At 41.9% G+C, this 143,523-nt stretch overlaps 2 protein-coding genes across 4 annotated transcripts; both read right to left on the bottom strand.

The window, feature by feature from the left end:
* Positions 1–38,708: 38,708 nt before the first annotated feature.
* CTDSPL2 (CTD small phosphatase like 2) lies at positions 38,709–64,130 on the bottom strand. The gene is made up of 13 exons (XM_063448703.1): positions 63,925–64,130; positions 54,335–54,551; positions 53,880–54,018; positions 53,559–53,708; positions 53,159–53,374; positions 52,985–53,063; positions 45,844–45,955; positions 45,672–45,758; positions 45,529–45,591; positions 45,142–45,221; positions 43,517–43,643; positions 41,329–41,424; positions 38,709–40,296 (listed from the first exon to the last, which is right to left on the bottom strand). Exons 2-13 carry the CDS (start codon positions 54,527–54,529, stop codon positions 40,231–40,233), a joined length of 1,410 nt encoding a protein of 469 aa, XP_063304773.1. The 5' UTR covers positions 54,530–54,551; positions 63,925–64,130; the 3' UTR covers positions 38,709–40,230.
* A 2,738-nt stretch (positions 64,131–66,868) lies between these two features.
* GOLM2 (golgi membrane protein 2) lies at positions 66,869–86,230 on the bottom strand. 3 transcript variants are annotated; one of them, XM_063448701.1, is made up of 10 exons: positions 85,783–86,230; positions 80,547–80,601; positions 79,438–79,540; positions 79,276–79,354; positions 75,911–76,046; positions 75,302–75,382; positions 75,105–75,203; positions 74,864–74,980; positions 69,168–69,335; positions 66,869–68,215 (listed from the first exon to the last, which is right to left on the bottom strand). In XM_063448701.1, the coding sequence occupies exons 1-10, from the start codon at positions 86,107–86,109 to the stop codon at positions 68,145–68,147; spliced, it is 1,236 nt and encodes a 411-aa protein (XP_063304771.1). In that variant the 5' UTR covers positions 86,110–86,230; the 3' UTR covers positions 66,869–68,144. The 3 variants fall into 3 exon arrangements, with proteins under 3 accessions (XP_063304771.1, XP_063304770.1, XP_063304772.1); XM_063448700.1 differs by having other exon boundaries at positions 75,105–75,206; positions 85,783–86,229; XM_063448702.1 differs by lacking the exon at positions 69,168–69,335 and having other exon boundaries at positions 75,105–75,206; positions 85,783–86,227.
* Positions 86,231–143,523: the final 57,293 nt, after the last annotated feature.

Genomic DNA, 143,523 nt, shown 5'->3' with positions numbered 1-143,523 from the left:
AGATTGGGAATCCTAAATTAGCATTAGCATAGGACAGGGATAGGCATCTTTGGCACTCCAGATATTGTGGACTACATGTCCCATAATGCTATCGCAGCCATAATGGTGTAGTCCACAACATATAGTGTGCCGAAGGTTGCCTACCCCGGCACAGGACATGGCTAAAACAGAGCATGGCCTGAGTCAGAAAAGAAAATGGAAGATCTGTGCAGAACATCATTATACATGATATATTAACAGTGAATGGCAATCAAATCATTATTATGGATTACATAAAATAAATGTGGTAAATGTAAAAATCCAAGTATTACATGTCTTGAGGTGGAATCCAGTTGTGCTATATATTGTGTGTATGTCTGTATCAGTGTGATCTTGAACATGGATCGTTATGCTAACATACAGAACACGCTGGCTGCGTGTCATGTCCTAATTGAAATACAAGATTTCTACATTACAATGTCACATTTACACTTGTTGGGAAGTATGACTGTAGCTAGACGCACTTCCAATATTAATCAACGAGTTTAAGAGAGAAGGAGAGGACTGAATGTAGTATAGACACACATACACCGCCTTGTTGTCTTGCATGGGGGGGAGGTGTCTGATCATCTCAATGGGATCCAGGTAACTTAAAACTGGAACAAGATCAGCGAAGAGTTCAGGATTAGCCGTTACCTGAGCCTTTAGCATTGTTGACACCAAAGATGACAAATATTGATCAGGTACCTGCGGGAAGAACAGAGTGAGGTTCAGAATTAGGAGTCAAAAAAACTAAAACTGAGAGAGTTCAAAGCAAGAAGTGGAAACAGCAGGAGTGAGAATAGGCACAAGAGGGAAAATGTAACATTTCAATTGAATGCCAAACAGATTTGAAGTCAAGAACTCTGAGAGGAACACATTGATAGTGTGTTGGAATCCTCTGCTGAAGAGAGCCCTCTTCAGCAGAACCTAGAATTATCTAAGAAGGAGCTTGAGATACCACACTGTATTGAAGCAATTTAACGCAATGTACAAGGCTTTGAGCAGAAAAGGACAATCAGTGTCTCCTTCTCCTGCAAACCATATGTTTTATGATAACACATTTACAGCATATAAGTCTTTTATTTCGAACCAGGTACCTTAAAGACTGTCCAGTTCTGGACCAAGATGTTGAGGAAGCTCTTGGCAGCCTCAGGGCTGAGTCTGAAAATGGAAATGGTCATGTTTGATAGAGGCAGTGTGAAAAATTCCTGAAACATTAGAAAAAGAGTGATATCAGATGGCAGGGTAACATGATGCATTACATTCTCTGTGATGATATTTGTCAGTATTACATTTTTACCTGAATGAGCAGCCAAGAATCCAGTGAAGCTTGCTCCCCTGCAATCTGCAGTAGGGTAGTCTGTAAATAAATACTTACAGATTAAGTAGGATCAATATCTACATTCAAATCTCTACATATGTCAGGTTTGGATTGTTATGGCTTTTCAGTCTTATAAATCTCAGGCAATCAACATGGGTTCTCAGACTTGGTTGAAAGCAGATGCCCGGGATTTATATAGACCATGTCCATTCTTAGTATATAGAGTATAACTATTGTACAGCTTCCCCATGATATGCCTTGAGCTTCTTTTGTGGTATATACATTCAATACATGCTTTTTGTGAATCCCTGACATTAGAAGATATGGACTTCACAGGGCTTACTTGCAATAATCATCTCATTTGTTTACTGTTCAGAAGAATAAAAGCCCAGTTACATATAAAAGTATATGAAATTTACATGGTTCAGTCCATCAGAATCTCATCCAATGGTCACAGGTCTAATGTTTAATTCAACAAATGGAACTAATAAAGTATGACGCTCTTGAAATCTTGTATAAAGTGCCAAAAGTATCTCCAGTACCAATAATAGAGTTATTTATATACCTAAGTGAGATATAAAAGTGAATGTCAAATTTAATGTGAAAATAGCCAAAATGGAAACATTCTTTAAGTCAGCTACGATTTCAGTTTGGCAACTCTTGCCTTATATTTAAAATTCACTTTGAAATTACATGGAATTTTCACTTCAGTAAATAACCTTGTATGGATTGTCTTAATAATAAAATAACAAATAAAGTGACGTACTTAAAATATGTATGGAGTGCAAATTTGTGCATTTTCAAATATATACAATATAAATATCTGAAACTATACACATATGCACATCACTTTATTTATTATTATATATTTTTTTATGTTTGATTGCACTCAGATGGTTAAAACACATAAGATGATGATGACCTTGTACACTTATATCAGATAGATGAATGAAACTGGAAAACATGAGTCTTGAGGTTTCAGATTCCCTGTTATGTGCCAGGATTATTATTGTCAAGTACGGTAGGTTTTAGTTGGTGTGTGCCAGGTTGCCTGGGAAACTTCTAACCTGTCAAGCACAAAAAAAAACCTTGATGGATTGGGAGATTCACTGTGTTTTTTTTTTTACTCAGTCAAAAATATTGTTTGTTGCTTGGCTGAGCCTAGATTGCCTTTTTCTCATCTCTGGAAAAAGTCGGATTTTAAAGTAGCCCAGCCAATCTGGGGGCATTTAGAGGGAAAAATCCAATCATTCACAACACTTATCGTTCAAGACACCTTCAAGTGGATTTTAGCCCTTCCAGATTACTACCCAATGTAACAATGTACTTGTGAACTTTTTTTGTTGGTCAGTTGCAAATTAATTAAAATAAAAGTCATAATAAAACAAATTAATTTGCACTTGACACTTTATATATTTAAAGAGTGTATATAAGAACATTTTAGACAATCTGAATGCCACACGTATGGAGAAGAATATGTAATTAGCACAATTCCTGGGGAGAAAGATATAGCTCCAATATACCCCAATATCTCAAATAAATAAAAAGGCAGCAAGATGATTCATATTACAATGGTTGCACACCTGCGACTTTCTTTTTAACCTTCAAGTCACGTCCTATGTGGCGAAGGAATTTGGAAAGACTATGGGGGATATTCTGAAAGTATTCTGAAAAGTTACTGTAAAAACTCTGCCATTATTTTATTGCATTTACTACAAAAGGTGTTTACTAAAATTGACTAAAGTGACTTATAATGTATATTTTTTGATGATTGTATAGTTTTCAAAGAAATGTTTATATGAGAAGACCACTAAATTCACAGTGGCTTTAAAATAGAGAAATAATCCCCTGGGCATGCAGACCGGGCCTCCAGAGCAGGGATCGGTTGACACAGCCTGGACTAGCACGAGGGGCCCACGGCCGACGACCCAGCTCACAATACCTGGACTCTCGTTCCACACGCAGGTGGCAATGAACAATACTGGTTTATAATTAAAAACTGAGCATACACCAGGCTACACAGCTGACATATTGTTTGCTGCAGCTTATCTTTCACCATTTTTTTTATTTTTTTTCATTTTTATAATTTTCCCATTTATGTCCATGATTTGTCTGCCCATGCTCTCATCTATTAATGCTTAGACCATAACCTAACACGTAAAATGTGCATGTAAGATGTAAATACTCCTGCCTTGTTTAAATTGCCACTCATGTCATCAGGTCTACGACCAAGCTTAGCAACTTCCCCTCACTAGTTACTCCAGACTTATACTGTCTAGCCTGTTTAGCCTGCATGATGTATAAATTAACAATGTGCCCCTATTTTAACCAACTACCTTATCTTGACTAATTCATGTTTTTTCTACAAAATTGTTGTTAGGCTTAATCGTTATTACTAATTTACTAATATGTCTCATGAATGCCGAGGTAATTTTTTACTGGTGGTGTATTTCAATCTATTTCTTATTTTTTTGCTATAATTTTCTTTCAGTCTAGACAGTACATCCTATGGTAAATATGCAATATATGCGCAATCTAGACATATATTTCCAGCTCATCAGATAATCCTCTACTGTTTAAGAAAAAAGAAAATGTGCACTGTACATAAAGCCACACTGCTGTTCACCATTGTTTATTGCTAAGATTGCATCAGCTATTGTGGCTGTGCAACTCTGTTTGTCAATCCATGCACGACATAAATAAAGAATAATAAAATAAAAAATAGAGAAATAAAACAGTTTTTTTGTCGTAAAACGTGGCATTGCATCAAAGAAAAAAAAAATGTCCATTAAGGCTTAAAAAAGCAAAAATGTACAAATAAATCTGACAGATAAACAAAATTGCACAAAAACAAAAAACAAAATGTAGACGTGAAGTTGTCAGCTACACTTTGATAAATATCCCCTACATCTCTGGTTAATACTCCAGGTTAATACTGCTGATCACAGTTTGTTTACTATTTTGCAATGTCTGCTTGTGAGTCCAGTGAGCAAATAATGCAGGTTTCTGTAGGTTCACCTGTCAATGTGCCTCCTACTAGAACAGAGGGAATCAGGTGCACATATTAAAATGATTACTAGTAATATGATGAATGTAGTTTTAAGAAAGCTCTGTTCCTTCTTTGCTGGAAATGTATTTCATAATTACCAGTGCTTACGTTCTAGCTAATTAATTTTTAATTCCGATGAATATACATCTGACACTTTAAGCAAACAAGTCAGTTACAGGTATCAAAGCTGCTTCTTACAATACTGCCCTTTGTTTCCCTGTTTTTGTTGTTGTTGTTTTTTGCCCATAACATTTTCTTTGTGGGTCCTAAGAACTAATATTTATCAGGGGGTCTTAGAAATAACACTGTATAATTTTTTTTTTCACATACTATGAACATACCCCATACGTCTGTAGAAGCTCTGTCTTCTGATCATTTCCAAAATGTTGAAGGCGTAGGAGATTATTTATAACACGCAAAGTATTTGTCCTCAGCAACTCGGGCCTGGAGATGTTCAACATTCCCATCTCTTCTAGCAGAAGAAGAAAAATAACGCTGAGGTCTACAGACTTTGTATATAGCATTGAGGCACTCGGAATGTCCAGAGAGTGGCCTGCATTCTGTAGAGAACACAGACTGAGCTGGAGGCAATTTAAAATGGTAAGACCTTGTCCAGGACACACTGTGCTGAGATTAGCATCACATTGCCATTGTAACTGTGTTTTGTCTGCTACCGATAAACATGGCATTGTGTCATTAATTGAAGAATTAATTGAGCAAATTTCCACAACCCATGCAGTGGTAGGATCATTAGATAGCTTATATATGAGGTTCAACTGTGCACATACATAGGTAGTAAAATTAACTCTATCAAAGATCCAGCACATGATAATGTTATCAGCATCTATGGTTCCAGTCCACCAACTGGAGTAGTTGCATACAATATCTTGATCCCACCATAATCCACCAGAATGATTGCAGGTGCCATTATCCTGGCTGCTGCAGATGCTGTGTTGATAGCCATCTTGGTTATAGGTTTGACAAAATGCTAACATGGGAGATGGAACTGCATCCAGTGATGGCCATTCTTCATATCTGCACACCACTTTCACCAGCTCCTCTATATTGCCTCCATCTACCCCACACACAATACTGAGCCATGAATTTTTAGGATCTTGTAATAATAAAGCCATGAGATATGACTGTTCACAAACTCCTGATAAAAATGTCAGTTGATCAGAAATCCAGCAAAACTTCACTACAACTGGGTGAATGTAATTTCCCTGCCAACTTTGGTAAGAGCATGGTTTGTGTCCTGGCACACAAAAAGAACTGAGTATGGTACTGTTTTGTTGCGTAAAATCGGAAGTATGATTGCAGAAGATGTTATTTAGGTTCTGAAGGTCGTTACTAGCACAAAACCTTAACAAAGAAATGTCCACTTGAGATGGATCCCATTTCTCATATTGACACTGGATCATTGAGTAATTCTGTCCAACAGAGGGAAGGGAGGATAGGCAAACCAATTCTATCCATACATATCTGGGGGGTGTTTGAATAAGATGATGAGAAGAGGAATCAGCACAAACATTACTGAAGAAATTTGCTTGGTCATACAGCCAACAGAAAAGTAAAGCAAAGTCAGGGACATGTGAGCAATTGCAGACATTCCATGTTAGAACTTGAGATAAGACTATAGAGCTAGATACATTGTAACAAAAGCTAAGTGTCCAGGTGATGGCTGACACATTGACGATCTCACGCAGAATCCATGGATTATTGCACACAGCTGCCAAAAAGTTCATTGAATCTTCTTTAATACAGAAAATCACTGTGGACATATTAACAGGGCCTAACCACATATGTCCTCCAGGGCTCCAATCTGCATATCTACATGTTTTGTATGAGTGGCAAGTTAATGGAATCTGACTCAATGTTGGGTCTGTTATAATTTCCTGGTAAATGTCTTGTTTATTGCAAAAATAATCAGCAAAGTTTAACAAGTCGAAGGTCCAACAATATGACATTAAGAACAGGGAGGGACGTGTTGCACCCCATGACGAATACTTGCAGATTATATTTACAATTAACTGGGTTAAGTATTTAGTATCATTAGAGAGAACAGCCAGACTGTGGACAAGATGAAAGTCACTACAGATGGAAAGGACCACTGTGTCTTGGCCAGTTTTGCTACAATTTGGACAGGAGGAAGAAAGAAAACGTGATATCCACCCTGAACAGTTGTTAGAGATATCAAGGCTGTTGTTCCCTGCCGAGCAGAAAGTGAAGATCCAGCTGTTCTCAATGTTATTGATTAGTTGTGACAAGAATGTGGAATTATTACAGACACATTGCTGAAAACTGGAAGCATCCTGGACAGCACAGTACAGTAATACAGGAACGCTAGAAGCAGCTATATCCCCTAAACTGCTGTTGGAGCAGAACGGTGCTTTAGTAGTATTTGTGGTGCAGTTCAAATCTGATGGGATACTATAATTCACCATCTGGAGAATAATATTATTGCTGCAGAGATATGACTTTAGTTGCTCCTGATAAAAGAACCAGCAAAGATCCACAGTTGCTTGGTTAGGTATAGCTAGGTGCCATGCAGTGTAGTTGCAAATGTCCTGGGACATGGCCAGCTGGCCAGCACAGAATTCTCTTACCCACCTGTTCTCGGTGTTCTCCGTCACTATGAGTAGCAGGCTGATATTTTTGCACACAGAGGCAGAAAACTGTTCTTCATCTATATGACTGCAGTTTAGAACTATGGATGGAGTCACCTTACTGGTCAATACCAAATAATCCATGTCAGATACCTCAAGCCAGGTTGGGTAATTGCAGTTCTTTATAACGGTCATAGCTTCAGAACTGACACTGTCACAGAGTATAGCAATCCAGGAGTTGGAGTTGGAGTTTAACAGTTGCCGCAGGTTATCAGAAGACTGGCACACAAAGTTTGTGAAGTCTCCCAAGTCATTTTCGGCACAGAAGACCAACGATGAAGGGTCAACTAGGTTAAGCTGCCACTGTCCATAATTGCAGAGCTGCTCTAAAATAGAAGGGGTAATTTGGGTGACTGTGGGTTCAATTTCACACATTGGGTCAAGCCACTGATTATCAGGAGTCTGCATCAACTGCTCCAAGAAAGTTATATTTGAACAAAGAAATTGTACAAGTTGATCCTGGTCGTGCAGCCAGCAATATGCAACTAAAGCGGCCGAGACAGGCCTCTTTATCCAGGAAGTATAGTGACATATGCTATCTAGGTTAATATTGTATGCACAGAACCCCATTAGCCAGTTATTTTCTGCCTGAGAGGACAAACGAGTTAAGAGCGCCTGGTTTTCACAGACAGACTGGATAAACCCATCCTTGTCACTCACGCTGCAGGTGGATACATCATTAGCAGATACCTCACTGGAATTGGTCCACATTGTGTAATCACAGCTTACGGTCAGTGACCTTATGGGACGCGTACGAACAGTTCCTCCATTAGGGACATTACATGGGTCGGTTAGAAGATCAAAAAGTATAGAAGAGAGAGATCCACAGACTTGGCTGTCCATCTCAGTGGTCTGATAAGTAGAAGTGAGGAGGCACAGAGACTGAAGTACGCTACTTCTAGTGCTATACAGAGCTCTACAAGCTTTCCTGAATGCAGGGAGCAACCGATCAACACATGACTGGAGAAACACAAAACGGTCAGGTTTGAGGGAAACACCAAGAACCTGAGATTGCTGCAATGGATGTCCGATCAGGAGCAAGTTCAGGAAATCCCAGCTCAAATTGTGCGAAACTCCCCTAAAATGAGACATAAGGCAAATATTAATGCATGGTTTAAAATTGCAAGACCTACACTACAAGACAATCGAAAAGTTGCTCACCATCGCCAGTCTAAACAGCTCATGGCACATGCACCAGCAGTGAATGCCTACTCACCAGGGCTACATTTTTCACTTGCCAAAGGCTAGTAGCAAGTGGAAATTTTGAGCCATGCCCTCTCCAATGAAAGTGCAAGGTAAACAGCAAACATGGAGCCAAAAGGCTTAGCATATCCTCTACTGTGCCCAGAAGGACTAACTATAGGGACAGTACATGGTACAATAGAAGGTTTAGCAATGTGTTTCGGCATTATGCATTGCAATAGCACTGGTGTACACAAAGAATTACAGTTCTTTTATTTAGGCTCAGCTCAAAATACTTACCATAAAAGAAGATGCTTTAGATCCCCTAGTTGGAGAGAAACGTAAGATATTAGAGACCAGTTATTGTAGAGTGTAACTCGCTTAAACCCAAGCTTGCTCATTAAATATCTATCAAACTCTGGTCACTTTACATAGTTTCAATACTTGTATGATCAAAAATCAAATGTAATTACAACCAGCACAGATCTTGATTTCTCGTCATAATGTGCTTTTCTAACCTCAACATTCTTAAAATTCATTACAGACATTTAATCCAGCTATGCACGACTTACTGCACTGTCTATCTGGTGCACTCCCATATTCATCTTCTCTCCCTCTCTGTTAGATTCTTTTTTTTTAAATGTTTCATTTTTATTGAGATGAAAAGGTTTGGATTGACATAGTAACAGACATTGCACGTTCTACACATGGTATATAAAAACAGAAAACGTGATGACAGTTTTCAGCGGCATTGAAAAATATATCCTTGTGGCAGTGGTACAATATTGCGTTTTAGTTGACATTCATGGCTTTGTTATAAGTGGTGAGTAATGCCCCGTTTGTGGTACCTGGTAGGCTGGGTATGCTCTATAGTGTCTTAGCATGCCTCCTGGTGGTAACCACCAGGCACCTGGGGAGCATCACCCAGCCAGTGTCCTCCGCTCCCATTTGGGGTGGGCCGGATAGTTAACAGCTAGCCATGCATTACATTTTTGTGTGCCGTGTGAGCTTGGAACTAGTTGCCCTGCTCATCATCTCATATTTTGGGGCTTGTTTAAACAACATAAGCCCTTATTTTGTGGGTAGGTGTGGTTAACTGGGAGAGGGAAACAATGTTGGGGGTGGGGGGAAGGGGTAGAGATGCTCTCTTGCTCTAAAGCTTTATAGGGTATAGTTTGACATGTGGGCATTACCACATATATCACCATCAGGGGCGGACTGAGAGCCTTTGGGGCCCCCGGGCAAAATTAGATCCCAGGCCCTTTGAATGCACAAATATATGTGCATTAAATAAATGTTAAAGGATCACTATAGTGTCAGGAAAACAAAGCGGTTTTCCTGACACTATAGTGCCCTAAGGGTGCCCCCACCCTCAGGGTCCCCCTCACGTGGCTAGTCACATCCTCCCTCTCTCTGTTACTAGTCACCCCCTCCCTCACTCTGTCACTAGAGTGAGGGGGTGACTAGTGACAGAGTGAGGGAGGGAGGGGGTGACACAGTGACGGAGGGAGGGGGTGACACAGTGACAGAGGGAGGGATGGGGTGACTAGTGACAGAGGGAGGGGTGGGGTGACTAGTGACAGAGGGAGGGAGGGGTGACTAATGACAGAGGGAGGGGGTAACACAATTACAGAGGGAGGGGGTGACACAGGGAGGGGTGACTAGTGACACAGTGACAGAGGGAGGGTGGGGGTGACACAGGGAGTGATTAGTGACACAGTGACGGAGGGAGGGGTGACAAGTGGCAGTGAGGGAGGTGGTGACACAGTGACGGTTGACTAGTGACAGAGGGAGGGGGTGACTAGTGACAGAGGGAGGGAGGGGTGACAGAGAGAAGGGGTGACTAGTTACAGAGGGAGGGAGTGACTAGTGACAGAGGGAGGAGGTGACACAGTGACAGAGGGAGGGGTGACTAGTGATAGAGGGAGGGGGTGACTAGTGACAGAGGGAGGGAGGGGTGACAGTGACAGAGAGAGGGGGTGACTAGTGACAGAGGGAGGGAGGGCTGACTAGTGACAGAGGGAGGGAGGGCTGACTAGTGACAGAGGGAGGGGGTGACTAGTGAGAGAGGGAGGGTGGGGGTGACACAGTGACAGAGGGAGGGGGTGACAGACACATTGACAGAGGGAGGGGGTGACAGAGGGAGGGGGTGACACATTGACAGAGGGAGGGGGTGAATAGTGACAGAGGGAGGGGGGTGACAGTGACAAAGAGAGGTTGGTGACAGTGACAGAGGGGAGGGGGGTGACAGTGACAGAGGGAGGGGGTGACTAGTGACAGAGGGAGGGGGTGACACAGTGACAGAGGGAGGGAGGGGTGACTAGTGACAGAGGGAGGGGGTGACTAGTGACAGAGAAAGGGGGTGAGTAGTGACAGAGTGGGGGGTGACTAGTGACAGAGGGAGGGAGGGGTGACAGTGACAGAGAGAGGGGGTGACAGTGACAGAGGGAGGGGGTGACACATTGACAGAGGGAGGGGGTGACTAGTGACAGAGGGAGGGGGTGACACAGTGACAGAGGGAGGGAGGGGTGACTAGTGACAGAGAAAGGGGGTGAGTAGTGACAGAGTGGGGGGTGACTAGTGACAGAGGGAGGGGTGACAGTGACAGAGAGAGGGGGTGACACATTGACAGAGGGAGGGGGTGACTAGTGACAGAGGGAGGGTGGTGACAGTGACAAAGAGAGGGTGGTGACAGTGACAGAGGGAGGGGTGACACATTGACAGAGATAGGGAGGGTGAGTAGTGACACAGTGGGGGGGAGGTAAGGGGGGTAAGTAGTACCTACCTTTCTTTCTGCTCGCTCTGGCTCCCTGGCTGCTGCTCCTTCCCCTGCTGATCGGGCTCTGTGTGAGAGGAGAGTACAGGACGTGAGGTCACTTCCTGGCCCCGCCTCTCCTCATCACACAGAGCCGCGTGGGACAGGAAGCAGGAGAACTGTCAGAGAGCTGGTGAAGCTGCCAGGTCTCACGTGAGGGTAAGGGGGGGGGAGATTTAAAGAGCGGAAGGTTGCTGGGGCCCTGCGCTGCATCAGGGGCCCCAGCAACCTATTAAAGGAAATTATTTTTTATTTGTTTTTGCCATTCCAGTTGGAGAGATCTCTGATCTCTGATCTCTCCAGCTGGAGCATGGCTGTGCGGCCGGGCCCCTGGCTGCCTCGGGCCCTCGGTCCATGACCGATGATGTGCCCGAGTGGTCAGTCCGCCCCTGATCACCATTTAGACCAGGTTCTGTTATAGTGTTCCACTTATTGTATGTGACATCTGCTCGTACTGTTGGGTGAGGTTTACTTTGGCGAGTACTGCCTTTATTTCAGGTACTGTTGTAGTTTTCCACAGAGCAGCTATGCACGTTTTAGCAGCTAAAGTGATGTGGGTAATCAGCGCTGCTTCGTAGGCCGTAAGGTCTCGAGGTAGCATGTGGAGCAGATAGTGTTCAGGCTTGAGTGGTATTTGTTTTCCTACTTTGGATTTGATTATGTTTTGGATTTGTTGCCAGTATTGGCTTAGTGCCGGGCAGTACCAGAATATGTGGCTCATATTTCCTGTTTGTTGGCCGCAGCGCCAGCATCTATCCTGTACCCCTGTGTGGTGTGTAGTACCACCGCATCCTCATCGTGTAGGCTGCTTCTACATGGTCTAAGCATCATGTCGCCCGTTTAACTAATGTCATGGCCCCTATCCACTTTGCAGGCTCGAGTTCGCAGTTCAGCTCCTTTTCCCATTTTAGCATGTATGATTGTTTGGCCGGTCTGTCTATGTCTAGTAACCTTTGGTAACATAGGGATAGTGTTTTTTGGGGGGGGGTTTAGGCCTTGGCATAGTAAGTCAAAGAAGTTTTAAAATGTTGTAGATGTCATTGCCTTATTGGTATCCCCTACTATGTGTTTTATGCATAAATACGTGAATATTTCGCTGTTTGGTAGAAAGTACTGCCTCTGGAGATCCGGGAACGGCAACAGCCCATTCGCCCCATAGAGGTGTGTTATCCTCGTTACCCCTCTATTTATCCACCCGCTCAGGGCCAGGTCATGTGTGTGGTGCTGGAGACTCATTAGTGGGGCAAAGGTCTCCACTTTCTCACTGAGCATTTTCGGGGCCCATCACAGCCATAGCTGCAGGGACAGCTTGGTTGTTGTAAGAAGGTTGGTGAGACGAGGTTGGGCTTTGGCTGGGATCCAAACTAAGTCCCAAAGGGAGTGGGGTGCACAGACCGCACTCTCCAGTTGGTGCTACAGTGGGCAGTCCGAGGAGGAGAGGAGGCGCGCCGTCTGAGACAAGTTCGTTGCTAGGTAGTATTTGGTTATATGTGGCACACCCACCCCGCCTCCCCCCATAGCTGCACTTATGTTTGCTAGTGAGACCCTGGGTGTTTTTTTCCTCCAAATGTGTGCATTGAGAAGGCGTTGAAACGCTCAAAGGGTGTAGTTTGGTAGACTGATAGGCAGAGCCCTGAATGGAAATAAGAATTGCGGTAGTATAATAATTTTTATGGCGTTGATGCGCACCAACCAGGATGTGTTTTTTGTTTTTGTTTCCCCAGCCCTCCAACAGCTGCTCTATTTTTGCTATGAGATGCCAATGGTTATGTTTTATAAGGAGCCACTTGGAAGGTCCCAGTTGTGTGCCTAGATAGGAAAGGGTGTCCTTCCTCCATTCAAAGGGATATAGTGTTCGTAGGGTCGTGAGTTGGGATCGGGGCATGTTCAATGGGAGTACTTGTGTTTTTGCTACATTATTTTTGAAGTAAGAGACTTGGCCATATTCTTGTAATAGGTGCAGGAGAGCTGGTAGGGAATCCGAGGGGTTCGCTAGGAAGAGAAGAATGTCGTCAGCAAATACTGCTAGTTTTTGTGGGCCTATTGTGGAGGGGGCACCTGTGATGCTGGGGTCTGCTTTGATTTTATGAAGTAGAGACTCCAGTGCCAGGATAAAAATGAGGGGGAATAGGGGGCACCCCTGCCGTGTGCCGTTCGTTACAGCGAATCGTCTGGAGATGAAACCGGAGTTCATGACTGTGGCTTGGGGGGACGAGTAAAGGGATAGGAGCCCGGTCAGGAATTTTGTCGGGAAGTTGAACCTGCGAAGGACCTCTGTCATATAGCCCCGGTGGAGACTGTCGAAGGCCTTCTCCGCGTCTAAGGCCATCAACAAGCCCTGTGACCTGTCCCTGTTCATGAGTTCCTTTATGTCAAGGGCTCGCCTGGTGTTGTCCTCCACTTATCGCCCAGGGACAAACCCTGACTGTTCCGGGGAGACTAATTGAACTAATATAGGGCGGATTCTGTTCGCAAGGACCTTGGCAAACAACTTTGTGTCAGCGTTAAGGAGTGATATTGGGCGGTAATTAGCGCACAAGTCAGTAGTTTTGCCTGGTTTGGGGAGCGTAATAATAGTGGCTTCCAACATTTCTGGGGGTATATCACCTGTCTCTAGGATATGGTTAAATAAGGCCGTGAGGTGGGGAAGCAGCTGGTCCTCAAAGACCCTGTAGTAGTTGGTGGAGAAGCCGTCTGGGCCTGGGGCTTTGTGTCTCGGTGTGTCATGTAGAGCTTTAGATATCTTGGTGGCTACAATTGGATTGGTCAATGCGGTGGCTTGTTCGTTGGAGAGCCGGGGGAGAGTCACCCCCTCTAGGAAGGTGGCAATTTCTTGGGGGCTGGGTTGGTGTTGGGTGGCATCCTCAGATAGGTTGTATAACCTTGCGTAAAATTGGTCAAATTCATCTACTATTGCCTTGGGGTTCCTAATTTTAGTGTCCGTGTTGTCCTTGATGTATGGGATTTTCACCTGCGAGTTCCGTTCTCTGAGTTGGGAGGCTAATATTTTGCCAGCTCTGTTTCCCTGTCTATAGTAGTTGATTTTCATTTTGCGAATTTCCCGTTCGACTTGCTGCATCTGTAGGGCGTCTATGGTGGCCCTGATCTTTTGTACCTCCTGCCTATTGAAGTCTGTAGGGGAGCTCTTGTGTCGTGTTTCAGCCTGCTTTAAATCGGCTAGCAAGGTCCTGCTTTTTTCTGTCATTTGGCACGTCAGTTTCGCCCCCTGTCATATGAGCAGACCACGCGTGACCACCTTATGGGCAAGCCATGTCATGGCGACGATTGTGTCGGTAAAGTGGTTATCCACAAAGTAGTGCACCAGGCCACTCCTTGTCTCGGCCACCCTCTCTACATTGTCTATCAGTGATTCATTGAGTCTCCACTGTCCCCGACCCCGGACCGGGTGGAGCGTAGTAAAAACTGATGTGAGGGGGGCATGATCTGACCAGGTTATTGGGGCAATAGAGACCTCGTCTAAAGTATCATTTTTGCATCCACTAAGCACATGTCTATCCAGGAGTATTGATTATGTACCTTAGAGTAGACTGTGTAGTCTTTAGACAAAGTAGATGGTGGGAACCGCACTCAATCCCAGCGGCCAAGGGTGCTCCGGATCAGGACCAGCAATCCCAGAATTATACACGAAAGAAGAAAGGACCACAGGCACTCCAAATTGAAACCGTATGCAGATTTATTAGGAAAAAATGCAACGCCAAGCAACGTTTCGACCAACAAAGGTCTTTTTCAAAAAAAGACCTTTGTTGGTCGAAACGTTGCTTGGCGTTGCATTTTTTCCTAATAAATCTGCATACGGTTTCAATTTGGAGTGCCTGTGGTCCTTTCTTCTTTCGTGTGTAGTCTTTAGAGGCTGGGTATAGTGCCCGCCATGTATCGTGTAGGCCGTGTGAGTTGGTAAGTGCTGTTACCTTTGCCCCTAATTGTGCGGATTCACATTTAAATTGCCAATCAGAGTGAAATAGGATGCTGACACCTCGTGTCTTCTTTGGTGCTGGGGCATGGTAGGCTTGTGGATAAGATGTGGACGAGAATTTTGAAAAGTGGGTTTCCTGTATGCAGGCTACAGAGGCGTGTAGGGTGCGTAATTGGGATAGCGCCAGCGGTTTTTATTGGGTGTAGTCCCTCAGCCCACTATTGTAAGCAGTCTTTGCAAGGCTCTTGAGCGGCAAGTCTTATTGCTTAAGGTTAGAGTCTCGCGGTTTCAGGGTGGGGCCGACCACATTTTGCAGTGGTGCACTATGTCCCTTGGGACTTCATGCGCAAGGATTTGAGGTTTTGGCACTCAATGTGCCCGGTCCAGGCAAAGATCCGCCGGCTCTAGGTTTGGTTGAATTGCTTGAAAAAGCCGCAGCAGGTAGGCCGGCAGCTCCTCTTGCGTTACTGTTTCTGGCACCCCACACACGCGGATGTTATTGCGACGGAAGCGGTCTTCAAGGTCTGCCAGATTTTCCATAAGGCGTTTGTTATCTGCTTTCATCTTTTGTATTTTCTCCACTATGGAGTAATTTACATGGCAGAGCTCATCTGTTTTTTCCTCTAGCGCATTCACTCTTGTCCCCACTTCAAGAATGTCCTTGCGCATGTCGGAGACCACTGCCTGGAAGTCAGTTTTCATAGAGGTGCGTAGTTCCTGCAGCATGGCCACCAGGCGTTTCTCCGACACAGAGAGGTCATCAGCAGTTGCTTGCCTCGAATCTGTGTCTGATCCTTCGTCCGAGGTGTGAGTGGGTGAGCGGGAGCCGCCGCCATCTTGCTCCGAGCGTTGCTTGTCCTTCTTCCCCTGTCGGAAAAAATCTGATGCTTTTTGCGATTTTGGGGGTGCCATCGTGTGGATAAGAGGTTCCCCTACTGTTGGGCACCTTGGCAGGGTGTTATGGGTTCTTTTGCCGCTTTTTCGTCACTTATTAGGCCGTTCTGATCACGGAGCTATTACAGCATGCGACCGCTCCGTCCGACCGGAAGTCCCGCCCCCGCTCTCTGTTAGATTCTATGAGCAGTATGATTATTATTGCTAAATGAATAGTATTTTTTTTTTTCGTAGACAGCAGTAAGAGAGCTGCCATTCAGTTCTCATATTATTCAACCTTTCAATGTGCATCTTCAGATATATCTGACAGACTAAGCTTACCTTGGGTGCCCCCTGCTGGTATAACATCGTTTAGAACACTTAGGAGCCAGTCCCTGTAGTCAACTTCAAAGAGTAGCTGGGACAAAGAGCTAATAAGCTGTCTCCACCTGCCTTGACCTCTCCACGGAACGTATGGTTTAGTAGTTCCAGAACAAAGGGGGTCTATCCCTCCAATGATTTGCACCAAGTCTTGAGCATGACGAGGAGGCCACATCGGCTTTAAGTAAGTCACTGGTGGAGCTGTAGAGGAAGACTCAGAATAGCTGAAAGAAACTAAAAATAAGGAAATAGGTAATTTGCACAATTACTAATAACTCTGTATTTATATTAAGGAGGAATTGTCAGTAAATACCTGTTAAAAGTTCAATGAGAAGGAGGAATGAAACCATCTCCATCTGAATGGAAGCTGCTGATAATCAGTTTATTGAAGGAGAAACCAAGGGCCTGTTTACAAGCCAGATATTATATATCCCACTGGAAGAGAAAAATGAAATGGTTAGTACTGCACTATATTAAATATCTTTTTAATATGATCCTGGTAGTAGTTTCCTTCTAATTCTGTTGATCTGGAGATTTATTTCCAACTTTGAAATTTTGGAACCAATGCTACCCATGAACAAATGTAGCGGTTAGCTCACTATAAGTGACTGACCCCCAAAAAAGGAAAACAAACCTAGGTTTCTGAATTTATAGAGGACGTGTCACCTATGGGATGCTGAGGGTTACATTTAAATTAACCCCAGAGAAGTGCAATGGATGTTATATAACACAGCACAAAGTAGTGGGCATATGCATATATGCATGCATCTCCATCATTAATGTCATATGTGTGCATGTATGTCACATAGTCACATTAATGTCATATATGTGCACATGGTGCGATTCTGTGCACACAGCATCAATGTAATCATTGTGATATTCATCATATGCAAGTCTGTGCCTTGACAGGCTGTGATATACATGGTTATTTACTTAAGTGAGAATTCAAAGGGAATTTTAAATTTAAGGTCAAATTAGCCAAACGGAAAATATTCTCTAAGTCAGTTAAGCTTTTAGTACAGCTACTCTGGCCTTACATTTGAACTTCCCTTTGAATTGTAACTTTAGTGAATAGTCTTGATAATTTGCAAACAATATATCTTATACATGTCTTTGATAATTATGTACAGTAAAAGGCATATAGGTCAGAGCTGGATTACCCATAAGGTGGCATAGGAGGCTGCCTGAGGCCTGGGCCCAGTAAGTGTTATGGAAAGGATCCTGCCTGGGCCTAGAGCTTCACTTCTGACTGTGAGAGGGGTCCTCCATGGGTTAGTACTGATATTAAAAGATCTCCTTGCTGGATCCTCTGTCACTCATTACATCATGGGAGCGTTGCTGTAGCTCTTTCAGGTGCAGCTAATTTTAAGAGCTGGCCGTTCCAGCGCTTCTCATTGACTCAGTGCTCTGAGTCATTGACTGAGTTTAGGGACTGCGAGGGAGCGCTTAAAGTAAACTGCACCTTACAGAGACCAAAACACTCCCTTGCCTGACCACCAAAAATCATAATTCACATGAAATTCAGTTTCCTACTTTTTTTTTTTTTTGTCTTAAATTCAGAAAAATGCGTTTTAATAGGTTTAATACATTGGGGGAGAGAGGTGTATCGATTCAGAAACAGGTGCTATGTTTGAGCTAAATAAACAGCAAACAACATATAAACCAAATTAACGTCTCAACATTTAACACTTTTGCAGCAGTATAATACTAGCTTTCCTTTCATAAAATTTGCCTTATGAGTATTTTTATTCTAAATTTCGAAAAGTCTGTTGTCAGCTCAAGGCAACTTTAATAAAAAGAGATTTTTTTATTTACTTTTTTTTTTCCCGGCATGAAAATCGTTTAAAATATTTGAATTCAGTATCCAAGCACCATAACCACTTTGCACTACTACAATGTGGTGCTTAGAGAACCCTGAGATTACTCTCATTTCTAAGATTTGTAAATATTGTTCCTTTTCTAAGAGTGTTCATCGGGATTATCGATCAGGCAGCTTGGAACAAGTTATATTTAGAGTTGCCGGTTATTGATTTTGTCCATTTTTGGGTGCAGTGTGTGCACACATCACATGTACAATAGGGAAGGCTCTGTCTTTCCGCCCTGGAGAAATTGAAGCCATGGTGTGTAGCTCCACTGATAGCAAAACAGTATACTACCAACTTCTAATACACTTTAAATAATCCTGATTAATTATTGGATGTGCAGGTGGGTGATAAACTACCTCTACAATAACTCCCTTCTGTGTATACCTGCAGATTGGCCCACTAAGCAGTGCTATGTGGGTCTTTCAATCCATCTTTTACATGTCTAAATGAATCTGTTGCATTGTTGATGCAATATCTGTAGAATACATTTAAAAACAGTCTTGATATAGACACTCCCTTTAATCTTGTTGTCTGTCATAAGATTTTTGCTAAGAAATACACACAGCATGTTTTGTCACTGGAAGCAAGCTTACAAGATAAAATGACTTAGCTGCTGAATTAACTATAACCACAGAGAAATACTCAGGGGAGGTTCAGTTCCCCAGGATACAAAACTGTGCCAAAGCTAGCCATCAATGGTATGTGCTCTCATATGGAAAAGCCAAGAATAATAAATAATTCTTTGCTAAACAAACTAAAAACTAAGCTGCCGATTTAAGGCTAATATAACGGAGATGGTAAAATATTTCCAGTTAAGAAATGGTACCAGCTCGGCTATTTTGGCATTACATCTGCAGTTTTGTTTTCAATTCATTTTGGTTACCTATTTAGGAAACAAAATCTAAACTGGACTATTCCACCAGCATTCCATGTATTCATACAGGATTCTTACATTATACATTTGGGAAACAGGAAAGATGTCTTAACCTTTCCGTCTTAACATGTAAGAAACGCATTTTTTAGGATTCCTTTAAATTAGGATGGCAAGTTACGGATGAATTAATTTTTGTTGCACCTACCCTATTGATACATATAATAATTATTGACGTAAATAAGTAAAATTTGGAGCACACACCTTGCAGTCAGCTTTCATCTGTGGATAAATCTGGAGGCTCCCGATCTTCACACCTGCCAGAACCTAGATACACACTTACCATGTAAGCCCTGCTCTGAGCTGTAATAGATCCCTATCACTCCTGCTATTAATAATGTAGAGCCTGCCTGGGAGAATGGACACCTAAAGAAGGAAATCCTCTATCATTAAGACCACAAGAATGGACAGATCATTTTACAAGTAACAAAATAGCCCAAGTACTAGGAAATAGAAGGCTCTGGTGAATGGGCTTATGAAGCAAAACAGTTTATACAAAAAAAAAAACACCCACCCCAAATAAGAAACCAGCATAACTAAGTCCATAATCCATCCTATACATTTCAAACGTGTGGATGTCAGCGCGCCCCTTTAAAGGAGAGCAGTGTCATAATATCACTACCCAAAACGCATGGTTTTATACTTAAAATATTGTCAGCTTTCCAAAAACTTCAGATTAAGGTTAAGAGATGCCAAGAGGTTTTCAAAATAAAATCGCTGCTGAAAAGAAGTAGGCAGAGGTTTTTTTTACCAACACAAAACGTAATATCAAACAAACATCAGACATACAACTTGCTCAAGACTTTTGACATACAGTTGCAAGAAAAAGTATGTGAACCCTTTGGAATGATATGGATTTCTGCACAAATTGGTCATAAAATGTGATCTGATCATCATCTAAGTCACAACAATAGACAATCACAGTCTGCTTAAACTAATAACACACAAAGAATGAAATGTTGCCATGTTTTCATTGAACACACCATTTAAACATTCACAGTGCAGGTGGAAAAAGTATGCGAACCCTTGGATTTAATAACTGGTTGAACCTCCTTTGGCAGCAATAACTTCAACCAAACGTTTCCTGTAGTTGCAGATCAGACGTGCACAATGGTCAGGAGTAATTCTTGACCATTCCTCTTTACAGAACTGTTTCTGGGATGTCTGGTGTGAATCGCTTTCTTGAGGTCATGCCACAGCATCTCAATCGGGTTGAGGTCAGGACTCTGACTGGGCCACTTCAGAAGGCGTATTTTCTTCTGTTTAAGCCATTCTGTTGTTGATTTACTTCTATGCTTTGGGTCAATGTCCTGTTGCAACACCCATCTTCTGTTGAGCTTCAGCTGGTAGACAGATGGCCTTAAGTTCTCCTGCAAAATGTCTTGATAAACTTAGGAATTCATTTTTCCTTCGATGATAGCAATCCATCCAGGCCCTGACGCAGCAAAGCAGCCCCAAACCATGATGCCCCCACCACAATACTTCACAGTTGGGATGAGGTTTTGATGTTGGTGTGCTGTGCCTCTTTTTCACCACACATAGTGTTGTGTGTTTCTCAGGGGTCAAGTCCTGGGGGGAAAAGTGTGGGAACTCACCCGAGATCCCCCCCCCCCCCAAAGATACACTTGTATGGATAGACGCGCGCACGCACACACACTGATGACATTCATGCGCACACACTCTGACAGGCTCACACACAAATACACTCACAGACAAATACACACACACTCACAGACACACAGACAAACACACTCACAGAAAAACACTCACAGACAAAGATACATACACTCACAGACAAAGACACATACACACACTCACAGACACACACATACACTTCCAGACACTCACAGACAAACACTTCCAGACACACACACTCACAGACAAACACACTCATAAGCTCACACTCACAGACACACACTCCCAGAGAAAGATACATACACTCACAGACAAAGACACATACACACACTCACATTTCCAGACACTAACAGACAAACACACACACTTCTAGACACACACACTCACAGACAAACACACTAACAGCCACACACACACACTCCCAGAGAAATATGCATACACTCACAGACAAAGACACATACACACACTCACACTTCCAGACACTAACAGACAAACACACACACTTCTAGACACACACACTCACAGACAAACACACTAACAGCCACACACACACACTCCCAGAGAAATATACATACACTCACAGACACAGACAAAGACACATACACACACTCACACTTCCAGACACTAACAGACAAACACACACACTTCTAGACACACACACTGACAGACAAACACACTCCCAGACACACACTCACAAACAAAGATACATACACTCACAGACAAAGACATATACACACAAACACACTCACAGACACACACACACTTCCAGACACACACACACTCACAGACAAACAAACACACTAACAGACACACACACATAAACTCACACTCCCAGACACACACACACATACACTCCCACACTCACACTCACAAACATACATTTTTACAAAATTCTTAAATGTCCACCCAGCCTCCCTACCTGGAGAGCTGGCGTGGACTTGTCCCTGGGGTCCAGTGGGGCTAAAGCCCGGCGGGCGGCTGTGGTGGCTGATACATGCGGCGAGGCAGCTGCTGGTCTGTCTCCTCTGCTCCCTCGCGGGCTGGGACATCATATTCCGGCTTCCGTAGACAGCGGGGGCTCTCTCCCTGTCACACGTGGCGAGGGAGCTGTGTCCTCTCTGCTCCCTCTAGCCGCACAGGCTGTCTGCTGATGCAGAGAGGCGGAATATGACGTCATATTCCGGCTCCCTGCATCAGAAAACGGCGCACGGTGAGAGGGAGCAGAGAGGACACAGCTCCCTCTCCGCGTGTGACAGGGAGAGAGCAGCCCACCGGGGGGCAGAGGGGGAATCAGGTGGCCCCCCCATGACAGGGGGAACACAGGGAATGTGGGGGTGGCATTTTTTGCCGCCCCCTGAGTGCCTGCAGGGCGAACGGCGTTCCTCCTGTGAAAAAAGTGCAGGAACGCCGTTCCCACGCGTTCCTGCAGGACTCGAGCCCTGGTGTTTCTTCCAAACAACTCAACTTTGGTTTCATCTGTCCACAGAATATTTTGCCAGTACTGCTGTGGAACATCCAGGTGCTATTGTGCAAACTGTAAACATGCAGCAATGTTTTGTTTGGACAGCAGTGGCTTCCTCTGTGGTATCCTCCCATTAAATCCATTCTTGTTTAGTGTTTTACGTATTGTAGATTCGCTAACAGGGTGTCAGGATCGGGACAGGGATCCAACACGCAGAGTACAAAGAGTGGAAAGGTACGTATACCGGGCCTTAGAATGGCCGGACTAACGTACCGAGAGTAAAGAATAGTCAGAGGCAAGCCGAGGTCGAGGGAACGAGAAGACAGATAAGCGAGAGACAAGCCGGGTCAAGGGATAACAGAGAAACAGGGTAGTACAACGAGCCGAGTCAAAACCAAAAGAGCAAACAAGAATACCAGAGCACTGAGTGACTAGACAAGCTAGAACCACGACAGGGCAATGAGCTGAAGTAAGGAGTAAGCTTAAATACCCTGGTTCTGGATGGAAATCACGCCTCTGAAAAGTACCGATTGGATATCGGACACTTGAGTGACAGATTGATCGTGCTAGCGTCATGACGTCACGTATTGAGCGTCCTGCTAGAAAAGGACGTGGATTCCTCGCGGCCGGTGTTTAAGTGACTGGATGAACCGCGAGGAACGGAGGAGACAGCTCGCCTGGACGGATACACCACCAAGTCTCTACCTCCCTTAGAGGTAGAGGCCTCAGGTACCCTGACAGTACCCCCCCTCTCAGATACGCCCACCGGGCGGAATGAACCGGGGCGAGATGGGAAGCGAAGGTGAAATGCTCTGCGAAGGCGAGAAGCATGGACGTCCTCCTGAGGTACCCAACTCCTCTCCTCAGGACCATATCCCCTCCAGTTGACCAGATATTGCAATTTTCCCCTTGAAATTCTGGAGTCAATGATGGAGCTGACCTCGTACTCCTCCCGACCCTCCACCTGAACAGGACGAGGCGAGGAGACCTTAGAGGAGAATTTGTTGCAAATGAGGGGTTTCAACAAGGAGACATGAAAAGAGTTAGGAATGCGTAAGGCAGGTGGCAGAGCAAGGCGATACGCAACCGGATTGATACGAGTGAGAACCCTGTAAGGACCTATGTAACGAGGAGCAAATTTCATGGACGGAACTTTTAGGCGAATATTCTTAGTACTCAACCATACCCTATCCCCAGGAACAAAAACAGGAGCCGCTCTTCTATGTTTGTCAGCGTGTTTCTTGAACAGCGAGGAACTATGTAATAGAATTTGTCGAGTTTGATCCCATAATTTCTTCAGGTTGGCGACATGATCATCAACCGACGGTATCCCCTGAGAAGAGGAAACCGAAGGAAAAATCGAAGGATGAAAGCCATAGTTCATGAAGAAAGGGCTAGAGCGAGTTGAATCGCAAACAAGGTTATTGTGTGCGAACTCCGCCCAAGGAATCAGACCGACCCAATCGTCCTGGTGTTCGGAAACAAAGCAACGCAGATACTGTTCGATCTTTTGATTAGTACGTTCAGCAGCTCCGTTAGACTGAGGGTGATAGGCAGAGGAAAAGTTCAATTTGATGCCCATTTGAGAACAAAAGGATCTCCAGAAACGTGAGACAAATTGAGAACCTCTATCAGAAACAATCTCTGAAGGAATCCCATGTAGGCGAAAAACTTCTCTCGCAAAAATCTCCGCCAATTCAGGGGAAGTCGGAAGTTTAGGTAATGGCACGAAATGGGCCATCTTGGTAAATCTATCCACCACCGTGAGAATAACAGTCTGTCTTTTGGAAGCAGGCAAATCAACGATAAAGTCAATGGACAAACAGGACCAAGGTTTCTCAGGAATGTCCAAGGGGTGTAAGAGGCCACATGGGGATGCATGAGATAGTTTAGTCTTGGCACAAGTCTCACAAGCTGCGACGAACTCCTCAATATCCTTACGAAGTGAAGGCCACCAGAAATCCTTGGATATCAGAGAGTACGTCTTGCGAATACCAGGATGACCAGCTATTTTACTTTCATGAAAACATTGTAAGAGCTCCAGTTGAAGTTCAGGAGGAACAAAGTTTCTTCCTTCAGGAGTGTTTCCGGGAGCTAGATGTTGTGACTTCAAGATCTGGTCAAGTAGCGGGGAATGAATTTTGAGACTGGTATTAGCAATAATGTTGCATTTGGGTACAATGGAAGACAAAAGTGGTTCAACTGAAGCAGAGGGTTCATATTGGCGAGATAGCGCATCGGCTTTAGAATTCTTTGACCCAGGTCTGTAAGTCAGAACGTAATTGAAATGGGTAAGAAACAACGACCAACGAGCCTGCCTGGAGGACAGACGCTTGGCCTCTCCGATATAAGACAAGTTTTTGTGGTCTGTCAGGATGGTAACAGGATGTAATGTACCTTCCAATAAATGTCTCCATTCTTTCAAAGCCTTGATAACCGCTAGTAATTCTCTGTCACCAATGTCATACCTGCTTTCAGTACCGGTCAGTTTTTTAGAGAAAAATCCACATGGATGTAATGGTTTATCAACACCCAACCTTTGAGATAGAACAGCACCTAAACCAGTCTCTGATGCGTCTACCTCGAGCAAAAATGGCAGAGAAGTGTCAGGGTGAACTAAAATTGGAGCGGAAGCGAAAAGCTCCTTGAGAGTCTTGAACGCAAGGAGAGCTTCAGTAGTCCAATTCTTAGTGTCAGCCCCCTGTTTGGTCATGTTAGTGATAGGTGCAATAATGGAAGAATAGCCCTTAATAAAGCGCCTATAATAATTGGAAAAACCAATAAATCTCTGTATGGCTTTAAGACCTGTGGGTAAAGGCCACTCTAGAATGGATTGGAGCTTATCCGGATCCATCTTAAATCCCTCCCCAGAGATCACATAGCCGAGAAAGGTTACCTGGGTTTGATCAAAACTACATTTCTCCAACTTGCAGTACAAGCCATGCTGGAGAAGCTTGTGCAAAACCCTCCTGACTTGTTTGTGATGAGTCTCAATGTCACTAGAATGAATGAGTATATCATCTAGGTATACAATGACGCACTCTTGCTGAAATTCCCTAAGAACCTCATTAATCAGATCTTGGAATACTGCTGGTGCATTGCATAACCCAAAAGGCATGACGGTATATTCATAGTGGCCATATCGAGTATTGAATGCCGTCATCCACTCATGTCCCTGCTGGATTCTCACCAAGTTATATGCCCCTCTGAGGTCTAACTTGGTGAAAATTGTAGAGCCCTTCAAACGATCGAAGAGTTCGGTGATCAAGGGAATCGGGTAGGCATTTTTAATGGTTATCTTATTCAGGCCTCGATAATCAATACAAGGTCTCAAAGAACCATCTTTCTTTTTAACAAAAAAAAATCCAGCCCCGGCAGGGGAGGAGGACCTCCTGATGAATCCCTTGTCTAAATTCTCGTGAATATATTCCTCTAGGACTGAGTTCTCCTTTATAGATAATGGGTATACATGACCTCTGGGAGGCATGGTACCAGGGAGTAGGTTAATTTTGCAATCAAAGGACCTGTGTGGGGGTAAGGTATCGGCTTTCTTTTTGTCAAATACTGCCTTTAAATCTAGATACTGAGGCGGAATTTGTGTCTCTGTAGGATTGTCAGAGGTATTCGATGTATTAGTTAATCCAAGAGGTAAGACCTTCCGCAAGCATTTTTCTTGACAATTCTCTCCCCATGAAACTATCTCCCCTGATTCCCAATTAATAATAGGGTTGTGTCTCCTCAGCCAGGAGTACCCCAGAACTATGGGAATAGACGGAGAGGAAATGAGCATCAAGGATATATCCTCTTTATGCAGGATGCCAACAGTCAAGTTAATCGGTATGGTCTCATGAAAAATAACAGGCTCAAGTAACGGTCTACCATCGATGGCCTCGACAGCCAGAGGTGTCTCTTTTAACTGGGATGGAATAGCATGCTTGGCAGCAAAACCCTGATCTATAAAGCTCTCAGCAGCTCCAGAATCGATTAGTGCCATAGTCTTAACTACTCCCTTCTCCCACTTTAAAGAAACGGGTAACACAAGCCTGAGCTCCTTGTAGTTGTGAATAGAGGACAAAGTAGAAACACCCAAGGCCTGTCCTCTAGAGGAACTTAGGTGCGAGCGTTTCCCGAACGATTGGGACAATTAAGGCGTAAATGACCCCTGACTCCACAATACATACATAAACCCTCCCTTCTCCTGTACTGTCTCTCCCTTTCAGTGAGATGAGTACTGCCTATCTGCATAGGTTCAGGAATACGTAAGTCTTCGAACTCAGAGATTTGAAAGGTAGGCGCTAGTTTAAAGGAGGGTCTACGGGTCCTATCTCGAGTGTTCTGCCTTTCTCTTAAGCGTTCATCAATACGAGATATAAAAGAAATTAAATCCTCCAAATTTTCAGGGAGTTCTCTAGTAGCGACCTCGTCAAGAATTACATCTGATAACCCATTCAGAAACACATCTATATAAGCCTGTTCGTTCCACTTAACTTCTGCCGCCAAGGATCTGAACTCTAGTGCATAATCCACAAGTGTTCGATTGTCCTGTTTAAGGCGCAACATTAATCTAGCTGCATTGACCTTTCTGCCAGGAGGGTCAAAAGTTCTTCTAAACGCAGCTACAAAGGCATTATAATTATAGACGATTGGATTATCATTCTCCCATAAAGGATTGGCCCATCTCAAAGCTTTTTCAATGAGCAGAGTAATAATAAATCCAACCTTTGCTCTATCTGTAGGATAAGAGCGGGGTTGTAGTTCGAAATGGATGCTAATCTGGTTTAGAAAGCCACGACACTTCTCCGGTGACCCGCCATAACGTACTGGTGGGGTAATACGGGAAGAAGCACCTACCGTGGCTACCTCTAGACCTGAGACTGCAGGAGAGATAGAAGGAGTACGTGTCTCCTCAGGTGGATTACTAGCACGAGACAAAAGTGCCTGTAGTGCCAAAGCCATCTGATCCATCCTATGTTCCATGGCGTCAAACCTGGGATCCGAAGAACCAAGCTGACTGTTTGTACCTGCAGGATCCATTGGCCCTGTCGTAATGTCAGGATCGGGACAGGGATCCAACACGCAGAGTACAAAGAGTGGAAAGGTACGTATACCGGGCCTTAGAATGGCCGGACTAACGTACCGAGAGTAAAGAATAGTCAGAGGCAAGCCGAGGTCGAGGGAACGAGAAGACAGATAAGCGAGAGACAAGCCGGGTCAAGGGATAACAGAGAAACAGGGTAGTACAACGAGCCGAGTCAAAACCAAAAGAGCAAACAAGAATACCAGAGCACTGAGTGACTAGACAAGCTAGAACCACGACAGGGCAATGAGCTGAAGTAAGGAGTAAGCTTAAATACCCTGGTTCTGGATGGAAATCACGCCTCTGAAAAGTACCGATTGGATATCGGACACTTGAGTGACAGATTGATCGTGCTAGCGTCATGACGTCACGTATTGAGCGTCCTGCTAGAAAAGGACGTGGATTCCTCGCGGCCGGTGTTTAAGTGACTGGATGAACCGCGAGGAACGGAGGAGACAGCTCGCCTGGACGGATACACCACCAAGTCTCTACCTCCCTTAGAGGTAGAGGCCTCAGGTACCCTGACACAGGGATGTTAGCATTTGCCAGTGACTTTTGTAAGTCTTTAGCTGACACTCTAGGATTCTTCTTCACCTCATTGAGCAGTCTGCGCTGTGCTCTTGCAGTCATCTTTACAGGACTGCCACTCATAGGGAGAGTAGCAGCAGTGCTGAACTTTCTCCATTTATAGACAATTTGTCTTACCTTGGACTGATGAACAGCAAGGCTTTTGGAGATACCTTTATAACCCTTTCCAGCTTTATGCAAGTCAACAATTCTTAATCGTAGGTCTTCTGAGAGCTCTTTTGTGCGAGGCATCATACACATCAGGCAATGCTTCTTGTGAAAAGCAAACCCAGAACTGGTGTGTGTGTGTTTTTATAGGGCAGGACAGCTGTAACCAACACCTCCAATCTCATCTCATTGATTGGACTCCAGTTGGCTGACATCTCACTCAAATTAGCTCTTGGAGATGTCATTAGTCTAGGGGTTCACATACTTTTTCCACCTGCACTGTGAATGTTTACATGGTGTGTTCAATAAAAACATGGCAACATTTCATTCTTTGTGTGTTATTAGTTTAACCCCTTAAGACCGCAGGACGTACTATGCCGTCCTTATTTTGGTGGCTCTAAAAGCCGCAGGACGGCATAGTACGTCCTGCGATCTTATGTACTTACCCGGTCGCCGGCGATCCCACGCCGGCGATCGCGGTATGGGGGACTTACCTGGGAGCCCAGGGAGTCCCCCTGCGTCCTCTTCAGCCGCTCAGGGCCATGTGATCGCGAGGTCCGTGCGAGGACCCCGCGATCACATGGACGGCATAGCCGTCCAAGGCATTGCCAGCAGGGGGAGTGCCTGTAATGACAGGTACTCCCCCTGCTGTCTGAAAAAAAAATAAAAAATGTTAAAACAGTGTAAAAATAAATTATATATACTTAGATCATATATATATTTATTATATATATGATCTAAGTATATATATATACACACATATACACACATACACATAAATATGCATACACTGTCTACGTGTATTTTAATATTAATATATACATAATTATATATATATATTAATATCAAAATACACGTACAATGATATTGATTAAATATATATATAATTTTCATTATATATATATTTATATATAATAAAAAATAAATAAATATATAAATACGTTAAAAAAATAAATAAAAAAATAATAAAAAAATAATAAAAAAAATAGATAAAAAATATATAAACATGCGTAATTTCGTTCTAACTGTATTTTAAAATTAATATATATATATTGATATCAAAATACATGTAGAACGAAATAATATATATATCTATATACATAAGTATATACGTATATATCACTATGTATATACCTATATATAAATAAAAATAATTAAAAAAAATTATATACATATATATACACACATATATATATACACACATATATATATAATAATTCTACGCATATATTTATGTAATAATTTTACATAATTAGGTCATTTTATTAATTACAATTTGCAGGACCTGCCTGCCAACCCAGGCCAAAAGTTCAGGGAATTACATTGTCTAGCACTATATTTAACTCTGTAACTTTCCAAGACACCATGAAACCTGTACATGGGGGGTACTGTTTTACTCGGAAGACTTCGCTGAACACAAATATTAGTGTTTCAAAACAGTAAAATATATTACAACGACGATATCGTCAGTGACAGTGACATTTTTTGCATTTTTCACACACAAATGGCACTTACACTGACGATATAATTGTTGTGATACGTTTTACTGTTTTGAAACACTAATATTTGTGTTCAGCGAAGTCTCCTGAGTATAACAGTACCCCTCATGTACAGGTTTTATGGTGTTTTCAAAAGTTACAGAGTCAAATATAAGGTTTGCGTTTCAGTTTTTTCACATTAAAATTCGCCAGGTTGCCTTTGAGACCGTATGGTAGCCCAGGAATGAAAATTATCCCCATGATGGCATACCATTTGCAATAGTAGACAACCCAGGGTATTGCAAATAGGGTATGTTCAGTTTTTTTAGTAGCCACTTAGTCACAAACACTGGCCAAAATTTGCGTTCAAATTAGTTTTTTGCATTTTCAAATATTAACACTAACTTTGGCCAGTGTTTGTGACCAAGTGGCTACTAAAAAAGACTGGACATACTCAATTTGCAATACCTTAGGTTGTCTACTTTTGCAAATGGTATGCCATCATGGGGGTAATTCTTATTTCTGGGCTACCATATGGTCTCAAAGGCAACGTAACCAATCTGGCGAATTTCAATGTAAAAAAACTGAAATATGTAACACGCTATATTTGACCCTGTAACTTCCCAAAACACCATAAAACCTGTACACAGGGGGTACTGTTTTACACGCGAGACATCGCTGAATACAAATATGTGTATTGTATTGCAGTAAAAGCAAACAGTATTATGACATTCACAGTTAGAATGTCACGTAGAACTAAAAAAATTTAAAAAATTCTTATTTTCTCCCATTTTTAAAATATTTTTTTAATATTAAATTATGTTCCATACCTAAATATTTGATGTTAAACGAAAGCCCCGTTTCCCCTGAATAAAATGATATATAATAATGGGGGGTGCATTTAATATGAAAGAGGTGAATTATGGTTGGACAGACATATAGCGCAAATGCCAGGTTTTGTTTACGTTTTTTTGGATCACAACTTGTACATTTGGCTGCGGTCTTAAGGGGTTAAGCAGACTGTGATTGTCTATTGTTGTGACTTAGATGATGATCAGATCACATTTTATGACCAATTTGTGCAGAAATCCATATCATTCCAAAGGGCTCACACACTTTTTCTTGCAACTGTAGTTTGTATTTCTCTTGACTTATTTCCTATATATTTCTTGGCTGTTTTCTTATATAGTTACTACCCAGATTGTATCAATTGCTGCCCAAGTTCAATTCTATCTATATATTTCAACCAGTTTGTATATATTCTGTTATTCTGTCTGGCTTTTACACTTAGCCATTCATATCCCTTTTCCATCTTCATCTGATACTTGACCTGTTGTACAAGTTCTTGTATACTATGTGTTATTTGCTGTTTTTATTTTCTAGCTATAACAGCCTTTGAGGCTGTCATTACATGAATTATTAAAATTAAATATTTCTCCATTATATTTCTGTCTATCATGTGCAATAATGCACATTCTGGTCTATTATTCATTGGTGGGGTACCTAGATCTTTCATTAATCTAAAAATAAATATACCATCATTTCTTTCGTTATTACATATAGACAGAACTTTATCTATTTTTTCCCCCTTAAATAGTCATTAAATTTTTCCCATTGAGTTGTCTTGTACCTTACACATTGTTTCATTTTAAAAAAAACGTGATATGCAAATATGTAAAGACTTCTTTGTTCTGCAGTTTAAACTCTTTTTGTAGTGTAGCGAATGGTTTAATATTTATTCCTTCTAATAACTTTTTATTATTTTTTTTACCAATGCCTGTTTCTCTCCAACTTTTTAAAGTGATATCTTTGTTATTTCAGTATTTAAAGTTTTTATAATTTAATTTTGAAATCTTAATTTAGATTTGAATTAATACCATGAAAGTAATAGATTTTCAATTAAATTTTTCTGTGTTCCGTTTTTTTTTATATTTAATCTCAGGCCTCCCCCCCCCCTTTTTTAATATCTAATGATAGAATTTTATTACTGAGTCTGGCCTTTTTTCTTACCCATATACATTTGGAGATATATGACTGGGCTAAAATTAAGCCAGCCTTCCGGTATATGACTAAAATTATGTCCACTTGGGTAGAATATATGATTTAAATATATTTATCCTCCCTAACCATGACAGAGGCATGTTTTTCCATTGTTTTTTTTTTTTAAATTTGACAATTATTATTGTTTTGTCATTTATCAGAAACTTGGGGGGTACAGAAGAAAGAAAAGGGGGAGGGGTTGCAAGTATGTTACATGTCGTTCTGAGTCACACATCTGTTGATCACATTTCAGATTATTACATATCTATTGCTTTTCAGTTTTGTACAGTTTCGGTAATTGCACAATTTATTGCTATATGAAATAGTGTGGAAACTCAAACATTTAACAATGCTGTGGTTAATAATATTTATCTAATCCCCTTAGAGCAGTATGATATACGAAATGGTGTGGAGACTTAAACGTTTTACAATGCTGTGGTCAATAACATTTATCTAGTCGCTTTAGAGTGATATAATATGGATAAGATATGCTATAAGGTGGCACAAGTCTTAAACTGGGTTACAGTTCTGCCTTTTTTGGGTGTTTAGTGTAGTCTTATTCACAGAGTTTAGTTCGACTTCCCCGTGTTCTAACGGACATAATTGTAAACTAGGTCTCTTTATGAGCTGGGGCTTTGGTCGTGGGGTTGCCTCTATGACAGTCAATTCCCTGGTATGTTTCCTTGTACTTTTCCCAGTTATCCCAGGCTATTTCCCAGTACTTCCTATATTTTTTATGGTACTTGTTGGGGGGTGTGTTTTGCCGCCTCATTGTGGTTTCAAAGTGGCTGGATTGACTTATATTCTGTAGACACATTGAAATAGGGGGTATTGTTTGTGAGAGCCAATTCCGCGCCAATGTGCCTTAGGCTACTATATTTATATGAAACATAAGATATCTATCTGGTTTGGGTTTCGACCCTGGAAGATCGAAGAGTACATAATGTTCCAGTTTATGGGGTAAGGCGTTGCTTGTGCTGTCCTTGATGAGTTTGGCTATGTCTTTCCAGTACTGTTCCAGGAGTGGACACGTCCACCATATATGTGCCATTGTCCCTACTCCCACTTTACATCTCCAGCATTGTGTTGAGATAGCCGGGTTATATTTGTGTAGCCGTACTGGTGTTAGGTACCACCTGTATAGGAGTTTTTGGCTAGCTCTATGTGTTTTGAGCAAAGAGAGAAAGTTTTGGTGGTTAAAAACATGCGTTCCCATTCTGGTTCAGTGAATGTCTTATGGATCTCTTTTTCCCATGCTTTAGTAAAACTGTGTTCGTTCAGTGCATGTTTCGTGGGGAGTGCTGCGTAAATAGAGGATATGGTTTTCAGGGGTGGTTTGGTTCCCATGTACATTGTCTCGAATTCCGTCATCTGTTGTTCTTTGGTATCGATTGTGTTCTCTTTTCGACCCTGCCGCTTAGTGGTGCTAATTGGTCATTCATTCTCGTCTCGGTGTTTAAATAATTTTCCCGCCCGAGCTTGGTAGGGTTAATTGTTAGGTCATAACCCTCATTTTCTAGATGGTGAGTATTATAATCATTTCCCCAGATAATGGGGGGGTGTACTTATGTTAGTTGGGGTGTAAGCTTTGGCGTTCCGGGGTGTAGGTGTGCATTGGCGTTCTATGAGTGTGGTTTGTAAAGTGTCTTAAAGATTGCTTGGTAGATCGCATAAAACCATATTAACTAAACGGTGAATAACATAACAGACAAAACATTTTGCTATGTAAATACATTACCAGCCAGTACATGCTGAGGCATATTAGTTGTGCAACTTGGCTGGTATGAGTTCATGGCTTTTATGCTTTTCGGTTGAGGGAGATTCCATTCTCAGAGGAGCTTCTCTCCATCTTCCGGTGAGTGTAAAGCCTTCGTTGTGCCGTCTTTCGAGTTGAGAAGTTCAAGGGGGTATCCCCCCCTGTAGGCTATTTGGTGTTGCCAGAGAATGATGGTAATGGGTTGGAAATCCTTTCTTCATCTTAGCGTCGCTGCTGACAGGTCAGGAAATATTTTTATGTCGGCGTATTTGTTGGGGATATTCTTATTGTTTCTGCTTTGCTTCAAGATAAGTTCCTTTATGTGGTGGTAGTGGGCACACAGGATGACGTCCCTGGGTATGGATTCCGATAGGTGTCAAGGTTTAGGTATCCTGTGGGCTCTATCCAAGAGCAGCATATCCGACGGTGTGTCCGGAGATAGTGCGTGGAAGAGATCATGCCTGGAGATCCGTGGGAGCCACCGTTTCCGGTATGCCCCGTAGCCTTAAATTATTTCTCCTCGCCCTATCTTCGATATCCATGAGTTTGTTCTCCATCGTGCTTATGGTTGATTGTAATGTGCTTACTTGGCACGCTAGTTGGTTGTGTGCGCCTTGAGTTTCCTGCATTTGTTCTTCCACGCGGGAGGTTTTGGCACCCAGGTCTCCTATGTCTTTCTTTAAGCTTGACAGGCCCGCCTTCCAGCCAGCCATCATTTTGCTGGAGAATGCTTCCAAATGTTCCAAAAGGAACTGTTTAGTGACCGATTCCTCCATTGTTGGGTCTGTTGGGTCGGTGAGGGGTTTGCCGTCGTGCAATTCCTCCCCGCCATCTTGTTGGTGCGGCTGGGTCGCTTGTTTGGCCGATGCCGTATTTTGGCCCAAAAAAAATCTGTTTTTCAGCTTTGGTGGCTTGCCTTTTTTGTTTAGGTTGCAACATAGTAGTTATCTGTATGTCTGGGTCGCCTGTGTTGATGATTAATCGCCTTTTTTCAGAGCCCATGTGCAGGAGCTAAGAATCACACGTCCATCTTGCTCCGCTGGTAGCCACGCACCCTCCGTTTTTCCATTGCTTAAACATAATATTAGTCTCTTTTAGGACTTTCATAAAATATGTTTCCATCATAGATTTTGGATCTGAAGTAATACTTAAACCTAAATAGCTCAATTCATCTTTGACCCATTTGTAGTTAAATTAATTTTAGCATGCTACAATGGTCTCATTACTAATATTAGTATGCATAATCATAGTCTTTTTTGTATTTAATTTATCATTTGAAACAGAGATGCAAGTTTGAAATGATTTTGACATAGCTCCTAATGATTCTAATGGATCTGACAATGTAATCAAGATGTCGTCTGCACATAGACTAATCTTGTACTCACCTTGTCCAATATTGAATCCCTTTATTTTATGATTATTTCTTATTTCACTAGTCAACTATTCTATTGTTAGTACATACAGTAATGGTGACAGGGGGCACCCCTGTCTAGTCCCATTGCTAAGTGGGAGTCAATCCGCCTGTATATTTTGACCCATCATTCTCGCTGAGGGACATGAATATAGGGCTTTAATAGAGTTGAACATAAACCCATCTATACCAAAGCTCTTTAGAGACTGAAACAAAAACTTCCAGTCCACACGATCAAATATGTTTCAGCGTCTATTGAGATTGTTATAGGTTGTTTATCTCTATTTGCTCTATCAAGCAGAATAACTATCCTTCTGTTACTGTATGGTCTTCTTCCTGATATAAAGCCAATTTGAGCTCTGTGTACTTTATCAGGGAGCATATGTTTCAGTCCCCTAGCCAAAATAGCAGCCAATTTTGCATCTGTGTTAATTAGCAAAATTGGTCTGTAATCCACCATTTTATCCCGGGTCTTTTTTTGCATTAAGAATAGGAACAATGTTGGCCCTTAGGAACTCTTCTAGGGAATACCTCGTCGCCCATTTCATTGAATGCCATTGCCAGATAGCCACTGATGTTCTCCTTCGTAATTTTACAAAACATTCCACTGTACGCGTCAAGACCGGTTGCTTTGTATTTTTTTCAATAGCCCATTTTACCTCTTCTTGTTTAATAGGGTTATTTAATTATTTATTTTGTAAATTGGAATTTTTTGGTATCTTTAACTAGATATTTCTTAATTTCATCTGGCACGGTCTTTACAGAACCATTATATACTTGACTGTAAAATGTCTTCGTTTATTATTTTGTTTATTTGATTATTAGCCTGTTTTTTGTTTTTTTTTTTAATTAGAGATTAGATATTTTATCTACTTTATTATTTTTATGGTACCACGTCTGTTTTAATTTTTTTCTAATTTCCAACTCATGGTCATGATTTCATGTTCTTTAATCTGTTTCTGAAGATTCATAATTTAATGTGATCTGTTTACTATGGGTTTATCTTTTCTTTTTGTAAATTATAGTTGAATATATAGAATGTTAGTATCACTCTCTCTTTGTTTATTCGCTATTGCATCCATTTTCATCAAATAACATCTGCATACACACCATAAAACGGCTTTGGATTTAACTGAATTTCCATTTTCATTAAACTATAGGTCTGTCATTTTTTTTATATACATTGAATTCTCTTCTTTAGTCAGAAGTTTCTCATTTAGCCTCAATTGTCCATTAGCATTGTATATATTAGCTTTAGTTACACAAAATAGTGCGTTATGGTCGGACCCTAATGTTTATAAAATGAAACTTTTCTTTTTTCTATTTGTCAGTGTGTGGTCAATCCAAACCATATCTATTCTGGCATAAGAACAATGTACAGAAGAGAAATGTGTATAATCTCTTGCCTGTGGATTCATGATCCTCCATATAGGATATGGATTATATTTTTCTTATATGCAACTCTAAGGCATATGCCGACTTAAGATTTTTTATTTATGGTTTCATCCTTTTATCTAGCTCGCTATGCATAATAGAATTAAAATCCCCTACTATAATAACAGGTAATTTACAAATTGTTTCCATTTTTTCTATTATTTTTTTGATAAGACAAATCGGATTTAAATTTGGTGCGTATATATATTTTCATTTCTATCTTGCATATCAAGATTATATACCGGGCCTCTAGATCACACTCTTTGTTTGAAATCGAAACAACTACCACTTTGTTTTTTCCCTTCAGGGGAGGCCACTATAACCCTAGAGAAGTGACTGGCAATTGCATCCCGCTTTTTTTTTTTTTTTTTTTTAACCAATGGTCACCAGTAGGAAACATATAACCACTTTTTACTTTAAACATTTTGATGAGAGATCTTTCATATGGTGAGTTTAACCACCACATGACATGAACTTAACCATGATTAATACATATCTGATCTCCGTCTCCCATGCATTTGTCTCTAAGCAAAAAGTTCACAAAAAAACAATCATAGAAACACATCCACGAAGAACATAATACGTTCTTCTGTAATCTCGAACTTCACCGGCTGCCCAATTCCCCTACCCATAACGGGCTTGGATGTTAGATAAATTATTGTCCAAGACTCTAAGCAATAAATCAGGTTCTGTATTAAACCTTGTATTCTTTTGAATTTCCAATGGCTCCCGGAATAAAAAAAAAAAATCTTACTTAACCATGTTTAATTATCTCTACTCCTTTCTCATTTCATTTTATATCTTCTATTACTCTATTTCTCATCCTTATGGTGTTCCTTAATCTCTCTGTCACTTTGTGTATAAATTTCCATGGAATAGTAGGTATCCCTGTATATTGCTTTCCCTTTTGTTTCCTTCCCTTTTTTTTTATTCAAATATCTTAAGTGACCCTAATTTTAATTAATAAGTGTAATGAAATAAATCTTTTAATATTTTATCTCCTTATCTTCTATATATTGTGAATATGTTTTTCCTGGACTTTCTTCCATTTATTATGTGGATCTTATTAGAATTATATATTAATATGTGTTTTTAAGTCTAAAATTATTATTTCCAATCTTACATTTATTTTTCTAGAAATTACAATATGTTAAACCTAATCTTACCCGTTTCGGCTTAGAAAAATAGCGTGACTAATAACCCTATGTTTTGTGTGTACTTTTAGTGCAAGTTATTAATTTTCTTAATTTGTGTGAATTATCTCTTCTCTATCAACCCTTTTCTTACTTCAATTGCTGCATTTTCTTAATATCAAATCTTAATTTGAAGGACAGAGAAAGGAAAAAATAAAAAAAAATTAAACACACCTCTAAAAAAAGAATACAATTCTTTGTAAATTATTGTTATGCATACATGTATTAAATTATTTCTAAACTACAGGTTGTGGCCTGTGTGCTGTAAAACTGCTGCATTCACAATTATTATCAAGCTCTGGCAAAGACACTATTCACAAAACAGATTGCTAGGGCAAGTTTTTCCGGGACTATGTAAACAATATAGCTCTCCTTACATAAACAATATGGTTGAGTTGATTTGACAGATCCATTTGCGAGCATGGGATTTCACACGGATAAGGTATTCAGTATTGGCTTTCAAGTCTCTTAAGGAAAAATATATATACTGCTGTCAATGGGCATGCAGTTTTGTACTGCTGTGCTAAATTTAACTGCATCTGCCTGAAGTGGTGAAACTTTCAAAAAGTTTATGTCTATTACATAATTAAACAATCTTTTTACATACAAATTTGAATTATCAAAGTACGTTTTTAAAAAACATTTTTTCCAACTGACTTGCTAAACTCTTTGTAAGCAAAACTCTCACAATTTTTGCAGTGGGAAAATAATGCAGTCTGTATAGGAATAAGTAAATAAGTTATCAGATGAAATTATTTGTCAAAGAGTATAGCTGAAACGATGAACTTTCCACTGACATGCATTAGATAAAGGAGGACAGATTCAAACGGAGGGGGAAGGGGCAGTGAGTTTCGGGGGAAAAACTAATATACCCCAAAAACAGGGAGCGTGAATCTAAAGTGTCTGATACTTATTTTCAACAATACTAAGTTTATTCTTGTTATTAAAATAACAAGCTCGTTCATATAAAATTAGGATAAATGGCATTTTATGACTTTTAGTTTTAAATAGAGTACGGTTGTCAAAACAAGCAGGGACAAAAAGGTGTGACAAGCTCAAATTGCTCCCAGATTAATTATCAAACATGAAAGCACTGAACAGTAACACACGCAAACTCTATAAAAAGCAACAAGGCAGAGACGAGAGAAATTCTCTCATTCCTAGGCAGTAAAAGTAACCTGCATAAAGAATGAAATTAGTGAAAAGCAAAATAATGCCTATGAGGAATGAGTTTGATTATGGAGAGAAGACAGACTGCATTAACAGGTAACATGGCAGAGATGAGTGAAGATATTGTTTTAATATAAAAAGGTAAACTTTTTGAGTTTTATTTCCAGGTGGCAGACAGTTTTAAGATGGCCATGAACAACCTGCAGGTCAAGTATTCATATACAAAAACATTTTTTTCTGTGTTTTCTTTTTAAACAAAATCTGTCCTGATCTCCTCTATTCCCTTTCACAAAACAATCATATGTATTACCATGTTCCTCAGCAGTTCATTCAAAACCCATTGCATGATATTGCACCAATAAAACACACAGATTGCTATGGAATAAGACAGCCACCCAGGGTAAAGGTTAAAATCTTCATTAATACACTGAAAATATGACAGAACTCATGCTTTTTCTTTAAAATCAAAAATACAAAAATTAAATGTTTTCCTAAAAACTTACTAAAAAAAACTCCTTACTTTAAGGAGTGACTTGAAAATGAATCCATGTGTAATTTATACAATAAATGGCATACAGTTAAACAGGTAATATACATAAAAACAACAAAAGAAAGGATGAACAGCCTCCTCTGTAGAGTTCTTTAATTTCCAATACTGTACTCTCTGAACAAGCTTACAAAATACAAACCTTTTTTTTTATTTTATGTTTTTTGTTTTTTTTTAAAGGAAAAAAAAAAGTGCCGTCTCTTCAGTCTGAATGCGAGTGCACAGCCAAACATTTACAAGTACACCCACCGGAGAAAACATTCCCACGTACCCCCTCCCACAACCCTTCCCTGCAGGGATAGAGGATCACATCATACAAAAATACCCATCCTTCAGAAGCAGCTGTGTCAGTACCAGAGCTGTGGATGGGGTAGGGGGGAGGCCTAAATATACATATAGGTCTGTGTAGTATAGGTGCATGTATCGGTGTGTACAAACAGACAGGTAGAGAGGGAAGATTGTGAGATTAGAGTTCCTGCTCTCATCGCCTAATAGGCAACCCCCACTTTGTACTTAGCCACAAACAGGTACACCCCTCTTGTCTCTGTATACAATGCCACATTCCCCCACGCGCATCACTTTTTAATTGTAAAAAGTGTAAAAACAAAAATTACTAAGATAGATTATTACAGATGATATAAAATATATATATGTATTTCTAAAATGGAGTTTACATGGAGAACCTTAAGATTTTATCTTAAAACAAAAATAAAAAAAACAAATATACATTATGCAAGCAGAAAAATAAAAACAGCCAAATATTATAATACAATAAAAGGAAAAAAAAAAATGATAAAAAAAAATAGTTTGGCTACTAAAACAAACCGAAGCAACTGAAATACAAGGAATGGATAATGTAATACTAAACTAATATGGTTCAATGCTCGGGAGGTTAAATCCAAAAAATGGTATAAAACAAAACAAAACCAAAAAAACTCTCACTGGCTGTTCCGGTTGACATGGACGGGCTACTAGACAGAGAATAGGATGTGCCCTGTGGCTTACAGACAGTGAAGGGTTTTTCCAAGAAGTGATTGATTGGGAGTACGAGAAGCTGCCTGGTGACATTACACCAGTCATAATATGTCACGATGAAACCGTTCCATTTCCTCCCCCCTTTCCAGACAAATAAAAGAAATGCCTTCTGCAGTTATGGCAAATGGTTGTGTACAAGTCCTTGGGTCCGGCAGCTCTGCAGGTATCTGATTGTTGTCCTAGTCCAGGGGGGTCCTGCAGGTGTGACTACTGTCAATTCTAGTCTGGGGGCAAGCAGTCATGCAAGCGAAATCTGTCTCTGATGTGAGGTCGCACATCCTCATTCTGCAAAAAAAAAAAAAATTACATTTCAAAAAATAAATAAATAAAAAAAAAATGTATACACTTTAAATGACCAATCACAAGACATTCTGAAACTTGATGTTTAGTAGGTAACTTGGGATGCCTTTTAACCAAAATGTCAGATCTGTCTGCACCTTACCCTATTCCTTTCTTTGAAAGATTTTAGCTCCCAAACCATTGCAGCCCCCAATTAAAAACCTACTGTCGTCCCCCGGCCCCCACCCCTGTGCGGCGGGTGGGGGCCCTAAAGTTATCAACCACTATTGTGGACAGAAAGTGTGCCTGTGGGTTCGGGCTTCAGCTGTCAGCTGAAGCCACGCCCACAGCAGTGCTGACAGGCTATCAGCACACAAAGCGCATTCACAGTGCTTTGTGTGCTGATAGCCCGTCTGATGTATTCACCCATGCGTGAATACATGAGACGTGAGGCCTTTTTAGGGCCTCTGAACTCGGAAGTCCCTCTGGTGGCCGTCTGATTGACTGCAACAAGAGGTGTTCCAAGCTTCCAATGTAAACACAGAAAATACAGTGCTTACAAGAAAAAGGCTCCGGGTAGCTGTAGCACTCACCTAAACAACCTCATTAAGCTGAAGTTGTTCAGGTGACTATAGTGTCCCTTTAATGTGTTAATGAACTCTGGGATAGAGCTCTGCTCTTGGGGCTTTCCATCCATAGCAAAGTGCTTTGAACGCACACAGATACACTGGGAATCTGAATTTAGTAGAGTTGTGCAGAGGTGATACTCAGTGTATTTCTCATAGAAGTCAATGAAGACTCAACACACCAAAGCTGATAATCACCCAAAATACATGAGTGCTCACTGCCATGTTCTGCCATGTCTTTAAATGTAGCTGCGGTTTCAGAACATGCATAATTTATAAATAGTTATTTTGCTAAAATGCTATTATTTATAGTCAGAAATTATTAGTTTCCAACTCAAAACTGAATAGCAAGATAACTTCATTCATAAGCGGGTTTTTCTTTTGCACCAAAATATGTAAAGATCAAGCTCACCAGTTCTACAAGCTTCTCCAGGAAAGGGACAAGCTTCAGCAGCTCCTGGTCATTCTTATCCATGAACCAACTCTCGATAGGTATCCCATTTGAAAGCTGAGAAAGAAGACATCTTTTAGTTTATACAGATTATAAATAAAAATAAAACAAAAACTGCTTAGTTGTTCAGATGTTACTTGTAAGTAAGGAGTACTTATATAATTTCATGTAGGTGTTGCATCTATACAGCTCATACAGTCAGGCACACAGTTACATGCTATCTTTTATATTTTTTGTCCCCTTTTATTTTTACATGTGTATAGTTCCTCTCTTTTTGGTTTTATTCCCAACATATTTTTTAGCATTGAGCCCCCCCCCCCCTTTTTTTTTCCCCTTTATATACATATCTTTTCCATTTTGTCCCCTACCATATTATATCTCTTTTTCTTTTTCATTATGATATAATATAATACTTTTTTGACCGTTTTTACTTTAAACAAGGGCTGCATCTCCGGACACTACATTCCCCATAATGCCTTGTGTCACAACACGTGACCGCGTGCGTTCGCGATCACGTGTCCCACCTCCCTACTGGCTACCATTGGACGGAGGTGTGCCCTCACAAGCCAGCCTCCGTCCAGACGTTACACCCTCTCTAAGTTCCATGTTATATCACGTGACCGCGAGCGATCGCGGTCACGTGTCCCTTACCCTTCCGGTCTCCCCAGCTCACCATCATACGTACTACATTTCCCAATAAGCATTGGGACGCACCATGTGATCGCGGCAGCTCGCGATCACATGACCATCTATTTTACTCTTTTCTAACATTATAACCACTCGTTTTTAATTGATTTTTATAGCATTCAGTTAATAATTCTATTATAAATCAATACTCGTTACTTTTAAGTTATGTTTATGCTTTTTAACATTTCTGTATTTCTCTCATTGTATTGATGACGTCATTTTGGCGCCATAATTCAAACAATCGTGTATTCTTCAAGTCTATATAAGCTTCATTTTACCAGGTTATTGTATATTATTGCCAGTTGATAAAGCCCTGTGTGGCGAAACGCGTTTTGGCTAATTTTATATATATATTTTATATTTGTACTAATAAAGGAATATTGGCTTTTTTCACCATACATTTGCCATATACCTTTTATTTTATTTTATCTTTATATTTTATATTATATTACTTTTTTCTCTCTTAACCTGGTTACACGTCATTTTGGAGCTGACTATTGTCCAAAGAATCCTAGGTGGGGATTATACCACCCACGCCATCATAGTGAGCAGTATATCCTGCTCATTCAAATGTGAGTACGTTCTCTATTTTTTAAGTCTTACTCTTATATTTTATATACAGTGAGCACTATATTTTATTTTTCCTTTACTTTGAGGAATTACCCACATCTATGTCCCGCCAGTGGGGGATAAACGCCACTGAATGCTGATTACACTTGAGCAAGTACATGCTCTTGCATAGGTGAGTGAAATACCTCCCCTACACCCATTTTATTTTATTTTTTACTTTATTTATGCCAATACAGTCTGCACTATTGGAGTCTCCCTGTCTTTCTATTTGCATGCTCATCATTGAGTCAAGATTGCCTATACCATAGAAGATCCAGCGTTTTATTTGACTACAGTATCAAGTTTCCATCAGTCTATTGGAATCCACTACATATTGGGACTATTACGCTTATCCTTATATTTATTTTATTGTATATTTATTTATTTTTTATCTCTCATTTTATCCTTTAATTGTACTATTTCTGTACAGCGCGACCTATTACTTTGTTTTTTTACACAGTTACATGCAATTACTGATACAAAATGGTGACCTTCATCACTTCTTATGATGCCACCACATTATTTGTTATCAAAAGTATTTAACTGTATTTTCTCCCCTTCTACCTGTTGTATCAAGGTACACAAATTAGATTGTAAACTTATATAAATTTTAACAGTAGGGATATTACATTTAAAATAAAAATAAATAAATTGACCAAGAAACTAGATGCTTTGGAGGATAAGAGAGCAATACACCCAATATCCACACAAAAATGGAAACATCTTGAAGTCATTGGAGGTCCAATGAACAAGAAGACCAATGACAAACTCTGCAGCATAGTCCTAAACCGCATAATGAAGGTAATTGATTCCTCTTTATTACAAGTAAATCTGCCCAGTATTCATTTCTCACCTGGTATGCAAAGGCTTGTGGTGAGTTATCAATGATGATTGTTTTAGACAGATCCCTTCCCAGGATATTCAGATCCTTAATGTAATTCCCTTGGACACACACACAGTGCTCGCGGAACAGCCTGTGTCTATAGACAGGAAAGTAAATAAATAGAGAGATTATTAGAGGGGACACACACACACACACAAACCATTAACAGATTTATATAACCCATCATTAACAGGAGTAAGTCCCAGAAGATTGGAAGTTAGCGAATGTTGTGCCCATTCACAAGAAAGGTAGTAGGGAGGAGTCTGGCAACTACAGGCCAGTAAGCCTTACTTCAATAGTGGGGAAAGTAATGGCAATCATGTTGAAGGATAGGATTGTTGAACATCTAAAATCACATGGATTTCAAGATCAGAGACAACATGGGAGTAGACATTGCTTACCTAGATTTCAGTAAGGCTTTTGACACTGTTGCACATAGAAGGCTTATCAATAAACTGCAATCTAAGTTTGGATTCCAATATTGTTGAATGGGTAAGGCAGTGGCTGGGTGACAGGCAACAAAGGGTTGTAGTCAATGGAGTAAATCCGAAGCATGGGCTTGTCACTAGTGGGGTACCTCAGGGATCTGTACCTGGACCCATTCTCTTTAGTATTTTTATTAGTGATATTGCAGAAGGTCTTGATGGTAGGGTATGTATTTTTGCTGATGATACTAAGGTATGTAACAGGGTTTATGTTACAGGAGAGATATAGCAAATGATTTAGGTAAACTAAAAAAAAAATGGTCAGAGTTGTGGCAACTGACATTTAATGTGGATAAGTGCGAGATAATGCATCTTGGACGTAAAATCCCAAGGGCAGAGTACAGAATATTTGATAGAGTCCTAACCTCAACATCTGAGGAAAGGAATTTAGGGGTAATTATTTTAGCTGACTTAAAGGAAGGCAGACAATGTAATAGAGCAGCAGCAAATGCTAGCAGAATGCTTGGTTGTATAGGGAGAGATATTAGCAGTAGAAAGAGGGAAGTGCTCATGCCATGGTACAGAACACTGGTGAAACCTCACTTTGAGTACTGTAGGCAGTACTGTAGACCGTATCTTCAGAAAGATATTGATACTTTAGAGAGAGTTCAGAGAAGGGCTACTAAACTGGTTCATGGATTGCCTGATAAAACTTACAAGGAAAGGTTAAAGGATCTTACCATGTATAGCTTGGAGGTAAGACAAGACAGGGGGGATATGATATAAACATTTAAATACATAAGGGGAATCAACACAGTAAAGGAGGAGACTATATTTAAAAGAAGAAAAACTACCTCAACAATAGGACATAGTCTTAAATAGAGGGGCAAAGGTTTACAAATAATATCAGGAAGTATTACTTTACTGAGAGGGTAGTGGATGCATGGAACAGTCTTCCAGCTGAAGTGGTAGAGGTTAACACAGTAAAGGAGTGTAAGCATTCTTGGGATAGGCATAAGGCTATCTGGGCCGAATGGTTCTTATCTGCCGTCACATTCTAGGTTTCAAACAAAACTCTACATCCTATTAAGTGCAGGGCTTTACAAAAAGAACAAAAGAGGAATATAAAAACAGAATCTGAAACACAAGGTAGACATGAATCAAGATTACCTGACCAGTCGTTTCTTGGGATCCAATATATTCAATAATTTGTCTGCATAGACTTTCTTTGATGCAGTAAAAAGGATTATCTATTGATTTAACAGAAGCAAAGAAACCAATTAGTGTAAGTAATAGTAAGCACATTTCTACAAACACACCTTTTGAACACAAGAGAACAGTCAATTATATACAAAAAATGTACATTAAAAAACAATTCTCCATACTTTCAGACCCAAGAAGGAAAACATAAACTAATTAATAACTAATTAATTTAGAATTTTATAAAACTGGGACTTTCAGCATGTTTAGGAGTTTCAGGAGTTGGGGAGTAAATGAAGTTACTCATAATGTTCAGAATAACAAGGAATAAATAAATAAAAACTACACACAACTCACCTCATAGATCTGAGACATACGCTCCAAAAACTCACGAAAAAAAGGTCTTAATCGCACATAGACCTGTAACAGAAAATTAAGTTTAAAAACTGGCTGAGAGAAACAAATCTCAACTGAGATGGTCTTCATTTTCGTAGCTTTACCTGGTAAATAACATCCTGGAAAAGTACAGGAAATGTAAGGGCTGCATCTTCCAGTTCATTGAGGCTGCAATGCACCAGAGTTTCATCCTGCGTGACAGACATTAAGTTACAGAAAACCAAGTTCTGCTTGGGTCTTCAGCATTGGAATGACTTTCCTACGTTATGTACTTACCAGGTCCAGGACAAGGGAGAATTCTGGTGTGCTCCTAGTTTTTAAAGGAAGAGCCGGTTTCCTGTTGAGCTGCTCTTCAGTGAGCGGTGGAACATGCTTGATAAAGTAATATCTGTGCGGAAACATTAGGAAGTGATGTTAGGTCTTACATGAGGTGTATAAATTACTAAATAAAACATATCACATTCTTACAGGGCTGTAGATTTGTTTAAAGCAAAATTATGATTTCACAATATCATACAATGTCTGACACAAACCTGTAGAACTTAAAAAGTTTGTCTCTTACATTGATGTTCTCTCAACCAATAACAGTTGTAGGAGGAGTACCGGCTTGTTTAGCTAAATACTGGATTATTTTTTCCCCTATAATACTGGGAAGGTAATGTAAAGAAATATCTTAATAGGGCTCGACAGATTATCAGTCTGGTCAATATCAGCTGATATTCGGTATTTTCGGCAATATCGGTATCGGCCAATAAAGATTCTGAAATAAAAGGAAGTCCGGAATATTTCTGTCATGTGTCCTTACCTGGCCAGGGAAGGGGGATTTGGCATTCCCTGGTGGTCCTGTGCAGTGGGGTCCAGCACACTCTTACTTACCTTTCCAGCAGCTCCCTTCAGTTCCCCTGTGTAAATCTTGCAAGTCCCACAGCCGTCAAAGTTAGACAGGGGAGATGAAGGGAGCTGTGGGGGGAGAGTGTGCTGGGCCCCCACTGCACAGTCCATGCCACAGGACCACCAGGGAATGCCATACCCCCCTCCATGGCCAGGTAACAAGCAGGGAGGGGGGACAAAAAAAAAAAAAATATATATATATATATATTTTATATTTAACCCCTTAAGGACACATGACGGAAATATTCTGTCATAACTCCCTTTTATTTCAGAAGTTGTGTCCTTAAGTGGTTAAGGACCAAACTTATGGAATTAAAGAAAATCATGACATGTCACGTGTCCTTAAGGGGTTAAAAAAAACAATTAAAATAAAAAATGCCCCACCTCCACTTTACACAAATTACATACCTACAGAAACACACACACACTGCATTCACTATACACACACACTATACACACTATACAAACACTCACTGCATTCTCTATACACACTACACAAACACTCTGCATACATTATATACACACTACACAAACACACACAGCTCCCCTGTCTAAACACACTGCATCCACTACATGTGGCATGTATATTTTGTGCATTTACCTTTAGAAATAAATAGTTTATTTATTCAAAATGGTAAATGTACAGAACATCGGTAAGTTATTGGCCTGAAAGTTCACAGATTATCGGTATCGGCTATAAAAACAAAAACAAAAAAATCAGTAAATAAAAATATTGGTCGATCCCTACTTAATATGCATCTCATATGTGCAACAACATTATAATCATTATTGTGTTACACACGATCACTGTGTTTTACATGCTACACTGTTCTAGATTATATAGCGTTTTCACCTATTCATTTCAGACACTGATGCACAAAATAGCTAATGCCTCGATGTCAATAAATCAGTCTGTGATACAAAACTTCCTTACAGTACAGACGAAACTCTCAAAGCATTATTTGCTTAAGTGACAATAGTCAAGAATTGCTACTTTTGTTTTCTGCAAATGAGTTGGTGGGACCACAGCTAGTGATGTAGAATTATGGCTGGAAGGTAAAGGATGTTCTTGTTCTCGTATATAGGGCTAAAACAGACAAATGTTTCATTAACCCTCAACTTCCCTACACTCAGTCACATTTCCTGTGTGGAGTGAAAATTACAGGGGTGTTAAACCTTAAGCGGATAAATGAATTTAGAGGTTTACTATACCCAACGCCACTTGAAAATAGAGTGCCAAATTCTGCTGTGCTTTTGGTATAATATAATAAGTTATTATATATATATATATATATATATATATATATACACACACACACACACACACACACACATTATGTATATACACATATATATATATATATACATACACACCTTTACATAAATTTTAATAAAACATCAGCAAAAATCAGCATGGTTTTATGATGCACAGGTCATGTTAAACTAACTTGATTGTATTCTATGAAGAAGTAAGTAGAAGTATAGATCAGGGTGTTGCAGTGGATGTGATCTATTTGGATTTTGCCAAGATGTTTGATACAGTTCCACAGAATAGATTAGTGTTCAAACGCAAAGAAAATCGGTATAGATGAAAATTCAGAGAGTTGTCATTAATGGTACATTTTCAAGTGGACAGAGGAGGCAAGTTGTGTCCCTCAGGGTTCTGTTTTGACATCCTTCTATTTAACATGTTTAAAAATGATCTTGAAAAAAGCATTGAAAGTCATGTTTTAGTGTTTGCAGATGACACAAAACTCTGTAAAGTAATACAATGTGAGCAGGATATTACTTTCCTGCAGAGTGAGATAGACCGGGGACCTGGGCACTCAAATGGCAGATGAAATGTAATGTAGAAAAATGCAAAGTTATGCACTTCGGCATCAAGAATGCACAAGTAACTTATACCCTTAATGGAAGTGAATTAGAGAAAACCACACACGAGAAGGACTTGAGAATGGTTATAGACAACAAACTATGCAACAATGTCAATCAGCAGTGGCTAAGGCCAGTAAGGTAGTGTCATGCATGAAAAAGGGCATTCATTCTCAGGAGGAGAATATAATTTTGCCTCTTTATAAAATCACTGGTAAGACCACATCTTGAATATGCTGTGCAATTTTGGGCACCTGTTCTAAAGAAGGATATTGTGGCACTAGAAAAAGTGCAGAGGCAGGCTAAAAAATGTTTATAAAAGTAATAGAATATTTTAGCTATGAAGAAAGGTTAAAGGACCACTATAGTGCCAGGAAAACACTCGTTTTCCTGGCACTATAGTGCCCTGAGGGTGCCCCCACCCTCAGGGACCCCCTCCCGCCGGGCTCTGTAGAGAGGAAGGGGTTAAACACTTACCTTTCTCCAGCGCCGGGCGGGGAGCTTTCCTCCTCCTCTCCTCACGACGTCATCGGCTGAATGCGCATTCAGCCGGTCGCATAGGAAAGCATTTACAATGCTTTCCTATGGACGCTGGCGTCTTCTCACTGTGATTTTCACAGTGAGAAGCACGCAAGCGCCTCTAGCGGCTGTCAATGAGACAGCCACTAGAGGTTCTGGAGGCTGGATTAACTCTCAGTATAAACATAGCAGTTTCTCTGAAACTGCTATGTTTATAAAAAAAAAAAAAAGGGTTAATCCTACTGGGTGCCTAGAGTGGTCCTTTAACAAATTTAAACCGCTTTAGTTTAGAAAAACGCCGCCTGAGAGGGGATATGATAACATTATACAAATATATTTGTAGCCAATACAAACCATTGTGTGGAAATATATTCACAAACAGGACTTTACATAAGCCTAAGGCAAAGGAAAGTTTTCTTTCAACCGGAAGAACAAATAGGATATGGAATTCTCTGCCTGAAGAAGTGGTTTTATCCAAGTCTGTACAGATTTTCAAACAGCAACTAGATGCATACTTGCAAAAACAGAATATTCAAGGATATAATTTTTCAATGCAGAGTAAAAGGATTCTTGATCTATGTATTAAGGATCCAATGATTAATGTGACTGCCATTCTGGGGTCAAGAGGGAAGTTTTTCTTCCTAGTTTGTTGCAAAATTGGAAGTGCTTCAAACTGGGGTTGTTGCCTTCTTTTGGATCAACAGCAAAAAAAAAAAACAAATGTGAGGAAGGCTGAACTTGATGGACACATGTCTCTTTTCAGCCTATGTGTGTGTGTGTGTGTGTGTGTATATATATATATATATATATATATTTCCATATATATGATAGATGCAAGTGTACTACAGCAGAACAATGAGATTTAAACCTTAATTACGACCAGGGTTTGGCTAATTCCCGTTATGAAAATTCTGAACGTTCTGTTGTTGGTCCTGAGAGAAGGAAGAATGCAAAAGGGACACCAAGACCTGACAGAGAACCATATTCATTTTGTTTTGTCATGCTGCCCGACACATGGACTTTATAATATTAAATATGTGCCTCTTTCATCCTGTAGTGAAAACCCATTAAAAAAAAAAAAAAGGGAGATAATTGAGCCAATACGTATAGAAAGAGTAGAGACAGATACTTTCGAGATTTATTGGAAAAATAATGGGGGTTAACCCCTGGTTGGTTAATTCAATGAAAAAATTCAATAAAAAAAGAAAACAAAACAAAAATAAATCTCCAAAAGTGTATCTATGTGAGAGCAAACAGTGTCTATTAAGACTTAACTTTTATTCTAGTAAGTTAAAATAGGTGCAATTGTATATAACAAAAAATAATAAAAATATATAATAAAAACGGATATGTCTCCACTGTATAGTTATACTGGGCTAAGGTTCCGGGTATTTAAATTGTTACCGATTGGTTTAATAGTACTCAGAGTGAAAATAGGGGTAGCTGCAGTTTCAGTCACTGCAACTTTGTGTGCGTTAGAACTGACACCTATAGTATACTTGGTGTGCTACTAGAACCCCAGCTTAGAAGTGGATGAGAGGAAAAAAAAAAACAAGAAAAAAAAAAAATTATATGTATATATGTCTAAATAGATAGAGAGTAAATGGTAGCATAATCAAGATAAAAGTAGAGGCTAAGGTGCCTTCTAGGGCACTCACCCAAAATTCTACTATCACATTAAGCTGCCATCCATGCCCAAACCGCTAGAAAATAAATTAAAATAACAGTGGAGAACCAGTCCGTGAAAGGTAGCTGTAATGTCACTTGCCGCGGCTAGATATACGGTAATGACAGACTGACATCTATAGTATTGTGCTACCTGAGCCCCTGACGCGCGCGTTTTGCCAGTTAGCTCATAAATAGCTTAGCTTATGAATCCGGGTATCTATGGTGATTGGTCAGAGTGGATTTAAATTATCCAATGAGAATAGAAAGGGGTGTATCTCTGCCAACGCTTAAAATAAAATTAACCTTTAGTGATACTGCTGTAACTGTGTTGGTAAGTGGTAATGAGAAATAGAAAAAAAAAGTAATATGTAGAATCTGATATTAATTGGGGTACTCACAGTATATGAAATAAAAATATGAACAATATAAAAACGGATACATATTGAAAATTAAAGTTTGTGAGATAATGTGGAGCTGAATCATAAGAAGGTGTATTTAGTTTAAGTGTATCCAGTATGAAGTAGATTACTCCAAATGATATGTTAGTATCATTTTAATTAATAGTCCTTTGTTATACAAAGTATCCCTTTTTATCGCTCTATGTTGTGCCATTCACAGATCGAAAAGGGAATATGTAGAGTGTTTTTAAATAGATGGGGTGGATCTGTATAATTAGGAGTTTTTTTTCTTTGTTGAAATCTACTAATAAAAAAAAAAAAGTGAAAGAATAAAGATAATTACATATGAAAAAAGTGTGACAGTTTACCAATGATTGGGAGGGTATTAGTCTCAAAGATTATTTAAGATAATGTGTTGAAGTAATACAGTGTCATTAGTCCTTTATGTGTGTACCAGTAGTTGGATATAATTATAAAAAAGGTATGTGCCATGATTATTAGCAACTAAATCTCAACAATTTTGAGTCCAGACTCAGAAAATGTATTATGGTACTCAGACATGGGTAATGCACTTATTATCATTGGGATTGTGTTTAGTCATCTTAATGGAAGTCACTAAATTGTGGGTGAATAATTATCAATGGGGCTCTTATTATATTCAGATTTTTTAAGAAATGGGATTGAAGAATTGTTCGGATAATCACTTATTAGATTAGTTGTGAATAAGCAGTGTAAAATTAAATTATTCATTCAGACCGTGTGGTGCAAGTGTTTTTAATTTGTAGATCCATTTGGATTCCTTTTTCAACAATGTTAGATTGAAATTGTCTTTTCTAGTATTCGGATGGATCCGTTCAAGGGTTGAAATTCTTACATTTGTAATGGAATTAAACATGCTGAAGAATTCTTCTGCGAAATTCCTGATAAGTTTTTCCAACATATTGGTCTTTGCAGCTGCAAGTTATCAGATACACTAATCTGGTGGTGCAAAATCCCTTATTTTGTATGTCTTTTTAGTGTTCGTGCATTCTATAATCCTTGATGGTTTGATAAATTTGCACGCTTTCTATTATAGGGAAAACCCACCTCTCCTCAAGCATGCCTCCCCCAAAAAAATGTTTTAAGGGACACTACCGGCACAACTTCATCACATTGAAGTGGTCTGTGTGCAGTGCCCCGTCCCTTTAACACTGCAATGTTTACATTACTTGGCTAAGACAATCTCTAGTGCCATTAGAAGCACTTCCAGGATTTTCATGGAGTTTAACTCTGAGAAAAGACATCCAGTGTCTTCAAAACCCCCATAGAAAAGCACTGGTTGAATGGGGAAGGCTTAATGCATGTGCAGTACTTGTGACACACACGCATTAGGATGCCTTATCACACTGATGTTGCTGGAGGAGTGATCCAGTGATCCAGCACAGAGGGACGTCCGTGCAGGAAACAGGTAAGTGAATAAAAGGTTTAACCCTTTTCAATGTATTACTAACTGTATAGTGTTGTATAAACTGTACAGCTGTCTGTAATATTAACAGGATGGCAACTGGGCAATCCAATGTCAATGAGGCTGCAAGAATGCACAATCATGAGAAAATTACTGTCAGCTGCTATAAGTTTTGGCTAGTACATTTTTGTTTTCTCTGAATAATGCGATAACAGCTACAAGATGTACAACTGCCCATACAAAGCTGAACTACATATTGACAAAACACTTAATGCGTTATGTACCAAAGAAATAATACAAATTTAAATGCTTTCACATATCATTTGGCAATGACTTTAACAGAAAGGAGCAGGAGCAACCCCAAACTTAACTGGAGTGAAGTATATTAATGCATATTTTCCAATACAAATATTTTTACTGTGAGGGTTAGATTTAAGATTGAACAAAAAAAATAAAATAAAAGAATTCAACACTATTAGTTGCCATTATGTCTCACTTAAACCTAATATATGGATATTTCCACATCCTGCACGATATAACCTGTAATTGAGAGGATCAGTGGGCAGATAACTGTGGAATATGTTTAACAATACATTTGATTTATTTTTATTTTTTTAAGACTCACGGGTCAAAGACCTCCCAGTCTTCCTCATAAGCAGCTTCGGCATGTGCTGAGGAGTATCCGCTGTCAGGGGACACTGGTGCTACAAAGATATAAAAGCAAAATATAAGTCTTGAGGAGAAAGGGGTTGGGGGGAGCGGACATGACCAAAAAAACAAAAGCAAAGATGTCAGTTACCTGTAAGAGGTGGCATGTCTCTCTCAGGGGATTCTTCAGCCCCCTCCAGCCAGCTGTTAGCAGTAGTCCGCACAGGCGCCCCTGGGCTGGGGTAGGAGGCCCCATTAGTGGAAGTGGTGGTGCTGGTGCTAATTTCATCCACCTGTTCCATGTCTAGCTGCTTTACAATCTCTTCAGCTTCCACCGCTTGACCTGGGGAGTCTGACCCAGACGTTCCTAAAATAATTAAACTATGTAAAAAACCACGACAAAAAAAAAACACCGCTTGACGACAACGATGTGAGGCTGAAAATAATTAAGTGATCAGGTATAGATATAGTGTGGAAAAGGAAAATAATGCTTCACGCACAACCAACAGTAGTATGTAAACACTATCATGAAGAACAAAAAACAAACAAACCATTTTTATTTGCTGGTGAAAAGAAGCTGAAGACAGGAGAGAATATTGTTCCCAGCAGTGTGGTCCTGGGGGGGCTTCCTGGCCCAGATAGATCATCCAACTTCCCATTCTGCTTTACATGCTGAGCTGTCACCTCATAACCTGCAGCTTCTAAGAGAGAGAGGGAAAAGAAAACTATATGTATGGAATAAGAGATGTCATGAAAGAGAATATAGACAGATCACAACCTTGGAAAATAAGAATAAAAGCTTTGCTACTGTCTGTAGCATACCATCCATTCACAATAATCTTCTCTTGCATGAACATGTGTTGGGACCATACCTCCATTCACTTGACTTTTCCTCCTAACACGTGCAATGGGCTTGCTTGGTTTGTCAACAATACGTGGAGTTGAGGTGATGAGGTTATTATCAAGATCGCGCTCCACCCGGCTTCTTTTTGCAGGATTCTCTCGATCTTCCTAAAATGGCCGAGCAAAATATTATCTAAAATCGTTTCAACATTGTAAGTTAGCCATAACTATATTAAATACTCCATTATGTGTGATAATAAGTAGTCGCTGGTAATCTTGCATAACATGCTGTAAAATCATTTTACAATATAAATCAGTGTGTACATCTGCACTTCCCAACACAGCTAAGACACAACAACATTTTGGAAATACGGTGTGGGCCCTGCTACTACAAAACATAAAGAAGGACAATAGTCATCAAGTCTATGCTGGTGGTTCTTAAACCTCAGACACATTTATCCAGTTCTCACACTGACTGGCATACCTTGGGTGTACTGCCTTTGATGAAATTTTTTATTGTAGAGAGTAAACCGGTGTCTGGTTTAGGCAGTTTCTCTTGTCCCAAAGCAGAGCTCTCCTCTTCCTCCTCCTCCTCAGAGTGCTTCCTCTTGCTACGTGCAGTGCGGCCAGCTGGCCCGTGACTGCTGCGCGGAGACCCCTTCCGCGTTCTCAGCCTCATTTTTATAAGCGCCACATAAAAGCTTAAGAAAAGAAGATTAGAAAATGAGGGTCACCAAGCATATTTTGAGGGATAAGTACATGCACCCAAAGTATTTTTTTTTTATTAGCCCACACCAGGAAAGCAATATTAAAGTGTAATATATTTTATACATACATATATATACATATATATATATATATATATACACACACATATATATATATATATATATATACACACACACACAGAGTGTGATGCTTCTAATAAAATGTAAACACCATGCATGTGTAAAAATACAATATAATAAACAAAAAAGTTAGGTAAGTGAGCTAAAACTGAATTTTAACGATAAAAACAAAGAACAACAAACAAAAAGTTATAGTGATGCAACATCAAGCAATAAACCAGAAATATGTATACTGAATACAGTGTTAGGAGAGCAAGGCAACTGTAATCAAACATGTAGCAATAAAACCAAAATACTGTATATGCAAAGTATCAAAACCTCAAGTAATTCCACTCCTAAGATGTAACCAAGAAAGAAAACAGAGCTTCTTAAAGGAACACTATAGTCACCTAAATTACTTTAGCTAAATAAAGCAGTTTAAATGTATAGATCATTCCCCTTCAATTTCACTGCTCAATTCACTGTCATTTATGAGTTAAATCACTTCTTTTCTGTTTATGCAGCTCTAGCCACACCTCCCCTGGCTATGATTGACAGAGCCTGCATGAAAAACAAAAACCAACTGGTTTCACTTTCAAACAGATGTAATTTACCTTAAATAATTGTATCTCAATCTCTAAATTGAACTTTAAATCACATACAGGAGGCTCTTACAGGGTCTATCAAGCTATGAACATAGCAGGGGATAAGAAAATCTTAATTAAACAGAACTTGCAATAAAGAAAGCCTAAATAGGGCTCTCTTTACAGGAAGTGTTTATGGAAGGCTGTGCAAGTCACATGCAGGGAGGTGTGACTAGGGTTCATAAACAAAGGGATTTAACTCCTAAATGGCAGAGGATTGAGCAGTGAGGCTGCAGGGGCATGTTCTATACACCAAAACTGCTTCATTAAGCTAAAGTTGTTCAGGTGACTATCGTGTCCCTTTAAACACCAGGTTGCTAGGTATTTGCGATAAAAAAACAAACCAAAAAAACTGATGCAACCAGACGACTATCCGTGTTATGAGTAAAGTGAGAATAGTCAGGAATTGAAAGTAAGTTTAACATTTTAGGCCAAAGTAGTTGAACTGAAAAAAATCCCCATTCCCTTGCAGAACATAAAGGGACACTATATGCACCCAGACCACTTCATCTCATTGAAGTGGTCTGGGTGCAGTGTTCCTATTGCCCTTAGTCCTGCAATATAAAATATTGCAGTACTAAGACAGCCTCTTCCGGGAAATTACCAGACTTTAGGTTGCCTGACGCTGGACAGTCTCACAACCTGCAAGAGGACATCCAGAGCCAGTTAAAGCTCTATAGGAAAGCATTGAGTCAGTATTTAGCCATCACGCATGAACAGGAGGAAAGTGTCACCCCAGCCCAACCCATTGGCGGCTGGTGGGGCCTCTAAAAATAATCACATGGGGGAATGGGGGACAACTTCCACTGGTGGCAAGAAGGGGGCTCTATATAATAAAGTGGAGGATGGACTTATTGTTCACCAAAGTCTCCTACCCCAAAACTACGTACCCTATTATTTTTAGCACCCTCACCTGCCACCAAAAGGTATGTGTTGGAAGGACAATATATCCCTCTATTCATTTTATTTAATAGTTCCCACAGGGGACACTAGCCCTCAACATCCCCTTTATTTTATTAGCCCCTACTCGCGGGCATGTGTGGGGTACTTAGGGTTCTTACCACTTTAAAAAGGTATTGTGTTTCCCACCATTGATTTATTGGATTAGCGACTGAGCAGCAATAGTTGCCCAGTCGCAAGTCTTTTAGGACTATTAAAAGGAAGTGCTTTACATAAGTTTGGTCTTCCAGCTTCTCACTTAGTTTTTAAATAGATCCTTTCTTTGGTATCCTTATTGCAATCCCAAGGGGTGTTTGACTAAGTGACTACTAAATAAGACTGGACATAACCCATATTGAATACCCTGTGTTGTCTACTATAAAAAAAAAACAAAAAACAATATATATGGTTTGATGGGGGTAAATCACATTGGCTGGCTTCAATAATGTCCCAAATAGGACATGGGTGCATGATGACCAGCTGTGAAAATTCCAAGTTGGAAAACTGGAATGCGTACCCTCCAAATAAGGTCTTTTAGCCCCCAGATAACCCAACACACCTATACATGGGTGGTATCACTGTACTCAGGAGATGTTGCTGAACACATATTGGGGTGTTCTTGGGCAGAAACTCTTAAAGTTCTCAGTACATGTATTCTTAAATTGCTATGTGTGTCAAAAAATCACCAATTATTATTATTATTATTATTTATAATTTGGCAATGTTTGGTGGTAAAATGGTTGCATGAAAAGAGTCAAAATACCCCAAGTTTAATACCTTAGGTTGTCTTCTAAAAAAATAATAATATATATCACACATACACACACACACACACACACACACACACACGTGAAGGGTTATTCAGGGATTCCTGACAGATATCAGTGTTACAATGTAACTTTTCCTAATTTGGGGGGAAAATGGTTTTTAAATAAAGTGCTACTTGTACTTATTGCCCTATAACTTTCCACAAAAAAAAAAAAAGCTAACAACATGTTAACATTGGGTATTTCTAAACTCATGACAAAATTTAGAAGCTATTTGGGTGTTGGGTGTTTCTTGGCGGTTGTAGATGCGTAACAGATTTTGGAGGTCAAAGTTAGAAAAGGTGCTTTGGTTTTTTTTTTTTTTTACATTTTTTCATCGTATTGTATGAGGAAAAAAATTATAGTAAATTATATGATATGATGAAAATAATGGTATCTTTAGAAAGACCATTTAATGGTGAGAAAAAACTATAAGTGTGGGTACAGTAAATGAGTAAGAGGAAAATTACAGCTAAACACAAACACTACAGAAATGTAAAAACAGCCCTGGTCCACAAAGAAAATTGAAAAGCGGACTTGTCATTAAGGGGTTAAGTTTCTTGGGTTAACAAAACTGCTGCCCAAGCTGAAAACAGGTGCACAGTGATGTGAAGGAGCCTGTCAGCGGATTCAAAGAGTACAAATACTTGGACAGGCAGGAGGTACAGCTTCCTCTTGTCATGTTTGTAGGCTTATAACTGTAAATCACTGTTGTATTAAGCAAATTCATGCAGGAAGATTAGAAAAGAAAAATTACCTTGCAACAATCTTATTGAGGAAGATGTGTTTGAAGCGTCCCCTTAAGAAAACCAGTCTTAAGAACTAGCTTATGTGAGGTATAAGGTTTTCTTATGCATATTACATGGTCATGTAATATGACATTATTTGTGGGACCCTCCATACAGATTGGCTGTCACAACTAAACAGGTAAGGAATATGAGGGCTTAATGATTATGTATTTATGTTTCTGAAAACAGACTAGGAATATTGTTTTCATGGCCCACTCCATTTTGTTTATGATGTAGAAAATGGATTGTTAAATATCAAAACTTTTAAATTGATCCCCCTTCCCCTTGCACACATAGGAGCTTGTTCTTTCACACCTGTTGGATTTTAATCAATAAAGCAATAAGATCTCCTAGCCCTTTTACGATGGTATACTTTATTTTCACTGCTAACTTAGTGGGTGCGATATATGTCCTGTTACCAAGTAGATTTTTGGTTTTGTTTTTCCCTTTTTCAGTCATCCTCCCCTGGGTCCTTTGAAATTCTTTTTGCTTTGCTAGTTTTTTGAAGTGCACACCTCAGCCCATGTTTACTTTTCAACAATAAAGCAACAGATTTGATGGCACATATTTTGCATCTTATTTCAAATCAGTGTATATTCTAAGAGAGCAGTTGGAACGGTCTGTGCTTGCGACAACTCCCAAGGAATGCTGGTAGAAGGTGGTGCTTTTGACATACTTTTGCTGGTAACAGATGATTAAGTAAACACTCTTTTTTCCAGGTTTTAAAGTTGTAGGTCCTAATTGTATTGTACATTACCAACATTTAAAGAGACACTAGTCACCTGAACAACTTTAGCTTAATGAAGCAGTTTTGGTGTATAGAACATGCCCATGCAGCCTCACTGCTCAATCCTCTGCCAATTAGGAGTTAAATCCCTTTGTTTATGAACCCTAGTCACACCTCCCTGCATGTGACTTGAACAGCCTTCCATAAACACTTCCTGTAAAGAGAGCCCTATTTAGGCTCTCTTTATTGCAAGTTCTGTTTAATTAAGATTGTCTTATCCCCTGCTATGTTAATAGCTTGATAGACCCTGCAAGAGCCTCTTGTATGTGATTAAAGTTCAATTTAGAGATTGAGATACAATTATTTAAGGTAAATTGCATCTGTTTGAAAGTGAAACCAGTTTTTTTTTTTTTCATGCAGGCTCTGTCAATCATAGGCAGGGGAGGTGTGGCTAGGGCTGCATAAACAGAAACAAAGTGATTTAACTCCTAAATGACAGTGAATTGAGCAGTGAAATTGCAGGGGAATGATCTATACACTAAAACTGCTTTATTTAGCTAAAGTAATTTAGGCGACTATAGTGTTCCTTTAAGGGTAATTTCACGAAATTAACTTCATCAAGACTTGATTTTAACTTAAGATGTCACTTACCGTAATGATTAAAAAGACTAAGTACCAGACCCACTACAAGCTTGATGTACTAGCTCTGGTACAAAGAGACTGTCCTGCAATTTGACAATTGTGAACACTGTCACTTAACCCTAGAGGCCTATCAGCATGCAGATGTTGAACACTCCCCATTGAGATGCATTGAACCAATTCATCTCTATGAAGAAGGTTGACTGACGCAAAGCGGCGATTGCACATGTCCCCTATGGGGAAGCATTGGATTGGCCAGTGTCATCTGTAATGGTGATCTCATCCAAGTAATTAGAGTCGGCTGCACCATAGGGCTAAAGTAATTAATTTCAGTTGTTAAGGGGTACCCTATAATCTAGATAGAGAAAACAATGTTAGAAACGCGTGGTTGTATCCCCAATGTCAGAATGTTCATTTAAGGCAGGTGTGCCCAAAAGGTAGATTCCCAGATGTTGCAGTACTACAACTCCCATGATTTAAGGTAAGCAGCAACATTTAACTTATTACATTCCCAAATGCAACATTAAAGATTTCAAAGATTATTCCTCTCTATTTACTTATGTATGAGAGCTCTGTGGTTACCAGAATTTCTCATTTTATTTTAGTTTCCCTTTATGTTAAGGTCCTATAATTAGTATAGTGCAGATATTGGTAAATTACTTTTTTCATGGTGGCAGGTTGTCTGCAAATTGGAGAAACATAATCACGTATGTAGTGTAAAAATCTGCAGTTCAAAAATAAGCCATCAAGGTCCTAGGACATGTCTTCTTGCCCCGTTTCCCCACCCCCAGACAGATTTCCTATTCTTGCCTCAATCTCTATCCATCCCTTTTATTCTGTTCAACTCCAAGAGTGTTTTTTTTCTCTCTTTGTCACTTTCATTGTCCCTACTGCAGTCCTGCCTTCTCTTCACTTCTTATCTTGCAACTTTACAGGATAAAGAAGACGACAATCACCAAAAAGGAAGAATGGGATTTCTTGGTTAGTGTAGCCTGTGTGGCATGATGTGCTTCGTAAAATGGACAGCAACAATAGTGCCCCCTGTGCATTAGTTGAGTAGCTGCCCGACACTGGCCACTGGACGAAAAAGTAAATTAAATATTAGTGCCACGTGCAGTGCAAATTTGGCACACACCCAAAGACAGCTTAAGGACTGCAGCGCCTTCACTCTCTAAATGTAACCGTAACAACGTAAACAAAATAAAAAACTGAAATGGGCCTGACAGCAGATAAGCTGTTTTTTGTGCATTTGTTTTTCTGTGTTCATGTTGGACAACTTTCTTTAACAGTGGGACTAGTGAAAACGCCATCAGTTTGAAGTAGCCCTGGTCAGCTGGAGGGTAGGCAAGGCCATTTATGTACTAAGATGATAGATGCCAGACACAGACTGAGGAATTACTGCACTTGAATGTATTTGTTAAATCTTAGAAATAAAACTATATGATTCAGCTGGAGCCAACATATCCATGACCCTTGCAGCATTACAGAAATGATGGAAGACGTGACTACAAAAGCCAATTACAAATAGATAAGATTACTACGTGACGAAATAATGATCTAGTTAAAGGGACAATAAGCACCATAACCACTCCAACTATACGTACATTAGCTCTGTGCCAATGGATAAATTCCAATTGTTACAATACTACAGCAACCCTCCCCTCCCAACTACACAGTTGTAATACTATTTGATGACGCAATAGAACTACAACCACTTGTTTGACATTAAACCGGGGTATAGCACCATACACTCTGTAACATAACCATTAGGTGAGAAGCATGTCCAAGACTGAAGTGGTTGTTAAATGGTTTGAAGTAGAAAAAAATCACACCACCAGACTTGTTGGCAAACTTAAACACATTCATGTGTTTTAGAGTAGTAGTAGTCAAATATGGGGATGCTCTGCTGTTTCTAGAGTAAAAAAATCAAGGCTAGCAAACAGTGCTTTCCACACCATCTGTTTCTCTCATTGTCACATATGTGAAAATATACACTGCAGACTCAGTGTTTTACTACCAGAGTATATGCATAAGCCATTAATCTGCATCAGCCACTTCTGAGTTGCAGAGGATTATGGGAAATGCGGTACAAAAAAAAAAATACAAAAATAAATGGTAGTACCAAATTGTTAGAAAGTTTTAATATATCAAAACGTAGCTGTTCATTGATAACATGCTATCTACTACAATGAAATTGACAATACAAATGAAGAAGCAAAGCTTTTGCTTTAGCTACACCTGAAGAGGGGGCTATACTGTGCTCATCTGCGAGACCCATATAAGCATCAAACCATTTGAAAGAATTTGAATGCCTACCATAAGGTAGTTCCAGAAGATTTCTGACACCATAACAACTACAACTAGCTGTAATGTGTATGGTGCCAACAGTATACATTTTAAACCCTGCCATGATGTGCAATTCTGCAATGAAGGTAGTGGCTCCTTGAGCGCATAGTGTTTATGATGCATGTACTGTTCCTTTAAGAACTGTTCATGCTCTTTGAAGTGGAAATTATGTTTTGTACAACATAAGTAAAATGTAACTTTAGGTCATTGTATTACTTTTCATATTATACCATTTTATAATTTAATTCACTCAGTATGCTTGGATGTCCTGGCCAACACAGAGCATATCGTGCAAATTCATCTCACCTGCACACTACCATTGAAGGAATTTCCAAGAGTGCATGTTCTTGCACAACATTTATTTTCAGATATCGGACTGTGCATAAATGCAACTGGCACATTACAATGTGATTGAGTTGCCCTGGAAACATTAGTGCTGACAAGTTTTTGGGTAAAAGTGTATTTTATTATTTGTCATTCCGTTCAGGTGTGATTAAGTGGCACATTAAGCAAAATAACCAACTCCAAATAATAAAATATGCTAAAATACACTTTTACCCCCACATTCTAGGTAAGACAAATACTATGAGTTAGTTATTTTGCTTAAAATCACATCTGAACGAAACGGCAAATAATAAAATACGCTAAAATATACTTTTACCAGTTTTTGTGTGTCGTCTTCACCCTTTTCTTTTAAACCCCCGTGGCACTAATCATCTCAGTATGCACTTTAATGCCATTTATTAGAGGTGAGCGAATGAGAAAAAGTGTCCTTTCCATAAGAGTGAAGGGATCTTATCCCAAATTAAACAAACTGCTTATATAAAAAAAAAAAAAAAAAAAAAAAAAAAAAAAAAAAACATACAAGGCTGCATACATCAACAACTTAATCAGCAGGACATACCAAGCTGGCATACCAAGACTGTGATAATCACAAAGTGCAACACTGCATCCTACTAGAATTATAAAAAGGTTTACATTATCAAATTGTCTCAGAAGTATATCATTAAACTAAAAGCAATCAATACCACACAAAACTAGTAGGGTATATCTACTTTATCTTCCTGACACTATATTTCAATATGAAGGGTTAGTTGTTCAATACATATTGTCAATCCACTACACATAAAGGATTAAACCGTGAACAACTTTACATTATTTGAATAATGCATTTTTTTTTTTATTTTTTTTTAATCCTGGGACACAAATCTTACTATTTTTTTTTTTTTTTAATTTATGTATCCTTTTTAATTTGTAAGATTTGTGTGGTGAGAAAAAACAACTAGCTAAACATAAAAAGGAACACAATAACACAGCCTAACTGGTCATGCAGAGTACAACATAAAAAACGGTAGTCATATTACAAACAAAATACATAATTACAAACTGGTGCTTAACAGCTGATTAACAATAACAGGGAGCATGCAACAATCTCGAACTTGGAGAAGCTTGGTTCAATGGGGATCTAATGATTTAATTGGTCTAGGATAAACTGAACCCTCCCACAAGTGATACATTTATGCAGCACGTCGCTTGTTACTGTAAGAAATATGGTTTACAGTGAAAGTGTACAAACGTTCCATGATCTCGAGGTGACCAAAGTGAAGATTCTCCAGCTGTTGCAAACTACAACTCCCATGATGCTCTACTGGCAAAGAACCAAAAAGGATGTTTTTGTAGTTCTACAAGAATTAGGAGAAATCTTTTTTTTTTTTTTAAAGCACTTCTTACATAATCCATCATAGATGATGTCTAGGGGCTGTAAGAAACATGACCTCTAAACCTATGATCTCTGGCCTGTGAGCCCTTCCATGAAGAGGCATCACATGTCTGTGTGTTTACATTTCACTGACCCTATGTGTACATTCAATTAATAGCTATATTGCTTTATTTAAAACAGAATTACAATTAAACAGCATGATTTTAACAGCTTCCCCTGAATACACCCCCCCCCCACCCCCCAATCTGAACATTATACACAATCCCAGGCAGGCATTACTAGAAGAGGCTGGGCTGTGTGTATAGATAGTTTATATTGATGTGGACCTATGAACACTGCTACTATAAGCACTGTCACACTGCCTCCCACCTGGATGCGCACATACTACATACATGAAGCTCCATGCACATACATGCACACACACACCTGTGCCGGCCGCCATGCAAGCTTTGTTACCCTGTATACAGACATTACTGTCCATTATAATCTGTAAGGCAGGCAGGCAGATAGTGGAAGCAGTGGGTGCTCGGAGACTCGGAGACACGGCGGCCGCTGCTCTCCCTCTCTCTCCCGCCCGCCAGACAGACAAGGCCTCTCCCGAGCCGCGGCCTCGCGTACTGCCCGCCCCGGGGCCTTACCTGCACTGCCCGGTGCTCTCCGGAGGAGGTGTCGGGGTGTCCCTAGGCCGAGCTGAGCCCCTCAAGATGTCCCGGGCTCCGGCCTCCTTGGTGTCTCCGGGCCGTGGACGCTAAATCCCGGGCGCCATTTCCCGCCGACCGAGAGCGCAGGACCCGGATACAGCGCAGTGCGCATGCGCGGCCGAGGAGGAGGAGAGCAGAGGGAAGGATTGGGATTGAAGGGCCGAATGGACAGCCAGCCGCGCTCCCCATTAACAAGCACATGGCACGGATAGGGTTAACGGGACCGGCTTCATAGAGCGAGCCCCAGCCCAAGTGATATGGAGAGATATTAGGTGTAAATGCACAACCCGTGGGGTCAGGCTAGGGGGGCTAGTGATAGCCAAGAGGAACACTTACATCACGGGTCAGGGTACTGTACCTACCTACCTGGGAATCCCCCCCCGGGGTTATTCACTAAACGAGAGGAATGGGAACTGCACATTTTACATCTAAATATCACATGCACTACATTACCACTACCTTTAATACACTTATATATTTTATATATATATATACCGATATATAGGATTGTTTTCATTGTAGACAGGAAGCCATCTACATTTAGATGTAACACATTCTACTGCAGGGCTGCATTGTTATGCTATCTGTCCTCAAATAGGACAAAACATTCCACTCCGATTTTTATGAATCAGGTTTTCTGTAATCTTTACATTTCCATTAAAAGAAACCCGATATAGTGTTTATTCACTTAACACGGCTATTCATTAACCCCTTAAGGACACATGACATGTGGGACATGTCATGCTTCCCTTTTATTCCAGGTTTGGTCCTTAAGGGGTTAAAGTAATTAAATATTTTCAAATTAGCACTTTTTTGTCTACTATCTGCAATTCGGTTTTCTGTTCACTGCCAATTTACTGTTCGGTTCACCCAGATTATCCTGTCTCTTTCCCTGCTCCTGTATCCTTACAAATAAGAAAGAACCAGTAATACAGGAGGAGGCGTTTCTTACTTTTAATGGAAATATTTTGATAGCCGAGCCTTTAGAATTGAAATTAAACATTTGTCGTCATAGAGAGCAGCAACAATGATAGAGACCTGCAGTAGAATTATTCTCCTAATCATTCTAGAATTTTATAAGAAATAACTTTCGAAATGATGAGAACTTTGTTGTGGGCTTGCGGATGAAAAAAAAAGGAAAAAAGTTATACACAAAATATACAAACACAAGCAGTACTTTTACATCACTTTGAAAGAGAAGATGTAACACCCAATGATATTGTAAGCTTGAAATTAAAGGCACCCAGGTTCTTTACATTAAACAGTAAATTGTACACTGGCATTAAATAAGTAATTCACAGTAATGGGGATGGGGTGGGAAACCATACAAGAGGGGTATGCAATTCAATGAGAAGTCTTTACAAGGCAAGGGGGAGTGTAACCAGGTTAAAGGGACACTATAGTCACCAGACCAACTACAGCTTATTGACTTTGTTCTGGTGAGTAGAATAGCTCCCTTTAGGCTTTTTGCTGTAAACACTGTCTTTTCAGATAAAATGCAGGGTTTACATTACAGCCTAGTAATAACTTCACTGGCCACTCCTCAGATGGCTGTTCGAGATCCTTCCTGGGTCATGGCTGCCTAAAATGCATCCAAACATTCAGTATCTCCTCCCTCTGCATGCAGACACTGAACTTTCCTCATAGAGATTCATTGATTCAATTCATCTCTATGAAGAGATGCTGAAAGACCAGGGCTGTGTTTGAATCATGCTGGCTCTGCCCAATCTGCCTCTTCGTGAGTCTCAGCCAATCCTATGGGGAAGCATTGGGCCACCACTTCTGATGATGTCAGCAGGCAGCTTGTTTTTCTGAGGCAAACAGCATGCAGATCCACAGCTTCTGGCTTGAATACAGTAAAGGTTTGCTATATTTATGGTTGTTTTAACACTATAAGGTCAGGAATACTGTTTGTGTTCCTGACCCTATAGTGATTCTTTAATTTATAAATGTGTTAATTGATATTAAAATCTGTACTTTTTGTGAAATGAAAGGAGTTGTGAGGGAGGCTGAAAAGAATGGGGGGAAAAAAAAAGTCACTCTTCACACACAAAGCTTTTAAACAAGCTTAAGTGGTCTTAAAAGAACACTATAGGTCTAAATAGCTGTTTAAGTGACTAGTCCCCACTTATCCCTGATAAAAAGGTGATTTTATCTTTTTTTCAGAGGGCTCCACCAACTTGGCAAACTTAATAAAAACCGAATATCTCAGCCAATCCAATGCTTTCCCAAAATATATCATTGGGAGGCTATCGCTCATGCGTGGAAAAATGCCATGCTGCACCAATCAGCATTTCCACATAGAGATGCACTGAATCAATGCATCTCTATGAGGAACGTTCAGCACCTCCATGGACGTCAGTGCTGCACAGACCCAAGAAGTATCTCCAGTGGCAATCTGACAGTCTGAGTGACTGCCACTACTAGTGCTCCTAGGCAGTCAACACAGCATTTTCTCTGAATGTCACATTGAAATGCATGTAGGGACAGGCAGAAGAAACCAGAACAACTACATTAAGCGGTAGTTGTTCTGGTGACAAGTGTCCCTTTAAGAGAACTTTCCATTTTCAATTGTAAAGTAATACCTACCAAAAATCAATAAAAAAAAAAAAAAAAAAAAAACTAAACTTCTAATAACTACGGCTATGGCCCACTAAGGGCACATTTTATTATACTATTTTCTCTTAACTGGAAAGTGTAAATAACTAATAAAGAACGACAAAATTATAGATGTAAAAAGCCAAGCTGGAAGAATTGCCAATTTGGCCTTTCATTTTTAGTTTTCCCAAATTCCTGGTTTCTCGGACCTTCCCTCGGCAACCCAGTCCAAATATCCACAGTACATAATGATAATCAATTAAACACATAAGAACACGCGATGCTCCTTTCACCACCTTTATTACAACCTCTGACATGGGCTGCAAACAAACATGTTGTTGGAGGGAATGGGGTGGGGGGGTAAGAAAGAGAATCCAGGATTTTGTTTCCAGTCCTGAATACACAAATAAATTATAAAACAAAAACAAGTTTAAAGATCTTTTATCCAACTAGAATTACAGAACTAAAAGTTTTGTATTGTTAAATTTAAATGCCCTCATGCACAGTACTTCTCTATTGATATCAAACTTACACCTCGAGCATTAGGCTCCAGTGGAGACAACTGTTCTGTTCTACAGAAAAACCTACTTTTTAAACAATGCCCACCATTTGTTTTACAAGAGCACGTGTAGGGCTGTATGTACATCATATGGCTGTGGATAGATTTGTAGATCTTCATACAGTTCCACGTACACATTTTAACTAGGTATCTCAAAATGCCATCATTACAAATTCATCTAGGCATATACTTGTGAAGACGCAACAGCGCCTTCCAAAATTTCTGATGTGTTCAATAATCTGGATCAACTTGGCTGAGGCATGTTGCACAGGACAGATTGTGATGATATTTACACAAATTACATATAGTATACAAATATTTGCAGGGAAACTGATACTTGGCAGTTCTGCTTACAGACAATTTCACTCTGATTAAAATAAAAAAATAAATCTAAACAGCCCTTCACTCTCAGATTCAGCCCCAAATTTTTATTCGGGGCCTATACAAGATGTTTTGCATCTATTAAGCAAAGTTTATTAGAAATACTGTGGACACCTTGCACTTTCCATTGTGGATGGAAAAAGAATCCAATGGGTCATGATTTATTACAACATTAGGTCCAAGTGGATTGTTCTTTGTATGCACTTTACAAACACAGGTGTGTGTGTGTAGTCATCTTTGTTTGGTCAGGTAACAGTTCATCCCATAGGAAAGAAGGCAAACTGAAATGGAGTTCTGTCCCCAACAATAGGTCCCTGTGAACAGCTTACAACAAAGAAGTTAAAACTAGTCCACTAATTGGAGGTACATCACCATTCAGCACAAATAGTCTATGGTAGCATTTACTGGTGCAGAATCACCACGTCCATCTATGGGTCTGTTCATCCAACAAAGAGAGAAGTTAGAAATCCACAGTAATCCTTTTGTTGTGCACCGTTCTCAATAAGATCTTTACTTGATCTTTGATCTGTTGTACTGGATAGGTGATAGATCACAGAACACTCTCAACTTCTGGCATTCTTAATGGAAACTTGGTTGGCCCATGCCCATATCTATGAGCTCACAGAGTTTCACCAAAACGATCTTTTCGATATTCAGCAGCATCCCCCTGTCCATCATGGACATCATCTTCTATAAAGAGAAAAGAAATTTAAGATATTAAATTGGACCCCATCATTTCATCTACAGACAGCAGAATCCTTTGCAGTTCAATAATACATAGTCATCTTCACTGCTAAGAATTACATTTCAGAATATGCAGACATAAAGCTATCTAATTAACCACCACCCACCCCCACTTAGAAACAAAAAACATACAATTCCATATATAAACTAAAACAAAAAGTTAATAACTTAGATTTACAGGTGAAAGAATAGTATGAACCAACTTTGTTCACCTACCCTACATATTAGAGAGACACATACAAAGCAATAGATCATATAAACTTGTAAAATCTCATTTATGACGGATATGATGGGAGGAGGGGGGGCCGAAGCAAATCACAAGTTTTGCTACATAGGACGATAAAGGTGAATAGTGTAAATGATTCTAACAAAATGAGAGGGAAAATTACTATAAGACAGAGAATTTTTTTTAAAATATAGGAAAAGGAAGGGAATTACAGCATGAATAATAGAACAAAACAAACATACACTGCACACTCTTAACAGCAAAAAAGGCAATGGGTATAGTGAGACTGACACAAGAGCTAGGATTAAGGTAGATCAAAGTTTTGTTTATGTTTAGCCCTCAGACTGGATGATCATGAAGCTTTTAGTATGGAAATACATATATATTGACTTTAGAATTGTATAGTTGGCACAGGTTAAAAAGTTTGAATAAGTAAGTGAAGATGAACAAGAACCGGTCAAATCATAAATTCAAAGAGGTCAACAAGAAGCTCTCACAAGCATTTTTCAATCCAAGGATCTGCAAGTTTACCCATATACACAATATCGCTTAATGGGTTGCTGCTACAAGTCGTGGCGGCTGTGCCATTGTGCGTTTATTATCTTAGTTTTGCCAGCACTTGGTTTGTGGAATAAGGAATTTGTGTGATGCAGAGATGCAGCCCAAGCTCACCTTGCACATCATCTTCTCCCCCATCACCATCATCTTCCTCATTGTAAGCCAGCTCTGCCTGCTTGTCTGCCTCGTACTCACCCACGTTCCCATCATCCCCATTATAATCTGCAACTTTTGAGCCATGCTGCGGATCTACTGGGGACTCATTTTCATCAAAGAACCGATCTGGGAAGTCGGGATCGAGAGGGGATGTAAAGGAAGGAGCAGGAAGGGGACAGAATAAGAGTGGAAGGACAAGATCAAGAGAAGATGGGAAAAAATAGGAAACATTAGCATAGGTTGAACAGGAGAGAGCTGAAAGAATCATCTTAAGACTGCTGCAAAACCATTAACATATATCTAAAAAGAGTCTTAGAAGAAAGTGGAAGATGATATAAAGAGCATTACCAGCGAGGTATCAATTTCAGAGAAAAAGCAGATTAACCTTTTGAGATAATTGATGTGCTAAAGCAATCACAGAGAATTGCCAAACATGACAAGTGACTGTTCTGGCATTTCATGTGATTGGGTGGCACAATGCAATATGAAAAGTAAAAATAATGCTTCTGGACTAGTAATTCCTCACATTAAACTCTCCTGTCTGCTGACAAAGCCCTTGTCACCAGACAGTCCATTCTCTCTCTATACCATCTCCCACTGTGCATACAGAAAGAATAAAGTTTTACAATTTTTTTTTTTTTTTTAAGTAATGCATATTTCAGAGTGATAAAAAAGGGGGGGGGGGGCACTGTAGTTGTATTTAGGGGCCAATTTTTCTTTATAATAATCCTAGGAAGTTTTTAGGTTAGTTGGCAAGTTAAATTAAAAGAAACAACAGAAACCTTGATATACACTACAGCATGCAAAATTAAACTGATAGTCTATTAAACTACCCAAAATAAGACAATTAAATAAACATGTGGCAACACGGAAGAAATGTCTTTGTGTATTGCATTATAGCACTTAGGGTCACAATTTTTGTTTGCTTTAGCTGCCTCAGAGGAGTATAATCGTAAAAATGGCTAGATGATTGGTCACCCATATTTTGTATATCATCTTTTTTTTAGATGTTAAAATGGAAACATCTACTACTCCATACCTATGAGCATAACTTATAGATATTTGTTAAGCTTGCCTACAGAAATTATAGGAATAGCATTCTACAGTCAATAAGCACAAGTGAAAATAAAGGGAGAGTATTTCACATAAAACTTAAGAGATTCATTAGCATATTGGGGAAATGCAGCTAATGCACATGCACGGCAAGCACATTAGGCCCTCCCCACAGGAAAGCATTGAAGCTATTTTACGGATGCTGGATATCCGGCGTCCAGTGACCAAACATTGCCACTAGAGACAGTCTTAGTCCTGAAATGTAATCATTGCAGTTTCTAAAAAACTGCCATGATTTGCATTGCAGGACTAAGTGTGACAGGGACACTGCACTCGAAATACATCAATAAGATAAAGTGGTCTGGGTGACTATAGTGTCCCTTTATGTAATCCAACTTTTTTCTTTAATCTTTTATAAATACTCCTGAGAGACGTGAAATTAAAGAAATACTCCAAACACCTGTTTCGGAACCTGGCAACCGTGAAGCAGCCCAGTGATGCGTCCAGCGGGCCCTGCTCCCGGGGGGGTTATCCCGGTCCACATTGGAGGGAATTACCCCCTAACACTGGCCCATCGATCCTGCAGGACACAGTGCATCCCACGCCAGGGCGCCAAAATGGCGGCGACGCTACCAACACTGCCTACCTTTAAGCAGCTCCGTCCGCAGGACTACAGGCAGCATATACCATAGCCGGAAAACACAGCAGAGCTGCCACTTGTAAGCCCTGCACACCGCCCAAGCTACCGATGTCCTGACCGCTGCTGCCGTGGAATGGCAAACCCCATTATACCAGAGTCTTATCTAACCTGCATCAAGAGACCACCACCGCCACCTCTGAGCCATCCCTCATGCTATCAGTGGCAGACATCTCCTCGCCAAGCAAGCATATTGCCCCCTGGCAAGTCACATCTATGCTGGACAGTTATGTATATCCAGTGGGCATAGGCTAACAAGGATTCATTCGGTGGACATGTAGTCCTGTCCCCACATTACACTGTTGGCAGCAACTTAAGGCTCCGATACTTACCTCCTGTCCAGTTCATATTTTAGTTTAACTTACATGTACAAGCTTATACCATGCTGTATGATTCATCTTCATTGAATTCTAAGCAACTTATTTCCTCTTGCATTACTTAAGCCTGCATAATACCTCTCTCTCTCTCTCTCTCTCTCTCTCTCTCTCTCTCAACATGTTTGGCCTGTGACTAGCTACCTAACATCATTTACCCTACCCTACGTAGGCCTAAGCATGCAAATCTTAATATTATAACAAAAAAAAGTGCATTTACTCAGACATGTCTTGTACTCTATCAGCGAATACTTTTTGTGAAACCTCTGCACTGTCTGTGTTTATATGTGAAATTTGCAAAGCACTACAAAAATAAAGAATAAAAAAAAAAAAAAAAAGTCTACCCAGCACCTTTTGCTGCCAGCCACTTGGAATGCCAGAATTCTGTGCTTGGGTATCAACAGTGCGCTACCACCCACCATTGAAGAAAGGAAAGATTGTCTTTCAATCTCAAAAATGCAAAAGGAGTTGGAACTCAAGTCCAGTGGTGAGTGCAACGGCATAGCAAGATGTTAAACACAATGAGTATAGATGCATGGGTTGGCTGGAAAATGATGCACAAAGCATGCATAAAAATACATGCTAAAGGTGCAGAAAATGGCGGAATGTGTGCGCACATATCCCAAGCAAATGTAAATTACATTCACAGGGGTTGCTAAGGCTCAGCACACTCAGACATGCTGAAGAATTGAAAAACTATGTGATGTAATGGATTCACACTGACCTCCCAAGCAAAGGGGTTTCAAATGTTGCTTACGCTCAGACATGCTGATTGAATTAACACACACACTGTGAAGAGGCTCACACAGACAACACATGATCAGAAATCTTATAAAGAGTATTAATGCAGACAAATGAAGGGGTTTAGACACAGGACAGAGGTGAATAAGGAAGACATGCACATGAACTAGGAGCTCAGTTTTGGAGTAAATATAGTGTGAAAAGAGATCCATGTAATGTTTAATATGTAGAAGCAGAACGCATAAAATGTTAAGCTCTCTGTCCCACAGTTAAAATGTATACATCACATATATTATGTCTTGTATTACATGTTTGTTATTAAGATAATGAAATAACGTATATTTCACAATTTCCATGGGACAGATCTCTACATATAGTAATGTTATCTTTTACTGCAAGGTAGTTTTAAGCCTCACAGAGGTTCTGAAAACCACAGGAAATGTCTGGAATATGCAATTAAAAAAAAAAAAAAAAAAATCTTTATTTTTATTGTGCGTCAGTGAACAAATTCTCCTGCATCGTCACAACAACGAGTGCAAGAACATGCAAACATTACAATGAAACAGGTTACGTAAGGCATGGGTCTGCTAGGATTAATACTTTGTTTCATTTTGCTGCGTCAGCACAATTTATATATTAACGAAAAAAAATACAAGAAGTTTCTGTACACATCTTCAATGAGTTCGTTAGTACGCTAATGTTACATGTATGACCTGTGTGTTTAAGCGTGCGAGTGTAGTGGTGACGCGTGAGTCGCTCAGATGTGTATGATGATGTGAATACTGTGATATGGTACATGCTTAATGAGACAAGAGTATAAGAATGGTAGAAGAACTTAAGAAAGTGTCTGGCAACAGGTTTAGCAGTATGTGAGTGGCAGGCAACAGGCCTCATGGGGACATGGCCTTGTGTGGTGAACATAATATGGTACATTAAGGAGATTATTAGTGTAAAAAAAATAAAAAGTAAAGCATTGAAGGGAGGAGCATAGGATATAAAACATATCCAAGCAGTGAGGGTAACTCAAGTGTCAAGTCCAGCTCGGTTGTGGAGGCTGTTGTAGGGTCTGGGTAGCGTCCTGAGCGGCAGAGGCTCTATTCAGGTGCTTCTGCACCTTACAGGAGTATGGGTGGAATATGCCAGTTTTACCATTCCTTTCATTAACCCAAAAATGGAGATTTAGTGACCTTGTACGGGTGTAATTTGAGAAGTAAATGCACAAGTGCAGTAGAGCAGTACACAGATTTCAATGATCTGCCCTTTCATGAGCAACTCCAGTAGAGCTCTCTATGTGAAATATACGCAAGTGGTGCAGTTAATGCCAAACTGTGAACCAACTACAAATATTTTTACCTGCAAAACACATTCCCAGACGGTCTACAGTTTGGATACTAGGTCATATAGTGTTCCTTACTTCAGTAATATTTTGATGTTACACATGCAGAGTTACTATTACAAGCTACTGCATTTTGGTTTATCTTTATCTTTACATATGACATCAATACCACAAATATGAACACTCAACTGACATAACATTCTTATATTATGAAGAGAGACATTTTTTTTTTTAATATTTTTATATTATGAAGAGGGAAAAAAAATACGAATCAAATTTAAATCGAAGCCTACGCTAGGTGAGAATGTACACCCGTTTGAGTCAGATTGTCTTTCAATCTATGCATTTGTGGGTGACATTACTAGCACAATGTATACAATGACCCCAACCTTCATGAAGATGTTTCACTTTACCTTCCGCACCCTGTGAAAGTGTGGAGCATTACCTCCTGTAATATAGTAGTCTAGTTCTAATTTGCACTAGTGATATGGAAATGTTATAGTAAATCCTATATATTGCAATCTGGGAATCTAGCAGTATGGACAGAAAAGCAACACAAATATCCGGACTTGTGCTTATTTTGAGTCTATACTATGACCATAAAGAAGAAGGGACCGGCTACAATAATATAAGCACTGCAGGTGACCGTACAAATGTATACTATATGGACAAAGGTATTGGGACACACCTCTTAATTATCGAATTCAGCTGTTTCAATCAGCCCCATTGCCCCAGGTGTATAAAGTCAAGCACCTAGCCATGCAGTCTGCATTTACAAACATTTATGAAAAAATGGGTCATTCTGAAGAGCTCAGTGAATTCAAGCGTGGTACTGTGATAGGATGCCACCATGGCAATAAGTCAGTTCGTCAAATGTCATCCCTGCTAGATATTCCACAGTCAACTGCAGGTGGCATTATTGTAAGGTGGAAGTGTTTAGGAAGAGCAGCAAGTCAACCACGAATCAGAAGACCACATACAGTCACAGAGCGGGGTCACTGAGTGCTAAAGCGCATAAAAGTACAGAGCGCAAGCAACAAGTGTAAAATTCTCCTCTCCCTCCCCATGGGCTCTCTCCATCATCTCCCTCTATTCAAAAACTGTGAGAAAGCCTCCCTCCCCACACCAGCAGAGAGCATGCCAAATCGGTCCAATCACAGGGCATGAATGTCAGTGTCAGGAGCAGTCTGGATTGCAGGAAAGTAACACTTCTTTCTTTGCAGGCTATACTGCAGAGACCTAATTTATAGCGCCCAATAGAGCACATTACACAGAATAGATCCCTCTCATTTTAAGGGTCGGATTAACCCTTTAATTGAATGAAAATGTTTATATGATACAGAAGTATGTAAAAGTTAGTAATAGTAAGTTCCTGAGTGCCAGTATTGTGAAGTACAAATGGACCACACAGCCCCCCTAAAGATTAGGTCATGGAAAAAGGTTCTACTCTTACTTTGTTTTACGTTGGGAAACTCCAATGCCTTTGCCTCTTTTGGACTTTGCTTGGGAACAAATGGATTAATGGCAAGGACACTGTCGGCTTTCCTGGGAGCAGATACAAGATGCTTAACTGTATTAAAAAAAAACCAAAAAAAAAAAACACAGATTAACTTCAACCACCTTTCTCTCAAGATGCACAAGGTTCTCAACAAACATCTGTTTAGTAATATATGCACTCAAATGCATGCACGCACCTTTGGCTTCAGTAAATGAGTTGGTCTGCACAGAAGGGAATTTGTCTGACATTTGAACCAAATTATCATTTGGCACGGCACCCTGATCCACCTTAACTCCTGCTGAATAAATGTCAAACCAATGTCAGTATATTATCAGTATCAAAAGTAACTAGAAGCTTAGTAATGAAATCACCAATAGTACTGCTCACACTCACCAGTGGGTAGGACATCTTCTCTGGCTGGATCACTGTCTTCTATCTCTGGCATTCCTGCGTCACCGTCCCCTTTAACAGCATCTAAGAACCAAGTTAATTTTGTTGTTACCAACATCTTGGTGCCATGATGCAAACGTACTATTACAAGTGGCAGAAACACAGAAGCTAGTTCGACTGGAATATTTCCATCAACAGTTTTGAGTATGTATTCTGGTGCTATGAAATAGTAGAAATAAGAGAATGCTCTGCAGGACTATTGTCTGTAAAACCATGCATTGAAGGACAATAATTTTAAACAGGAGCAACAAAACCCAAAACTATTTATTATCACATGGCAAGAATCAGAATTTAATGGCAGACAGGCCCAATATGGCACCAGCAAGCTCTGACCCTCAAGTTCCATTCCAGTCAGAGGCTTCAATCAGAAATCATTTATTGGTTTAACCCCTTGGAGCAAACTGGCACCTGGTGCTTCCTTGCACCACAGCAACTTCATTCTGATCGAGTTGCTATGGTGCCCAGGGTGCCCCTTTAAAACCATTGCACATTGCAGTTTGAGAGAACCATGCAATCTCTGTATTTAAGTGTGCAGTACTAGTTTATACCTACCTTTACCATAGGGTAAGCGGTTACTAGAAGGCTCCTCTACTTTGCTTTCTTTTTCTTCTGCAACCACAGCATGTATTTTGCCCACTGCAAATATGTCACCAGCTCCATCTTTGCTGGACGGTTTCTCTGAAGTGATCTGTACAACACAAAGAATTGTTTGCTTGGAAATATGGTACTGTAAAATCAGTAATTTGTTGACTCAGTCTAATTTTGTTCTATGGCTAATCATGTAATTTTGTAATGAGGGTCTCTTTGAGAGACAATCTGACATGGTGGTAGTGTCATATATGTTTCTTCCACAGACACATCACAATTCTACTATAAGCCTTACTTTTTTTTTTTTTTTTTTTTATATAAAAGGTGAACAAAGCATGGCTGACAGAATATATTAAAGACCCAACAGTTTTAGCCTGTGCCCAATAAGGGTACTCAATGCAATCCACATTTGGCACAGGTTAAAGTTACTACCAGACAAAAGCACTGAGGTCTATGCAGCATGGTAAATCAAATGTCCTGTTTCATTTACTTGTAAAGAGAGATTTTAGCTTATCTGGAAAATATACCACTGACTAAAACATTAAACATCACCTCTAACCTAGCTTTCATGTATAACATCATAACTCGGTTCAGCCCTGGCACACACTGCAATGTAGGAGGAGAAATAACATTTGTATCTCCTCCTCTCTCTATGTTGTCTGACACAGCAAACAATGCAAAGGAAACACTATGTTCTAAGATAGACGAAAATATGGCAGTGTTTATTTCTATGTTTAAGACCACACAAACACATTTATTAAATAGAATAGACTGATAAAAAGAATACACATTTTGGGGACTGACATTACCTCTAATTATGGAAAACAAGACCAAGTCCTATAATTTACTCCATTCTCTTTGAAAGAAAGAGTGAACATTGGTAAAATCAGGCTCAGAAGCAAACAAAAAGGACTGCCACAAAATTTTTTTTTTAAAAAGGTGCTTCAGCTTGCTCTGATGGGCAAACTGCCATAGTAGTTCACAAAGTTACAATGCGTGATGTCACAACCTTGTGTTCGAATGCTGCCAGAATGCACTCAAGCAGAGATTCCACAGAAAGAGACTTGTGCAACAGCACACGTTTTGCCCAAAATGTCGGAGATCTCACACACTATAAGGGTTCCCTCTGTTTGTTACACCAGGAAGACAGTTTCTAATCAGGAGAGTAACAACATATGCTGCAGTGAGCGGACACAAATAGGAATAGCATCATTAATGTTAAAAGGAACATTATAGTGACCAGAACAACTACAGTTTAATGTAATTGTTATGGTGTCTATAGCATGTCTCTGCAGGCATTTTAATGTAAACACGGTTACTGCCTGGGGACAGCTTCAGTGGCAGTCACTCAGACAGCCACTAGAGGTGCTTCTTGCGTCAGTGCTTCACGGACGTTGCATGGAGACGCTGAACATTCCCCATAGAGATGCACTGATTCAATGCCTCTCTATATGGAGTTTCTGATCGGATAGCATAGCGGTTTGCTGCACATACAGGATAGCCTCCCAATGCTTTTCTTATGAATCGTCAATTTGGATGATCTCAGGCAAGGAGGTGGATCGGTGATGGTACCAGTATCGACGGACCCACATGGCGCTGGAATAAAGTTAAGCAGACTTATCTTTAACATTGGTAACAGGGGTGCTAAATAGTGATACTACAGCTATAGTGAAAGAAATACATGTTTGCATTTCTCTCCCTATAGTGTTCCTTTAAAGGACCACTTCAGCTCAATGAAGTGGTCTGGGTGCCAGGTCCCTCTAGTGTTAACCCTGTAGCTGAAAACATAGCAGTTTCAGTGAAACTGCTATGTTTCACTGAGGGTTAATCCAGCCTCTAGTGGCTGTCTCACTGACAGCCGCTAGAGGTGCTTCCGCGCTTCTCAATGTGAAAATCAGTGAGAAGACGCTAGATATCCATAGGAAAGCATTGAGAAATGTTTTCCTATGGGCGGTTTGAATGCACACGGCTCTTGCCGCACATGCGCCTTTGGCGCTGACGTCAGCAGAGGGAGGAGAGTTCCCCAGTGCCGAGGGAGCTGGAGAAAGGTAAGTGTTTTAACCCCTTCAGCCCAGCGGGAGTGGGACCCTGGGGGGGAGGGGACCTAAAGACCCTATAGTACCAGGAAAACGAGTTTGTTTTCCTGGCACTATAGTGGTCCTTTAAATTCAGGTACAGAGGACAGCTGTTCCTGGGGTTAGGTTGGAGAGAATTTTGAGCTGTTTCCCATTACTTCTCAGCTGCAGTTTCCTTTTGATTTGACTCCATGAGACTCACTGTGGATTGGATAATTTGCACAGCAGCTACCAAGACACATTCTATGGGCCAAGCAGCATATAACAAGCTGTGACAGAATGAATCCTTACTTTCTAACATTAGGAATGTAACTTGGCCAATCTAGTAATTTGCAAATACTTACAAAACAAATAAAATATTTAAATTTGCCAAATAAAAGCTACTTTTATTAAACAGTAGGTTGACTCAAATCCTCCAACAAAGACATTTAGGAACAATCTTAGATCAGTATCAACGAGGAAGTGCTGTAATGAATATGGTTCCAAGAGTGCCCTGATGTGCGGTTTTAGAATTGTTGGAGACCTGTGGTCCAGCAGTGCAGGGCTTAGCTATTTGACTGAAAGCGATGAGATGTTGCTCTCGGCCAGTGGTCTTAGCTCACTAGAACTAACAGAAGCTCTTTGGTGGAAGAAGCACAGGCAAAGAGCTAGGAGGTGGACCCCATGTAAAAAGTCAATCCATTCTAAAATGGCTTGACTACTTACATTGGGACAACACAATGGCACTCTTGCCACCATAGCCACTACAGCCCACTGGTAGGAGTGTTTCTTTAACAGGGTAGCTTATGTTTAAAGGAAGGTTCACAAAAGAATTGTAACAATATATATTTTTAAAGCAACATGTGCATTCCTACAAGATTGCTAAGCTCACAGCATTAATTCCCTTTACTACACAGAAATAGGACAATTTGGCAATTACAGTATATCAGAGGTGAGATTAGCTCGGCAAAGTATTGATTTTATGGAGGTTCCCAGGGATTTTCTGCCTCTTTCTTTTAATTTATTGTTTCATCTATTCTTTATTCTATCTGATCCGCTTTTCAAACGTAGTAACATCTTGCTTCCCACTGATTTATTGTAACATAAGCAATTCATTGTATCTCAATGGAATCGATTTTCTATTTACTAAATTCTCAATAAACCTTTAAACTTCCAGAATTTACAGACTCCGGTTTCACAATATTTTTTTCAAGATGTGACATTAAAAAGGATCTTTCTGTACAGCTCTCCCAAGGCTTGCATGCACTCACTCACCTTCTCTCCCAGACTGACTTTTTTCAAGCGTTCTTCATACGCCCTCTTCTGTTCCTCAAGCTGCTGTGTACACTGCTGACTGATAGAAGCATCACTCGGTTAGAAGAAACACACAGAAATACAGCTCCTAGACAGTTTTTATATACTCATAATATGGACTACCTCTCTTCCTGTATTGTCTTCTGAAGGAATGTGTTGTTGTTCTTCAGATCACGTAGCTGATCTTCCTGACGGAGAAACTCCTGTTTTAGCTCAGCAAGCTGTTCTGTAAAAGGAAAAAAAATTACGACTGCGTAAGATTTAGGAGTCTAGGTAATAAAAAATTGCGACAAACTTTTCAAAGAGTAAAAAGGCAATATTTACATAAATATAAAAGGAATCCCATTCTCTACATCACTTCCGGTTGATATTTCAGTAATGCACTTGAAGCAATGTGAAAATAATGGCAGGTAACCACACTGATCTGCACAGAGATGTGGTTACAGAGGGTATGAGAATGGGGAGGAATGGAAGGGGAGGAGAATAGGAAAGAGGCATATAGAGAGGAAAGGATAATGTGGTAAGAGAATTCTGAAGGTAAGTAGAGAAGCCAGGAATATGCCTTAACAGATCAAAAAATTAACTGCAAGTTGTATTGGCATCAAAACAAAAATGATCTGTATGCACCAGGTGTACCCATCTGCTGGCAGGGGGCAAGTATTGCAGAATGTGAAGTAAAATAAACACAACCCCATATCGTAGAAATGGAAATGTCACACATCAATATGAAGGGTAACCTATGGGCTATTCAATTCAAATATGCACTGAAACTCAAAAAGTAGGTGTATTGCTGGACATAGCATATTGGCTCATAGAGGAGTCTTCCTTGGTAAAGGAGAGCAGGCTCGTTTCAACAGACGGTGATATGCTCCATACCTTGAACAATGAGTACAACAGGCAGGAGTTGTGTAACTGAAATGCAAAAAAGGATCTGAAGAGAATTGACCAAGGAATCCCAAATTACAGCGGAGTTTGAAAATGTTTCAATTCAGCGTCTCTGGCCTAAAACGTGCCATAAGCTAGTTCATTTCTATTTTAGTAAATAACTGATGTTTGATTGACAAAGAGAGAGATAACTACAACTAATTTAAACTGAAACTTTCAGAGGCCAACATGATGCACATCTTGTTTCTAATCTCAAACCACATGCAGATATTTAAAAGAGAAAAGCAGCATTGCTACACAAGGTACCTCCGTCCCCCATCTTACGGTAATTAAAATAGTTTTCTCACCCTTAAAATGACTGATGTCAACCATCTGATGTGATATATTCGACTGCAACTTGGCCTGTGGAAAATAAATTAGGTTAAATAAGAGAGACAGGTTCTGCCAGTCTTTAATGCTACACATTATGGACGGCAATAAATCTTTAATTGTATTACAAAACTATTTACAACACAAATAATCGGCAATTCCACAGAATAAAACTACAATGTCTGGCAAACTATGTCAGTCCCTTTGCTGTAAAGAAAAATTTACACTCTTTTCTTTTAAACCGAACACTAATGGGCCTAGAGTGAAACAGGACACAAAAACTATGTTGATCAATGTCTATGAAGTACATATTGGATAGCCATGATACAGAGAGATCAGTTTTATGCAACACTGGGTAAATTACAGTAGCCAGATTGCCATAGCTCACAAAATGTCTGTTGGTGCGTATCTTTTTAAAGTAACACATCTCTACAGATGCAGCAGTTTGAGAGTCGTGCACAAATATTAAAAACTACGGGAAAAAAATAAACTCTACACCTTCCCCCATTTTTAATTTGGGGGGTTCATTGCAGGGCCAGTAGAATCTATATATACACACACGAGCTGGTTTGGGTGGTCATTCAGGAAACCTGATTTAGTTCTAGGTTGCCAGCATGAATTCAATTTCAACCGGTAGTGTGTGTTGCACACACATTACACACACAAAAGCGGAGGATCTCTATATCTTTCCTCCCATGGAAAGAGAGTGTAGAGTCCATGGCCTTCCTAAGAGCAAAACAGCCAAATTTCCTAAACTGTGAAAGCCTATTTATGCAAAAACAACAAAAGCTGTAATGATTTTATGTGATCATTGGAACAGCTCTTTGGAGATAAACTACTTATTCTACAATCCACTAAGGAAGTAGGGATTATAGAATAAGATCAGTCTCCATATATCGGAAAGAGACACTCCCTTACTGCAGCGCCTTGTCTTGGTGTGGGAGTGATCTTCCAGTAAGCAAAGCAACATTTGGTTGGCCTAATCAAAGCACTCCTTAAAGGGACACTCCGAACACCATAACTTCTTTGGAATTAAGTCTTTATGGTGTGAGGAGAGTCCCTGATTAATGGCTGACCTCAAAGGCTTAAATCTTGAAGTCTTCCCATGAACATCTGTTGCGGACTCCAAACAGAGTAAGAAAAATATTTCTCACTCCATTTTGTGAATGCTCTAAGCTATCAGTCTGAGGCTTCCTTATTCAAGCCTTAGACTTCAACTGAGGCTTGTGGTAAGAGATAGTGGGTGTCAGATTTAAGACTTTGGGGTTCAACTTTTAACAGGTAAGCCAGGACCCTAGGACCTCCTTGCATCATATCAACTTCATTCCAATGAATGTATGGTGCTCGGAGTGTCCCTTTAAGAGCTGGAAAAGCAGTAGGAATACAGACACAGTATGCACCTGTAGTGCCATGGAAAAAGTTCATAAGAATTCTCTAATTCTACTTCACTAAAGAAAAACTCAAAACGTTCAAAATTAAATACATAAATTGTTATTCAGTGGGTTCCTATAAGTGTTTAGATTACAAATAGTATCAAGTCCTCACTATCCAGTGTAATGTTCCAAAGTCTTACACAGAAGAGTAATACTGATATCATGTGTGCACACTTGGCTTCCATTGTAATCAGCCTCAGAATGCTTTGTTCTCATGACAAATGACTGAGGATGCTGGTGAGGGTACAGGAGAATAGAGAACTTCAGTGTGCACCGATGAAAGAGTAGCAAGATGGGCCAAATTTCACAATTGTACCATTTTATAGATGTGACTTTCGTTTCTTTTTTAAGCATAACCTGCACCTTGTCACTGCATGTGAATAACAGCCCTCATATTTTATTTTTCTTCGTTTTTGAAGATTCAAACATAAAGATGGCCAAAAAACAAACAAACCTAACTGTGGCTATCCTGTGACAAGCATGCTACTAAGATACTGGGTAATGACAGAGTCACTTGAACTAAGAATTGAATTCACTCTGCCTCTTGATACAATCAATTAACAAAAACCCAGTGGTAACCTAAAAATAAAAATTTAGCCATTTGAATAGTTACCATCATTTGAAGAATATAAATAGGCCATGTCATGTTATGCATGGAAGAGGCCATTTAATAGTGGTCTATTTCAAAATTATGAGGAAAAAAAAAATATATATATATATATTACTTTCCAAGGAATTAGAAGCAGAAATTTGTAAGCAACTTTAAAAGACAGGTGAGACCTTGCTGTGCTAGTTTTGGAAAGAAACTAATTGGATGGGGTGCTTTGTGTTGAAGTGACAGGGCAAAAATCAACCATGAGCATTATTACATAGAGGATTAAATAAGCTTCTACATTTGGTTGTGAAGCAGGTAGAGGGGACGAAAAAAAAAAAAAAGAAATTGCTGCATGAAATTTGTATGTTTTTCACAAGGCAATTACAACAATTAAAATAAAGTATTGAGTTGAATTAACTGAGCAGAAGAAAAGATGGGAGGGTGGGATATGGCGGAAATCTCACTTATGAAAAGGAACCTGCTATTACGTGGGTCTTAGCCTTCATCTTTACTACCCAAGTCAGATACTGTGCGTTATTCAAAGTGCTGTCTGACTCAGAGGCTTTCATGAAAGAACTAAGAACAGGTCTCTGAATCCCTAGCCAAGATGCACACTCCCTCAGTAAACAGATTACTGTAATGACCTTTCGTCCCTAACTTTAAATATATAATTAAAAAGATAGCTAAGATTGTATGGCTGAATAACAGGAAGTGCTGACGTGTATACTTAATGCGAAGTTGTGATGCACGTCTTATTGGACGGTATGAGGGTTAGTCATATAATATAACCTAACAAACATAATACAGGTACCCACGCCAAGATCTGGTTTAAATGGACCCCCCTCTGTTACTTCCATAGCATATAGGTGATGTTACATTGCTTGACACAAGATGACAAACAAATGAAAGGACAAGATGTGTGTGCATCCTCGCCAACTGTAACTTCCAACAACCAAGCTAAAAGTTGTATATTGTTAAATAATCTTCTGCATTAATACGTGGGATCAAGATAAAGAATGCCAATTTGCTGTGTAATAAGTTTTAAATATTAGTTGTAGGGTTGTAGGGTGATAGTTTACAGTGTTTATTTACCAACATCAACCTGAGGAGATTTGGAAAACTGCAAATAAACTTACATCAAAATAGCTGTGTTTTAAGTTTGCCAAGACATCTATGTTTAAAAAGTTGTAACATAATGAGCTATTCACTTAAAGCAGAACGGTTACGCAGTACATTTACCCAATCATTTACCCGATCACTTCCTCTTCTCTACTCTGTCTTTCTATTTTTCATCTATTTCTAAAAAAAAAACACAAGACTAAGTGTGGACTACTTTGTCTTATGTATTTTCCTACGCCTGACCTTCTTAGACACTGGGCTGGAGCTAGAGCTGTCTAGAAGTGTCCATCCCCTCAGCCGGCTGTTTATGGAGGATCCCATGGTCTTGCAGGATCCTTCATAGACCTCATTGCTGTACTCTTGCGCAAGCGCGAGAGCACAGCAGTGACGCAGGCTCCTGGCACAAAGAGGACCCGTCAAAAGTAGATGGCGGCGCCTGTGAGGATGGGTTCAGATATGTAGAACTCAACTTTCTCTGTCCCCCCAGCAGCAATATCGCCTTTGGGGCTCTTTGCACCGCTTTAAAGGGAACATTCCAGGCACCATAACAACTTCATCAAAATGAAGTTGTTATGATGCCAGGAAGTCCATGTCGCTTTCTTTCCTTAATGACTTAACCCCAAAGGTTGCTCTCCTGGACCTCCTTTTCCCCAGTGGCATTTGGCTTCTTTAATTGAGTTTCAGTAAGCTTGCAATGAAGTTGGTTAGGGTGCCACCGATTGGCTAAAAAAAAAGGTCAGCTGACACGCTAAGTCAAGCAGCAGCACCCCATTCTTAAAGGACCACTATAGTGCCAGGAAAACACTAGTTTTCCTGGCACTACTATAGGGGACTATAGGGGGCACTACTCAGGGACCCCCTCCTGCCAGCTGGATGGAGAGTAAAGGGTTAAAACTTACCTTTATTCCAGCGCCGGGCGGGGAGCTCTCCTCCTCCCATTCGGCTGAATACGCAAGCGCGGCAAGAGCTGCGCGCGCATTCAGCCGGTCTCATAGGAAAGCATTATCAATGCTTTCCTATGGACGCTTGCGTGCTCTCACTGTGATTTTCACAGTGAGAATCACGCAAGCGCCTCTAGCGGCTGTCAGTGAGACAGCCACTTGAGGATTTGGAGGCTGGATTAACCCATTTATAAACATAGCAGTTTCTCTGAAACTGCTATGTTTATAAAAAAAAAATGAGTTAACCCTAGCTGGACCTGGCACCCAGACCACTTCATTAAGCTGAAGTGGTATGGGTGCCTAGAGTGGTCCTTTAATTATTTTATTAATTTAAATAGTGTTCAATTCAGTGTTCAGCAAATTACACTATATGGATCACATGGCAGTGTTACAAGAAACAATTCATTAAAGTTCACGTCTGCCCACAATGGCTGGTACTTCTTTCAAATAATGCTGTTAAATAAAATAGAACAGGGATGGCAAAAAAAAAAAAAAAAAAGGTAATCTGTGAAACAATTTAAACAAAAACATGTCTTGACTCCTAATGCTTTTAAATAGAGAATAAGGTAGACAAACATGATATTTCCTGCAAATTACCAGTTTTCTATAAGATTCCAGCAGGACACATACATTCTGTCAATGAACACCTTTACACCTTTCCTTATCTAAATTGTTGCACAGATAACCTTTTTTTTTTTTTCTTTCCCCATCCCTGTTCTATCTAATCAAACATATTGTACTTGGAATAAGTACCAGCCATTGTGGGCACAAGTGAACGTTAATGAATCATTTCTTGTGACACCGCATATAGTGTAATTTACTAAAACACAGAATTGTGATGAATTGAACACAATCCCAATAAAGTGTAAATTATTGGAAATTTTAAATTACATTCTAAAAATATATCAAAAAAAATATATATATATATAATATTCTCCTAAATCAGGTGTATTTTCAGCTCCTTCGCACTAGCAGAACAGATATTGTGAAATTCCCGGGATGGCCCCCATTATTAACGATACATGCAATGTGCACGGCATGTCTGTGATCCTCTGTCCCATGACTCTCAGCCAGCCACAGCAGCTGTCCCTGCCCGGCCCCCTGATGTAAACAAAGGGCCGCTCACCCTGTCCATCTCGCAGCGCTGAGCCTGTCCATCCCGAGCCTGCAGCCGCTCCCCCAGGCTCTGGTACTCCCCCTGCCGCTGCTCCATCTGCCGCCGGTGGCTGTCCGCCTGCAGCACCATCTCCGAGTTGCGTTTCTCCAGCCGGCTCCGGGCCACCTCGATACGCTGCACCTGCGCCTGGAGCCCGAGCAGCTCGTCCTGCAGCGCGGCCTGCCGGGCCGACACGCTCCAGTAGTTGAAGGCCAGCAGTCCGATCACCGCCAGCAGGGCGATCAACACGAAGGGCGGCAGGCGGCCCGTGCGCCGCGGGGCTCCGAACCCCACCATGCCGGCCAAGACAGCCTCCCGCGCCGCGGCCCTCTCCAGCGCCGAACCCGGACTGCCCAGCTCGCTGATCACCCGCTACGGCTCCACCGAACCTGCTGACACGTAACCCGGAGCGCACGCACAGCCAGCCAATAGGAACCCGAGGCTGGCACCCTGGGCTCGCTGTGATTGGCGGCCTGGATGGTTCTGAGGGGAGGGTTGGAGGTGAGAGTAACCAGGCTTGTCTGCACCGAGGAGAGGACCGACTGCGGTGCGCATGCGCGGTAAAGTTCCGCATTCGTTGTCATGGCCGCGTTTCTGTCTCCGGGGGGCGTGGCCGGCAGATCCGGTTACTATAGTGATTGCACGGTTTGGGTTTGGGTTTGCGTTTTGTTTTTCTTTGTACATTGGGCATAGTCATTCTGTAAAGGAAACATACCTCCAGTATTGGAGGTATAACCAGATTTTATTCTACTGGGCATCATGGGAGATCGCCTTAAAGGGACACTATAGCTTTAAGAATACAGACCTGTATATAATGCCCCAATAATTAGTCACATGCCCCAATAACTGGTCACATGCCCCAATAACTAGTCACATGCCCCAATAACTGGTCACATGCTCCAATAACTGGTCACATGCCCCAATAACTAGTCACATGCTCCAATAACTAGTCACATGCCCCAATAACTGGTCACATGCTCCAATAACTGGTCACATGCCCCAATAACTAGTCACATGCCCCAATAACTAGTCACATGCTCCAATAACTAGTCACATGCTCCAATAACTAGTCACATGCCCCAAGAACTAGTCACATGCCCCAAGAACTAGTCACATGCCCCAATAACTAGTCACATGCTCCAATAACTAGTCACATGCCCCCAAGAACTAGTCACATGCCCCAATAACTAGTCACATGCTCCAATAACTGGCCACATGCCCCAATAACTAGTCACATGCTCCAAGAACTAGTCACATGCCCCAATAACTAGTCACATGCTCCAATAACTAGTCACATGCTCCAATAACTAGTCACATGCTCCAAGAACTAGTCACATGCCCCAATAACTAGTCACAGACATGCCCCAAGAACTAGTCACATGCCCCAATAACTAGTCACATGCTCCAATAACTATTCATATATAGCTTCTCTCACGTTTGCAATAAAATAAAAAAAAGTTTACTTGCTTTCCCTGACTCCTGCAGTAATCCATAAATGACCGTTTGGAGACCTGTTGCGCATGTGTGGCGAGTGCCTCGTTTGTATTTCAGTTTCCCCATAGAAGAGCATTGTATTCAGTGCTTTATTATGGCTTCCATGTCACATGACCAAGATTTACTCAGACAGTGCAGTGGGAGCGCCTCTAGTTGCTGTCAGTATGAGGTGGATCTAACCTCTTCCCCCTCCCATTTGTGCGTCTGTTTCTCCCCCAACCCCTTTGTGTTTGTGCCTTCCCCCCCGCCCTTTTGGGTGTCTCTTTGTCCCACCCAGCCCCTCTATGTGTCTCTCTGTCCCGCCTCAGCCCCTCTGTGTGTGTCTTTGAGCCGCCTCCTCTCCTTTGTCCTTCTTTTGCCCCCTCCTATGCCCTTATTCAGTTCCCTCTCCCCTCCTGTCCGCTTCTTCCATCCCCCTTCCCTCCTGTCCCCCCTCCGTTCTCCTGTGCCTGCTCAGTCTCACCTCACTCCATGTAGCAAGGCTGAGCAGACAGAACGTACTAGAGGAGCTTCTACCGCGGTCCACCTGCTCGGCTATGCTACATGAAGTGACCAGCAGGAATTAAATGCTACATGAAGTGACCGTCAGGTTGTGCAACGCGCTCCCCTTCCTGTCAGACACTCCACGCAACACACTCAGACTGTGTGACTAACACACTAATGTGTCGCGCCACACAGTTTGTTTTAAATATGTTTATTGGTTTCACAACATAAATTTCAATGCAAACTTATTTGTATTTAACCAGGTAAGTGCCTGCGCAGAGGCGTAATTATCAATACATGTGTGGGTACGTGAGCTGTTGCCTGCGCAGAGGCATATTAATTGAGTCATTGGTTTTACAGCAAGTAGATTCATATTTAGTCATGTGCGTTTTGTAACTCTTGCTATGCTAGTTTCTTGTCTTTGTGTTTATGCTATCTGGTGTGGTTCGAGGTTATGCTTCTGTAGTTATCTTCTGTTGGCTGGTTTATGTGGTTGCTTTATGTTAGCTGGTATGTGCAGTTGTTTTGTGTTAGCTGGCTTGTGTAATTGCTTTGAGTTTGCTGGCTTGTGTAATTGCTTTGAGTTTGCTGGTTTGTGTAAGTGCTTTGTGTTAGCTGGTTGTGTAGTTGCTTTGTGTTAGCTGTTTGGTTAGTTACCTTGTGTTAGCTGGTTTATGCAGTTGTTTTGAGTTAGCTGGTTGGTGTAGTTGCTTTGAGTTGGCTGGTTTGTGTAAGAGCTTTATGTTAGCTCCGGGTATGCTGCTGGCTTGGCGTATGGCACACCTCCGTGCCCCTGGGTATTTCCCCTTCAGGTGGCCAGTTGTGCCTCGGCTTTTGGTGGGGACTTGGGTCAGTTTTTTTTAGGGTTTTTGGAGGCAATGAGCCAGAGCTGGCATGGATGGCTGCCGCTCAGCTCGGCGACTCCGCCCCGGCCCGCGCCACACAGTTTGGAAAGCTCTGCTCTAAATGGTCTGAGAAAGCTTGCCACAAAGCTTGCTGTGACTGTAGCTGGCGGAAAGATGTAGACTGCGATCAGCTGCTGTCAGACTGGTTAATTGACACTGTAAATCCTACTGTGGGTAAGTAAAACCTAGATTATTACGAGGTGGCTGACTAAAGTTAGTCGTGAGTGATAGAGGATGATAATTAGGGTGTTAATATTGGTAATCCTTGTCATGTATACCACTACTTTTTTTTTAAATCACTATTTGACTACATTAGACCAAAAATAATGGTAAAAAAATAAATTAAGTAATTTGAACACCACCCCCACTTATCTCTGGTATCAAAAACTACGACAACCAAGGCAATTTATAACAACAGATTTAAAGACCCATAGAGAAGCCTTTGATTGGATCGTATAACTGGCTGAGAGCACATGCACACTCTGAGCTGGCGAGGGGAGGGGTAGAGCGAGTGCGGAGCCAAGCTTATAGGGAGGCTGGGAAGGCTACAGTCAAAAAGAGAGGCTGGGGGGAAACATCAATATTTTCCCTTGCAGGCTTTGCCTAGAAGGGAGAAGCTCAATATTTCCGTTGTCAACGTGCTGTGTGCGCTAACAACGGGTGTATTTTTTTGCACAGAATTGACATTTGGTAGTCTGCAACAGAGGCAAAAAAGTGAAAATATCTCTGTATGTGACACGTTTTTGTCACAGTTCTCACCACAAGATCCAGACTAGGTCACCCCAGAAATGCCCAATAGGGGATTTAAACCTGGGTGCTTTATGGTTCTCAGCCTGTGTTCCTGCCTCTGAGCCACTTCAGTTCTTGGTTTGGTCTGAAACTTATCCGTGCCAAGTCTCCAGCACTGAGGGCTGGACTTAACCTGTGACTGCTCCTGTCAATCATGGTCCAGCTGTAAAGTATCACTGATTAGCCAGTTATAAGACACTGCCTCTCCCTGAGGGCAGTGTCAGTTCATTGACTCTGGTTCCTGTGTTTGTATTCGTGATCCAGTGTTCTCCAGTTAGCTCCTGACCTTGGTTTTCTTATCGTGTATCCTGACTTCTGGCATCTTCTGACTTTGGCTTACCCTCGATGATTTTCCTGCTTGTGTCCTTACCTGTACTGCGACTTGGAGCAATATCCTGCACAGACTCACAGGCCAGGTGAATTCTTACCTGACCACCTTGGCCTGTGTTTAATTGCAAGGGTGAGCATAAACCTCTGCCTACCGGTCTCCTAACTAAGGTAAGCCGTGGCAGTTTTAAGCAGAAATGCTGCACATACAATCTCTTACCTCCTCCTGACCACTTGAAGTAACCCTTTAATAAAGGAACATTTATTATGAACAAAGGGTAAATAAAAGTTCATACATAAAAATAAAAAATGATCTTATAAATTATATACCGGTAACTCAAAATTATATCTTAACCCCTAGTAAGCACACCAGTAATTTGCATGTCATAGATTGTATACCCGTTTCCAAACCAGCCCTGAAGGAGGTACAGGGCGGATGATTGGCACAAGGATTCTAGATTGGTAACACCTCCTATTTCACTGTTTTGCTGATTTTTAACACAAACTTTCATGAAATAATGTAGGAAAGTGTCCTTATCTCTTGCTGTACACCTGGCACGGAAATAATTTTTACATTTGTGGAACTGTCTCAATTTATCCATCCCAAAGACACCTTACAAGTCCAGAAAATATATAAAAACAAAAAAGATCCAGCTGTGTTTCTGTAAAGGAATTAGTAATACGTAATGAAGGATTGTTGTTTATATGTGGAACAGCACAATAATGGTTGCACTCACAGAGGAAATGGATAGAACACGCCTTAAGGTACCTCTCTCGATGGCAGGGGTGAAATCATTTCAGGTGTCCTGGCAAGTAGTTGAAGAGGTTAATTTTAGGTTCAAACGGCTTTTATTTGTGTCACCGAAAATGTATAACAGTGCGATAGGATAGTAAAATGGGAGACACGCAGGTCTCGCAACATCTGGCGCAGCCATATGATTATAAAGAAATGAAAACCTAAACAATATTAACAATTAGAAGGTAGTACAGTAGCGGTGTCGTTAACTTCGTTATGTTACATGTAGTAAATATGCAAACATCTGCATCTTATGGTCGTATATTAAGGGGCGAGTGTGTCATCTCTGTGTGAGCCAGGTAGTGACTGTGTAGTACATGGTCAAGGTTCGCCTGTCATCATAATGGTTGCATATAGCCTAGGAGTATCTTCTGGGTGGATAGGGGCCATTATAACGTCTGTGGTATAGCTAACCTGAAGGTTTAAGTCGTAGAGAGGACTCGTCGTCCCATATATTACTGATAAATAGTGTGTTTCCATTGGGTCTCATTGCCTCGCGTGGGTCCTGTTTTGTCGTGCAGGCGATAAAATCTGTTGGTTTAGTCTATAGTAGTGGGCATTAACGAATTAGCGGAGCATCCGTATAGCACCTGAGGCCCAAGCCTGCCATACCCTCCTGTTTGACTGTTGTTGAGACTAGTGTGCACGGGCAATGAGGTCAGACTCTTGCGTGGGATCAGGGAAAGAGAGCAATGAAGAGGTTCATTTTAAGCAAATTTGCATTTTAATATAAATTGTATTAATTGTTAAAGTTCCAACGCGTTTCATTCTCACAGAGGACTTCCTCAGGACCAAACCGTGAATAAAAGAATCAAAAAACAATATCCATAAAAACCTACAGCCTAATACCCATGCCTTAAGTCCCTTTAGGCAGGGCTAATCCCAATTGTTCATTGGTGGTTCACTGGGTGTCTCTCCTGGGCAGTACACACATTGCTTTTCCCAGGCAATTTATTTACCTGGAAAAAACCAATATTTTTCTCTGAATCTGTGCACACTTCTGCCAGCCACGACTAATACACTGGTTAATTTCTTTATGTAAACGGCATAGCCGTTTCTACATGCGTTCCACCTCCGCCTTCTGTGCATTCCATTGCCCATTTCCTGTTCCTGTGGGCTGGCCAAGCTATTTTGATCACGTGGTCACAAGCTTATCGCTTAAAGGAAATCTATTTGTGAACTTAAATAAAAGTTGCTATTATTCCCGATATAGGTGTGTGTGTATGTATGTAAATGTGTGTGTATATAAAGGGAACACAAAAATAACACATTCTAGATCTGAATGACTTAAATATTCTTCTGAAATACTTTGTTCTTTACCTAGTAGAATGTGCTGACAACAAAATCACACAAAAATAAAAAAAATGGAAATCTAATTTTTCAACCCATGGAGGTCTGGATTTGGAGTCACACTCAAAATTAAAGTGGAAAAACACACTAGAGGCTGATCCAACTTTGATGTAATGTCCTTAAAACAAGTCAAAATGAGGCTCAGTAGTGTGTGTTGCCTCCACGTGCCTGTATGACCTCCCTACAACGCCTGTTCATGCTCCTGATGAGGTGGCGGATGGTCTCCTGAGGGATCTCCTCCCAGACCTGGACTAAAGCATCTGCCAACTCCTGGGCAATCTGTGGTGCAACGTGACGTTGGTGGATGGCACGAGACATGATGTGCTCAATTGGATTCAGGTCTGGGGAACGGGCAAGCCAGTCCATAGCATCAATGCCTTTGTCTTGCAGGAACTGCTGACACACTCCAGCCACATGAGATCTAGCATTGTCTTGCATTAAAAGGAACCCAGGGCCAACCGCACCAGCATATGGTCTCACAAGGGGTCTTAGGATCTCATCTCAGTACCTAATGGCAGTCCGGGTACCTCGGGCGAGCACATGGAGGGCTGTGCGGCCCCCCAAAGAAATGCCACCCCACACCATTACTGACCTACTACCAAACCGGTCATGCTGGAGGATGTTGCAGGCAACAGAACATTCTCCATGGCGTCTCCAGGCTCTGTCACGTCTGTCACATGTACTCAGTGTGAACCTGTTTTCATCTGTGAAGAGCACAGGGCGCCAGTGGCGAATTTTCCAAATTTGGTGTTCTCTGGCAAATGCCAAACGTCCTGCACGGTGTTGGGCTGTAAGCACAACCCCTACCTGTGGACGTTGGGCCCTCATACCACCCTCATGGAGTCTGTTTCTGACCGTTTGAGTAGACACATGCACATTTGTGGCCTGCTGGAGGTCACTTTGCAGGGCTCTGGCAGTGCTCCTCCTGTTCCTCCTTTCTCAAAGGCGGAGGTAGCGGTCCTGCTGCTGGGTTGTTGGCCTCCTCCACGTCTCCTGATGTACTGGCCTGTCTCCTGGTAGCGCCTCCATGCTCTGGACACTACACTGACTGACAGACACAGCAAACCTTCTTGCCACAGCTCGCTATGATGTGTCATCCTGGATGAGCTGCACTGCCTGAGCCACTTGTGTGGGTTGTAAACTCCGTTTCATGCTACCACTAGAGTGAAAACACCGCCAGCATTCAGAAGTGACCAAAACATCAGCCAGGAAGCATGGGAACTGAGAAGTGGTCTGTGGTCACCACCTGCAGAACCACTCCTTTATTGGGGTTGTCTTGCTAATTGCCTATAATTTCCACCTGTTGTCTATCTGATTTGCACAACAGCATGTGAAATTGATTGTCACTCAGTGTTGCTTCCTAAGTGGACAGTTTGATTTCACAGAAGTGTGATTGACTTGGAGTTACATTGTGTTGTTTAACCCCTTAAGACCGCAGGACGTTCTATGCCGTCCTTATTTAGATGGCTCTAAAATCCGCAGGGCGGCATAGAACGTCCTGCGATCTTATGTACTTACCCGGTCGCCGGCGATCCCACGCCGGCGATCGCGGTATGGGGGACTTACCTGGGAGCCCAGGGAGTCCCCCTCCGTCCTCTTCGGACGCAGCTATTGGTAAATTTCTAAATAAAATTGGATCCTAAAAAAATTATATAAATTGAATATTTATGTGCAGCGTGTGTGTATGAGTGCAGCATGTATGAATGCAGTGTGTGTGTGTGTGTGTGTATGGTATGTGTGCAGCAGAGCCTTTGTGGGGGGTGGGCAATTTTATTATTATTATTTTTAATTATTTTAATAATTTTATTTATTTTTTAATATTTTTTTATTGTTATTTTTTATTTTATTTGTAATATTATTTTTTTTTTACTTAATATTTTATTATTTCGGTTTTTTTTGGGTTTTTTTTCGGCCTTCCTCCCTGCTTGATACATGGCAGGGAGGGGGGCTCTCCTTCCCTGGTGGTCTAGCGGCATTGGCAGTTCAGTGGGGGGGCTGTGGGGGCTGCAGAGAGTTTACTTACCTCTCCTGCAGCTCCTGTCAGCTCTCTCCTCCTCCGCGCCGGTCCGTTCAGCACCTCGGTCAGCTCCCAGTGTAAGTCTCGCGAGAGCCACGGCTCTCGCGAGACTTACAGTGTGAGCTGACAGAAGAGCTGACCGGACGGCGGCGAGGAGGAGAGAGCTGACAGGAGCTGCAGGAGAGGTAAGTAAACTCTCTGCAGCCCCCACAGCCCCCCTGTCTGTATTATGGCAATGTAAATTGCCATAATACAGACACTGACTCGAGTATAAGCCGAGTTGGGGGTTTTCAGCACAAAAAATGTGCTGAAAAACTCAGCTTATACTCGAGTATATACGGTATACTTTTTATTTTTGAAAAATTTTATTGGACTAACATAATATTTGAAAGACCAGCTTTCAAGAGTTTTCCTCTCTTCTCTCTTCACGTCTGAAGCAATACTGATCAATCTGATAGAGTACAACATTTTAAACTTAGTCCTTGAAATTCCCTTTAAGAACTTTAATCCTGAGTTTTTGGATTGAGTGATCAGTCTAGGTGAAGTGATGACCAACAGGGGTACAATATCCGTTTTCCTTGTGGTTCTTGATTGAGTGTCTGTGTAGGTTCATACTGAGATGCATCTTAAAGGGATCCTATAGTACCAGGAAAACAAAGCCATTTTGATGGCACTATAGATATTTAAGATTCACTTGCCTGAATCCAGTGCCAATGATGAATGCTTTCCTATGAGGAAAAATCTGACGCTGGAGGTCCAGCGTCAGATAACAGACCAAAGGTCCGTTTCGATTCCGGATGCCTTCTCGTGGCTGTCTATTAGACAGCAATTGAGGGCAGACTTTAGAGCTGCAATGTAAACACTGCAGCTTCTATGGAACTCCAATGTTTTACATTGCAGCACTAAGTACAAAAGAAACACAGCACCCAAACCCCTTTAATGAGCTGAGGTGGTCTGGGTGCCTACAGTGTCCCATTTAGGCCAGTTTCTCCATTGTGACAACCTTTGTCACACACTGTATCAAGTACACCGTTTGCAGAGTAATTTGTTGCATCTTATACAGTGCCATTCTGTGTGAGCTCCTGTTCTGTGGTCAATTTGCTGCGGACCAATATTTGTCTCAGGTTATGTGGTTGTTTGTAAGCTAGTATGGGGGGATCAGGAAATATTTATTTGAGTGAGGTATCCTCTGGAATTAACGGCTGTAGCTCTTTAATAATTTTATGTACTCCTTCTAGAGTTGGGTTGTATGTAACTACTAGAGGGATTCTTGTTTTGTTTTCCTTTCCTTTGTATATTATAGGAGCCTTTCCCATCGTGTTTTTAGGGCAGATTTTTTTTTTATTTTTTTTTTTAGATATTGCCCTTTCGCCTAAATGACTCTGACAGTGTACTCGGGTGCTGATCTTTCTTTTGTGTCCGAGCAAATGCGGTGTTATCTGAAAGCCTGGCTGTAGGTGATACCTTGTTTGGTGTGATTGGGATGGAAACTGGAGTTGTGGATATAGCTGTACCTGTCTGTGTGTTTTCCGCCAGACAAGGAGTCCGTGGACAGACCGCAACGTGGCAAACAATTGGATGGCGAAAAGGGTAAGGCTATCCCGCGTACGTTCGGTAATTGGCTGCAAGGATTTAATATCTTTGCCAGCGTGCTAGTGCGCCGTTTCCCTGAGAGGGCCCCCTCGTTATTTGGTTATTTGGACTTAATTTGGGGCGCCTACAAGGTTTATGGAGGGCAATGCTGGTTCAAAAACGACCAGCAATTCCGCCAGAAGATGGCGGCGTGTCCGGCTATGGGTTTTGGGGTGCAGGACGGCAGCCTGTGGCTGCTACTTATGACCCCGTGTAGACCCTCTCCCTTTTCGGGGGCTGCCGGCGTCCCCACGGGTACGTCAGCAGGTCAGAGGAAGGGAGTCTGTTGGCTCTTCAACGAGAGCCACTGTAAGTGGTTTAGCTCCTGCAGATTCCGGCACGAGTGTGCCCACTGTGGGGTAGCCCACCCGGATCTCCGTTGTTTCAAGAAGGGCAGACCATCTGCCGCCAAGGGCTCTGGTAGGGACGACGTTCCTCGCAGAGAGGACTCCAGTGAGCGTGGAAAAGATGCGTCCATGGCTCGTCCAGTATCCTAAGAGGGACGTTGCTAGCCTTTTGTAAGACGGTTTCACAACGGGTTTCTGGATTCCCTTTGTGCTGTCGGACGAGGGCCAGTTCGCGGAAAATCTTCGGTCCACGCGGGGAAAAGAGGGTTTGTTACAGGAAAAGTTGGAGGCGGAGATTCAACGGTGCCGCATGGCCGGCCCCTTTGATTCCCCCCCATTCCACAACCTGAGGGTGTCTCCGTTGGGTCTGGTGCCCAAAAAGGATCCGGGAGCTTTTCGATTGATTCACCATCTCTCGTACCCTTCGGGAGCGTCGGTCAATGATGACATCGTCAGGGATGCGTGCAGGGTACGTTATGCGTCTTTCGACTCGGCATTGCTCCTCCTGCGGCGGGCTGGTCGTGGGGCGCTATTAGCAAAATCGGACATTGAACCGGCCTTTCGTTTGTTGCTTTCACTTGTTGGGGTGTTTCGCCAACGGTTGCTTCTATTATGATAAGTGTATGCCCATGGGCTGCGCTATCTCTTGTTATCATTTCGAACTGTTTTCTTCTTTTTTGGAGTGGGTCACGTCCAGAGTTGCGGGTTTGTGTTCTTTGACACATTACCTGGATGATTTTTTGTTTGTTGGACCGTCGGGTTCCCAGGATTGTACAGCGTTGCTTCAGGCATTCCGGCGGGTGGCGTCAGAGTTCGGAGTTCCTGTGTCCGAACAAAAAACGGTTGGCCCGGTGTTGGTCCTTTCATTCTTGGGTATCGAAATTGATACCGAGAGCATGGTTTTCCGGCTGTTTCCGGAAGAGAAGTTGGAGGGGTTGCTGCGGCTGGTGGACTTGGTCAAAGGTTCCAAGAAGGTTCAGTTGCGACAGATGCAGGGCCTTTTGGGGCACTTGGTTTTTGCATGTCGGGTGTTACCGATGGGTTGGGCATTTTGTCGCAGATTGTCCTTGTCCACGGTGGGGGTGAGGGAACCCTTCCATTACATTCGGATCACGAGGCGCCTTCGGGCGGATCTGGCAGTGTGGAGCTCCTTCCTCAGACGTTACAACGGGCACTCTTGCTGGTTGAGGGAGGCCACCACCAATGCTGCATTGGATCTTTTTACCGATGCCTCGGGGTCCGTTGGTTTTTGAGCGTATTTTTGGGGTCAGTGGTGCGCGGGGGAGTGGCCGGAGGAATGGCAGTCTTCCCCATTTCGAAGGAATTTGACCTTTTTGGAACTGTTTCCGATAGTGGTCGCGCTGGAACTGTGGGGTGAGGAGCTGAGAAATCACACGGTGGTCTTTCACACGGACAACATGAGTGTGGTTCATGTGATTGCCCGATTGTCCTCCTCGTCCCCACCAGTTTTGGCTCTTCTCCGTCACCTCGTGCTCCTTAGTCTTCAGTTTAATGTTTGGGTGCGGGCGCAACATGTCCCGGGTGTGCAAAATGTGGTGGCTGATGCATTGTCTCGCTTGCAGTGGGAGCGGTTTCGCGAGGCAGCGCCGGAGGCGCGGCGGACCGGTCTACAGTGTCCGGACTCCTTATGGAAGCTCGATTTCGAGGCCTGATGGGCTTGGTATCGGACTCCTTGGCGGAGGCTTCCTGGAAGGCATACCGGGCAGTGTGGAAACAGTGGCTGTCGGCAGCACGGGACGGGGATGTATCCACGGAAACGGGACGTACGGAGGCGACTCTTGTGTTGCTGGATGACTTGGTCAGGAGCGGTAGGTCTTGCGCAGTAGCGGAGAAGGCGCTGGCTGCCCTGTCTTTCTTGTTTCGATTCATAGGCTGGCAGGATGTTACTAAGGAATTTGGGATCCAGAGGGTGGTGAAGGGGTAGTGACTGCGGCGCCGCCCGGATCGTCGTCGTCCGATTTCGGTGGAAATGTTGCGGCGGATTCTTTTAGTCTAGCCTTCTCGGTCTGCTTTTTTGGAGCCTTTCGCATCGGCGAGTTGGTAGCCCCGAGCAAGGGGAAGGCCTCGCCTTTGGCATTGTCGGATGTGCGGTGGTCTACTTCCTCCGTTGACATTTTTGTGCGGCGATCTAAGACGGACCAGGCGGCCCGGGGTGCCTGGGTTCGTTTAGGGGCCACGAGGGATGACGTCTGTCCTGTCGGGGATTTTCACGATTTTCTGGAGGTGCGCCCGGAGCGGGGAGGCCCTTTGTTGTCTCACGCGGATGGGTCTCCCCTAACACGCTATCAGTTCTCGGCAATGCTGAAGAGAGCATTGGCCGCGGGTGGTATGGAAAGTCAAGGGTTTTCGGCCCATTCCTTTCGGATTGGGGCGGCTACCCAGGCAAGTGTTTTGGGTTACTCGGCTGCGGGCATTCAACGCATTGGAAGATGGGAGTCGGGGCGTTTTAAGTCTTATGTCTGACCTCATATGCTGTAACCCTCTTCTCGTTGTAGGTACGCCCCTACGGACGAAATTTGGGGTTCTCAGTGGACTTGGCCCGAGTCAGGTGGAAGGGCATTAGGGGCCTCCGATGGCAGCAAGTATATCCAGAGTTTGTGGAGCTCCGTAAGTTTGTGTCAGGGCCGGTGGTGGTGGTGGTCCATGCGGGCGGGAACGACTTGGGGGTATCCAGGACGGTGGACCTTCTCCACGCGATTCGGCACGACTTGGCGAGGTGCATGGCGCTGTTTCCGGACATGACCTTGGTTTGGTCAGAGGTGGTTTCCAGGCCGTGCTGGCGCGCGCTGCCGCACTCGCGCGGTTTGGAGAAGAGCCGGCGCAAGCTGAATATTGCAGTGGGGAAATTTGTCCGGCGGCTAGGTGGGGTGGTCGTACGAGACGTGGAGCTGGAAGGAGAGAACCAGAACTTAATGAGGAGGGATGGGGTCCACTTAAATGAGATAGGGTTGGACATCCTTAACACGGGTTTGCAGAGTGGGATTGAGGCTGCGCTGTCGGCGGGGGGCGCGATGACGGCAGGAGGCGTGAGGGGAAGTCGTCATCGCGGTGGCGGGAGTCCTGGCCAGTGCAGGCAGAAGTGATGGAGTTGCCGAGGAGGCTTGGGGAGTCGCAACCTGTTGGGAGCTGATGGCGGAGGCAGGCTGCTCATGGACTCATGGTTTGTGGGGATAGACCTGTCTGTTGGGCAATCACCCCAACAGCTGACAGTATTTATGTTGCTGGCATGGAAAAATTAAATAAAGCTGTGGCCGATGCCCTTACCCAACTTTATACGGTCTCTGTGTGTCATTGGGAAAGGGGGGCACCGGGTGGGTGGTACAGTCATCTAGACAGCAGTCATGTATAAAGCTCTGTCTTAATAACTAGAGGCTTACAAATGTTTTCTATTCTGCCAGATATTTGTTCTGTAAGTGTTCCCATACCTGTTATAATGGGCCGTCCTGGCTTGTGGATTTTGGGCAGCATGTAGAAGGATCCCACCTGTGGATTGGGAGGCACCAGATTTCCTTATTCTTGCTGTAGGTATTTTGGAAATGATTTGATATGTTTTTCGAATTGAGCTGTATGTTCCATGATGGGGTCCTTGACTTTTTTTTTTTTTTTTGGTAGTAGTTTACATCGGACAACTGTCTATTCCCTTCTGTAATGTAGTCCTGGGTGTTCATGACAACTACTGATCCACCCTTGTCAGCCGGCTTTATGACGGTTTTTATTATTCATCAAGTTATCCAAGGCACTTCTTTCTATAGGTGTGAGGTTGTATGGGTTTTTTTTTTTTTTTTTTTTTCTGTTGTGTGATAAGGGTTGCCACTCTCAGGCGAAAACGTTCAATATAGCTATCCAGTTTGATGTTACGTTCTACTGCCGATGTTCCACTCTCCCTCTCCACCCCCCCCCCCCTTACCTTCTCTTACATTAGTTGTTTTATGTGGTAAACTCTATCAGATTGATCAGTATTGATTAAGACCTGAGGAAGAACTGAGGAAAACTCTTGAAAGCTTGTCTTTGAAACATTATGTTAGTCCAGTAGAAAAGGTATCATTGCATACTGCAATACTCTGGTATTTTGGCTGTATGAATGTATGTCCCCACAATATTTTTTAATGCTCTTATGGGTCTGTGCAATCTAAGCATCTATAACCCTAATAATTTTGCAGGTTCAAATAAACTTTAAATATATTATTTGTGAAAACAAAAATTGAAGTGTGTCAAAAAGTTAATTATTTTTGTCCCCCTAATATATTGAAAGACATAGAAAGGTAAATTGAAGGGTCATCTCAAAAGCATCTACATCACAAAAAATAAACCAGGTCTATATCAACCAGAGGCATACCTACGGTCTCCAGGACCCTGGGCGAAGAGCTGTATTGGTTCCCCTGCCCCCAATCATGAAATAGTAACATTTTTTTCTTCTTCTTTAGATCAATTTCAATCATTTTCTATTGTCTGCATTTACATAGTGAGCATACTACACAAATGAGATTTTGGCTAAACATGCTGTATCACATTCTGAAGAAATATAAAACTTTGATGGAACTCATTTTACATTTTTAAAGGTGCTGTTCCACATAGCATGACGCCTATATAAGTTCTCCACCGTGTAAAGGGAAACTAAAGAAACATATCTAGCATTATATTTTGTTTTCTTAATTCTACCTGTTCCATAAAAAAAAATGAATTGAAAGTTCATGAGGTTTCCTGCTGTCACTCAAACTATAATAAATCACTGCAAGGAGAACACATGAAATAGCAAAGCTCCAAATAAAATGCTTTCCCAATAATGCCAATAATAATCTGTTATCAACCTCAAATCCTAAATATATATTTACACCCACATATTTAGACTTGTGTGTTGATGTGCCATAGGAATGCTTGACACCATATTGCAAGCATAGTACAATCACATCACACTTTATCACAAGCAACACAGGCAATTAAACCTTATTGCAAACACAACATTGATAAATCACACCTTTTTACAAGCATAACACTGGGACATTACACCATATCAGTGCTGGACTGGGGATAAAAACCAGCCCCGGAAAAAGTTTTATACCAATTCACAGGACTTGCCCCAGGACTTACTTCATGGCTTACGACCGTGTACAGGGATGTTATGTCTAAAGTGGCAGTTGTATTTCTCTTTCCATTCAATATTCTCTATTTCCTGGAGGATGGATTTCAAATCTTAATGTATGAAAGTGCTTCATGTGCATAGAAGTCAATAAAGGCCAAAAGATCAGCAGTTACAGAGTTTATGCAACTCATGATAGGGCACCTTGGTGAAAAAAATAGACATTTGTGTATTTTAAGTAAAATCTAGGAATCATTGGAATTTCATTAAATAAAAACTTTTTCTTTTGTAAAATGATATCCTCTCTGACTGCTAAGTCCAAACACTCATTTAATGCTAAGTTAAATGGATTCTTGTAAATAATAATCTATTAACATTATAACAATTCCCCCTTTATCCACCTCCTTAATTATTATATTCTCCCTATGGGTCAGGGCCTTTAGACATACACTTCTTTTGTTAAATTATACTGTGGTGGAATCTCGGTAAAAATAAATTTAGTAGGCCGAGATTACCACGTGGCATGTGTACGTGCATATGCTGACGTATCGATCAGTTGGTTGCACGAGGCAAGATACGATCAGTAGTGTACGGAGCATGTGCAAGAATACAGGATATAGTATTCCCCCTCCTCCATTGTGCTGGACAAGCCATGCGGTCAAACAGGAAGTTAATTCTTATATTGTATTGATTGGTCAAGAGAATGTGCGGGTGGAGCTTAATATGGGAGGAGTTATATGCCTATATAAGGAGCCTGCACTATTGTCCGGGGCTCAGAATTTGCTGTATTTTGGTGACATTAGTCCCTCTGAGTCCCGATCGGTGATCCAATAAAGAATCTCTTCCTTCCTGAAGAAACCTGTGTCCATCTCTCTGTGCTTGGCTTCCGTCAGTTTCTCCGGTATCAATACCTCATTAGATTTTTATTTTCAAGACTTCTCAACTCCTGATTTACCATATTTTGCAAAGGTTTCAAGAAAGGGTCCTTTATTCTCTACTGGTAAAAAAAAAAAAAAAGGATTTCAATTTAGAATGTTCATGTGTATATTTTACACCATCTAGTTCTTTTGATATTAAGTTGGCGGGGTTATGTAAAAAGTGTATTTTTACTGTCAAACTTTTTCAAATCTATGAACAAATTTAATTCACCCACTCTCAGAGTCAGGGCAAACTTCAAACCTCTTTCTAGTATTTGAAACTCTAAATCTGATAAAGGTGTATCAAATGAATAAAAAAATTATTTGTTTCCTTGTTAGAAAAGCATTCACTTTTGATGCAGTCCCTCGTATACAATAGGCCAGAATGCCATGGACTTCAATTTAGAGATCTCTACTTTAGCCTAAACCCTTCTGCAGCGCTGGGGAGCCCCAATGAACAACAAACACACAAGGTGGTAGGTTCATACAGATTGCCAAATATTTTAATGCGTAGACAGTGGACATATTTATAAAGCACTGTGTTGTGTGCCATAAATCCAGCCCATCGTTCCCTAAGTGGCATTATTTTATCTCTGTTAAAAGCTCATTTCTCAGTTATTGCTGTGTAGCCAAAAATTAGTTTGCTGGAAAAACAAAGTATAAACGTCCTTGAATTGTTAGAGCAGCTAGTTAATAAAGTATAAAGCAAAGAAAGGGACGAACGCCTAAAAATGGGTATATCAAAAGGTAAAAATGTCAGTTCCATCATTCCTTTAATGGTAAGATCTTTCCCTTCTGTGCGTAACTGCCTCTTCTCTCATTCTCTTTAAAGGTGATTCGGTTTGTTAGGGGGAAAACCGAATGGGTTGTAACAGTCTCCCTTCTCAGTTGAAAATAGTTGGTAACTGTTCTCTTATTTTTTATTTTTTTTTTTAACTCTTCCTTTGTCTAAAAAACATTCCCACTATTCTCATTCGGATGAATATTTCTCATAATTTGATGTGAGTTGCTTCTTACTGTTTGTGCATGGGATTTCATTCCACTTTCTTCCTCAATGGGTGATTTTTCTTTCTTCCCAAGTACGTTATTGGTGTTTGTTTTTTATTTGGATTGATTCATTCTTCTAGATATTAAGTAACCTCCACTGCCCCCTTGGTTAGGGGTATTAATATGCCTTGTAGATTATATGTTTACATCGGCCAGCTTTTTAGAAGTTCATGTTCAGTTCCAGCTCCCCAAGATGTATTGGATAAAACATTTGTTTTCCATAGCCGAAGCTTCTCTTAAAAAGACACTCAATATAGCTGAACAAATTAAAGGAACACTATAGTCACCTAAATTACTTTAGCTAAATAAAGCAGTTTTAGTGTATAGATCATTCCCCTGCAATTTCACTGCTCAATTCACTGTCATTTAGGAGTTAAATCACTTTGTTTCTGTTTATGCAGCCGTAGCCACACCTCCCCTGGCTATGATTGACAGAGCCTGCATGGAAAAAAAAAACTGGTTTCACTTTCAAACAGATGTAATTTACCGTATATACTCGAGTATATAATGAATGCAGTGTGTATATGAATGCTGTGTGTGTATGCAGTGTGTATGAATGCAGTGTGTATATAATGAATGGAGTGCAGTGTGTGTACATGAGTGCAGTGTGTGTATATGAGTGCAGTTGATACCGGAGAAACTGACAGAAGCAAAGCACAGAGAGATGGACACAGGTTTCTTCAGGAAGGAAGAGATTCTTTATTGGATCACCGATCGGGACTCAGAGGGACTAATGTCACCAAAATACAGCAAGTTCTGAGCCCCGGACAATAGTGCAGGCTCCTTATATAGGCACATAACTCCTCCCATATTAAGCTCCACCCGCACATTCTCTTAACCAATCAACACAAATAAGAATTAACTTCCTGCTTGACCGCATGGCTTGTCCAGCACAATGGAGGAGGGGGAATACTACATCCTGTATTCTTGCACATGCTCCGTACACTACTGATCGTATCTTGCCTCGTGCAACCAACTGATCGATACGTCAGCATATGCACGTACACATGCCACGTGGTAATCTCGGCCTACTAAATTTATTTTTACTGAGATTCCACCACATTCCCCCCTTTGATGCCTCTTGATATTTCACAATTACTTGAGGCATCACTTAACCTTAGTTTGCATACACCGCAAGTTACCTTGAACCAGACCAGACTTAACTTATGATGTGAATCTTCAACACTCATCTTCCTGCATTGGTTCTCCCTGATCTAGAGCCTTATACTTATAAATTGCCATTAACTGTGCAGCAGCCTTCCTCTCTGCTATATTTTCTATCAGGCTTTGCACAGACCTAACTACTAAGGGTATAAGACACGGCAGGAGTAGACACAACATTAAAATCAGTAGGACTCCACCTACCACTGCCTTAAGCCCTCCAAACCACTCATACCAGCTACCAAACCAACTGCTTGGATTATACCCTTTCCATACCTGAGTAGGCACATGCGCTAGTTTAACCATATGGCTAGTAAGCTCAGCTATTGCTTGCCCTTCGTCATCTATTTGAAGACAGCAATTGCTCAGGTTAAACTTCCCACATACACCTCCCTCTACTGCCAAAAGGTAATCCAAGGCTAATCTATTTTGGTAGACTGCTGTCCTCATCCTGGTATTATGCTTCGCTAGAAGATTGAGCGCTTGTGATGTTTCGTTAGTAATAATCTCAACCACCGCCTGTAATCTTATAATACGGTTGAGCATATAAATAGGGGTTCTATAACCAAAGGTACCATCTTCTGCCCACGTGGCTGGCCCATAATAATCTATGATACGCTGGGGAGGCCATTCATCATCTTCCCAGGCGCCTATCTCTATGGGTCCCCTTTTCTTCCTATGATTCACATCATACACTTTAACACCTAAAGTCTCACCTGTTTCAATAGGTAACAAGAAGAAGGATGGTTTGAGCATACCCAACACACATGCCCCTTCCCAGTCCTGTGACAACTCCGAATAGGCTTTCTTACCACAGATCCAGTACAAATTTGCTGGGGCTCTCCAGGTAGATGTGATGGATAAATCAAACCACACATCCTTTAAATTGGCGTATCTAGCAAACGGGTTAGATGGTTCTGAGACATTTGAAGCCGACCACCAGGTTGTATTCTTTGTATCATCATCATAAGCTTTTTGCCCTAGACAAGTTAATTCTCCTACAGAAGTATTATACATTATTCCTTTCCTTGCTATGCAAACATAACCTATGATGGAGGTCTTTAATCTCCACTCAGATTTACCTCTAACACTCATATGATAATCGGCTTGTGTAGATATTAATTGGTCAACTGCCTCAGAACCGGACATTACCTCCTTTGCTTCCCAAGGCCATTGGTCTCCCATGTTAGTACCTCCACACACATAGCAGTTGGTAACATTAAGACTACCGGCAATACTTTCGGCTAAATCAATAAACAGGTTTTTAGCATTATGGGGGATCTTATTATCTATACTCATCTCTTCGTAAAAGGAATGGTATACTTGATGAGTTTGGGAGGATACCGTATCAGTCTCTATCCCTATAAACAATACTGTCCCAGGATCTAAACCCGTCCCGTATATCTGAAACCCAAATAAATTACCATATTTGTCTAAGAACTTATCGGGGTTATTTATAAGTATATGAATGGGATTGCATTCCATAGACCTACAATATGGGCTGGTAGGCAACTTAGTCACTATCATGTCTTTGTCTACTGTCTGTCCCCAAGTTGCCCACCCCACACAAGACCAATATGGGCAAAAGTTATAGTCTTTATTTGGGCATCTAGGACTCACATATTTATTTTTACTACTGGGACAAATATATTTATCATTAGACCCATACGTCCTCTCCCATCTAAGATCCCCACATACATTCCACGGCTTTCTACCACTTGATATTGCTTTACACGCATCAAATAGCAGAACACCCGAAGAATGTACGGATTCTAACACTGTCTTATTAATTAGGGTCCCCTGAGGATCTCCATTCCTGAGAGTCAACCAAACTGTACGCGGTTGATACTCTGGACTGAAGCACTTAGGTTCTCCTACTCCTAAATGGCACACACTATAGTCTATATTTAGGTATCTACATCTCGATACATCTCCTTTACACTCGTATTGTGAATGCCAAATTAGGGTTTGGGAAATATGGTTACCTGTTCTTGTAGTCTTAATGCATACCTCACAGCTAGGAGTGTCGGTACCTCTACCTTCCTGAATATAAAAATACACATAAATAAACACTATCATCAACACATCTTTCGCCGTCATCCTCAGTCTTCGTCCGTGCGAAGGCACCTCAGCTTCCAGGATGTAAGGGCTGCAGGGAATGGAGTTCTGCTCGTCTTCACAGGAGTCCCTTCGAGACTTTCCCTGGCTTATAAACTATACGTCGGTGGGCGGACAGGCTTTATTATGGCCTTCTCACTCACGCACCAAATCCCTGTAACAATAAAATTTGTAATCCACAAAAGTTCCTCGTTACTCCGACTGAGTAGTGCGTTTTAACCGGATCTTGCAGGGATTCTCTGGATCTGCTGTAACTTGCCAAGAATCGACTGCTGCTGGTTTAACCCTGGAGTGATGTATCCACGGAGTCACTTCGGCTACTTTTATCGCTGTAGGGGTAGACAAAAGAACAACATAAGGACCTCTCCACTTGGGCCATAACGGTACATTATTCCACTCTTTAATCCACACTTGATCTCCTGGATGATAACTATGAACTGGGGGATAAATATTCACAGGTAATCTATCTTGTACCCATTTCTGTACCTCCTCCATAGTCTTACCCAACTCTACAACCTGCTGCCGGGTAATTCCTTCTCCCAACTGACTCAAGTCCCCCCTTAAGTTACCAAGTACGGGAGGTGGTCGCCCATACATGATTTCAAAAGGAGAGAGGCCCATCCTTCTGGTAGGGGTACTGCGGATTCGCAATAAAGCTATGGGTAAGAGAACGTTCCACTTAAGTTGGGTTTCCTGACACATTTTAGCCAACTGATTCTTAATAGTTCTATTCATTCTCTCTACCTTACCAGAACTCTGGGGTCTATATGCCGTATGAAGCCTCCACTTTATACCAAGCATATGAGTCAGTTGTTGTAGGCACTGATGAACAAAAGCTGGACCATTGTCCGATCCTATAGAACAGGGTAGTCCATATCGGGGTATTATTTCTCGTAGCAGGAATCTCACAACTTCTCCTGCTTTCTCTGTACGAGTAGGACATGCTTCTACCCAGCCTGAATAGGTGCACACAATTACCAACAGGTAACGATGTCCACCCGATTTAGGCATCACTGTAAAGTCAATTTGTAAATCGGACATGGGGAGTCCCCCCATAAACTGGACTCCTGGTGGCTTTACTGGTCCTTGTCTTGCATTATTTTTAGCACACGTTACACATCTTCGTACAATGGCCTGAGTCAAGTTGGACAATCTTGGTATGTAGAAATGTTTTCTGAGAGATTCTTCTGTGCTGTCTCTCCCAGAATGTGTCCCGTTGTGATAATTTTGGACAATTTCTACCGCTAGTGATGCTGGTATGACTATCCTTCCATCTTCTAGCTGATACCACTTGTTCTCCAAATACTTTCCTTGTTCAGTCTTTAACCACTCCTCTTCTTGAGCTGTATAAACTGGAGTCCATTGGGACAGTGGAGTTGGTATAAGAGCAGCTATATGCCCCACATATTCCTGTCTTCCTGATTCAGCAGCACGCTTAGCTGCACTATCTGCCATCCGATTTCCTTTGGTTACATCACCATCTCCTCTCAGATGCGCTCGACAATGTATGATACCGACTTCTTTCGGCTCCCACACTGCTTCCAATAGTTGTAGGATTTCAGCTGCGTACTTGATTTCTTTGCCTTCTGAATTCAGTAGTCCTCTTTCTTTATACAAAGCTCTGTGGGCATGAGTGGTTAAAAACGCATACTTGGAGTCCGTGTAGATGTTCACTCTTAAACCTTCAGCCAATTGTAACGCTCGTGTTAGTGCTATTAATTCTGCCTTTTGTGCTGATGTTCCTTTCGCCAGTGGCCGAGCTTCTATCACCTTGTCTGTTGTTGTTACTGCATATCCTGCATAGCGGATCCCTTCTTTCACATAACTACTGCCGTCGGTGTAATATTGAACATCGGGGTTCTGGATGGGAAAATCACGAAGATCTGGTCTACTTGAGAATACTTCATCCATTACTTCCAAACAATCTTGTTGACTTTCAGTAGGTTGTGGCAAAAGGGTAGCTGGATTTAAGGTATTTACAGTCTCTAAATGCACTCTTGGGTTTTCACACAACATTGCTTGATACTTGGTCATACGGCTGTTACTAAACCAATGATTTCCTTTGTAATCCAACAACGTCTGTACTGCATGTGGGACTCGTACATAAAGTTCTTGACCTAGAGTGAGTTTATCGGCTTCAGCTACTAGCAGGGCGGCTGCAGCTACAGCTCTTAGACAAGGTGGAAGTCCGCTGGCCACTGCATCCAGTTGCTTAGACATGTAGGCAACAGGTCTTTGCCATGATCCCAAGTACTGTGTCAATACTCCTACAGCCATTCTTCTTTGCTCATGTACATACAAGTAGAATGGTCGTGTGTGATCAGGTAGACCTAATGCTGGGGCACTCATCAAAGCCTTCTTCACATCTTCAAATGCCGTTTGCTGTTCTTGAGTCCATAAGAAGGGGTCGTGCTCTGTACCTTTGATAGCTGCGTACAGAGGTTTTGCCAGTATCGCGTAGCTGGGAATCCATATCCTACAGAAGCCCGCTGCCCCCAAGAATTCTCGCACTTGTCTTCTATTCTTGGGTATCGGTATTTGGCACACAGCTTCTTTTCTCTCTGGCCCCATAATTCTTTGACCTTCAGAGATATGGAATCCCAGATATTTGACAGTTGGCAAACACAACTGAGCCTTCTTTCTAGACACCTTGTATCCTGCCTTCCAGAGAATGTGTAGTAGATCGTGCGTTGCTTGCTGACAGATTTCTTTTGTAACTGCTGCTATCAACAAGTCATCTACATATTGTAACAATACACACTCTCCTGGGATGGACTCGAAATCCAGTAGATCTTGACTTAGAGCTGAACCAAATAGGGTAGGTGAATTTTTAAACCCTTGGGGAAGTCTTGTCCAAGTCATTTGGCGTTTTGAGCCCGTTACAGCATTCTCCCATTGGAAAGCGAAAATACATTGACTTTCTGCGGCAATTCGGAGGCAAAAGAAGGCATCTTTGAGGTCTAAGACTGTAAAGTAAGTAGCCCCGCCCGGAATTAAAGCAAGCAGGTTATATGGATTGGGTACAACTGGATGTATACTAACAACCGCATCATTGACTGCTCTCAAGTCCTGCACAGGTCGATACTCATCTGTACCGGGCTTTTGAACAGGCAGCAATGGGGTGTTCCAGGGGGAAGTACAGAATTTTAGGATACCATACCGTATGAACTTATCCAGATAAGATTGGATGTTCTTCTTAGCCTTCTGCGGGATGTGGTATTGTCTTAGGCTCACTGGATAAACCCCAAGTTTTAGTTCAATTTTAATAGGTGGAATATTGCGGGCCAGTCCTGGTGGGTTGTTCTCTGCCCAAACTCCTGGTATGTTGAATAAAGACTCATCACTCCTAGGGTTTTGGCTAGTCAACGCTGTATAAAGTCGCCACTCTTCTTCCTTTGGTACGGATAGTGTCATAATACATGAAGGTCCATTAAACTTTAAGGATGTTGTTCCATTTGGTAGGAACGTAATCTGCGCTTGTAATTTTGATAGCATATCACGTCCCAGCAATTGGACTGGACATTCAGGCATATAAAGGAATTGATGTTTTACTACGTGGCCTCCCAATGTACAGAGTCGACTTTTAAGAACCGGTTTTTCAGCACTTCTTCCAGTTGCTCCTATTACAGTAATAGTCCTTCCAGATGGAGGAGCAACTAGATTAGTCACCACTGAATGTTCAGCACCAGTGTCGATCATGAACGCACTCCTTTTTCCCCCTATTGATACATCGACCATAGGCTCCGCTCGACCAAGGGGGATGGAGCCCGGTCGGTATCAATAGTCCTCCATGACCGTGTCAGCCAATCCTACAAAGTCCCTGCCTTCTCTATCGTGGGACCTTTGCGCTGCTGGGATATACCTATCTTCCCTAACACTTCCTCTGTTCCCATTACTCCCTCTATTACCATTACTCCCTCCGGGGCCTCCTCTACCTCTCGCTCTGCCTCTAAAGTTTCCATAACCTGTCCTAGGTCTGTCTCTCTCACACTGTTCTCTTCGAGGACACTCATTTCTCCAATGCCCTTCTTCCCTACAGTATGCGCACTGATTTCTACTTAGAGGTTCCTCATTCCACTTACTATCGCCTCTATCTGGGCCCCGTCTATCTACGCCTGCGATCGCTACCGCTAGCATGTCTGCCTTTCTACGCATCTTGCGCTCTTCCTCTTTCTTACTTTCTGTTTCCCTATTCATGTATACCTTATTCGCTACCTCCATTAGTTGGGTGATAGACATACCTGCAAACCCTTCTAACTTTTGTAGCTTGCGCTTAATATCTCCGTAAGCTTGGCTGACAAAGGCGGAGTTCACCATTCGGGAATTGTCTGCGTCTTCCGGATTAAAGGGGGTATACAAGCGGTACGCCTCCAATAATCGGTCATAAAAGACACTGGGCGCTTCATCACTTTTCTGAATCACCTCAACTGTCTTCGACATATTAATAGCTTTCTTTCCTCCGGCTTTCATGCCAGCAATTATAGCGTCTCTATAGGCTCTGAGTTGAACCATATCAGCACCATTTACATTCCAATCGGGATCGGTGTTGGGATAATGTGTTGCGGCCCATGCTGATGGATTGGCTTGGTTTAAAGTACGGGCTTTATCCTCTAGTGCTTTAATGGCTGCTTGATTAATTCTTGTCCTTTCCTCATTGTTGAACAAAGTCATTAATAACTGCTGGCAATCAGCCCATGTCGGGTTATGTGTCTGTACTATTGAGGTGAACAGATCAGTCATAGCTTGTGGTTTCTCAGTATACGAGGAATTGTGGGTCTTCCAATTTAAGAGATCGGTTGTCGTGAACGGGACATATACAAAGACCGGGTCAGCATGTGCCATTTGGCCTGCGGCATCGATATAGGCTGACCCAGGATTCAGACGAAGAGGCATCTGATAGTGTTTTAATTGTTGGGCACCGGTCAGTTGTCGGGTCTGTATGGGGCTACGTGGAGGGGCGTCAGTCATAGGTTCCAGTCGGGGAGAAATAGGGTATGGGGATGTGGGAACTTGGTTTTGGGAAAAGGTTGTAAATAAAACACTTCGAGTCGAGCTGGATGAAGCTTGACCGGAAGTCTGAAGTGGCGCCAAATCAGGATATTCGGATTTAATGGGGGTTGGTTCTGATTCCGGAAGGGGAGATTTAGTACGAGAGGGGGTGGATTCTGTACTGGAGGAGGAAGCGGAAGTGGATGAGGACAATGAGGGAAGGGTTGCAGGACTTCCTGCATTTGCGTCACTTCCTCTTAACGGAAAGTAAGGGGGCGGCAAAGGGATCTCGGACTCAGGGGGCGTGTCCAAAATGGGCCTAACACCAGTCCTAGTGGACAAACAAGTCCTAGCTACCATGAGGCGACACTGCTCCTCGTGGCATGTCTGGAGCCATTTTGGCGAGTCATTTACGGCCTGTCTCCAACAATCAATATAAGGAAACTGGCCGTAAAGTTCAGGCCTACCCGATACAGCCACGTGTAAGCGCTGTACCAGAGTTGGATCCAAACTGCCACGTGGCGGCCATGCCGCAACCAAAGTAGGCCACTCCCTAGTACACAAAGTGACCAAACGTACAGGAGACATTTTAACCCCAAAATCACATGTCTTGAATCCCTTTTTAAAATTCTTCACCATACAACCTAAGGGATCCGGAATCGTTGACTGCGACGCGCCCATACTTATCAATGGAACGTCGTTGACAACGAATACTATACACGCGTACTATTCAACAGTCACACCCGTTTCCTCTGGCAACAGCACCACGTGGTACAGTTACCAAGTGAAACGTATACAATAACACAATAAACACTCAGGGAATTCCCGTACACACACAGCTGTTACACCAGTCACTAAATAATCAATATTATGCCCTTTGGCGTAACTATACAGTCACCCACGCTATAATTCTCTATATATGAATTACCCGTCTATAACACACCCCAGTAACATCGTCTTTTACAAATAGCGGTTACAGTACGGTTAGCATAGGTCAAAGCACAAGTTAAGGTCACAATACAATTATTAGTGGTTATGGTGTTAAACATGCAATGGACGACAATGATTAGTACTTATATACAGTGTCAGTAAATATACAGGGTTATGGTACCGTGCACTATAATACAGCAACACACTATTAACACTCTCGCTAGACGGCTGAGCTCGCGCTATCTAACAAGATATACACTTTACTAAACAATCGTTAACACATTTACAATTCCCAACTAAACTATTGGCCAGTACCTTGATGGACTACCTAAAAACAATCTACATACGTTTTGGTTAGCCACACTGCCCAAGCACCACATATAGCGAGCTAGAGGACCGAATTTACACAGACGCCTCTTAGTCGATAACTATCAAAAGTCTAGTGGGTTCCAAATTTACACGCCTTCCCACTTAGCCCAGATAGGATGAGAGCTAGCGAACCGAATTTACACAGACGCCGCTTAGTCTCCCGGTCCCTCCGACCTAGCGAACAAAATATACACCCTAGAACGCTAGTCTAGACAAGACACCGGTGTCCGGCTAGGGCTATTTACACCAGAGCCCCGCCTGACTAACAAAATCAAACGGTCTGACTAAAGAGCGTTCGATCGAGCGGTGCGCCTTCGCTCCTTCCCTCCGACAGAGGGGGCAGATACACAGATTTAAACCCCTTTGGGCCTACCGCACAATCGGTATACCCCTAGTGGGTTCTGCCGTCTAAAACAGCAGTTGTCTTACCTCCTCGTTCCTGAACCTGAGTTCACACTCATCGACGGGGACACCCCAGCACTTCTTACGTAGAGGCCGATGATCTCCTGGACAACGGACCAGTGGCGCCGAGACGAAGGGAGGTCCACGCAGAAGTTCAGGGGTGCAGCCGTAGAGAACGTGGGCAAAGATAGACCGTCTCACGCCTCTGCCTCTCAGCTACCGTTGAACGATGAGCTTCCCGGCCAATGCACCAAATGATACCGGAGAAACTGACGGAAGCAAAGCACAGAGAGATGGACACAGGTTTCTTCAGGAAGGAAGAGATTCTTTATTGGATCACCGATCGTTACTCAGAGGGACTAATGTCACCAAAATACAGCAAGTTCTGAGCCCCGGACAATAGTGCAGGCTCCTTATATAGGCACATAACTCCTCCCATATTAAGCTCCACCCGCACATTCTCTTAACCAATCAACACAAATAAGAATTAACTTCCTGTTTGACCGCATGGCTTGTCCAGCACAATGGAGGAGGGGGAATACTACATCCTGTATTCTTGCACATGCTCCGTACACTACTGATCGTATCTTGCCTCGTGCAACCAACTGATCGATACGTCAGCATATGCACGTACACATGCCACGTGGTAATCTCGGCCTACTAAATTTATTTTTACTGAGATTCCACCACACAGTGTGTGTATATGAGTGCAGTGTGTGTATATGAGTGCAGTGTGTGTATATGAGTGCAGTGTGTGTATATGAGTGCAGTGTGTGTATATGAGTGCAGTGTGTGTATGAGTGCAGTGTGTGTATGAGTGCAGTGTGTATATAATGAATGCAGTGTGTGTGTGTATAATGAATTGAGTGCAGTGTGTATGCTGTGTGTATGCAATGTGTGTATGAATGCAGTGTGTATATAATGAATGGAGTGCAGTGTGAATGCAGTGTGTATGTATGAGTGCAGTGTGTGTATGTATGAGTGCAGTGTGTGTATGAGTGCAGTGTGTGTATGAGTGCAGTGTGTATATAATGAATGCAGTGTGTGTATAATGAATGGAGTGCAGTGTGTATGCTGTGTGTATGCAATGTGTGTATGAATGCAGTGTGTATATAATGAATGGAGTGCAGTGTGAGTGCAGTGTGTGTATGAGTGCAGTGTGTGTATGAGTGCAGTGTGTGTGTATATAATGAATGCAGTGTGTGTGTGTGTGTGTGAGTGCAGAGCATTGGTGGGGGTGGGCATTTTATTAATTATTATTATTTAATTATTATTGTAATATATATATTTAATGTTATTATTTTTTTATTTTATTTTATTATTATTTTTTTTATTTATTTTTTCGTCCCCCCTCCCTGCTTGTTAGCTGGCCAGGGAGGGGGGCTCTCACTCCCTGGTGGTCCAGTGGATGGGCTGTAGGAGAGGGGCTGGCAGAAAGCTGTAACTTACCTTCACCGCAGCTCCTGTCAGCTCCCTTCTCTCTCCTCCGTCCGTGCAGCTCCCAGGTCAGTTTCCTCTGCAACTCTCGCGAGAGCCGCGGGGTCAGAGCATTGCCACGGGTTACCGCCGAGGCTTCTCTTAAAAAGACACTCAATATAGCTGAACAAATTAAAGGAACACTATAGTCACCTAAAATACTTTAGCTAAATAAAGCAGTTTTAGTGTATAGATCATTCCCCTGCAATTTCACTGCTCAATTCACTGTCATTTAGGAGTTAAATCACTTTGTTTCTGTTTATGCAGCCGTAGCCACACCTCCCCTGGCTATGAATGACAGAGCCTGCATGGAAAAAAAAAACTGGTTTCACTTTCAAACAGATGTAATTTACCGTATATACTCGAGTATATAATGAATGCAGTGTGTATATGAATGCTGTGTGTGTATGCAGTGTGTATGAATGCAGTGTGTATATAATGAATGGAGTGCAGTGTGTGTATATGAGTGCAGTGTGTGTATATGAGTGCAGTGTGTGTATATGAGTGCAGTGTGTGTATATGAGTGCAGTGTGTGTATATGAGTGCAATGTGTGTATATGAGTGCAGTGTGTGTATGAGTGCAGTGTGTGTATGAGTGCAGTGTGTGTATGAGTGCAGTGTGTATATAATGAATGCAGTGTGTGTGTATAATGAATTGAGTGCAGTGTGTATGCTGTGTGTATGCAATGTGTGTATGAATGCAGTGTGTATATAATGAATGGAGTGCAGTGTGTGTATGAGTGCAGTGTGTGTGTATGAGTGCAGTGTGTGTGTATGAGTGCAGTGTGTGTATGAGTGCAGTGTGTATGAATGCAGTGTGTGTATAATGAATGGAGTGCAGTGTGTGTGAGTGCAGTGTGTATGCTGTGTGTATGCAATGTGTGTATGAATGCAGTGTGTATATAATGAATGGAGTGCAGTGTGAATGCAGTGTGTGTATGAGTGCAGTGTGTGTGTGTGTATATAATGAATGCAGTGTGTGTGTGTGTGAGTGCAGAGCATTGGTGGGGGTGGGCATTTTATTAATTATTATTATTTAATTATTATTGTAATATATATATTTAATGTTATTATTTTTTTATTTTATTTTATTATTATTTTTTTATTTATTTTTTCGTCCCCCCTCCCTGCTTGTTAGCTGGCCAGGGAGGGGGGCTCTCACTCCCTGGTGGTCCAGTGGATGGGCTGTAGGAGAGGGGCTGGCAGAAAGCTGTAACTTACCTTCACCGCAGCTCCTGTCAGCTCCCTTCTCTCTCCTCCGTCCGTGCAGCTCCCAGGTCAGTTTCCTCTGCAACTCTCGCGAGAGCCGCGGGGTCAGAGCATTGCCACGGGTTACCGCGGCCGCGCGGAGCGTTGCCACGGTAACCCGTGGCAATGCTCTGACCCCGCGGCTCTCGCGAGAGTTGCAGAGGAAGCTGACCTGGGAGCTGCACGGACGGAGGAGAGAGAAGGGAGCTGCGGTGAAGGTAAGTTACAGCTTCCTGACAGCCCCCGGTCCTTGTCTGTATTATGGCAATGAAAATTGCCATAATACAGACAACTGACTCGAGTATAAGACGAGTGAGTGTTTTTCAGCACAAAAAATGTGCTGAAAAACTCGTCTTATACTCGAGTATATACGGTACCTTAAATAATTGTATCTCAATCTCTAAATTGAACTTTAATCACATACAGGAGGCTCTTGCAGGGTCTTGCAAGCTATTAACATAGCAGGGGATAAGAAAATCTTATTAAACAGAACTTGCAATAAAAGCCTAAATAGGGCTCTCTTTACAGGAAGTGTTTATGGAAGGCTGTGCAAGTCACATGCAGGGAGGTGTGACTAGGTTTCATAAACAAATGGATTTAACTTCTAAATGGCAGAGGATTGAGCAGTGAGGCTGCAGGGGCATGTTCTATACACCAAAACTGCTTCATTAAGCTAAAGTTGTTCAGGTGACTATAGTGTCCCTTTAAGCTTAAATTAAAGCTAATAAATTCAAAATACCTGTGGCTCTTTTCTTTCAATTCTGTGTAGTTTTTCTGCAGTGATGTTAAATGTTTTACGGTTTTCAGCAGTATAAGCCAGACTCCTTAGCCACCCCCTTTCACATTTCAACATGTTCCCAGTTTCTGAAAGAAACATACCTTTTGCAGCCAATGAAAATAGAGGCATGTCTTATCTAGTGTAAGGAATGCTAAAGGCACAGACTGCACTATGCTTCTCTCCCTTCCTCCCTGTAATGCAAGTAATACATTCTCCTCCAGCCCCTGTCAGCCAACCTCACTACCAAGTGTTAACCCTTATGAGTTTTTCTGTCTGTTTATATTTATTTAGAATACACATATGACACTGTATACCTAATGTGGTTTATAAGTTCTAGTGTCTGAATGCTGACAAATTCAAGGAGGCTTGGGCAGGCATTGTGGGCACGTGTTGAACTGAGTGACGCTCAGACGTGTTATTACTGATTCTCATAGAGAATTAATGGAGCATGGCAATTGGTGGACAGTCTGGCTGAAATACAGAAGGCAGAAAGAAAGCAAAGGGGATATGACATCAATTCAGAGGAGGCGCAGACAATCTGATGAAAATAAAGATTAAAACCGGTACTTTTAAAGCTAATTTTTACACTTTTTAGGAAAAAAAGCATTTAGTGACAGTAGGTTTATTGTTGGAGGTGAAAAAAAGAGTGCTTATTTTTACCTTTACAGTTTCTTTAAGTCATCTCATCACAAGTCTAGGTTTACTTCAAAGAAAGAATTCAAATATACATCTTGAAGATGCATTTTCAATCTTGTGCTTGTACGCATTTATGCCCTTTGCTTAATACACTGTACTAAAATTGTTGAAATTAAGAAAAAAACTGTGGGAGGAGCATGGACGCACTCCTGTAGAGCTCCCAAGACTTATCGACTAAACCTGCTCAATCTGAGGTCCCACAGGGTCACCCTGTCACGGCTTACCTTAGTTGGGAGTCCGGTAGGTAGAGATTAATGCTCACCCTTGCAATTAAACACAGGCCAAGGTGGTCAGGTAAGAATTCACCTGGCCTGTGAGTCTGTGCACGGGGGCTGTACAGGATATTGCTCCAAGTCGTAGTACAGGTAAGGACAAAAGCAGGAGAATCGTCAAGGGTAAGGCAAAAGTCAGAGGATGCCAGAAGTCAGGATACACTATTAGAAAGCCAAGGCCAGGAGCCAACTGGAGAACACTAGATCACAAATACAAACACAGGAACCAGAGTCAATGAACTGACACTACCCTCAGGGAGAGGCAGTGTCTTATACCTGTCTAATTAGGCTTCAGGTGGGCTGAGATGATAGGAGCAGCCACAGGTAACGTCCAGCCCCCAGTGCTGGAGACAATGCAGGAATAAACATCAGGCTGAAGCAAGAACTGGAGTGGCTCTGAGGCAGGAATGCAGGCTTGGGATGCATAAGGCCTCAGGTTCAAATCCCCCAGTTGGGCACTTCTGGACAGGGCCGGACTGGGGATACAAAGCAGCCCTGGAAAAAAAAATCTATGCCAGCCCCATAAGTCATTGCGCCATATATTGTTGCATGTAATATGTAAGGCTATGTCTTGCAACCCCAGATAATAGAGTTATGTTATATATATATATTGCTTTTTCTAATATAATATATTGGTCCTTTCAGAATAAAACATTTAATTATACAGTAAGCATACTCACATGCAGACACAGACAATCTCACTGACACACACAAGCTCATTGATACACAGCCTCATAAACAAACAATTTCACTAATATACATAAGCTCATTGACATAAAAACCCAAGCTCACTCACTAGCAGGCACACACACACACACGCAAGCAAGCAAGCTCACTAGCAGGCGCACACACACACAGCTTAATGTAGTGTTTCTGGTGTCTATAGCCTGTCCCTGCAGGCTTTTGAATGTAAACACTGACTTTGCAGAGAAAAGGCAGTGTTTACATTGCTTCCTAGTGACACCTCTAGTGACAGACACTCAGACGGTCACTAGAGGCGCTTCCTGTGTCGGTGCGGATTGGCTGAGATCATCAAGCTTGATGATCTCAGTCATAGAGGCAGAGACCAGCACGACGTTGGAAAAAAAAAAAGGTGAGTAAAACATTATTTTTAAAAACACACACAGACACCACAACTGACACACACACACACACACACACACACCATGACAGACAGACACACACACACACCATGATACAGACACACAGCATGACACAGACAGACCCACACACAGCATGACACAGACAGACACACCGCATGACACAGACAGACACACCGCATGACACAGACAGAGACACCGCATGACACAGACACAGACACACACACCGCATGACACAGACACACACACCGCATGACACAGACACACACACCGCATGACACAGACACACACACAGCATGACACACACACACACACAGCATGACACAGACACACACAGCATGACACAGACACACACCATGACAGACACACACCATGATACAGACACACCGTGACACAGACAGACACACACACACACACACACAGACAGACACACAGCATGACACAGGCAGACACACACAGCATGACAGACACACACACACACAGCATGACAGACACACACACACACACAGCATGACAGACACACACACACACACACTGACATACATACTTTTTCGTACCTGTGGGTGGGCAGACTGATCGCTGTGCTGGCGGCCGCAGGGGAAGCTCTTCTGGGCCGGCGGCCGCTGGGGGAGCAGGCTGTTCTGGGGGAGCAGGCTGTTCTGTCTCTGCTCCCCCTCCCTCGCGCGCAGCTTAATGAGACCGGAGCCGGAATATGACGTCATATTCCGGCTCCGGTCTCTTTCTAGCCCGCGAGGGAGGGGGAGCAGAGACAGAACAGCCTGCTCCCCCAGAACAGCCTGCTCCCCCAGCGGCCGCCGGCCCAGAAGAGCTTCCCCTGCGGCCGCCAATCAAGTTCTCCCTGCGGCCGCAGGTCACCCCGGCCCCAGGTGCCGACGGCCCACCGGGAAATTTCCCGGTATCCCGGTGGGCCAGTCCGGCCCTGCTTCTGGAATGACCACATCTGGCAGTCTGGATGTCATGGTGAGAATCCACGCCTTTGGCCACTTCTCACTTCACCCTCACTCTGTAGACTACCAGCTGATGCCTTTCCAATTCACACAAACTGGCAAGAAAACGTGGAGAGGGTCTCGGGCCTACCTTGATTTCCGAGTCTTAGAAACCGCTTCAATGGTTCTGGGGCTGCCTGCCGGCGAACCACGAATTTCCGCGATAATGCAAGGGAATTGTGCACACCCCACCAATGCTATGGGGCGACTATATCTCAGAAACCACAACCGGGTGTGAGAATCGGCACTATGCTCCAATGTCCCTCAGCTCCCAAGATGGCGGCCCGAGTAGATGCAGGCGCGGAGCCTGGAGGCTCATGTGAGGACCACAGCGAAGTCCGCTATCCCTGTGTCACATGTTGAACGGGAAGCGGAGTGTCATATCCTGTTCCTGGCTGCGGATCATTTATTTATTTATTTTTTTTACAATTCGTGTTTATTTTTTTTTATTTTTCTGTTTTTCTATTCTGTCTGGTTTTCTTTATGCTGGGTTCATTCCTGTATTCCATTCCTGGAATTCCCAGTCTCTTGGATTCCTTGATATGTTTGTTTTTTGTTGCAACACCCATCCCTTTCCCATTAATTCTTTTTGTTTCAGTCTGGTCCTGCAGGCACTTGTTTCATTACCTCTGCTCCTTTCTTTGCAGGTAAGTGCTGTGTGTTTTTATTGTTTATTTAGTCATGCATATTTAGGCAGTTAGGACCCACCATAATTGGAATACTTTGACGCAGTGGTAGGCTGCATACATCTTGGCCATTTATGCATGTCTAAATCTCCAATGTTTATTGCGCATATTAGTACTTGGTTTTGTCTCCTTCTTTTGCCTTGTATTTCTTGTCTTGTTTTCCTTTGTCTTGTATTCCCAGTTCATGTACAGTCTTGCCCTGTCCATGTTTTCCTTATATATTGTGTTCATGTTCTGTTTTTTGTTCTTCTCTGGTTCTGGGTTCTTCTAGTCTTGTCTTGCTATCTTCTTTGGTGCCTGTTCTAGTCTTGCCTTTTTTCTAGTACTGGAAACATATCTGCTGCAGAGCCTCCCTATTCAGACCCTGGGAGGTCTGCATATTGTCATCTGGCACCTGGGATCCACAGAAGCTGCATCAGGGCCCTGGTATGTGGCTGCACAAACGCTGGTGCTCAACACACGTGGGCGTGTGGTTACCCTGCACCATTCCCTGATAATCCATTTCCACACAGTGACTCGTACTATCAAGATCAGGCACACTGGGTCCTGGTCACCAGACCGCTACCCCTGACAGTATGGCCGTAGGCCTTTATGGAGTTTGTGATGTGGATTCTACAGCTTTCCTGATCTGCCCTGTCTGTATCCTGTCCTGCCTGGATTATTCAGCATACAAGAGTTCCTGTATCTGGACCAGTCTGCTGGAGATGACTTCCTTATTCCTGTTCAGTCTGTCTGATTCCTGTCCTGGAGGAGGTCGATCTGCTAGCAGTTCGGTGGTTTCTGTTGGTGTCTGGTTCCAATTCCTGTTTTGTGGCAGTACTCCTGTTCTGGAGTAGATCTTCATTCGTGGCTGGTGGTTCTTTTGCAGGAGACCTCTCCAGCGGGGGATCCTTGCCTCTGGGAAGTCAAGAGGACTTTGTTGCAGGATCCTTGCTCCTTTCCTGGTCTTTGCCTGGGAGCTGCTGGGAGCGTCCGGAGGTCGCTCCTTAGGAGGGGAGTTATGTCACATACTGTTCCTGGCTGCGGATCATTTCTGGCAATGGCTTCTGGTATCCAGTACTTTTTTTTTTACAATTCTTGATTAGTTTTTCTTGGTTTTTCTAGTTCTCTATTCCATGTCTGGTTTTCTTTATGCTGGGTTCATTATTTTATTCCGCTCCTGGAATTCCCAGTCTCTTGGATTCCTTTAAAAGTTTGCTTTTGTTTTTTTGTTGCCACACCCGTTCCTTTCACATTAATCCTAAAGCAGTGACCGCCCAAATACAGGCTTCAGAAGAGGATATAGACCTAAGGCAAGAGGTAACAGGTCTTAGGGAGTCCCTGCAACAAGTACAGTCCTCTCAGTCTGCACTACTGATGAGAGTTGACCTCGCTGAAGACCGCAGTCGCCGCGTTACTATTAAAATCAGGGGCATCCCGGAACTCTATTGAATCGACAGAATTGCCACATTATCTTTGTTTTCTTACTACCATCCTGCCACACACTCATGACAAAAATACTGAGCTTGATGTTTTTTTTTCGTATCAACAAACCCAAGCAAGCTCCATCCTCTGCTTCCTGAGACGTAATCATCAGGTGTCGCTCTGTATTGGATAAAAAATGCATTTTGAACGCAGTTAAGGGAAAACCCCCGCTGGATTTCAAGACATCTCGGCTCACCTTCTTTCAGGACTTAACCCAAAACACTCTGCAGTGGCGAAGGTCCTTTAGTGCAGTAACTAGCCAGCTACGGGACGGAGGAGTGGACTATTGATGGTCCCTTCCTAGAGCACTAACCGTTATCAAAAATGGTACCACGCTGAGACTTACCTCGCTGTCTGAGTCCCCCTCTTTCTTCTGCGCATTAGGAATACCGATGCAGACCCTGACTCAGACTACCTCACAAGCCTGGGATCCGGAACAAATAACATCTTTCATCCCCGGGGGCACTGATGGCACGAATCCTGGGACCTGAACTCATGTAGCACTGCAAGCATATGACTCTCTTTTTACTACTGTTTTCTTTCAATTGTGTTCATGTTTATTTTTAATTTCTATGTCGATATAACTGCTGGTGACCCCAATCTACTTTAGCTTGTCGCTCCAAAGCAGGGGCTCTACACAACCATGAAGGAGCCTTATCTCAAGTGAGATCTGTTTACTCCCCCCCCCCCCCCCCAGCCCTGTAGGTTAGGGGATGTAACTCTACTTAACCACAAAGTATGCAAGCCCTTGGTACCTTAAATGCCCTACTAACTTTTATATATTACCCTCACACTGTTTGCGAATACCGGTTGTTTTCCACGGCTCTTAAAGGCCATGTCTTCTAATAATAACGCATGTCCTTTAGTACGGGTATCTAGCAATAGATTTATGCTCCGATTACTCCAGGATGCATGCGAGCCAAATAAACATATTTGTACATCTTTTATATGACTTATCTTACAAGAGTGAGATGCTTTTCACACAGTTTTGGTGCCTCATTCTACACTCGTTATGTGGTTATTATAGCATTCTATGTTACAGCAATATTGACACTCCCATCTTGTAACTCTTTACGTACCAAAGACAAAAGAAAAGAGGTTTTATGAATCTGAGGGCTGATAAACAATAAAGCAATTTTTAACTGTATTTCAATGTCATTGCAAATCTGTCACTTGTACTTATATATCTTTACGTCCATAAAAACAGATTGACAAAAAAAAAAAAGGGGGGAGGGGGAAATCAACATTTCATAGTTTTAGGGAACACATGGGATGGGTAGCAGCACTGTAACCAGGCTGTGTGATACAAAGTAAATACAAATACAAAAAGAGAAGTCCTGCGCTTAAGCAGCAAGGACTACAACACACATCAGCCCCAATACATAGTAAAAACCAAAGAAAAGAAAATGTCACTTGCGCTTTCTCCTTAATCCCTATGTATATTTAGACAAATGGAGGTCATTTAGTTGCTCCAATGGCCATTGGAGGGATGCCCGCCCGCCAACGTCAAGGCAGACCCCCCCAAGCGGGTCCCAACACTGACCCTTCAGCCCGCTTCCTTGAGCTTCTGGCAAAGATATCTCTAATGAGACAGAAAGGGGTATTTTTTATATACACCCCTTTACTTATTAACCCTTAATAGGGAACACATGGGATGGGTAGCAGCACTGTAACCAGGCTGTGTGATACAAAGTAAATACAAATACAAAAAGAGAAGTCCTGCGCTTAAGCAGCAAGGACTACAACACACATCAGCCCCAATATATAGTAAAAACCAAAGAAAAGAAAATGTCACTTGCGCTTTCTCCTTAATCCCTATGTATATTTAGACAAATGGAGGTCATTTAGTTGCTCCAATGGCCATTGGAGGGATGCCCGCCCGCCAACGTCAAGGCAGACCCCCCCAAGCGGGTCCCAACACTGACCCTTCAGCCCGCTTCCTTGAGCTTCTGGCAAAGATATCTCTAATGAGATATGAGACATGTGTTCCCTATTAAGGGTTAATAAGTAAAGGGGTGTATATAAAAAATACCCCTTTCTGTCTCATTAGAGATATCTTTGCCAGAAGCTCAAGGAAGCGGGCTGAAGGGTCAGTGTTGGGACCCGCTTGGGGGGGTCTGCCTTGACGTTGGCGGGCGGGCATCCCTCCAATGGCCATTGGAGCAACTAAATGACCTCCATTTGTCTAAATATACATAGGGATTAAGGAGAAAGCGCAAGTGACATTTTCTTTTCTTTGGTTTTTACTATATATTGGGGCTGATGTGTGTTGTAGTCCTTGCTGCTTAAGCGCAGGACTTCTCTTTTTGTATTTGTATTTACTTTGTATCACACAGCCTGGTTACAGTGCTGCTACCCATCCCATGTGTTCCCTATTAAGGGTTAATAAGTAAAGGGGTGTATATAAAAAATACCCCTTTCTGTCTCATTAGAGATATCTTTGCCAGAAGCTCAAGGAAGCGGGCTGAAGGGTCAGTGTTGGGACCCGCTTGGGGGGGTCTGCCTTGACGTTGGTGGGCGGGCATCCCTCCAATGGCCATTGGAGCAACTAAATGACCTCCATTTGTCTAAATATACATAGGGATTAAGGAGAAAGCGCAAGTGACATTTTCTTTTCTTTGGTTTTTACTATATATTGGGGCTGATGTGTGTTGTAGTCCTTGCTGCTTAAGCGCAGGACTTCTCTTTTTGTATTTGTATTTCATAGTTTGCTTCTAATATTTTTTTACATATTAATTACAAATTAAAAAACAACTCAAAGTACATTCACATAACAGTCCTGATGGTGTCCCTGTTGATCACACTGAAATTGATGCTGGACAGCATAGTGCAAATCGCAGTATACATTGTTCTTATTCTATATTACATTTTAGTTGCATAAATTGTTATTAGTAAGCAATCTATAATTTCTCAGAACAATCACGCCCCACTCACATCCCTAAAATAAAGTGTCTCACTTTGTCCATTCAAAATGTTAGGTTTGCCATTTCCCAGGGCTCTTCCAGTCAGCTCTCAGCAAGTTGGGCTTTGGGAGAGTTGTTGGGGACACCAGAAGCAACATATACAGGCAGTGATAATTTAATACCTCCTCTTCTCTCCACCTCTGTCTCGGCAAGTCCTGCCCTGTGGTGTGCACTGCCTACCATGTCCTGTGTGCTTCCCTACCCCACTTCCTTTCTGCATTCTTGGTTCCTCCCTGACATATGTAAGGTCCCCACGCACAGGGCAGGGAACAGATGTTGCGCCCTTGCGATAACTGCTTTTTGTAGACTTGGATGCAGACTGTTGGGCAGCAGAGAATGGTGTACGCAGGTGTCAGCGGGCAATGTAATTGTGAATAATGGCTGAATCATTTTTGCCTGACTGCAATTCTCTTCATATTAAGTCAGTTTACATCCATCACTGAGGCATGGCACCAGTATAGCCTCAGGTCCGCTTTGGGTGCCCCCCATGAATTAGCACCACAGGCCATCGCATAAGTGTCCTTATGGAAGTGCTGGCCCTGGCTGTGATAAGCTGTACCCTTTTCTAAAGCAGTGATTGACTGGTGATTCTCTATTTATAATATACAACCTCTTCTTCTATTTGGTTAAGAACCTTTCTTCCTTAATAAATGTATATTACTGCTCAGAAAATTCACAGCTCATGCCTTAAACGATGGCTAAAATAGAATAATCATCTGCCCTCCAGTGTGGCGGTAAATGGTCTTGCACTAATAAGTTTTATTTCATTAGCATGAGTGCCACCTTCTCTGCCATTTATATAGTACATTGTTAAGGATTCTTTCTGATATAGTGGAGACATTTTAGAGGACAGTGGGTGTCCAGAAAAGGCAGGGGTCCAATAGTATTAAAAGAAGTAGAGCATTGAGACAGGCTAAGTATAATTAGCTGCTTAATGAGGTCAGCTCAAGCAGACAAAATAAAGGAATCACAGTTGAATGGGTCTGAGACAGTTTCAGTTAGATTTAGTGAGCAGTGTTTAGTACTGCCATAAGGATAGTTCTCGCAAATCATTCATATACTGTATTGCAAAGTGCATTCACTACCATTTGGTGTCGAGGCGGAAGCAAATCTGGAGGGGAAAAGTTTCTATAACAAACCTGGCACTCCTGAAGGAGCGTACAGGTTTATGTAGGAGAAGTGATAAGCTGTAACTGGGGAGGCTATGAATAGAGTGAGATATAGGATATTTGAGCTGACCTCACCTTTTGAAATAAATATTCTATTTGCCCCCCTGCCCTCCTCCTCTCCCCTCCCCCCTTCATCCCCCCCCCACCCCCCCCCCCCCTTCTCAAAATTAACTATGGTAAAAAGATATGTAAGTGTAATCCATTTAAAAACATTTTTTTTAATCTTAACACTATTTAAAATGCAAAACAAAAGAGAATGTAGCGCTTTTACAAATACAGATGAAACAAATAAATCACCTGTTTAGGTTCAGATAGAAGTTCTCCCTTTTTTTTTTTATAATATCGGTATATACGTAGGTATCTATAAAAAATAATAATCAAACATAGTATAGATCATACAAAATAAAATATTGAATCCCAATATTAATGTATATGCACTCACAAACAGAGAGCTATGGACCCAGCTCTGGTTTGGCTCACTTCTGGGTCCGTTTTAGGCGACCCACCCCTATTGGCGATATATAACTCTCCTTCTGTGTAGGAATGTAGAAATACACACAATTGCGCAGTATTGTTGGTACAATGTCAGAAATGAAAATAGAAATCCCAAGTGGGTACTTACAAATCTGGAGTCAAAAAATAATGACTCAATTTTGAGCAATATGCAGATTAAGGACTTCACTCCCTTCTTTAGAAGATGAAAGGCTGGGAACCAGGATACGATGTATAAATTTAAAGAGATTAAGATAAGATTTATTAACACAAATTAAAAATGACAAATATAATTGCAACAATGTGCTAAATCCGGGCTAAAAACCATTTAAAATGCTATGTTTTCTCACCTAACTTAGGCAGAAAAACATATGATCTTAAAATAGAAAAAAAAGAGTTGGGGAGGGGAAACTAATAGTTTATTTTATATCTTCTTGAAGTGAGTTATATATTTTGTAAAAAAAAATTGACAACATAAAGACTAGGTGAGAGTCTAATTGAGCTTTTAAAGGAGTTCTATATTAACGGTGCAGCGCTAGACACATTTTGAAGGTGAGTGTCAGAGGTGCGAATAGAAAGAGGATAGGTGCAGATCTTTGGCAGAACATAGGTGCCTGAATTAAACATAATTGTGTAACAGTGTGGATAGGTAGATAGAAACAACACTATACAGAGATTTGTAAGTGAGGAGCAAAATTTTAAACCGAGCCTTATAGAAAGTCAATGTAAGGACTGACAGTGGGGGAGTTGGGATGTGCAGGAGGAGAGGAAGATGTGCCCAGTCTCAGCATTCATTAGCAAGCTGGAAGAGCGTAAGGCCAGTAAGTAATTAAATGCAGTAGACAAGGTGGGAGATGATAGCGGCATTGACAAGCACCTTGGGTTGGGGCGAATGTGACCTGTGTTTTTATAATGGGAGTAGCAGGATTTGTCAATTGACTCGCTTTGAGGAGTGCAAGAGGTTGGAATCGAAGATGCAAGGCTGCAGCCTGTGAGGTAGAGATGATGACTTGGAGGGAGATAGACAAGGGAAGATGAGGAGTTATTGTTCAGAGATATAGTTTAAGGACGTGAGCTTCTATCAATCTAGAAATAGCGGGGAAACAACTGGAGATAGAGTTCAAGAAAGACCAGGAGAAGACCATTAAACTTGTGTGTCATCGGTATAGAAGTGATATTGGCCAAAGGAACGAATTAGTTTTCCAAGGAGTCATTATAGATTTAGAACAGCAGGGCACTGAGGACAGAATCTTGGGGAACACCAACAGAGAGGGGTTGTGGAGGAGAGGAAGAACAAGAAAAGGGGACACTGAAAGAGCGGTGGGAGAGGTAAAAGGAGAGATGGGAAAGAGCAGAGTCTTGTAGACCAAGGCTGTAAAGGTTGAGAAGAAGTTGATGATTACTGGTGTTGAGAACAGCAGAGAGGTCAAGGAGGATTAGAAGGGAGTAGTGACCACTGGATTCAGTTGTTGGATACTTTGGTTGGGGCTTTTTCAAACTAGGGATGAGGAGAGAGAGATTTTAGTAAGCGGCAGATGAAGAAAAGAAGACAGTGCGAATAAGATGTGAGGGAACAGAATTGAGAGAACAGATGGAGCAAGAGAACTGAAGCAAGGTAGAAACCTCTGCTTGTGTAATGGGTATGAGGGAGTTTAGGATAGAGGAAAGAGTGGGGCTGAGTGAAATATAGGTAGGGGCAGGAAAGAGATTTGAGATATCTTCCCTGATTGGGTAATGTGTAATACAGTCCTTAGTACCAAAAAAGAGAAGTGTGAAATATGTTGCTGCCCTCTGCACAGAAAAGGATTAGTCTTGTGAACATTGTGTATACCTAATCAGAATTCACTAGTTAGAGTACGGGTAACACAAGTTACATGTTAATTAGACTAAGACACTTTAAAGGGACACTATAGTCACCTGAACAACTTTAGCTTAATGAGGCAGTTTTGGTGTATAGAACATGCCCCTGCAACCTACCTGCTCAATTCTCTGCCATTTAGGAGCTAAATCCCTTTGTTTATGAACCCTAGTCACACCTCCCTGCATGTGACTTGTACAGCCTTCCATAAACACTTCCTGTAAAGAGAGCCCTATTGAGGCTTTCTTTATTGCAAGTTCTGTTTAATTAAGATTTTCTTAGCCCCTGCTATGTTAATAGCTTGCTAGACCCTGCAAGAGCCTCCTGTATGTGATTTAAAGTTAAATTTAAAGATTGAGATACAATTATTTAAGGTAAATTACATCTGTTTGAAAGTGAAACCAGTTTTTTTTTTCATGCAGGCTCTGTCAATCATAGCCAGGGGAGGTGTGGCTAGGGCTGCATAAACAGAAACAAAGTGATTTAACTCCTAAATGACAGTGAATTGAGCAGTGAAATTGCAGGGGAATGATCTATACACTAAAACTGCTTTATTTAGCTAAAGTAATTTAGGTGACTATAGTGTTCCTTTAAAGCTTTGGTGAGCTCTTTGTAAAGCTTTGAATAATGCTCCTCCCCAGCTTATTCCAACCAAGAGGGGGGGTTTGAGAAATTTTTTTTTTTTGCAGAATTAGGCACCATGCCTTCTCAGCTTTTCAAAACACACATTCATCCTACAAAAGCCAGAAAGCCAGGCTTGACCCCTACATGCTGCCACATCTTACATAAAAAATCAGGGTACCGAACAAACTACCAAACATATTCAAGAGTCTTACCCTGGAGCTTGTTCCCCTGCTTCCACCGCACAGTGTCTTCCTAAAGGTTATAAAACCGAACACAGGCGATCATGGAAGTCAGCGGTGTTCAGGAGTTTCAGTGTCCGAACATAGCTCCATGAACACGACGACCAAACACTGATGCCTGTTTTCATGCGAACAAGATGGCTGCCACCTTGTGGTCATCCATGGGAAATGTGGCCACCCAGACGAACACTTAGAACACTGTGGTGGAAGTTGCTACAAAGTAGAAATTTAGGCTTAACAAGCTCCAGGGTGGTCTCCGGTTCGTGCGGCTGTTTGATTCCCAAACCATATAGTCCAAATACACGAACAGACTTTTCAGTGTATATTACAGGGCCCATAATCAGTGGGCAGGAGGCTGGCAAGCAGGCTCCACCAGGAGCTCGTGGCAAACTTACTTGGAAAGGGCAGTTTGTCACAGTCACTAAGGGGTTAAAGTAGCTATCTCAAAAGCATATGCTATTGATACCGGAGAAACTGACGGAAGCCAAGCACAGAGAGATGGACACAGGTTTCTTCAGGAAGGAAGAGATTCTTTATTGGATCACCGATCGGGACTCAGAGGGACGAACGTCACCAAAATACAGCAAGTTCTGAGCCCCGGACAATAGTGCAGGCTCCTTATATAGGCATATAACTCCTCCCATATTAAGCTCCACCCGCACATTCTCTTAACCAATCAACACAAATAAGAATTAACTTCCTGCTTGACCGCATGGCTTGTCCAGCACAATGGAGGAGGGGGAATACTACATCCTGTATTCTTGCACATGCTCCGTACACTACTGATCGTATCTTGCCTCGTGCAACCAACTGATCGATACGTCAGCATATGCACGTACACATGCCACGTGGTAATCTCGGCCTACTAAATTTATTTTTACCGAGATTCCACCACATTCCCCCCTTTGATGCCTCTTGATATTTTACAATTACTTGAGGCATCACTTAACCTTGGTTTGCATACACCGCAAGTTACCTTGAACCAGACCAGACTTATCTTATGATGTGAATCTTCAACACTCATCTTCCTGCATTGGTTCTCCCTGATCTAAAGCCTTATACTTGTAAATCGCCATTATCTGTGCAGCAGCCTTCCTCTCTGCTATACTTCCTATCAGGCTTTGCACAGACCTAACTACTAGGGGTATAAGACACGGCAGGAGTAGACACAACATTAAAATCAGTAGGACTCCACCTACCACTGCCTTAAGCCCTCCAAACCACTCATACCAGCTACCAAACCAACTGCTTGGATTATACCCTTTCCATACCTGAGTAGGCACATGCGCTAGTTTAACCATATGGCTAGTAAGCTCAGCTATTGCTTGCCCTTCGTCGTCTATTTGAAGACAGCAATTGCTTAGGTTAAACTTCCCACATACACCTCCCTCTACTGCCAAAAGGTAATCCAAGGCTAATCTATTTTGGTAGACTGCTGTCCTCATCCTGGTATTATGTTTCGCTAGAAGATTGAGCGCTTGTGATGTTTCATTAGTGATAATCTCAACCACCGCCTGTAATCTTATAATACGGTTGAGCATATAAATAGGGGTTCTGTAACCAAAGGTACCATCCTCAGCCCACGTGGCTGGCCCATAATAATCTATAATACGCTGGGGAGGCCATTCATTATCTTCCCAGGTGCCTATCTCTATGGGTCCCCTTTTCTTCCTATGATTCACATCATACACTTTAACACCTAAAGTCTCACCTGTTTCAATTGGTAACAAGAAGAAGGATGGTTTGAGCATACCCAACACACATGCCCCTTCCCAGTCCTGTGGCAACTCCGAATAGGCTTTCTTACCACAGATCCAGTACAAATTCGCTGGGGCTCTCCAGGTAGATGTGATGGATAAATCAAACCACACATCCTTTAAATTGGCGTATCTAGCAAACGGGTTAGATGGTTCTGAGACATTTGAAGCCGACCACCAGGTTGTATTCTTTGTATCATCATCATAAGCTTTTTGCCCTAGACAAGTTAATTCTCCTACAGAAGTGTTATACATTATTCCTTTCCTTGCTATGCAAACATAACCTATGATGGAGGTCTTTAATCTCCACTCAGATTTACCTCTAACACTCATATGATAATCGGCTTGTGTAGATATTAGTTGGTCAACTGCCTCAGAACCGGACATTACCTCCTTTGCTTCCCAAGGCCATTGGTCTCCCATGTTAGTACCTCCACACACATAGCAGTTGGTAACATTAAGACTACCGGCAATACTTTCGGCTAAATCGATGAACAGGTTTTTAGCATTATGGGGGATCTTATTATCTATACTCATCTCTTCATAAAAGGAATGGTATACTTGATGAGTTTGGGAGGATACCGTATCAGTCTCTATCCCTATAAACAATAATGTCCCAGGATCTAAACCCGTCCCGTATATTTGAAACCCAAATAAATTGCCATATTTGTCTAAGAACTTATCGGGGTTATTTATAAGTATATGGATGGGATTACATTCCATAGACTTACAATATGGGCTAGTCGGCAACTTAGTCACTATCATGTCTTTATCTACTGTCTGTCCCCAAGTCGCCCACCCCACACAAGACCAATATGGACAAAAATTATAGTCTTTATTTGGGCATCTAGGACTTACATATTTATTTTTACTACTGGGACAAATATATTTATCATTAGACCCATACGTCCTCTCCCATGTAAGATCCCCACATACATTCCACGGCTTTCTACCACTCGATATCGCTTTACACGCATCAAATAGCAGAACACCCGAAGAATGTACGGATTCTAACACCGTCTTATTAATTAGGGTCCCCTGAGGATCTCCATTCCTGAGAGTCAACCAAATTGTACGAGGTTGATACTCCGGACTGAAGCACTTAGGTTCTCCTACTCCTAAATGGCACACACTATAGTCTATATTTAAGTATCTACATCTCGATACATCTCCTTTACACTCGTATTGTGAATGCCAAATTAGGGTTTGGGAAATATGGTTACCTGTTCTCGTAGTCTTAATGCATACCTCACAGCTAGGAGTGTCGGTACCTCTACCTTCCTGAATATAAAAACACATATAAATAAACACTATCAAAAGCACATCTTTCGCCGTCATCCTCAGTCTTCGTCCGTGCGATGGAGCCTCAGCTTCCAGGATGTGAGGGCTGCAGGGAATGGAGTTCTGCTCGTCTTCACAGGTGTCCCTTCGAGACTTTCCTGGCTTATACACTATGTGTTGGTAAGAGGACAGGCTTTATTATGGCCTTCTCACTCACACCTGTAACAATAAAATTTGTAATCCACACGATTCCTCGTTACTCCGACTGAGTAGTGCGTTTTAACCGGATCTTGCAGGGATTCTCTGGATCTGCTGTAACTTGACAAGAATCGACTGCTGCTGGCTTAACCCTGGAGTGATGTATCCACGGAGTCACTTCGGCTACTTTTATCGCTGTAGGGGTAGACAAAAGAACAACATAAGGACCTCTCCACTTGGGCCCTAACGGTACATTATTCCACTCTTTAATCCACACTTGATCTCCTGGATGATAACTGTGAACAGGGGGATAAATATTCACAGGTAATCTATCTTGTACCCATTTCTGTACCTCCTCCATAGTCTTACCCAACTCTACAACCTGCTGCCGGGTAATTCCTTCTCCCAACTGACTCAAATCCCCCCTTAAGTTACCAAGTACGGGAGGTGGTCGCCCATACATAATTTCAAAAGGAGAGAGGCCCATCCTTCTGGTAGGGGTACTGCGGATTCGCAATAAAGCTATGGGTAAGAGAACGTTCCACTTAAGTTGGGTTTCCTGACACATTTTAGCCAACTGGTTCTTTATAGTTCTATTCATTCTCTCTACCTTACCAGAACTCTGGGGTCTATATGCAGTATGAAGCCTCCACTTTATACCAAGCATATGAGTCAGTTGTTGTAGGCACTGATGAACAAAAGCTGGACCATTGTCCGATCCTATAGAACAGGGTAGTCCATATCGGGGTATTATTTCTCGTAGCAGGAATCTTACAACTTCTCCTGCTTTCTCTGTACGAGTAGGACATGCTTCTACCCAGCCTGAATAGGTGCACACAATTACCAGCAGGTAACGATGTCCACCCGATTTAGGCATCACTGTAAAGTCTATTTGTAGATCGGACATGGGGAGTCCCCCCATAAACTGGACTCCTGGTGGCTTTACTGGTCCTTGTCTTGCATTATTTTTAGCACACGTTACACATCTTCGTACAATGGCCTGAGTCAAGTTGGACAATCTTGGTATGTAGAAATGTTTTCTGAGAGATTCTTCAGTACTGTCTCTCCCAGAATGTGTCCCGTTGTGATAATTTTGGACAATTTCTACCGCTAGTGATGCTGGTATGACTATTCTTCCATCTTCTAGCTGATACCACTTGTTCTCCAAATACTTTCCCGGTTCAGTTTTTAACCACTCCTCTTCTTGAGCTGTATAAACTGGAGTCCATTGGGACAGTGGAGTTGGTATAAGAGCAGCTATATGCCCCACATACTCCTGTCTTCCTGATTCAGCAGCACGCTTAGCTGCACTATCTGCCATCCGATTTCCCTTGGTTACATCACCATCTCCTCTCAGATGCGCTCGACAATGTATGATACCGACTTCTTTCGGCTCCCACACTGCTTCCAATAGTTGTAGGATTTCAGCTGCGTATTTGATTTCTTTGCCTTCTGAATTCAGTAGTCCTCTTTCTTTATACAAAGCTCCGTGGGCATGAGTGGTTAAAAACGCATACTTAGAGTCCGTATAGATATTCACTCTTAAACCTTCAGCCAATTGTAACGCTCGTGTTAGTGCTATTAATTCTGCCTTTTGTGCTGATGTTCCTTTCGCCAGTGGCCGAGCTTCTATCACCTTGTCTATTGTTGTTACTGCATATCCTGCATAGCGGATCCCTTCTTTCACATAACTACTGCCGTCAGTATAATATTGAACATCGGGGTTCTGGATGGGAAAATCACGAAGATCTGGTCTACTTGAGAATACTTCATCCATTACTTCCAAACAATCATGTTGACTTTCAGTAGGTTGTGGCAAAAGGGTAGCTGGATTTAAGGTGTTTACAGTCTCTAAATGCACTCTTGGGTTTTCACACAACATTGCTTGATACTTGGTCATACGGCTGTTACTAAACCAATGATTTCCTTTGTAATCCAACAACGTCTGTACTGCATGTGGAACTCGTACATAAAGTTCTTGACCCAGAGTGAGTTTATTGGCTTCAGCTACTAGCAGGGCGGCTGCAGCTACTGCTCTTAGACAAGGTGGAAGTCCGCTGGCCACTGCATCCAATTGCTTAGACATGTAGGCAACAGGTCTTTGCCATGATCCCAAGTACTGTGTCAATACTCCCACAGCCATTCTTCTTTGCTCGTGTACATATAAGTAGAATGGTCGTGTGTGATCAGGTAGACCTAATGCTGGGGCACTCATCAAAGCCTTCTTCACATCTTCAAATGCCGTTTGCTGTTCTTGGGTCCATAAGAAGGGGTCGTGCTCTGTACCTTTGATAGCTGCGTACAGGGGTTTTGCTAGTATCGCATAGCTGGGAATCCATATCCTACAGAAGCCTGCTGCCCCCAAGAATTCTCGCACTTGTCTTCTATTCTTGGGTATTGGTATTTGGCAGACAGCTTCTTTTCTCTCTGGCCCCATAATTCTTTGACCTTCAGAGATATGGAATCCCAGATACTTGACAGTTGGCAAACACAACTGAGCCTTCTTTCTAGACACCTTGTATCCTGCCTTCCAGAGAATGTGCAGTAGATCGTGCGTTGCTTGCTGACAGATTTCTTTTGTAACTGCTGCTATCAACAAGTCATCTACATATTGTAACAAGACACACTCTCCTGGGATGGACTCGAAATCCAGTAAATCTTGACTTAGGGCTGAACCAAATAGGGTAGGTGAATTTTTAAACCCTTGGGGCAGTCTTGTCCAAGTCATCTGGCGTTTTGAGCCCGTTACAGCGTTTTCCCATTGGAAAGCGAAAATACATTGACTTTCTGCGGCAATTCGGAGGCAAAAGAAGGCATCTTTGAGATCTAAGACTGTGAAGTAAGTAGCCCCGCCCGGAATTAAAGCAAGCAGGTTATATGGATTGGGTACAACTGGATGTATACTAACAACCGCATCATTGACTGCTCTCAAGTCCTGCACAGGTCGATACTCATCTGTACCGGGCTTTTGAACAGGCAGCAATGGGGTGTTCCAGGGGGAAGTACAGAATTTTAAGATACCATACCGTATGAACTTATCCAGATAGGATTGAATGTTCTTCTTAGCCTTCTGCGGGATGTGGTATTGTCTTAGGCTCACTGGATAAACCCCAAGTTTCAGTTCAATTTTTATAGGTGGAATATTGCGGGCCAGTCCTGGTGGGTTGTTCTCTGCCCAAACTCCTGGTATGTTAAACAATGTCTCATCACTCCTAGGGTTTTGGCTAGTCAACGCTGTATAAAGTCGCCACTCTTCTTCCTTTGGTACAGATAATGTCATAATACCTGAAGGTCCATTAAACTTTAAAGATGTTGTTCCATTTGGTAGGAACGTAATCTGCGCTTGTAATTTTGATAGCATATCACGTCCCAGCAATTGGACTGGACATTCAGGCATATAAAGGAATTGATGTTTTATTACGTGGCCTCCCAATGTACAGAGTCGACTTTTTAAGAACCGGTTTTTCAGCACTTCTTCCAGTTGCTCCTATCACAGTAATAGTCCTTCCAGATGGAGGAGCAACTAGATTAGTCACCACTGAATGTTCAGCACCAGTGTCGATCATGAACGCACTCCTTTTCCCCCCTATTGATACATCGACCATAGGCTCCGCTCGACCAAGGGGGATGGAGCCCGGTCGGTATCAATAGTCCTCCATGACCGTGTCAGCCAATCCTACGAAGTCCCTACCTTCTCTATCGCGGGACCTTTGCGCTGCTGGAATATACCTGTCTTCCCTAACACTTCCTCTGTTCCCATTACTCCCTCTATAACCATTACTCCCTCCGGGGCCTCCTCTACCTCTCGCTCTGCCTCTAAAGTTTCCGTAACCTGACCTAGGTCTGTCTCTCTCAGACTGTTCTCTTCGCGGACACTCATTTCTCCAATGCCCTTCTTCCTTACAGTAAGCGCACTGATTTCTACTTAGAGGTTCCTCATTCCATCTACTATCGCCTCTATCCGGGCCCCGTCTATCTACGCCTGCGATCGCTACCGCTAGCATATCAGCCTTTTTACGCATCTTGCGCTCTTCCTCTTTCTTACTTTCTGTATCCCTATTCATATACACCTTATTCGCTACCTCCATTAGTTGGGTAATTGACATACCTGCAAACCCTTCTAACTTTTGTAGCTTGCGCTTAATATCTCCGTAAGCTTGGCTGACAAAGGCGGAGTTCACCATTCGGGAATTATCTGCGTCTTCCGGATTAAAGGGGGTATACAAGCGGTATGCCTCCAATAATCGGTCATAAAAGACACTGGGCGCTTCATCGCTTTTCTGAATCACCTCAACTGTCTTCGACATGTTAATGGCTTTCTTTCCTCCGGCTTTCATGCCAGCAATTATAGCGTCTCTATAGGCTCTGAGTTGAACCATATCAGCACCATTTACGTTCCAATCGGGATCGGTGTTGGGATAATGTGTTGCGGCCCATGCTGATGGATTAGCTTGGTTTAAAGTACGGGCTTTATCCTCTAATGCTTTAATGGCTGCTTGATTTATTCTTGTCCTTTCCTCATTGTTAAATAAAGTCATTAATAACTGCTGGCAATCAGCCCATGTCGGGTTATGTGTCTGTACTATGGAGGTGAACAGATCAGTCATAGCTTGTGGTTTCTCGGTATACGAGGAATTGTGGGTCTTCCAGTTTAAAAGATCGGTTGTAGTAAATGGGACATATACGAAGACAGGGTCAGCGTGTGCCATTTGACCTGCGGCATCGATATAGGCTGACCCGGGATTCAGACGAAGAGGCATCTGATAGTGCTTTAATTGTTGGGCACCAGTCAACTGTCGGGTTTGGATGGGGCTACGTAGAGAGGCGTCAGTCATGGGTTCCGGTCGGGGAGAGATAGGGTATGGGGATGTGGGAGGTTGGCTTTGGGAAAAGGTGGTAAATAAAACACTTCGAGCCGAGCTAGATGAAGCTTGACCGGAAGTCTGAAGTGGCGCCAAATCAGGATATTCGTTTTTAATGGGGGTTGGTTCTGATTCCGGAAGGGGAGATTTAGTACGAGGGGGGGTGGATCCTGTACTGGAGGAGGAAGCGGAAGTGGATGGGGGTAATGAGGGGAGGGCTGCAGGACTTCCTGCGTTTGCGTCACTTCTTCTTAACGGAAAGTAAGGGGGCGGCAAAGGGATCTCGGACTCAGGGGGCGTGTCCAAAATGGGCCTAACACCAGTCCTAGTGGACGAACAAGTCCTAGCTACCATGAGGCGACATTGCTCCTCGTGGCATGTCCGGAGCCATTTTGGCGAGTCATTTACGGCCTGTCTCCAACAATCAACATAAGGAAACTGGCCGTAAAGTTCAGGCCTACCTGATACAGCCACGTGTAAGCGCTGTACCAGAGTTGGATCCAAACTGCCACGTGGCGGCCATGCCGCAACCAAAGTAGGCCACTCCCTAGTACACAAAGTGACCAAACGTACAGGAGACATTTTAACCCCAAAATCACAAGTTTTAAATCCCTTTTTAAAATTCTTCACCATACAACCTAAGGGATCCGGAATCGTTGACTGCGACGCACCCATACTTAACAATGGAACGTCGTCGACAACGAATACTATACACGCGTACTTATTCAACAGTCACACCCGTTTCCTCTGGCAACAGCACCACGTGGTACGGTTACCAAGTGAAACGTACACAATAACAATAAACACTCAGGGAATTCCCGTACACACAGCTGCTACACCAGTCACTATATAATCAATATTATGCCCTTTGGCGTAACTATACAGTCACCCACGCTATAATTCTCTATATACGAATTACCCGTCTATAACACACCCCAGTAACATCGTCTTTTACAAATAGCGGTTACAGTACGGTTAGCATAGGTCAAAGCACAAGTTAAGGTCACAATACAATTATTAGTGGTTATGGTGTTAAACATGCAATGGACGACAATGATTAGTACTTATATACAGTGTCAGTAAATATACAGGGTTATGGTACCGTGCACTATAATACAGTAACACACTATTAACACTCTCGCTAGACGGCTGAGCTCGCGCTATCTAACAAGATATACACTTTACTAAACAATCGTTAACACATTTACAATTCCCAACTAAACTATTGGCCAGTACCTTGAATGGACTACCTAAAAACAATCTACATACGTTTTGGTTAGCCACACTGCCCAATCACCACATATATAGCGAGCTAGAGGACCGAATTTACACAGACGCCTCTTAGTCGCACTATCAAAAGTCTAGTGGGTTCCAAATTTACACGCCTTCCCACTTAGCCCAGATAGGATGAGAACTAGCGAACCGAATTTACACAGACGCCGCTTAGTCTCCCGGTCCCTCCGACCTAGCGAACAAAATGTACACCCTAGAACGCTAGTCTAGACAAGACACCGGTGTCCGGCTAGGGCTATTTACACCAGAGCCCCGCCTGACTAACAGAATCAAACGGTCTGACTAAAGAGCGTTCGATCGAGCGGTGCGCCTTCGCTCCTTCCCTCCGACAGAGGGGGCAGATACACAGATTCAAAACCCCTTTGGGCCTACCGCACAATCGGTATACCCCTAGTGGGTCCTGCCGTCTAAAACAGCAGTTGTCTTACCTCCTCGTTCCTGAACCTGAGTTCACACTCATCGACGGGGACACCCCAGCACTTCTCACGTAGAGGCCGATGATCTCCTGGACAACAGACCAGTGGCGCCGAGACGAAGGGAGGTCCACGCAGAAGTTCAGGGGTGCAGCCGTAGAGAACGTGGGCAAAGATAGACCGTCTCACGCCTCTGCCTCTCAGCTACCGTTGAACGATGAGCTTCCCGGCCAATGCACCAAATGATACCGGAGAAACTGACGGAAGCCAAGCACAGAGAGATGGACACAGGTTTCTTCAGGAAGGAAGAGATTCTTTATTGGATCACCGATCGGGACTCAGAGGGACTAACGTCACCAAAATACAGCAAGTTCTGAGCCCCAGACAATAGTGCAGGCTCCTTATATAGGCATATAACTCCTCCCATATTAAGCTCCACCCGCACATTCTCTTAACCAATCAACACAAATAAGAATTAACTTCCTGCTTGACCGCATGGCTTGTCCAGCACAATGGAGGAGGGGGAATACTACATCCTGTATTCTTGCACATGCTCCGTACACTACTGATCGTATCTTGCCTCGTGCAACCAACTGATCGATACGTCAGCATATGCACGTACACATGCCACGTGGTAATCTCGGCCTACTAAATTTATTTTTACCGAGATTCCACCACACTATTTCAGGTCATGCTAAACTTGAATGATTCATAAAGCATTTTGGAGGATAAAGGCCACATCTTGGTGGTAGTAATTTGTCTTACAAATCAACGAAGAACTGTCATAAAGGAGAACTAACCATTGTCTTCAATCATATGATGGAAACAGGAGAGTGCTCAGAGGAGCTGCTAATGGCAAATATTGTGCCTATTCCAAAAGCTGATAAAAACCTGGACATGGTAAGCAACTATAGACCTATATCATTGATTAGTACCGATATTAAACTACTATCTTCCATCATAGCCGAAAGACAGAAGCCCGTGATACCTCATCTCATTAATGATGATCAAGTTGGTTTTGTCTCGGGGAGATTCCCGGTGAATAGTCTCAGAAGAATAATCAACATATTGGAGGAAGCAGAGAACAGTGGAGCCCCTCTAATCCTGTTGTCATTAGACGCAGAGAAAGCGTTCGACAGGGTTGGATGGGGCTTCATGTTCTCCGCTTTAAACCATTTTGGAAGAACCGGACCAATCTTTTTTTTTTTTATTCTTTATTTTTGAAGTGCAGTGAACATACACGTAGTGACAATGACATCTGGTGTAATGCAAAATGTTGGAATACAGACTTAGAGTTATGAAACAAAATGTCAAGAGGAACTGCACATTTTTAAAATATAAAACAATCATGCTAGGTAAACTTGTCTTAATATAAGTGAAAAGCACGGCATAGGGAAATCGTCAGACATGTTGAGAGTGTTCGTAAGTTTGAATACACATACTTGAACTGAAGAGGGGTAAGGGGATTAACACCACAAGTTATAGATCAACATGTGTGAATCAGAATATCAAAACTAGAAATAAGTAGACTAAATAACCTCTTAGTGAGTGCTGTTAAATGCTAGATAACTGACTACACCTCATAACAAGGGCATTTTAGATTCTCAGCAGCAGAGATGTTTTAGCCAATTCCTCTGACATGCTTCAGAGAGTGGTTGTCTCTACTCGCATCCATGTGCCGCTTAGTAGTGCTTCCACCTCCTGCCGGGTGCACCAGAGGATCGCTCAGACCACGAGGGTCAGCAGGTCGTCGCATCAGCACCCTTGCTCCCCGAGCCCAGTCCACTGTGGAAGAAGATGCCTGGTCGCCCCCCTAGCTTCAGTATAAGTAACCTGTGAGGTTCTGGGATTGGTCCTGTTCAGTCGTGGGCGGCTGGTTGGCGTACCATCCCCCCTGGCTCTCTGTTCCGAAGGAGAGCACAATGCTGGGGCACCTCTGGAGATCTCTTCCATCCTAGGTGAGGTGAGTAGCAAAGCCCTCTGCCATGATTCAATCCGATTCCAGAAGGTTGCGCAGAGAGTATCAAAGGCTGCATGGAACTTAGCTTCCCAGTGTGGGCTTGATTGCTCTGTCGGAGTGGCGGCCATCTTAGCTGTGACACGATGGCTCGTTTTCTCAGGGTGAGTAGTGGCCATTTAGCCTTGTGGGTTACTTTAGCCTTTCCCTAGTGGGGACCGGGATAACCCCCACCGGTCCAGAGGGGGGGGGGACGGGGCTGTAGATATGAGGTGCAGACACGATGAGAGCTCCAGGCCGGGAGATCGTCCGCTTCTCCCTGCCACAGAACCCCCAGAGCAGATAGGCCGCTGGACAGTGCGTAGTCATAGGCTGCTACAAACTTGATCGGGTAAGCTCCCGTGTTCAGTGAGCAACCTCCAAAGGTATTATTCCCTCTGTGGGTCTCACTTTGCAGGCTGTATGCAGGGAGCTCACTTCATGCACGTCCGTCCGCCATGCTGGCCAGGCCCGCCCCCCTGGACCAATATTTATTTAAAGCAATATCGGCTTTATATAGCGCTCCATCGGCTAAGGTCACAGGGTCAGGATTTACATTGCATTCCTTTAGTATAAAAAATGGAACCAGACAGGGATGTCCCCTCTCGCCTTTATTATACATAATGGTATTAGAGCCCCTCACCATCCTAATCAGAAAAAATAATAAAATTAAGGGATTTACAAATACTACAGGACAGACCAAACTTAGTATCTATGCAGATGACATCCTGCAAACACTTGAAGATCCAATTAGGTCGGTACCAGAACTACTTAAAGATATAAATAACTATTCTAAAATCTCTGGCTATAAGATAAATCTGGAAAAATCAACATTCATAGTGAAAAATATGAATAAAAGACTGACCAATGATCTCAAACAAAATAATGGTCTAGCCGGAAATACGGACAAGTTGAAGTTCATAACCCTACTATTAAAATACATGGTAGAAGCCAATTTCCTTCCATTGCTGAAAGACACAAACAAAAAACTGAAAGACTTGAAAAATCTGGGATTCTCATGGTCAGGAAGGAATAACATATTAAAATCATATGTCCTACCAAAGTGGCTATATATTTGGAGAATGATTGCAATCAACTGCCCAGAAAACTGGTTGTCGTTATTGCATAGGTCCTTACTGACTATAGCAAAGCAGGACAGAGGGCTGGGATGCCCAGAAGTCTTCCAGTGCTACCAGAGAAGCAGATTGTTCCACATAATGCTTATACAGAACAGAGCGGCAATCAAAGAAAATTGGTATAAGATGGAACTAGCAAAGACCAGTGTAAGGAATTCAGCCTCACTATTCTGGACGGTTGATACAAACAGAAATATCATGAGAGAGGCGTCCAGCAAATCCCGGATACTCGAAGAACTGACGAAATGGTGGAGCAAATTTACAAGTAAGAAAGGCCTTAGAAATAAAATAACTGCCCTCCCTTTCACGACTATTGAAGATATGTTGGAAAATCTAAGAATAGATTCATGGTCTGAGAAAGGGGTGGGGGGTTATGGAGATATCATGGCAGAAGGTAAATTGAAATCCTTTTCCCAAATCGTGACTGGATTTAACATCTCCTCTTACCAAAGGTTTAACTATTTACGAATTAAAAGCTTTGTAATAAAACATGTATATACAAGCAATGAAGAGGGCACTAGCAACCTTATACATTTATTTGAACTAAAGAATTATAAAAACCTAATGACTAAATGTGTAAAATTTATATATGTCTGGAGACATGATAAAACAATAGAAGTGATCAAGAAATGGGGAAAAGATCTACAAATGAATATAGAAGCACATCAATGGAAAAATTCTTTAAATAAACTGAATAAGAATATTCATTGTTTAAACATAATTGAGACCCAATTTAAGTTATCAAATAGATGGTATCTAACACCCCAACGTCTGAAGAAGATCTTCCCCCACAACATAGGTGAATGCTGGAAATGTAAAACCACTGAAGGGAACTTGGTACACGTCTGGTGGCATTGCGCGTCTGTCAAACAATTTTGGAAAGAAAGTCAATTCAGCAATTAACAGGAATTAAAATGCCTTGTAAGCCAGAAGTTATTTTGCTAAACATACACTGGCCCACAATGACCCAGAAAACATTTAATGATAATACTACACATAGTTACGGCGGCTTAGTTACTTCTTGCAAGAGAGTGGAAAACAGAGGGAATCCCAAACATAGATGAAGTGACAAAGCAAGTGGTCTGGCAAGCAAGAATGGAAAGAGGAATATTAGCAAACTTAGGCAATAGATATACCCAAATAGAGGCTTGGGATACTTAGATAAGTATACTGAAGGACCCCACAAGATCCGGGAATACCTAATAAAGTAACATAAAAGACAGCGATTCCCTGAACCGGGCTGATAAAATTTTTTTTTCTTTTTTAAATATGTAGAATATATACCGTGTGTGTATATGTGTATATATATATGTATATATGGATAGGCTCTCACAATACTAGAGAATTTGGGGGAAAAAAACAAGGGCGAGAAGTTTGATAAGGAGGGATTTGGGAGGGGAGGGGATAATAGCATAAGAAAAAAAGGAAAGGAAAAGGAGAAAAAAAGGAGAAGGGGGAAAAAAAAAAAAGAGACACTTTGATGATGACAGTTTACCATGCCCAAAGACTGGTTTAAGTGTACTTCATGTACG

The sequence above is a fragment of the Pelobates fuscus genome, chromosome 3, assembly GCF_036172605.1.
Source record: "Pelobates fuscus isolate aPelFus1 chromosome 3, aPelFus1.pri, whole genome shotgun sequence".
NCBI lineage: Eukaryota > Metazoa > Chordata > Amphibia > Anura > Pelobatidae > Pelobates > Pelobates fuscus.
This window is presented reverse-complemented; position numbering and strand designations above follow the sequence as displayed.

Bases quoted from the DNA above. Each gene is read 5' to 3' on its own strand.
- GOLM2 (XM_063448700.1), bottom strand. From the start codon at position 86,109: ATGGTGGGGTTCGGAGCCCCGCGGCGCACGGGCCGCCTGCCGCCCTTC. The intron at 79,541-80,546 runs GTGAGAAAACTA...TTCCTTTTACAG, and splicing joins TGACATCAGTCATTTTAAGG to AACAGCTTGCTGAGCTAAAA. The intron at 75,207-75,301 runs GTGAGTGTGAGC...ACATTTATTCAG, and splicing joins AGAAGATGTCCTACCCACTG to CAGGAGTTAAGGTGGATCAG.
- CTDSPL2 (XM_063448703.1), bottom strand. From the start codon at position 54,529: ATGAGGCTGAGAACGCGGAAGGGGTCTCCGCGCAGCAGTCACGGGCCA. The intron at 53,709-53,879 runs GTATGGTCCCAA...TCTCTCTCTTAG, and splicing joins GAAAAGTCAAGTGAATGGAG to AAGCTGCAGGTTATGAGGTG. The intron at 45,222-45,528 runs GTGAGTTGTGTG...TTAAATCAATAG, and splicing joins GTATGTCTCAGATCTATGAG to ATAATCCTTTTTACTGCATC.